The sequence below is a fragment of the Lethenteron reissneri genome, chromosome 67, assembly GCF_015708825.2.
Source record: "Lethenteron reissneri isolate LAM-NWPU_2019-01 chromosome 67, ASM1570882v1, whole genome shotgun sequence".
Lineage (NCBI taxonomy): Eukaryota > Metazoa > Chordata > Hyperoartia > Petromyzontiformes > Petromyzontidae > Lethenteron > Lethenteron reissneri.
The window spans coordinates 4,273,128-4,395,023 of record NC_083845.1 but is presented as its reverse complement, the minus strand read 5'-3'; the positions used below and the strand labels follow the sequence as shown (position 1 = coordinate 4,395,023).

The 121,896-nt window shown below is 51.0% G+C and overlaps 3 protein-coding genes across 3 annotated transcripts; 2 read left to right on the top strand and 1 right to left on the bottom strand.

Moving 5' to 3' along the window:
* Positions 1-13,304: 13,304 nt before the first annotated feature.
* Positions 13,305-58,591, top strand: LOC133360110 (collagen alpha-3(VI) chain-like). The gene is made up of 28 exons (XM_061578696.1): positions 13,305-13,478; positions 24,595-24,634; positions 25,688-26,028; positions 26,503-26,797; positions 28,319-28,647; positions 30,227-30,494; positions 31,228-31,562; positions 32,947-33,175; positions 34,693-34,850; positions 35,248-35,415; positions 35,750-35,981; positions 38,776-39,104; positions 39,322-39,565; positions 40,144-40,460; positions 41,099-41,312; positions 42,597-42,716; positions 43,485-43,816; positions 44,355-44,571; positions 45,946-46,259; positions 46,420-46,648; positions 47,687-47,704; positions 47,839-47,880; positions 48,030-48,364; positions 48,741-48,966; positions 49,567-49,883; positions 51,171-51,399; positions 54,695-54,863; positions 58,576-58,591. Exons 1-28 carry the CDS (start codon positions 13,362-13,364, stop codon positions 58,589-58,591), a joined length of 6,180 nt encoding a protein of 2,059 aa, XP_061434680.1. The 5' UTR covers positions 13,305-13,361.
* Positions 58,592-58,942: 351 nt separating this feature from the next.
* On the top strand, positions 58,943-61,999 carry LOC133360069 (vitrin-like). Its single transcript, XM_061578659.1, has 5 exons — positions 58,943-59,137; positions 60,076-60,096; positions 61,026-61,077; positions 61,264-61,333; positions 61,765-61,999. Exons 1-5 carry the CDS (start codon positions 59,110-59,112, stop codon positions 61,948-61,950), a joined length of 357 nt encoding a protein of 118 aa, XP_061434643.1. The 5' UTR covers positions 58,943-59,109; the 3' UTR covers positions 61,951-61,999.
* Positions 62,000-87,764: 25,765 nt separating this feature from the next.
* On the bottom strand, positions 87,765-115,417 carry LOC133360109 (zinc finger protein Gfi-1-like). Its single transcript, XM_061578694.1, has 8 exons — positions 115,308-115,417; positions 112,908-113,159; positions 109,262-109,318; positions 106,254-106,489; positions 105,065-105,202; positions 100,994-101,159; positions 100,016-100,213; positions 87,765-87,823 (listed from the first exon to the last, which is right to left on the bottom strand). Exons 2-8 carry the CDS (start codon positions 113,026-113,028, stop codon positions 87,765-87,767), a joined length of 975 nt encoding a protein of 324 aa, XP_061434678.1. The 5' UTR covers positions 113,029-113,159; positions 115,308-115,417.
* Between the last annotated feature and the right edge of the window lie 6,479 nt (positions 115,418-121,896).

Sequence of the window (121,896 nt, the reverse complement as noted above, 5' to 3'; positions counted from 1 at the left end):
TAGCTTAAACCAGTGAAGGAAGACCAGCTAGATAGGCCCTGGGACTCCCCTGGATCGCCGTCCTTCTAAGGACCGACCAGGGCAAGCCAGTGGCGTGGCTCCGAGAGCCCAGAGCCGATGTTCTTGTAAGAGCCGGTCTGGGAACTCAGGGTGCCGTAATCCCAGCTTGGCCAGAGCTGGATCAGCTAGCCTCCCCTAGCTCTGTAGTGGAGGACCTGGGAGTAGGCTAGCCGGGATAGAGATCGTGGGATCTCCCTGTTAGACGGGTGAAGGGGCCGACACCCCTTCGAGTGTTGCATACCTTGGCCTGTATAGAGTGAACAGTTAATAAATAAGTGTGCCTCCGACTATGTCGTCCAAGTCTCGTTGAACCTACTACACATGCAAGAGAGTCAAACCTCTCTGAATGACAAACTCTAGGGCTGGGAAATGTCAAGCAATAGAAAATGTTTAACTGTGTTGTATGCTGCTGTAGGAGATGGTGCTCATCACAGCTGGTGCCTCTTCCAATGCTGCCTACAAATACCGCTCTCAGCTTCATGCCCATAGCATCCATACATTCTGCATTGGCAATTACCAGCTGATGGAACTGCAACGCCGGTCCAGTGCCCCTCTGGACATGCGCCTCTATACCCTGGGCGGTTTTGGGCAACTGCTGGGCATCGCTGGGCAAGTCTCCTCAGCTATCCTCAAGCCTTGTGAGTGATTGGGATCCACGTCACTTCCCGTGACGTCACTGTCATTGTCAGTGGCGGCTCCTGCAAAATCTCTCAGGGGGGGCAAATGTCTGGATGATTGATAAGGATAAGGTCCACCCATGCAATGAATAAATTAACAGCTTAAGCATGTAAAGGCAACTTCACTTCTTTACTATTAATGAAAAATAAAGTGACTCTTACAATACATCTTGTTTGTTTATATACTCACTATTAAAACAAACCACTCAAGTTTATTTTATTAAAGATTCCACTAGGTAGCGATAAATTATATTGTTGGATGAAACGTGCTTACGTATGATGACGTAAGCACGTATGATGACGTGAGCACGTATGATGACGTAAGCACGTTAGGGCGAGCCCTCCCGGAAGCCATAGAGAATGCATTGGAGCGCCCGCCGTTCGAAAAAAAACATCTTTGAATGTAAGTCTATGGGGCCACTCGGGGCGATTCTCAGCCGGAGTGAAATCGCCCAAAAAGAGGCGGTACTCCACAGAACGTGACATGACGCTGATTGGACTAGATCCAGAGGCTGACAGTGACGGCTAGCGTGACTCTGTGGTTGAATGACATTGGTGGTGCGTCGCCCAATCGCCCTAATGAAGAAACTGCCCCTGGTCATTGTGTTCAAATCTGAAACATTGCTGAGTGTCCGTGGTGTCAACGTGATCTATGCTGTGCTGATGTGTGTCTCTTCTACCCTGTGACCCTGCAGCACTGAACATGGACGTGGTGTTCATGGGTGCAGTGTGGCCCATGTTCCAGGCAATGGTGGTGAACCTATTGTTATACGTGCAGGCGAACCAGGACAGCTTGCGCAAAGGGCTAATGGAGTTGGCAGGCAACAGTCACGGCGAGTTTTGTATATTTACCAGATGCAGTACGAACAAAAACGTCATGTAATTTTTTAGCTTATTATTTTCAGCGGGGGCATTCATCCAAATGCTGTCATGATGCAAATGATAAGCAGAGGTCGCCGGCGGTGGCAGCTGTAACAATGGTGCAAGTTTCTATAGGGGCCGTCCATAAATGACGTAACGCGATTTTGGACGATTTTTGACCCCCCCCCCCCCCTCGTCACACGGCGTCACAAAAAGTAAGACCCCCCATCAAGTATGGCGTCACAAAGCTCTGCCCCCCCCCCAAAATAAAACATGCTTCAAATCGCTTTAAACTATTGTCATTGTAGTGCGTATTTAATGTACCGCTGCACTCTGATGTTGTAGGAGAAAACATTTATTTAAAAGTATATTCAATTAAGTAGAACGTGTTGTCTATATTAATTTAAAGTTGCGCATTTTGATGTGACATCACATTTTTTCAAACCCCCCCCCTCGTCACACATCGTCACAAATATCTGACCCCCCCCCCCTAGGTGCGTGACGCAATTTACCATGTGATTGAGTCTTCAATCACCTTAACCACCCGCCACCAAAATCCAGACTGGAGCCGTCTCGTGTGGTATCTCTGCTGCTGCTGTTGTTTAAACAAAGAGAGAACACTCAGCGCCCACTTGCCTGGACGCAACCTGGAGCAGGTCGGAGAGATTCATAAACTTCCCCCGGGTGCAAAGAAGTGGTGGTATCCTTGGTTGCTGCTCGAGTTGGACTCTAAAACGTTGGTGTCGAGCAGAGAAGGTCTGGTGTGGAACATCAGCGTCTGGCGTGTCTAGAGGATTTGGACAGATGCAAGAGGGACACCATTCTAGACCACCACGACCATACTCAACCCTCAATCTGCAGTGCTTGCCAACCCGCCCTGACCAGAGTGGGGAGGTATGGTCAAACAACCCCTCTCCATACTGTACACCAATTGCTATTTCTCATACATTAACTCGCCCTGACCAGAGTGGTGAAATATGGTCACACAACCCCCCCCCCCCCCCCATGACCGACACAATGTGGGTAGGGGCCAACGCATAACTTTTTATGACGTTTAAATAAATTCAATTAAAACCTTAAACGAAATGTCAAAGCAAAAAAAAAAATCAATAAATTGTGTAACCCCAAATAAATTCTAATTCACGTAAAATAAAACCTTAAGAGCACCCAACAGGACAGAAATCTCGCAATAGTAATCCTTAACAGCGAAGAAGAATGAAGCCCTAACAATGGAACCCCACGTTGTTTTACGCATAAAATCATCGTCAGCCATGATCAATCCACTGCTGCATGAAGGCCGTCCCCATACCTGTAAACCCATATGGTTTATTCTGTATTCCTGTAGAGGGAGATTGAGTTTTCAGGTCCATACGGCGTACAGCCGTTTCAATACGGGCCAAAAAACGTGTCCATTTGCTTGCGTTTCTCTCCTTGTAGGATGAACGTTGAGATTTATAAGGGGCACGGGGTGACCAATAAGCTTTATATTTGTCGCTAATAAGGGGTTGACAGGTATGTGAGTGTGTCCATCCACATATCAAGCAAGCAGCAGCATCAGCATGCAAGATCACAGACAGTAGCATGATAAGTAACATCATTGACACCAATTATCAAAATTAATACATACAACTGTTTTTATTTAGTAACATAACTTTTGTCTATGTGTGTTTCTCCCTTGTGATGGGACATTGTAGGATGAACGTTGATATGTATAGGGCACGGGGTGACCAATAAGGTATGAATTGGTTTGTGATAAGATAAGCACAGTGGGGGGTACAGCTGGTGGTGCATCTGCCGGTCATCTCACTCAGCCAACCCATGGCACCTGTTGGGTCTGTCCCGAGACCTCCTCCTGTCAGCAGCGAACCTTCATGGGGCTTGTTGCGATTTTGTTACGTTTATTGATGACCCGATTTTAAATAGGTATTTATATAGTTACACTTAATGACTCGTGAGTAACACACAAACCCTTCAATCAAAACGGTGTAACTTAAACTAATTTATATGCAAAGTAAAATTCTAAAATGCTGCAGCCACTTTGCATTATTTTGGAACCCATTTGAGTGCCACGGTGGTGAGATGTCAATTACCTCGCCTGATATACAGGAGGTCGTCGGTTCGATTCCAACCCTGACACCTGCTGTATATTTGTAGTTTGCACGTTATCGCGTGTATTTTTCTCCAGGTCCTCTGGTTTTCCCCTCTACATTTAGAATCAACATCGCACGTTTAGAGTATTCGGCTGCTGCTATACATGGAACCCATTTGAGTGCCACGGTGGTGAGATGACAATTACCTCGCCTGATATACAGGAGGTCGTCGGTTCGATTCCAACCCTGACACCTGCTGTATATTTGTAGTTTGCACGTTATCGCGTGTATTTTTCTCCGGGTCCTCTGGTTTTCCCCTCCACATTTAGAATCAACATCGCACGTTTAGAGTATTCGGCTGCTGCTATACATTTCCACATGATGATGATGATCAGCCCACTTCGTTGAGCTATCATTCGTGATTGCCAGGTCACTTCGGAAAAAGAGCTATTTAGCTCAGTGGACTTTACCTGGCAAATGTTTAAATTATTTTAAAATTCAGAAGTGACTCAAAATCATCATTCGCGTCGTTGCGAAGAATACCATTAACAATGAGGGGATAATGTAAGTATTTCTTACACAAGCCAGCAACTACCACGTCCTACCTGAAGGTCATAAGTTCAACATCGTTGATGAAAGACTAATAAGCCCTGGGAGTGGCTTCAACACGCGGTGTCTCACACTAGGTTCTCGTCGAACTAGGAACCGTGATTTAAAGCTTTCGTGACTGCAGGGATTCATTCATGTTCTTGGTCCTTTCGGTAAAGTCACGTAGAAGGGAAATAATAAAATAATTAAAATGTTAAACAATAAAATTCTCACGACGTTTCGACTGCAACACAAGCAATCATAATCAGGTGTGACATCCACAGCAAGAAATTTTAAAAAAAGTGTTTTTTTTTCTTCAAATCAATATATTTTGTGAATTGCTTACCTTTTCTCTGTTTTGCACGCCTGTTGTGGTTTGTTTCGTGTCGTTTGTTGTTGTAACGTTCTGACCTGGTGCCTCTTAACTGGACGTCTGCGAAAAAGAGCTTCACGGCTCATCGGATTTTCCAGCCGCAGTCTAAATTAAGATGCTGATTCTGAATGTGCGTGCCAGCAACATCTTGTGGTTTTTACTTTGAATATAAATGAGTTAATACTGGTAGGAACCTCCTGGTTACACCAGCCCACAGGGGATTATTGTGTCCGTCCGTCGTGCATCAAAAAATGGGAGGGGTGGGGCTGGGTGGAGAGGGGAGGGTGGAGCGGGGTTGGGTGGGGAGGGTGGGGCTGGGTGGTGAGGGGCTGGTCACCCCGTGGTGCCCTTATAAAACTCAACGTTTAACCTACTCACGCCAGCTTGTGCCAGCCCTCACAGTCGGCCATATATGCGAAATACACCACGCCGCCGTTGACCATGGCCATTGACCGAGCAACCCAACGTTCCTACCAGCTCCCTCCGCAGTAATGTGTTGTCGCAAATCTCTTTGATTATTGAAGAGTGCGTCTGGTACTCAAGAACTACACGTCGGTAATTATTGACATGCCAGTTAAAAGTAAAACGGGTCACTAGAAAACATTTAAAATGCGATTCTCATCCGGCCCCCAAGTGCAGTCTCCACTCCTCTCTATATATGTGTAGGACCTGAGATGACACGCGCCACGCGTTTGGTTGCGGTGCAAGCGTGCAGCGTACAGTGGGGGCAACTGAGGATATACAGTTGTTGTTGCGCCAATTAAGGGGGAGGTCATTAAGAGGCGCCACAGGTGTTAAGGGTAACTGAGGACGCAGGCCCGTGATTGGTCAAGAGGGTGAGTGGCTGATGACTGGCGCCGGTTGGCGACGATAACAGGATCACGTGAGGCTGGGGGCCTGGGGGCGAGTAGCAAAGCGGGGGATGACATAACTAATTGGGGCTGATTGGTTCGGGGATAAAGGAGTGAGCATATGGAGATACGGGAGTCTTGGTGAGGGTTGGAGTCGGAGCTGGAGACGGTGCCTGGGACAGAGACGGAGCAACAGAGTATAGTATAAGGTAGCAGTGGATAAGAGAGTATAGTATAAGGTAGCAGTGAACAAGAGTGTATAGTATAAGGTAGCAGTGGATAAGAGTGTATAGTATAAGGTAGCAGTGGATAAGAGTGTATAGTATAAGGTAGCAGTGGACAAAGATAATACAGTATACGGTAGCAGTGGATATTGAGAGTACGGACAGAGTAGCAAGGAACGTAACGAGCAGCAGAGTATCGGACCTGAGTGGAGAGAGAGAGAGCGAGCGAAGCGGAGCGAGCGAACGGAGGAACATTGAACGATGTTGTCGGAGATGTGAACTATATACGGAATAAAAGGAACGAGAAAGACAAAGAAGTTGTCGCGTCAGTAACAGTCCTACATATATATGCATGTGCTATGAAGAAGGATAATTGTCTGAAACGTCGACCATTAACATGTTCTCTTTTTAATTGAAAACTAATTTGTTTAGAACTGCTCTATTGCGTCTCGTTTTTTGTCCTTCCCCGCGACTTCGATTATCACGTACGGTGCGAAAAAAGCTCAACCCACACACACATATATACATACACACGGTGTCATTGACGAATACATTGAGATATTTTGCGAGCGAGAGGTTCAGGTTTGCCTACTTGCTCGATATTAAACCACGTTTGGTGCCATGGTTGGGAGCATTAATTCATCCAGTCCTGCTGGCGTGAACAAAAACTGCCGATGCAATCTTCGCCGCTGATTCAGCTGTTCTGCTGCGTGATGCTGACGACGACGATGCCGATGAAGAGGTTGCAGCTGCTGATGACATCGGTGCCCACGCTCGGTGGCTGCCACCGCTCCTGGTTGATTGCCAAAGTGAAATGGGGCGGCACAAACCACGTCCAGGAGACGCTGATACCTAATGCACAAATTTAAAATAAAATAAACTCTCCAGTCGTAGTGTGTCCACACAGCGCGCGCACACACACACAGTGTACACACAGCACACCAAGGCCGTAATTATAATATATATGGGGGGGGGGACACATCCTCCCCCCCCATATTCAAATATGCTCAAAATGCCCCCCCCCCCCCCCAATATATTGCTGTAAAATATATTTCTGTTTATATTATTGTGGTTATTGTTGTACTTTATTAATCCCTAATAACTGCCATTACATACAATGAAACAAGAAAAAGTAAAAGAGAAAAAAAACAGAGCAATGTAATACAATACACTATTACACACTATTGTAAAAAAATAACTAAAAAGTCCATCCTATGTGTTAGTGAATTTTTTAAATATTTTAGGCAGGAAATGGCAGGAAATTCGTTCTCAAATGTAGATTTTTTTTTTCTGGTGGGGGGAACCACCCTGACCCCTGGAAGATTTGGTCCCCCCCAATGTTGACTCCATGGCTACAACCATGCAGCACACACGACGCTTGTGTTGCGCCCGAAATGTCGTGATTTAATTTATTTTAATGTTTTACCTACGTGACTTTACCGAAAAAAACAAAGAGTACGCAGCACAGCATGCGACGAAGCACTCCCCACTCGCTCGCTGCTCGTTGCTCCGCCGTCGGAATCGGCAGCCGTGCGGCAGGACGACCACCAAACGATAGCAGCAGCAAAGCGCGAGGAGGCCCCGGCTTGCCGATGAAATCAAAATTAAATTTCAACAAAAAAAAACCGCACACCATGAGACGCCAGCCCGAGGCGTGATGCTTCGCAGGAGCAGAAATAAATCGCTCGCTCGCTCGCACCTGGCGCCGGGCGTGCCATGAGCTCAGAACAAACGCCAAGCGACACACCTGGACATCCTGAGAGTTGGCCACATCCATATTCACAAGGACACAGATTCCACAGCCCCCCACCACCACAACCACCCTCGTATAGCCTCAACAGCGCTGTATTTTTTTTTTCACCTGAAGACGATTGCTTGTGTTGCGATCGAAACGTCGTGATTTCTTTTTTTTTCTATCTACGTGGCTTTACCGAAAGATCCACAGAATATGAATTCCTGCAGTCACGAAAGCTTTAAGTCGAGATTCAAAAGTACTGTTAGCGAGTAGGGGTACCTACGAAGGCCGGCACGGCACACAAAGGTGAGTGGGGGTGACCACAGCATCGCGCCTAACTACCTTTGTCTCCTGAGTGGCCGATGTTTATACACCGCGCCAGGTACACACACACACCACACATCGCACACACACACCGCAAACACCCTCCACACACACACACACCACACACACCACACACACCACACACACCACACACACCACACACACCACACACACATACACCACACACATACACCACACACACACACCACACACATACTGTACACCACACACCGCACACACACACCACACACACTCCGGGCCAAGACACCTCCATTCAACCAGACGAAGGGGGTAACAATAAATACAGAGGTCCCCCGTATAGCATTTAGAGACCCAAGGGGCAAGTGCTGTGAGCGAACACCTACGAAGGCCAACACAGCACACGAGGAGGTGGTGGTGGTGTCAACCACGCTCTGCCGCCTTTGTCTCTCCAATGCCGATGTTTAAAACCCGTACTAATTTGCGGCTGAGTCGACCTAGGAGAAGCCCAGGACCGGTTCATATATTCGTCACTGGTGTTGGCTGTGAGCGGGTAATCGAACTCGGGTGGCCGAGTTCGTAGCGCGGTGCGCTAACCACTGCGCCACCGTTCCCACGCACACACACGCACGCACATGCAGGTCCAATCTCACAGACGACAAACAGCCAATGAAACTCAACTCACTTCCATGCATATCAACGCGGTAACCACAGATCACCATCACACCAATTTATATGCACACCGACAGCAACAACCGTGGCGGTGAAGTCACCACGGCGCTTGTGCCAGACTATGGGTCCGTCCATAAATTACGTCACGCGATTTTGGACGATTTTTGACCCCCCCCCCTTCGTCACACGACGTCACAAAAAGTCAGACCCCCCCCTCAAATATGAAGTCACAACGCTCTGCCCCCCCCTCCCCACAAAAAAATAAAAAATGCTTCAAATCGCTTTAAACTATTGTCATTGTAGTGCGTATTTAATGTGGCGCTGCACTCTGATGTTGTAGGAGAAAACATTTATTAAAAAGTATATTTAATTAAGTAGAACGTGTTATCTATATTTTATTTAAAGTTGCGCATTTTGATGTGACGTCACATTTCTCACCCCCCCCCCCCCCTCGTCACACATCGTCACAAATGTCTGACCCCCCCCCCCCCAGGTGCGTGACGTAATTTATGGACGGCCCCTTATGTGCATGTTGAGGCCACGTGAAGTGTCCAACGCCCGCTGGCAGGAGGTCACGGGGCAGACCCAGCAGGTGCCACGGGTCGACTGCCTGAGATGACAGGCCGATGCACCACCTGTGCCCCCCTGATGTGCCAGGCTAGGTGCACCAGGAGGTCATGGGGCAGACCCAGCAGGTGCCACGGGTCGACTAGCACAAGTCCTCCACTCACAACCACGATGGCGACGGCTTGGGCAGGATTTTATCCAGCAGTGGATCATGGCTGATGATGTAACAGCTTCATGAATACCCTGTACTACAATGGATTACTTTACGACGTACATATGTAATGTGAGGTTATATCCGGGTCGTTGACGGATTACAACTCGTCACGATGATTCGCTCTGCCGGTCCTGGTCCATAGCCAATGGGGGGGAAGCCTAGGGGCGTGGCCCTGACGTAATGGCAAGGTGACAGCTGTTTGTAGAGGATTGGTTCTGCTGGCTTTAGCCACAGCCAATGGGGAGACGAGTCAGGGGCGTGGTCCCGGGAGCCTATGCGGGAGTCTGGAATATTCCATAGAGGCTAACCAAAATTGGTGGAAACGTACCACGTGACCCGGGTATTAAATAGGGGTGGAGACGAGCAACACGTGGTCAGAGCTGGAACGAACGAAGGAGGAGGCCACGCGAGAGCGGGCCTCCAAATTGCCACGTGGCTGCGCGTCTCTCTCTCTATCCCTCTCACACTGCCGGTCAGCAGCGTGAAGGAGAGCTGTAATGAAAAGTGAATAAAAGACCAGATTCCAGAAGTCGCCTCAACGACCCTTATTACACACTAGCGGTTAGTACCCGGCGTTGCCCGGGCGAAAAAGGCAGACACACATGTAGTTACACACACAAATCGACTGACACACACACACGTAGAGTTACACACACATATGGACTCACACATACATACATAGACTGAACAACAACAACCACCATTCGCCAGTAAGTGGCGGTGACATCACCAGGCCACGTAAAGTGTCGAACGCCCACTGGCAGGAAGTCACGGGGCAGACCCAGATGGCACAGGTCGACTGAGTTGAGACGACTGGCTGATGCACCACCTGTGCCCCCTACTGTGGCAACTTGCTGTGCTTTAGTCACCCGGCGCTCCGCTCGTTGTTGTGAGCGTCGCTCCTCCGCTCTCCGTTGTTATTGGAGGGTGAATGCCTCCAACTGCCCAGTAGCATCCTTCAGGAGGCTCCTCCACAGAGGCCGATCTTGACATGGCTGGTTCCAGTCATCGGCAAGTCGACTCAGCTCCACGTCCTCCTGTACCACATCACTCCATGTCTTGTCTAGCCCGTGCCGGGCCGTTTAGCCCCCTCGATCCGGCCGAACAAAAGATGTTTAGGCATGCGGTGTCTGGCCATGCGGGCTACATAGTTCAGGCAACGCAGCCTTACCTGGCGGAGGAGCTCACCGATGGGACTTTGTCCACATCTTTCAAGGATGTGTGAGCTCCTCACCACACAATGCAGCCTCGTAAAATCCAGGATGGATCGTAGGCAGGCCATCCTAAATGTTTTTAACCGGCGAAGATGTTCCATTAGGGGGGCGCAAGCGTAGAGAAGGGAGGGAATGACCGTGGCCGAGAAGACCTGAAGCTTCATGCGGAGTGATAGACCAGGTAGCTTCCACACAGTGTTACGCAACCAATGAGAAGATAATGTGGCTCGACTGTTTCGGAGTGGGACCTCTGCTGCTAAACCGGAGCCGGTCATTAGCACACTGGCAAGGTATGGGAAACTCTCCACTGTCTCCACACATGCCCCATCACCAACTGGAAGTTGTGGGGGTGGAGTGTCCGATGGTAGAAAATACCCAGGCAGGTGCTTAGTTTTGGTGGGGCTGATGGTAAGGCCCCACCTCTTGGTGGCAAGCTCCAGGGTTCAGCAGCAGCACTTGGAACTCCTCCTCCGAGTGAGCAGCAATTAGTAGATCATCGGCATACGTAACGTGGTTGAGCAATAGGGAGCCATCCCTTGACCACACCCGGGCATCGATCAGCCTCCCATTGTATCTGTACCAGATGGAAATTCTAGCGGTACAGCCATTGGAGGCTTCACGAACTACGTGGTCCAAATATATGTAAAATAATGTGGGAGCCAGAGGACATCCCTGTCACAGCCCAATATGTACAGGGAATGGCTCTGGCTCACGTGCACATAGTTTGACGCGGGGCCGCTCACCATCATGAAGGTCCTTAAGGATGGTGAGCAGTGGGTGAGGGACTCGGAAAGCACGAAGAACAACCCAGAGGCCAAACCTACTGATGGTATCATAGGCGTTGAGCAGGTCAATAAAGCACACACATGGACTAAGACGTACACATGGGCCTACAGACACGCAAAAAAATGGACTTACACTGACTAACATGGAGGCATGCACACACAGCAACTAACACACACGCACATGGACTCAGACACACACACACATATGGACTCACACACACAAACACATCGACTTACACACACACATATGGACTGACACACACATGGACTTACACACACAGACATCCACTTGAGATACACACACATGGAGTTACAAAGACATATCGACGTACACACATACAACGACTCACACAAACACATCGACTAAGACACACACATATGGACTTACACACACATACATAGACTGACACACACATTGCCCTACACAACAATTAGACATATGTACTGTGACACACAGACATCTACTTTAGATACACACACATGGATTAACACACATCGACTGACACACATAGACACACAAACGCACATTGACTTACACACTCAGATAGAGCCATGCAAACACATCGACTCACACACACACGCATTCACTTAGACACACAAACATCGAGTGGAACACACACGTATGGACTTACACACACATGTGGACTAACACACACACAGCGACAGATATGCACACAAATGGACTGACACACACACAAACACTTGTACGTACACACACATGGGGCGTTGTCCGTTTGAAAAAGACAGACACACAGATGGAGCCACACACATAGAAACCCATCGACTTACACGCACATAAAGACATATGGACTCACACACACAGACATCGACTTTAGGGACACACATGTAGTTTCTGCACACAAACATTATCACTGTAATATTTGTAAACTTATTTGTTTAATAATAATAAACAATAAACATCAGTTCTTAACGAAAGATGCAAGAAAATTGTACTTTACATTGGCATGGTGACGCGTCATCCCGTGCAGAGCCCGCGGCCTCGCCTAGATTGGCAAACCGGAGGTGAGACGTTGCCAGGCTGCGAGCTGTGCCAACAAAGGATGGGGTACGGGGAAATGCACAGATTATATCCAAATGCAATGCATAACCAGTGCCGGATTAAGCTAGTGCGGGGCCTGTAGCAAATGTTATAAAGGGCCCTAAATGAAATAAAATAAACACGTAAATATTAAAAACATAAATTTTTAACCTGCATATTAATTTTAGTTTGTTTTTAATTTGCTATACAGCCATATAATACGACAAATCGCTAACCTTAAACACCCAATCGTCCATAAAACTTGAAGGCAGTGTAGTACTATAGTAACAGTGGAAGTGCAGAATCACCGAACCGGCATTGATAGCTTGAAAGCGTTAGCGCGGGGCCCTTGAAAGTGCGGGGCCCGTAGCTACTACATATGTATAGTAGTAGCTACATGTGCTACGAGGATAATCCGGCATTGTGCATAACAAAGCATGCGTGTCGTGGACAACACACCTGGAAATATGTAACTTTTCGCGCGTGCAACTTATCCTTTCGCAGTAGCAGCAGCAACAACAACAACAAAAAGTTTCAAGTACACATTTTTTCAAGTACCACATTCAAGTACATTTCTCCAACGTGATCAATTCTCGCCCCCTCTGCCTGTGACAATTGTAACGTGTCACCCATGACCCCCCCCCCCCCCCTCTGTTCAGCATCACTCTTCGCATGTGTCTTGAACTTCTTTCGCACCGCACGTAGCCAACCAACCGTGCTAATCGGGGGGGGGGGGTCCGTGACCCCCTGTGAAAGGGTTCCCTACCAAGATCCGCATCTCCCCCCCACCACCACCCCCCACTGAACAGAGCTCACCCTCCGTCTGCATCATCTTCTAACCCCGCCTGCAATTAATGCGACGACGCATGGCCGTCGCCTGGGTTGAATTCGATGACGATGGCAGTAATTGCCACGCAGCAAAGCCGCGTCGATGCGTCCATGCCCCAGGGGGGGGGGGGGAGAGCGCAACACCCCAACGCTGACCGCAGTGACCGAGGCGGCTATATAAGCGACGGCGTAGGCACAGGGCAGTCAGGTAGGGGCAGGGCAAGCGGAGGAGTCAGGATACGAAGTTGGAAAGGAACGCTTGGAGGTGCGAGCCAGAGCCATGTCTCTGCGTGGCGAGGTGCCCGTGGTACCGTCTCTGCTGTCCATGGTGGCGGTGTTCATGGCGGTTGCGGCGATGGTAGCGACGGCTGATATGTTCCGACCGGGAATCGTGCAGGTGAGCGAGCGGACGCACTTTTCTCACCACCGAAGTTGTGTGTCAATATCTATCTATCGAGCTATCTATCGATAATGATGAAAAATAAGTAGAGATTTTACCTTTTCTCACATTAAAGGAGGAGGTGCTAAGATGGTAGAACAAACGAATAGATGCATGTTCAAGAGCGTCGAGGCTGCAGTTAGCACACATATTTTGTGGCAAAATATGCACGCAAACATGCTCGATTATATGTGTAATATTGTAAATTACGGCGGGAGACCACTTGACGGGTAGCACACTTTATTAACACTTGTCTTTGCCACAATAACACGTGTGGTCACTACAGCTCACGCTACACGTTCCACCCGGCTACACACACACGGGCTCTCCAGCCCCGTAGCTTCCAGGGGAACCTACAGACCCACCCCAGCTTGGGTATGGGTCACGACCACTGGGTCCCGTGGCCCGGCCCTCACACAGACGTCCGGCTCCGGGTCCCAAGGTCCCGCCTCTGAGCCACACAGGGTCCCGGCCCTTACAAGGACAGCGGGACTAGGGGTCTCAGGGCCCTATCTCTTTCTCCTCCGTCTTCCGTTTTCACTGGTCACCAACTCCCCGAGCGCCCGCGCGCATCGCCTTTTATAGTCCTCCGCTCCCGGGGAGACGGAGCCTATGCGGACCTCGATGTGAGCACCCACCCTTGTTGACCAATCACCACGCGCTGCCACACAATCCCTTTTCCCAGCTTGTGTCAGCGCACACAACCAATCACCACGCGCTGCCACACGATCCATCACTGTCAGCGCGCGTCACCACTACACAGCCAATCACCACGCGCTGCCCCACGATCCCTACTGCCAGCGCGTATCACCCCTACATCACCCCCTCCCACATAGCTCGCAGCCGGCCTGGGTGTTAAAACAAAAAAAAACCCCACTCCCCAAGTGTGCCCCGTAACATAACCACAACGCAACACAACAACACAACACAACGTTAACCAGTAACCACAACGACCTATATACAAACCGACGAGCAACACAATAAAAGTTATTTTGAAAAAAACCGACGTGTCCAGTGTCTCCTCGACTCCCGATCCCCCTCCCGCTTGCTCCTTGAACGGAACAATAGAGCGGTCGAACGGACGGGGAACGCCGTGACGAGACGATCCGGCCGACTCGTCCCGCACCTCCACCTAATTTTTTGGGTCAGGAAAAGTTGCGCGACCTAGCGCAAGTCCACCTGGCCGGTCCGTCGTACGGGACCGGACGCTGTCGACCGTCCGGTGGCTCCGGCAGTCCAGGAAGGCACGGTTCGGGCCTGGAAGAACCGTCCGTGCCGTGGGGATCCGGTCGCCGGTCGTCGGCAGCCGTCAGTTCTGAGACACCTGGGAGCGGATCAGGCGAAAACATGTGAGGATCAGGCGGAGACATTTCCCTCTCCGGGTCGTCGGTCACATCACATGCTCGGTCCTCACGACATAAAGGAAGGCCATATGGTGGCGAGAACGGTTTCAGCCGGAGGGGTGAACGTACCAACGGCGCTTTCCCCACTTTATCTGAACACACTGGGGGCGTGCAACTTGCACGACCTCCACGGGTCCCTGCCATGGCCTCAATAATTTAGGCAACGTAGCCAAAGGTGCATGAGGGTAGTGCAGCCAGGCCCTATCGCCCGGTTTCCAATCGTGCACGGACACCGTCCGTGCACGCAAGCGCTCGTTAGCGATTTGGCGAAACCTCGAATTAAGTCGTGCGGCCTCCCGTGCCTCGGCCAGTTTTGCAATGTTAAATTTAATATGGTCGGCCAACTTGGAATTAGGCCGTGGCATGGAAAGTCCCAGCTGAGTCTCCATGGGCGGATCGGCCTCCCGACCGTACATCATATAAAATGTGGAAAATCCCGTTGCTGCATCGGGGGACTTTCTGTACGCGGCGAGGACCCCCGGAACCTGCAAGTCCCAGTCAACCTGTGCCTCGCACACCTGCTGGCACAACATGGAAGTTAAAGTTCTGTGGAGCCGCTCCACCATCCCGTCAGTCTGTGGGTGGTACGGGGAGGTACGCACCTTTTTTGTACCCAAAAGGTCGCACACCTCCTGCAGCGATTTGCTCTAAAAATTATTTCCCTGGTCGGTCAGCAAGCGTTCGGGAGCCCCCTTGTCCAAGACGTAGCCTTGGACAAAGGCGTCCGCTACGGCCGCCGCCGACTGGTTGGCGAGTGGCCACGCCATAGGCCATCGGGTAAAGTATTCCACACCAACCAACAGGTACTTGTTACCCCTAGGCGTGAAAGGAAAAGGCCCCAAAATATCCAGCGCAACGAGCTCGTTAGTGCGTGAGACCTGAATGGACTGCAGCGGTGGATTCGGCGCAATGGGCGGTGGTTTCCGTTTGGCGCAATCCACACACCCCTTCAGTATATTGACCACATCGCTCCCCATTCCCGGCCAATAATAGTCACGCTGGAGCAGAGCGAGCGTTTTGTTTACACCCAGATGCAAGAGGCGTTCGTGTGCGGCCAGAACAACTTTGCCCCGCATAGCGGAAGGCACGACGAGTGCGTGGCGCCGGGACATATTGTCCCATCTCATTAGCAGGCCCTGCTTGAGCAGCCAGGAGCCAGCTCGTTTTGACCTTCCTCGGGACCACCCGCCCTGCGACGCAACGCGAGCAGGGAGCTGTCAGCCATCTGGAGTCGGCCCCACTCAACGAGAGACAGTGAAAGTAGCGAGTCCCCGCCCGCAGGAGTAGCGGGAACGTCAACCGACGGCGCATTCGCGGCCGCGACCAACTCACCCTCGGGCACAGCACCTGGCGGTTTACAGCGCGCCGACCCCATCAAGCACGCACATTCGGGATGAGGCGACAACCGCGACAGGGCATCCGCGTTGGTATGGCGCAACCCCTTACGGTAAGTGGTCATAAATTGATAGTCTTGGAGGACCTCCAACCACCGTGATAATTGGCCCGAGAGTTGGGCGACCCTTAATGCGTACTGAAGCGCAGCGTGGTCCGTCCGGACCGTAAAATGACGGCCATAGAGATAAGGTCTAAATTGCTGTACAAAAAAACAATAGCCAGCAACTTGCGACGGGTCACGCAGTAGCGCTGTTCCGCTAGCGACAAAACCCTGCTACTATAGGCGACCACCCGTTCAACACCCCCAACGACCTGTGAGAGCACCCCCCCAATGCCTGTGTTACTAGTGTAGAGGTGTAATTATGTATGGGCACGGATGGCTAACAAACACAAGGGGCGTGGTTAGGGCCGTACACAGAGGAGGTGCTCACACCGACGTCCGCACCTGCATCCCCCACGGGCCCCTCCCGGGGGGCCGAGTACTATAAAAGGTGGTGAGCCGGAGGGCTCGAGGTCGAGTATTAGCTTAAACCAGCGAAGACTGCAGACCAGCTAGAATAGGCCCCGGAACTCCCCTGGCTCGCTGTCCTTGTCAGGACCGACCAGGGCAAGCCGGTGGCGTGGCCCTGAGAGCTCAGACTGACATTCTTATAAGAGCCGGTCTGGAGACTCAGGGTGCCGGGATCCCAGCTTGACCAGGGCTGGGATAGGTAGCCTCCCCTAGCTCCGTAGTGGAGGACTCGGGCGTAGGTTAGTGGGGTTAGATGTTGTGTCTCCCTGTTATACGAGTGAAGGGGACGATACCCCTTTAAGTACTGTGTGTACCCGTTACTGTGCACAAGTTGGTGTTAATAAATAAGTGTGCCTCCGACCCCGTCGTCAAGCCTCCTGAATACTTACTACACTAGCATCAGTATCCAGCATAAAGGGTCTCGTAAAGTCAGGGTAACATAAGGGCGGGGCACCCACCAAGGCGTCCCGGAGGGAGCAGAACGCCACCTCCTCCTCTGGCCCCCATCGAAACCTGACCCCTTATGCTGTCAGAGCGTGCAAGGGTTTGGCAATGGTGGCGAAATGCTCAACGAATCGGCGGTAGTAGGAAGCAAATCCAATTAAACTGCGGACCTCAGAGACCGACGTGGGCGTTGGCCATGAACTGACGCAGTTCGTCTTCGCGCGATCGGTGGAGATCCCCGAAGAATCGACAATGTGGCCCAAGTACCTTACGGATTTCCGAAGAAGGTGGCATTTAGCCGACTTAAACTTCAACTTAGCCGATCGCATCCGCAAGAACACCCCCCTTAATCGCTGGAGGTGTTCTTCGAAAGTTCTACTGAAAACAATGACATCGTCGAGGTAAATTAAGCAAGTATCCCATTGCAGACCCGACAAAACCAATTCCATGAGGCGTTGAAACGTCGCGGGAGCGGAATGGAGCCCCATGGGCAAGCAGTTAAACTGGAACAGGCCCCCTGGGGTCCGGAATGCGGTCTTAGGTTTAGATTCATCGTCGAGTGGCAGCTGCCAGAATCCCGACAGTAAGTCAAGTGTAGAAAAATACCGTGCCCCGGATAATGCGTCCAGGGACTCATCCATCCTAGGGAGCGGATATGCGTCAGCCACGGAGATTTTATTAAGGCGACGGAAATCTACACAAAAACGCAAGGACCCATCTTGCTTCTTAACCAGCACGATAGGTGCTCCCCACGGACTGGATGAGGACGAAATGATGTCGGCCGTCAGCATGTCATTGACGGCCGATTGAACGTGTTCCTTCTCGGCAGGACTCAGCCGAAAGGGATTCTGCCGGACTGGTGCCGCGTCACCCGTTTCAATGTGGTGGCGTAACAGGTCCGTTCACCCAATATCATATTTGTGCTTGCTGAACACATCGGAGAATTCGATCAGCAGAGCGCGCAGCGCACCCAATTGCACCCTGGACAAATCACTGGAGTCCGCACACAGCGAATCGACCCATTCAAGGTCCTCACCCGATTGAATTTTCTGCGCCAGGACGGGATCAACATGTGCAATAAGCCGCTCTTCCGCAGGGACCCGTGCCGCGTGAGCAAGCACGGTGCCCTGCGGAATAATGGCCGGCCGCGACCCAGCGTTTAAATCCATAACGAACGGGTCGCCGTCGGCCGAAACCAAGGTTTGAGCCACCGCCAAATCCAGACCCCCGACAGCTCTATTCGACGGACCCAAAAGCACGCCTTGTCCCACAGTCTCCCCACCCAACGGCTTCTGCAACCGGAGGGGTACCAACATCTGTGAACCCGGGGGCACGTGCACCGTATGGGTCGCTAGCGCTTGGATCGTTGCACAAGCCGTCCGTATTTCAGCAGGATTAGACAAAAAGGAAATACGGCGACCCGATGGCAGCTCAATACAACCTTGATCAACCAGAATTTTGATGGGCATCTTAGCCAAAAAGTCTGTACCCAACAGACAAGGAACCGCTAGGGAGGAGGAGACCAAAACAGGTCCCGCCAATTTAATATCCCCTATGCAAATGCTCGCCCGAATCTGACCGATAATGCCCAACGAGCCCCCATTTGCGGCATAACATGGCACGTCCACCGGGAGCAGAGGTCGACATTGGACGGGGAGAATGTTATAAATGAGATCGGAAATGATAGTCGCCGACGCACCCGTGTCCACCAACACCCTGACCTCGATACCGTCAATGAATCCCGTAACGACAGACGAGCCGGCCAATGCAGCCACTATTCTGTGGCCCAATTCAGACCATTTAATTTCCCCCGGGCCCCGTACGAACCCCCCTTTCCGAACCGAATCCCCGGCCCCCAATTGCACCTCCTCTGCCGCAAAGCGGCGGGCCATGTGTGTCGCGTATGTAGGCCGAGCATGTGAAGTGCCGCGACTTGCCGGGGGTAGTTGGGATGACTTGGGGCCTTGGTCGTCGTCCAGCCGAGGTCCCGTGGCACGCTGACGTGGAGCGCAGCACCCGGACGCCACGTGGCCCCGAAGGCCGCAGTTGTAGCACGTGACGAGGGACGTCGGAGGTCTCGGTTGCTCCAGCTTGCGGGTTGATCGCAGAGGCGAACGACCCCCCGACCTCCAATCCCCTGGTCGTGCTGCAGCGAACGCCTCCTCCTGTGGGCGAATGACTTGGGGCTCGGTGTCCACCGGGGCCGGAGCTGAGACCGCGGCAGAAGCACAGACGACCACTTGTTTCCGCTTCAGGACCTCGTGCGCCTGGATACACGTCGCAACACGCAACGAACATATGTCGACTTCGTCGGCTGTGTTGATGGGGACCCCCAGGTCCTGCGCCAACTTCAGCAGTTGTTCCAAAACCATAGCGTCCTGCCCCTCCTCGTCCATACGAGGGAACGCGGCCGTCCGCGAGGGCCAACAATGCCGTGCAGTAGGCGAGCGCGGTCTCCGTGTCCGCCTTCCGTCGTTCGTAAAATTGGTGGCGGCAGACCGAAGGTGGCCCGTACACCTTGGCCATGAGGCCCAGCGCAGCCTTGAGCGTGGAGCGGGCCGGTCTGGGTGCGGACCTGAAGGCCGCGAGCACGTCGTCGTCCAACATGGCAGGCAGTGCCCGCAGCGTCGTAGCGTCGGACCAGGCCGACATCTCTTGATGGGCGAAAAATCTTCGCTGGAAGGCGCCCCAGTCACCCCCTTCCACCTTGAAGGCTGTCAACGCGGGAAGACGCTGCTGGAAAATAATGTCGTCCTCCGCCTTATGACTCTCCCGCGCCGCACTGTCGACATGCAAAATGGCGGCCCCTATGGCAGGTGGCTGATGGCGGCCCGTAGCGCCCGCTGATGACGTGAGCGGCAGAGATTGGAGGACCCCCGCCACGTGTTGCTCGTGATTCCCGCCAACAGATGGCCGCTTGGCAGAAATGGCGGGAATTTCAAAGTCATTTTGGAGGGAATCTGTAACGCGATCCCATTCAATGTCCGTCGACGTTCTCGCTCCTCCAGCCGTGGTGATCTCCACTAGGATGGACGCCGCGGCGAGTAGCAGCTCTGCCAGGCGGGAGTGCGCGTCGCGGAGTTCGGCATCAGACCCCAGCCGCTCGTTGGGCGCCCATGAGGGGTTCTGTGGCGCCGGCATCTCCTCCTCTTCTCCCCCCGATGCCTGCTGGCCCGAGTCGTCGTGGTTTTCCTCCCGGTCACGCTCGTGAGTCCGATGAGTCTTCCTGGTATCCATGGCTGGAAGACTGTTTCACTTCTGACGACAGTTGTAATATTGTAAATTACGGCGGGAGACCACTTGACGGGTAGCACACTTTATTAACACTTGTCTTTGCCACAATAACATGTGTGGTCACTACAGCTCACGCTACACGTTCCACCCGGCTACACACACACGGGCTCTCCAGCCCCGTAGCTTCCAGGGGAACCTACAGACCCACCCCAGCTTGGGTATGGGTCACGACCACTGGGTCCCGTGGCCCGGCCCTCACACGGACGTCCGGCCCCGGGTCCCAAGGTTCCGCCTCTGAGCCACACAGGGTCCCGGTCCTTACAAGGACAGCGGGACCAGGGGTCTCAGGGCCCTATCTCTTCCTCCTCCATCTTCCGTCTTCACTGGTCACCAACTCCCCGAGTGCCCGCGCGCATCGCCTTTTATAGTCCTCCGCTCCCGGGGAGACGGAGCCTATGCGGACCTCGATGTGAGCACCCACCCTAGTTGACCAATCACCACGCGCTGCCACACGATCCCTTTTCCCAGCTTGTGTCAGCGCACACAACCAATCACCACGCGCTGCCACACGATCCATCACTGTCAGCGCACGTCACCACTACACAGCCAATCACCACGCGCTGCCCCACGATCCCTACTGCCAGCGCGTATCACCCCTACATATGCATTGTATTTGAAAGTGATTGGCCTACAACAGAGATATAAATCGGGCTATCCCTCTATTGTGAATTATGTATCGTAAAAGTATCGCTTGTCCATTAAGTACGTGCTTTAGAAAGAGTTTCTGCATTCTCTCGTGTGATTTTGAATGACATCTTGGAGCCAAGACGTTTTCCGTAAGAACGCTCCTCCAGTTCTGCGTTGGGCGTCGATGTGGAAATTGCCTTCAACGCACCGAACGAATGGCAAATGCAGTAACTTGATGACTTGCAATGGGTGTCTATTTGGCGTTTGAACACATTAACACCTCTCGTCTTACGTGCCAGAAAGGGTAAAACCTCTACTAATGTTTGCGTCGTTGTGATACTGGTCAAAACGTTCCACCACCACCATCATCATCACGATCCATAGGCAAGATAGTCCCGTAGGTGTCCACTGCACCTTTCGTAATTTTCTTACACTTTCCTCTCTCTGCCTTGCGCCACGATGCTCAAGTAGTGGGCCACATTTTTCTGGAACCGATTTCTGATTGCCGTCGTCGTCATCAAGCCATTCTCTGTGAGGTCTTAATCTATTTCCGGTTCCTTCCATTCTTCTGAACAACAACGCACTTTTAATTTCCCCGCTGTTGTCCATCCTACGTTTCTGTCCAAATAGTGCCAGTTTCCTTCTCATCACTGCCTGCATCATTATCACCATCGGGTTTGTTTTCTTCAAAAAAATTATTTTTACGTCCATCTCATAGATATATCTATATATAGCGTTTTTAATATAGAAACGAATGCAGTTGTGGCGTAGAGTTCGCCACGTGCACCACCAGGCGATCCTTATCCTTCGCTAGCCGCCACAGCTGAATGCAATCTAAGGCCGCGGTGCTGATAAGTGCCAGATTATCCTAGTAGTACAAGCAGCTACATATGTAGTAGCTACGCGCTAAATGCTTTCGAGCTTTAAATTCCGGTTCAGCGATTCTGCACTTGCTCTATTACTATAGTACTATACCGCCTTCAACTTTTAAGAACGACTGGGTGTTTAAGGTTAGCGATTCATCGTATTATCTGGCTTGTATAGCAAATGAAAAAATACAATTACTTTTTACTATGCAAGGTAAAAATGTATGTGTTTTAATATGTACGTCTTTGGGATTATTTGGTGATCCTTTTTGATTGTAATTATTGTAGGGTCTGCCTTGTGCTCACTCGCAACTTGGGGCTATGAGTGTGATGGGCCGAACATGATCTAGTCCGTATGAAGGCGCCGACTCGCTGACGATACTAGAACCAGTCATAACAGCAACCATACATGATAATTGGCAATATATGTAATATATGTACGGACTGAATATTGGAATGACCAAATTAAATCCACAGGCTGAGAATTGACAAATCTCACCGGCTGTCGTCAAACTCGATTTAAGACGACTAAAATAAAATAAAACATGAAACGCTTATTAATTGTTAATATATTCTCCACAATGACGATGGTGATTTGGAGTCACTTCTGAACACTATAAAACTAATCCTAATTTTACCAGGTAAGGCCCACTGAGCTATGTAGCTCTTTTTCAGAAGCGACCTGACCCTCATAAATGATAGCCTCAACGAAGTGGCTTATCAAGAGTATGTTTTTAAATTTAATTTATTTTCTTTTTTTCGTTACTTTACCGAAAGAACCAAAGAGTAATTCCTGCAGTCACAAAAGCTTCAAATCAAATCTTAACACCTGTTTTGTTGCCAAATAAAAGGGGAACCATAATCTCATATGGAAATGTATAGCAGCAGCCAACTGCTCTAAACGCATGTCGATTATAAATGTGGAGGGGAAACCCCGGAAGACCCGGAGAAAAATCCACGCGACCAAGGGGAAAGAGAGAGAGACATGCAAACTCCAAATATAAAGGTGTACGATTCTGAATTGAACCCATGACCTCCTGAATACCAGGAGAGGTAGTTAACATCTCTGTAGCGCTGCACTGATGCATTCTCCCCAGGCTGTCCGGTTGCATCTCGCATGGTGATACAAATGAACGTTCGGCTTCAAGGTCGACCAATCTTTGTTTTATAACTGCGCCTCTCCCAATAAATTGGCCTCAAAGCGCCGCAGAGGAAACATCATATCGGCAATAAAAGTGTACGAAAGAAATAGATTTAAACCAAACTATGATGAACATATGGCGATTAAATCTTGTAGGTGTAATAAAAGACTCCGTCAGGCACTGCTGGTCTCCGCTTGTCTTTTATTCAGGTTCTTCTCCGCACCCCGCTGGTCTCCTCCACGGACCAGCGTCGTCTCGCGCGCGCCCCGCACACACTCCCTCTCGCGTGCCACACACGCTCCTCCATTAGCTCCTCTACTCCCGCACTCCGCACACCGCTGGCCGACGGCGTGCTGAGGTCCTTAGGCCACGTGGCCGATGGCGCGGATCTATCTCTCACCACCCAACGTGGCTCAGACTCTTAACTTCCACCGACTGCCCCGATCTCTTCCGGGTTCCGACTTATATCCATTCCCCCCACGTGACCCTGACTCCTCCCCTTCCGGATCGTCAGATCCGGCCTTCCCATACTACCCCGCTGGCTCCGCCCCCATTCACCTCGCCTCCCATTGGAGCCGAGGTGAACGGTGGCCCCTCCCACACGCCCCGCAGACCAGGCTCCGCTCCCCAATACCCCGGGCCGTGTGATTGGACCAGAGCCCAGCAACAACCCCATTTACGCTCGCATTACATAGGAACATTTCAAAAAGATAGGTTTAAAAAAACAAGTGTATAATCTTACTATACATAGATCAACTTGAAATACAAGATATGAAATAAGAGTCATCGGGGGAATACCCACGGAACAAACGAGGGTGGGTGTCACCCCACGTGGGCTGGGACTTCTCTGGGTTCTGCGATTTCATCTCAAGGATCTTATCTCATCTCGATTCATATCGCAGACTCACCTCGCCCCACCGCCTTCCCTCCACGACCATGTTAGATTCCAATAATAATGATAATAGACTCCGGAATATATTAATCAATCAAAATGTTGTTGTTGGAAGCGTACCATGCTTCGGAAAAATAAAGAAAATGTATTTCTTTAAAATAAAATAAAGATAATTCCTTTCGAATCAGGGGAAGGACACCAAACTGAACACAAGAAGCAGTGCTAAAGAAAAGAGTTTTCAATTTAGCATAGTAGTGCAGTGTATAGTAGTGTATAGTGTAGTGTATCACATAGTTTGTGTAGTGTAGTGTATATTTCAGTATGTATGTTGAACTTCTTTCGCACCGCACGGAGCCAACCATGCTAATCGAAGGTGCGGGGGGAAGGACAACAAACCAAACACAAAAAGCAGCAGTTCTAAAGAAATGAAAATGATGACGATGGCTCTTGTGATTTGTACGTTTTGTTTAACCTCAAGCTATTTATTTTCTTGATTCCAGCAATACGACGACGAACACATCATCTCTCGACGCAGCCAGGGTAAGAATCCCTGCACGATTCATGATGGCCTTTAGCACACAAGTCAGGGTCAACATTGGGGGGGGGGGGGGGGGGGGGTCACCATTTGCCCACGCACTGACCGATCGACAGCGAATACGATAGGGATCACCGGGGGAGATGCAGGGCTGGATTTGGGTGTCATCGCTTCTGGGACACCACAGCGGAAAACCTGGAAATTGAACAAAACCAAACCTGGAGGTCCAGGACCGGTTCTGAAATTCACCACCGTTATTGGCCATGAAAGGGAATCAAACGCGGCTCGCCTGGTTCTTAGCACCGCGCGTATTACGGTAAATGTTCGACCTATAACGAACTGCATCATATTCGCTCACTCTCGAAGCGAGGGTGTGAGTCAGAGACGCGAGGAGGAACCACAGACGAGAAGCCGCCAGGCGGTAACCCAGTGCCAAGCATTACCGAAGCCCTCTGTGGTCCCATAATATATGAAGATGTTTTCAGCCAATTAATGGGTATTTATACACCATGCCAAGCCGCCTTTGTCTCCCCAGTGGCAATGTTTTTAAGCACCGCATCAGGTACTCATTTGAGGCTGAGTTGACCTAGGGGAGTCCCAGGACCGGTTCAGATAATCGCCGCTGGTGTTGGCCGTGAGCGGGAATCGAACTCGGGTGGCCAGGTTCGTAGCACAGCGCGCTGACCTCTACACTGCCGCTATGCTACCTGCACGTCTCAGTCTTTGTTCGGCCTGCGTCACGCATCTCACGTGTTGTCGTGGACTGTGCTTTACCCCAATGTTATATATCATTTTTTATAACGCGATTTTTCCACAATGTGGTGTTCTTCAGGAACACAACGACCGCATTATAGGAGAGCAGACTGTACAACCTATCGTGCAACTTTCAACCATTATTCTTTGCTACTTTTGACAGCACGTTCTACACTATCCCCCCCCCCCCCCCTTCGATAGAGCCAAGTGCGATTGTTTATTAAAGGGCCTTACACGTGTTTCGGGAAGAGATGCCGGGTTGGCCACCGCCCTGACCCTTGCTGCCCCCACTGTGGCACTCACAGTGTGCAGCGACAAGCAGACGGCCGACGTCTACCTGCTGGTGGACGGCTCCACCAGCGTGGGGGCCGGCAACTTTCAGCTGGTGCTCAAGTTCCTCGCCAAGCTGGTGGACAAGCTGGACATCGGCAAGGACAAGGTCCGCGTGGGCATGGTGCAGTACAGCGGCGACATGAGGAGCCCCAAGATCAAGACGGAGTTCGACCTGGGGCAGTACGCGGACAAGGGGAAGCTCAAGGACGCCATCGAGGGCACCAAATACATGCGCGGATTCACGTTCACCGGAGCGGCGCTGCAGCACACTCTGCAGCTCTTCAAGAGCCAGGGACGCCCCGGCGTCGGCAAGGTGAGAACGCAGAGGACGGGGGGTGAAGGGATTGCAAGACAAAGGCTCGCAAATCCACATTCACAAATGAACACAAGCGTAGACACGTGACGTCACAAAGCCACAATTCCACAGGTGCCATTCGTCGCTCTCTGGTGTGCTTTTAGCGCGTAAAGAACGTCGTTTGGAAAGAGGTCCGACGTTTATCTGCACGCGCTGGAAGCTTTCTCAAGATGATGATCAGACGATATGATGACGATGACAATAATTAAGACCGGTATGGGTTAATAATAACGATTCATTATGCCAATACTGCCGTATCTCCTTCCCAATGATTTATGTAATGATGATGCTGTGTTAGATGATGATGATGATAATGTTTTTGTCAATGGTCATATATGATGATGACGATGACAATAATTACGATCGGTATGAGATAATGACAATTGATTATGCCGATGCTGCCGTATCTCCCACCCCCCACCCCCGGCTCAGATCTTGGTGCTGGTGACAGACGGCGAGGCCAACGACAAGGTGAAGGACCCCTCAGACGAGGTGAAGTCGAGCGGCATCGTCCTCTTCTCCGTGGGCGTGGGCAAGGCGGACCGCAAAGAGCTGGCCATCATGGCGTCTCCACCTGTCGACAAGCACATGTTCCACGCCACCGACTTCACAGGCCTCGACTCCATCATCACGGCGCTCACCTCCACCGTCTGCACCGCCGCGCAGGAGGCCAAGGTGGCGGTGCCGGTGACTGCGGCGACCCAGGCCGTCGCCTTGCCGAGTAAAGGTGTGGGTGGTCTGTGCGGCGCCGTCTCGCATTGAAAACGCATTTTCTTAAGTCAGTTTATTCTAACTAGATTCGAACTTTCGTGACTGCAGGAATTACTCTTTGGTTCTTTCGGTAAAGTGACGTAGAAAGAAATTTTATAATAATAGAATACGACGTTTCGATTGCAACACAAGCAACCATCATCAGGTACAAATGAAAGAGAAAACAAATATAGTAAACTTGGAAATATAATGCAATACAACACAGAGAGTCGGCCAATACAACAGTCAACACTCCACCTGGTTGATGACGTTCTTCCAAAAAATTGCTAAATTTGAGAGAGAGACAGAACATAGACATGGAGTCCCACAGACAGACACACAAGCAGAGAGAGAGAGACTCACACAGAGACACACAGAGAGAGGCATACAGAAAATACCCAGGAAGGTCCTTTGTTTTTGTGGGAACTATGGTAAGACCTCACATATTAGTGGCATGCTCCAGGTTCATCAGACGAGCCTCCAACTCATTTTAAGAGTGAGCAGCGATTATTTGATCAACATACATAACTAGATTGACCAATACAGAACCACCCCCTCACCGCACCTAGGCATACATCATTATCCCATTATATCTGTACTACGCGGAAATTCATCCAATACAGCCATGGGTAGCCTCTCGAACGACATGGTCAGAGAAGATGTTAAATCGTGTATGGGTAAGAGGACATCGCAAGGTGAACAGGGAACGGCTGCAACTCCCAGCCAGGGGCCTGCCTACCATAATGAAGGTCCTTAACGATTGTGAGCAGAGAGGGTCAGCGACCCCAGAGAGCACTGGACTATTGATGGTATCGTAGGCCTTGACCAGGTCAATGAAGCAAGATGTAGGTAGGTCCTGTTAACATTCCCCTACGCCTATGCTGTAGCAGATAAACAGCGAATATGGCATCTGCGCAGGACCTCCATGGTCTGGAGCCACACCGGGGTTCCTCCACAATGTTGTGGCCTCTTCGAAGGTTACGTTTGCCCCCCCCCGCCTCCCCAACTCCCACCCCCCTCTAATCAATGGAACTTTGATTAGCGGGGGTGGAACTATGTTGCGTAAGTAAGAATAAGTGGTCGTACGGCTGCCTCGGCATAGCGTCGCACACAAGGCATTGGGATGCTGCTGAATGCTTCTAGATGCTACCTGCGCGTCTCAGTCTTTGTTCGGCCTATGTCACGCATCTCACTTGTTGTCGTGGACTGTGCTTTACCCCTATGTTATATATCATTTATTATAACGCGATTTTTCCACAATGTGGTGTTCTTCAGGAACACAATGACCGCATTATAGGAGAGCAGACTGTAAAACCTATCGTAAAACTTTCAACCATTAATCTTTGCTACTTTTGACAGCACGTTCTACACTATTACGCCCCCCCCCTTCGATAGAGCCACGTGCGATTTTTTATAAAGGGCCTCACATGTGTCTCAGGAAGAGATGCCGGGTTGGCCACCGCCCTGACCCTTGCTGCCCCCACTGTGGCACTCACAGTGTGCAGCGACAAGCAGACGGCCGACGTCTACCTGCTGGTGGACGGCTCCGGCAGCGTGGGGGCCGGCAACTTTCAGCTGGTGCTCAAGTTCCTCGCCAAGCTGGTGGACAAGCTGGACATCGGCAAGGACAAGGTCCGCGTGGGCATGGTGCAGTACAGCGGCCCCATGATCAAGACGGAGTTCGACCTGGGGCAGTACGCGGACAAGGGGAAGCTCAAGGACGCCATCCAGGGCACCAAATACATGCAAGGAGCCACGCTCACCGGAGCGGCGCTGCGGCACACTCTGCAGCTCTTCAAGAGGCAGGGACGCCCCGGCGTTGGCAAGGTGAGCCTCGCGATTGGAGTGTCACCGGAGGCAAGCAGGGAAAGATCTGATCATTATAATGGGACTCCCTCCCCCCCATACACAATTGGGAAGAAGCACTGGAATACGATTTACCACCTTTTTTGTCGCACCTCCGGTTAGCACGGTTGGCTACGTACGGTGCGATAAAAGCTCGACACACACACGCACACGAACGCATTTCTCAGTCAGGAAGAGGTCTGTGAGCGAAACCGTGCTCGTGTCCTGTGTGACCGGGACCAAAATTCTAGGTGCAAATAAATTCCCGCCACCCGAACGCCGATGCCAATTCCTGAACTACTTTGGGTCAAAGCCGGCAGAGACAGATGGAAACTCTAATTCTGAAGATGCTTGACTCGTGCATGGCGCTCTGGGATAAGCTGTATCCTTGTATTGCCTTGGGGCCGTCCATAAATGACGTCACGCACCTGGGGGGGGGGGGTGGGGGGGTCAGACATTTGTGACGATGTGTGACGGGGGGGGGGTTGAGAAATGTGACGTCACATCAAAATGCGCAACTTTAAATAAATATAGACAACACGTTCTGCTTAATTAAATAGACTTTAAAATAAATGTTTTCTCCTACAACATCAGAGTGCAGCGCCACATTAAATGCGCACTACAATGACAATAGTGTAAAGCGATTTGAAGCATATTTTATTTTTTTGGAGGGGCAGAGCTTTCTGACGTCATATTTGAGGGGGGGTGTGACTTTTTGTGACGTCGTGTCACGAAGCGGGGGGGGGGGGGGGGGGTTAAAAATCGTCCAAAATCGCGTAACGTCATTTTTGGACGGCCTCCTTGGGACATGCGGGGAGGTGGTGGTGATAATGATGATGGTGACGATGATGAGAATGGGTTGTCACGGACTGCATTGCTGATATAACAGTGCTTTGAGGCTGCTGGGGAGCGGTGTGGCGCTCATGGTTTAGCGAACTGCGTTATGAGCCTCGCTACCCAAGTTCGATTCCCACTCATGACCATGACCGGTGGTGAATATCTGAACCAGTCCAGGGCCGGCCCTCCCTCTTGTTGAACTCAGCCTCAAACGAGTCTTTGGTGCGATTGATTATGCCGATACAAGTTTATCTCCCCCCCCCCTCCCATAATGATTGATGTAATGAAGATGCACAGTGTTCGATGATGATGTTGGTGATCATATGATATGATGACGATTATGACAATAATTATGATCAGTATGGGATAATGATGACGATTGGTTATGTCTATACTGCCATATCTCCCTTGCCCCCCCCCCAATGATTGATGTAATGATGATGATGTGTTAGATGAGGATAATGTTGTCGATGATCATATATGATGATGTTGATGACAATAATTACGATCGGTATGGGATAATGATAACGATTGATTATGCCAATACTGTCGTATCTCCATCCCAATGATTGATGTAATGATGATGCTGTGTTAGATGATGATGATAATGTTGTTGTCAATGGTCATATATGATGATGACGATGACAATAATTACGATCGGTATGAGATAATGATGACGATTGATTATGCCGATGCTGCCGTATCTCCCCCCCCGCCCGCTCAGATATTGGTGCTGGTGACAGACGGCGAGGCCAACGACAAGGTGAAGGACCCCTCGGACGAGGTGAAGTCGAGCGGCATCGTCATCTTCTCCGTGGGCGTGGGCAAGGCGGACCGCAAAGAGCTGGCCCTCATGGCGTCTCCGCCCGTCGACAAGCACATGTTCCACGCCACCGACTTCGCAGGCCTCGACTCCATCATCACGGCGCTCACCTCCACCGTCTGCACTGTCGTGCAGGAGGCCCAGACCCCGACGCCGACGCCACCGCCCGGTGAGTGATCGCACTGTGCCCGCCGGCTCTCGGCATCGTCGTCGTCATCAACCACCTTCCCTTTCCCCTAAGCCATAACGGGTTTTTAAAAAAATATTTGCTGGTTTATTCCAGGATGTTTTCTGTTACACGTCTGTGTTCATATTTTGTTTGTTGCGGTCGCACCCGACTTAAGAGCCGCATGGCTCATAGGGCTATACCTAACAAATGAACTTGAACATTTACAATCTGAGTACGACGTCTCGCCAGTAATTACAACTAGCGGAACGTCGTACTTGGCTTTGCTTTCCAACACACAACCGGTGTGTGCTGTACTAGTGACGAATTGGCCACGTTCTGTTTACGTGACAACCAGAGCCGGCCCAGCCACTAAGCGACCCTTGCAATTGCAAAGGGCCCCGTGTCCAGCAGAGGGCCCCCTAGAATCACTGCGAGCAAGTGGGTGAAAAAAATCATACATCAAAGGGGCCTCCAACCAAATTTTGCTTAGGGCCCCTAAAGGTCTAGGGCCGGTTCTGGTGACAACCCTTACTAGTTGGCTGTGTCGGGTGGTGGCGGGTTGAAACGACACATTTATATACTTACGCAATCTAACCCAAAAAAACTCTATTATGGATGATATTGGTCGCGAAAGTCTACGGTGTTCATCTGTAACACCCTCCTTCTCCCTCGTCGCTTGCCGCTTTGTAAAAAAAAAAGTCTTCATCACTGCCGTCGCTATCTCCACCGCCAGGTCCGTTCGCCAAGCTGGACGTGATCTTCGCCATCGACGGCTCGGCCGGCGTCGCGGCCGCCGACTTCACGCTCATCAAGGGCTTCGTCGCGCAGATCGTGCAGGGCCTCAGCGTCGGGGCGGCACAGGTTCGCGTGGGGCTGGTGCAGCTGAGCGGCAAGCAGAGCTCCGAGTTCAAGCTGGGGCAGTTCTCCAGCCAGCAGGAGGTGGTCGCCGCCGTGGGGAAGGTGTCCGCGCACGGTGGCAGCAGGGCCATCGGCGCCACCGTGCAGTTCGTGCTCGCGACCGCGTTCTCGCAGGCAGAGGGCGGCAGGGCCGGAGATGGAGTCCCGCAGGTGAAAACGTGGGGGAGTGGTGGGGAGGGGTGGGAGTCCGTTATTGTCCGGGGGGTCCGTGATTGACAGGGGAGGGGGGGGGGACTGTGATTGACAGGGGAGGGGGTCCGTGATTGACAGGGGAGGGGGGTCCGTGATTGACAAGAGGGAGGGTCCGTGATTGACAGAGGGGGGAATGTGATTGACAGGGGGGGGGGGCGTGATTGACAGGGGGGGGTTCTGTGGTTGGCGGTGACGATGGCGGTTTTCGTTCGCGCTGCAAGGATGATGACGGTAAGTGCCGGTGGACACGACGATTGTGGTGAATGGTCTGTGACTAAATCTTGACTTAAAGTTTTCATGACTGCAGGAATTTACATATTCTATGGGTCTTTCGAGAAAGCCACGTAGATAGAAAATGTCAAGAAATATCACGACGTTTCGATCAACAACAACAACAACTCTCCAAGTCTGACTCTGGTGAGGCCGCAATTCAGAGTCAGGCTGACAGAATGTCCATAATTTAGGTTACATGATTAAATAAGACATCAAACACATTTCGACTGGAACGCTGTCCTCGGGCTAATTCAGCAGCGTGTGGTCGAATGCAGCATCAATCCACATGCATCAGTAGATGATCATCGATTGTTTTTTTAATCTAGATTGAAAACACATTTCTTAAGAACTGCTTTGTTGTTGTTGTCCTTCCTCCGCACCTCGGATTGGCGCGGTTGGCTACGTGTGGTGGTGCGAAATAAGTTCAATATACGCACACACATACACTAAATTCAACATACGCACATACATACACTAAGTTCAACATACACATACATACACTAAGTTCAACATACACACACATACACTAAGTTGAACATACGCACATGCATACACTAAGTTCAACATACACACACATACACTAAGTTCAACATACACACACATACACTAAGTTCAACATACGCACATACATACACTAAATTCAACATACGCACATACATACACTAAGTTCAACATACACACACTTACACTAAGTTCAACATACACACACATACACTAAGTTCAACATACACACACATACACTAAGTTCAACATACACACACATACAATAAGTTCAACATACGCACATCGTCAAGTCTTGACATCGTCAAGTCAAGTAAGGAGACTATCGTGGCCAATAAAAAAACGTCGAAACCACGACACCCGGGGCACCCACCTCAACCTGCAGTGACCAGCGTGCCTGCAGTGTATTGACAGACTGCTGACATGGCAGCGACACCACATTGTGTCAAATGTCGTGCTGCTCCTGCTGGCGATAATGTTGCTGCTGCTGCTCCAGATGCCGTTGCTGCCCCCTGGTGCTGCCGCTGTCCGCTGACCATTCCCACCGCCGCTCCCACTCCGCCTGCAGGTGCTGGTCATCATCACGGGCGGCGCATCGTCTGACGCCGTCGCCCAGTACCGTGGGCTGATGCGAGCCCAAGGGGTGCGCTCCTTCGTCGTCGGCATCGGCGCCTTCCAACTGCTCGACCTGCAGCGCCTGCCCAGCGACCCCATCGGCATGCACCTCTACGCCGTGGGCGGCTACGGGCAGCTGTTGGGCATCGCCGGCCAGGTCACATCCGTCATCGTCAGACCAGGTGAGGGACGTATTTTTGTTCGTGACTATGTTGTTGTTATTTTAATTGGTAGGTGTCAACTGAGCAACGTAGCTCCTTTTCGGAAGCGACCTGGCCCATCGCGGATGATGGATGGCCAGAGGGAGTGGGTTATCATCATCGTGCCGGACATTTATATCATCATCATGTGGACATTTAGAACAGACAAATACTCTAAATGCACGTGGATTCTAAATGTGGGGTGGGGGGGGGAACCGGAGGGCCCGGAAAACAATCCATACGGCCATGGGAAGAACACGCAAACTCCAAATATACAGCAGGCGTCAGCATGGAGATTGAACCCACGACTTGCTGTAGACCAGGTGAGGTAGTTAACAACTCGCCAACGTGGGAACGAAGCCTTGGGGCCGCGGAGGAAGATACGGGCGTGCCACGATATACGGGACAGATACGTTCGTGAAAATTTGCCTGCAAAGTGAATAGATTCCGTACGTTGAAGCCTGTTTTCCCATCAGAGTTGTATACAACGACACTTGAAAATGCATGCAAACCTTTTTGAAGCACATGTTTAATGGGAAATCGAAAGTCTTACGATAAATAATTCATAGTGCAGTAATGCCCAGATAAACGTCGCTCGCTATTAACGTCGTTTCGCAAATCCACCACTGCGTGGTTTGCCCGCATTGAAACGGCTGTACGCCATACGGACCTGAAAACCTAATTTCTCCGCACAATACGAGGTGAACCGTGATGGGTTGACACGGTACTCTTTCACGAGACACCGCTGTGACATTCACCGAAGAAACGTTCAAACAAAGGGTGAACCCCTGCACAGTGCAGTACGCTATGTTCAACTTCCTTCGCTGCCCTACGCAACCGACCGTGCTAATCGGAGGTACACGGGCGTGATAGGCACGAGGGGACTCAACCAAAACGAGGCCGAGCTTCGGCCGCAATTACTCGGGAAACCCCAGCACGGCGTGGAACATTTTCCCACGCGCAAAACCCACCGGGAGAGGCACGAAATGCACGTTCGGAAAAACGATAGGCCGTTCCAATCGTTCTATTTATTTCCCCCCCCACTCCCCGAAAGCATTTGTATTTTTTCTCATTTAAGAGATTCAAAATGCCGTTAATTCGAATTTAACGTAACATAAATTTCGTTCCCGAATTTACAAGTTGTGTTCGAAAGGGACATTCTGCGTATTGAGTGGACGTGTAACGAGGGAAGAACGTCGATCTTATCCACTAGCGCAGCCTCCTGCTATTTCCTTCCTTTAGAACTGCTTTCTGTGTTCAATTTGTCGTCCTTCACGCACACCTCCGATTGTCGCGGTTTAGCTACGTGCACTGCGAAAAGAAGTTCAACATTAATTCGAGATTTGAAGTTTTCGTGGACTGCAAGGTTTTTCGGTCAGTTCAACATTCCCAGCTGCGCTCCTGTGTCTCTCCAAGTCACTCATCGCCATTCTTCACTCCCCCATGTCCTCCCGTTGTCTTCTGTCTCTCCCTCGTCTTCTTCCCACCCTCCCCCACAGCGATTTCCCTGGACTTGGTGTTCATGGTGGACGGCTCTCTGGGCACTGCGTGGGGGGCCGTCAGGGCCTTCGTGTCCCACCTGCTCCTCTACGTGCAGGGCGGTGGAGGTGTCCTGCGCGTCGCGTTTGTCCAGTTCGCTGGCGATGTCACCGTTGAGGTACGCGCGCGTGTGTGTGCGTGTGTGTTGAACTTCTTTCGCACCACCATACGTAGCCAACCGTGATAATCGGATGGTGCGGGGGAAGGACAACAGACACAACACCAAAATTCGATCTGAAGAGATGTGTTTTTAATCTAGATGATTTAAAAGCTCATGGCTCCAGTAGCAATGCATCAAGGGGCAAGTGCTGTTAGCGAGCACCTATAAAGGCTGGCACGGCACACGAGGGGGTGGGTGGCCATTACCACGCCTGGCCGCCTTTATCTCCCCCAGTGGCGATGTTCACACACCACACCGGGGTACTCATTTGAGCCCGAGTCCACCTAGGGGAGGTCCAGCACCGGTGCAAACTTGTGTCGCCCCCCCCCCCCCGCTCCCCGCGCGTCCCGTGCAGCTCTACCTGGACCAGGGCACGGACGTGGCTGCGGTGCTCGCCAAGCTGCAGTCTGTGCAGCAGCTGTCAGGCGCCGGCGGACGCAACCTGGGCAAGGCGGTGAGCTTCGTGGGCGGCACGGTGCTGTCGGCGGCCAAGGGCGGGCGCGGCGACGCCGGCGTCAACCAGGTGAGCGTGACCGGTCACACCATACCGACAGCCGGTGGGGATAGTCAGGACGTTATCGATACAGGGGGTGCGGCCGATCGGTCAGGTGCCCGCCCCCCGCCCCCCCCCAATATTTGATTCAACCACAAGTCAGGACACGTCCAGTAGGGGCACGGGGTCAGGAAGTGGCAACAACATAGAAATCATAAAGGGTCACCTTCGACGTCCTTAACGTTCGCGTGTGAACACCGGTTAATTACCCACGGCCCATCGGCTCACGCGCACGGAGCCCCTCACAATTCTTACCGGAGCGCCTCTCTCTCACCTCGACGACCGCAACGACCTCCGTGCGCAGGTGGTGGTGCTGTTCATGGCGGGCCCCTCCACGGACGAGCCGTCCCAGGCGCTGTACGCGCTCAAGGCGTCCGGCGTGCGGGTCCTGGCGCTGGACCTGGGCGGGCTGGCACTGGCTCAGCTGGGCGGCCTCGTTAGCACGCCCTTCAATCTGCACTACTACAAGCTGTCGGGCGGTGCGCAGGTGCTGCCACTCGCATTGGGCAGGATCCTCCACACCTCGCTCTATACAGGTGAGAACTACAGTTGATCATCGATTATCCGGCCGGGCGATTATCCGGCTGCTTCCAAGCATTGTCTGGCGGTCCTGGGCCGATCCGGCGAAACCGACATCTCTCCAAAGGCTGTAGCCCAGTCCGGCTATCGTCAAACTCATGGTTGTTGAAACAAAAGCGTAGTGCATACATTACCCCATGCAGAGTCTTCGAGATTGGAGTGGTAAGTAGGGTACAGTCAGAAGAGTAACTTTTTACAGAAGGTTATTTATTTTTGTATAGTAAACTATTTTAAATCACAAAAAACATATACAAAACATCAAGAATGTGCATGACATGTTTTTAAATAATGATGTAGTGATTAGTCGGAGTTTTTGCATATTCGGCACCCCCTTCCCACTGAAGGTGCTGGCTAATCGATGATCGACTATATGATTGTCGTCATCACGATCCATGGGGCAGATAGGCCTGTAGATTTTGTCGTCTTTTGGCGTCATCTGGTCCAACCCATGTGAGACTAGGCTCTAAGGAAAGCTGTCTCGGGTATGGACCAATCAACTTCAAGGACAGTGCACATTATCAGAGTTATGTGTTTTGTTTGCATTATGACTGCAGGTATTGTGGTCTATGCAAACATGACTCCTTGTAAAAAAAGGTGTCAGTTTTGTTGCCAGATGGAAGGGTAAAAAACCAATTATCATTTCGTCATTTGTTTCCACTTTACTCTCTGTCTTGTGTCAATATGCTAAAGTAGTGGCCACATCTTTCTGGCACCAATCCATGCCGTGTCAACACGTATAGTTTACCCCGTATTTGTAGGGGCTACTGCCCCCCGATTCCTCTCTGTGAGACATAACTCTCGGCTGGCTCCTTAGCCACTTTGTCCATTCAAACACCCTCCGCGTGCCTTCCCTCACACAGCCCCGCGCAGCAATCACACGCTCTGAACGGGGGGTCAGGGGTCGGAGGGTGAATGACGTTGCTCGCACACGCGCGGCCGCCGCGAGCGGGTAATAACGCTCGTTTAAAGGGGCCGTGGAAAAAGGTGTAAGCCCTCATGCAGCACGAGTCTCCACGGCGACAGAACGGAGCGCACACCCGCGAAAACACCCACCACCCACGTTACGAGCGCACACACACAGCACCACGCGCTTTCAACACACTCGTAGAATCCACACGAGACTGTGGTTAGTTATTAACTATTTATTACCGGCCGACTGTGAGCCACTTTTGAGTCAGTAGGAATCGGCGAGGCAGGCTTACACTATTTCCCGATGGTCTGTACCCGATTTATCTAGTTTGATACGATCTAAGCTGCTTTGGTTTTTAGACTAAATCTCAATACTCTGTTTGTAGACCAAATCTCACCACTCTCTTTCCCTCTTATTATTACTCACAATTCGATGCGTACGGCACTCCGGCGAGCTTGTCCTCCCTACTCACCTCGACGCGTCACACGGACGCTCGAGTGGCCGAACTGGAGACCGTCCCGAGGGCTGACTTTATGAGCAAGAGAAAGCTCTACCTGTCTGCGTTCCCCTTTTATCATTAACCTACATCAAAGACAGCCGACCCGAGGGCCTTCTCGGCCAATCAGGTCGCCGTACCGGTTCAGCCGCATTCCCGGTTTCCCTAATAATGGGCCCCCGCTGGCTGCGGCGCCGGTCCACGTGCGCCTTTGCTATGCTAATCAGCTGCGGTTTCCATAACAAAGGGCTCGCCGTGAGCTGCTGCGCGGCGGCGGTCCCCGAGCACACACGCTATGCCAATCAGCCGCCCCCCTGGCTTCTCCCTTCGTTCATGGCTGCGGACCCCTGCCTGCCTTGCCGATAGGTGTGTGTGGGGGGTGCATTTCAACCATGGTGGCTGGACAGCCCCCGCCGTGACCATGCAATCTCAACCCAGGCCACAGCGCCGCGGTGCGAATTAGCATTGGGGGAGGTCGCTCAATTCCCTGGCCGCAGGAAACCGTGAAGATTATCCCTATGAGGGCTTTCGGGTGAAAACCTGCCGGCCAGGTGACCTCCCCTCGGAACTCTATGGGGGGGAAATGTGTGGGGGTGTGTTTATGTGGGGGGCGGTGAGGGGGAAGCGGGGTCGGCCCCGTCGCTTGGTGGTGGCGAGGTCGTAGATGGGGCGCCGGCCGAACGGCTTCGCGGCGGCGGCATCACATATTCTTGTGCAGGGAAATTGAGTTCTCAGGTCCATACGGCGTACAGCCGTTTCAATACGGGCAACAACATGTTTTTTTGTCTATTTGTTTGTGTTTCTCCCTTGTGATGGGACTTTGTAGGATGAATGTTGAGATTTATAGGGGCACGGGGTGACCAATAAGGTCTGAATTGTCTTTGAGACTACATTATCAGAGGATGTTTGTTTGCATGTTCACCACAAGTACGTGTGATTAATGCAGCACATGATTCCTTGCAAAAGGTTTATATTTGGTGTTTGAACATCTTAACACCACCTGTTTTATTGCCAGAAAGGGTCAAACCTATTCTTATGACACGACACGAACTCTTTCTCTGCTGAAGCCCTCTCGTCGTGGCCAGCAGCGGACCTCGACATTTGCATCGAGCTCCTGAACCACCTCGCCGTTGCACCTCCAATTAGCACGGTCGGCTACGTACGGCGCGAACGAAGTTCAACGTGCGTGCATACATACACGAGGGCCGAACAAAATGAGAGCACAGGACGGGAGACGCAACAGCTCCACCAAACGAGATGTGGTCCCCCCCCCCCCCACCACGTGCTCAGCGTACCCCTCCCTGTCCTCCCTCCACCACCCCCCCATCCACCTTGCTACCGACAGGCGTGACGCGCGGCGCCCAGTACGCCGACATCGTCTTCTACCTGGACAGCTCGGCCACGCTGGGCGAGGCCGGCTTCGTGTCCCTCAAGGCGTTCCTCGTGCAGGTGCTCTCCTACCTGCAGGTGGGGCGCTACACGGTGCGCGTGGCGGTCGTGCAGGTGGGCGGCGCGCCCGTCGCCGCCTTCCAGTTCGACGCGTACTCCGAGAGGAGCACCCTCGTTGCTGCCATCTCCCAGCTCAAGGCCGTGGGCGGGGCCAGGAACGTGGGCGCGGCGCTCTCCTTGGGCTACATGACCTACTTCTCGCAAGCAGTCGACGCTGGCATACAGGTGCGTCCTGGTCCTGTAGGGATCCTCCAGCCGTCGGGGGGGGGGGGGGGGGCCCTTTCCCATCGTCCGCTTTGGGCTTTGTGCTTTCGTGCTCCGATTGGCACGGTCGGCTACGTTTGGTGGTGTGAAAGAAGTTCAGCAAACGGACGTACATCAACATACATGCATACAATTGGCCCACACGCACACGGTGACCTCGCGACCTCTGTGCGTGCAGCGTACCCAGGTGGGGATCCTGCTGACGGGCGGAGCGTCGGCCGACAACGCGGCCAAGGCTGCGGCGCAGCTCCAGGCGAACGGCGTGCGCCTCTTCGTGGTGGGCGTGGGATCCGGCGTGGACCAGGCCCTGATCCAGGGCGTGGCGTCGTTCCCGTACGCTCTGCACTCCTTCACGGTGACGGACTACATGGGGCTCAGCAACGTCGTCGTCACCAGCCTCGTCAAGTACATCTTCCGGCCCGGTGAGACCCCCGCCCCCCCGAGAGGCCCGGATTCTAACCCTTCGCGTGCAAGGAAAATGGGCGGCACTCGCAAGTTGCTTTCAGACTCCTCCGCTGCCGGAAGGGGTCGTGTATATATATATAATGTGTGTATGTTGAACTTCTTTCGCACCGTTCGGAGCCAACAGTGCTAATCGGAGGTGCAACGTATGAAGTACAACTTCTATTTGGTCTCCGGCAGATAAATGTTCCCATTACGAACTACCAGTAATTCAGGGCTATAAGCTGAGATTCGGATAGAACAGCCTGCAGCAAGGATGAATGTTTACACGTGCCGTCGATTTTAAGCATAGCCTACTGCGTGCCAAAATAATTTGTTTGTCCTTCAAACAACCAGGACGAATATACCGTGCCTGTGTTAGACACCACACCTACAGTACATCTGGGTCATAGACCACGCCTACAGCACACCTGTATCACAGTCCTCACCTGCAGCGCACCTGTGTTCAATATAGATCACACAAGATTGTCACAGCTGTACCCTGAATACAACTGAAAATTAACCCCCGGTTCCCGTGTGTGTCACCCCGCCCTGGCAGCGGTCTCCGGCGACCTCGTGTTCCTGATCGATGGCTCGACAAGTGTGGAGCAGCAGACGTTCCACTTGATCAAGAAGTTTGTCGAACGGATCATCACCCATTACTACTACATAGGGGGCTCTCTGCGGGTGGCCGTCTACCAGATCGGCGGCGCGGGCCGCCTAGAGGTACCTTTGGGCAATCAGAACGACGTCGACAGCCTCAAGCAGACCATCGTCAACATCCAGAAGGTCTCGGGGCCACGGAACCTGGGTGCGTCGCTCACCTACGTCCTTAGCAACATCTACAAGGAAACCACCACCGCCAAGCTCTCCCAGGTGTGTGCAACGTGCCGATACTACACGCCACGGTGGGGAGATGTTAACTACCTCACCTGGTATACAAGAGGTCATGGGTTCGATCCCGACCCTGACGGCTACATATTTGGAGTTTGCATGTTCTTCCCATGGTTGCATGTTTTTTCTCCGGGTCCTCTGATTTTTCCCTCGACATTTAGAATCAACAGCGTTTAGAGAATTCGGTCGCTATAATTTTCCATGTGAAAAAGCCACTTCGCTGAGCTATAAATTGTGGCCACGTTGCTTCTGAAAACGAGTAAAAAGCTTAGTGGGCCTTACCTGGTAAAATAAAAAAATAGGTCAATATCATTGTCTGTGAAATTTGCGATTCACGAGTGTCTCCAGAACCTACCCCTCACGAATGACAAGGGAAACGCTACGCCTCTCAAAGAGTACAATGCTGAGAAAAACATACAACGATGGTAACCCTATGAGAAACAATGAGCGGCCTAAACTAAGCAATTTTTTATTTTACCAGGTAAGGCCCACTGAGCTATATAGATATTTTTAAGAAAGCGACCTGGCTATCACACATTTCAGCTCAACCAAGTGGCTTATCATCACGTGGAAATGTACGGCGGGTCTGATGTTGGCGTGTCGGAATCGGTGTCGTGCAGAGCATCTTCATCATTTCCGGGGGGAAGTCGGACGATGACGTGACGGGGGCGGTGCAACTGCTGCGAGAGCGCGGGATCACGGTGACGGGTGTGGGCCACAAGTCGTCCCAGCTCGACACCGTCGTCAGCACCTCGTCTCACTGGTTCCAGTTCACGGAATCCAGCACCATCCTCAACAGCTATTACAAGATCATCAGCAGTCTCTTCTTCACGGGTACGTGGTTTAAAGATGAGGATTTGCATTCATAGAGGGGGCTATGTCTTTGCAACTCAAAGTACCTTGCATCGCTTGCAACCATTCCGAAACGAAACTTAATGATGTTTATTTAGCCAGGAAAGGCCCACCGAGCTATATAGATATTTTTCAGCAGCGACCTGGCTATCAAAAATGATAGCTCAACGAAGTGGCTTATCATGTGCAAATGTATTGCAGCCAAATACTCTAAACGCATGATGTTGATTCTAAATGTGGAGGGAAAAAACTGGAGGACCCAGAGCAAAATCCACGTGACCACGGGGAGATTATACAAACTCTAAATATAAAGGAATCAGAGTCGAACCCACAACCTCCTGTATACCAGGCGAGGTAGCTAACATCTAGCCACCGTGGGAGTGTGCATCAGGGGAAGGGAAGCTGTTCCGTACTGGGAGCTGAAAAAGGTTTCAAAATACAAACGAACCTCACCTTACTTGACACTAAACTCTGATCAAGCTATGTCTGGGACGTGTTGACTGTGTGCTCAAAACGACCTAAAAGACAGCCGGGGTGCATTGATTAGGCCAAAGTGCTCTGCCGTGGTGGTGGTGGTGTTACTTGGCGGACGTTGGCTCTCTGGTTGAACTTTGCGCGAGGACGCCGAGAGCCTCGCAACAGCAGTGTGACGTCATGGGTCCGCTCAGCCAATGAGTACGCACGTTGCATCTGCGAATCGAGAGCTCACAGGAAGGTAGGGCGCCACCCTCGTCCAATTGGCTGGATTGTGACACGCCCCCACGACCTAACGCTCAGCGAAGAAACTCCTCGGACCAAAAGCTCCTGTTACGATGACGTGTTCTGGGCTGCTCATAATTTGTTCAAAAGAAAAGCACTCTGCAGTGCTCTGCCCATTGATGAACGAGCATTCTCGAATTTCATACACAATGCCAGCTCGAACACAATTCTCTCTATTACCAGATTGGCTAGTCAATCAACAGGCTGCCTCTAGTGGGGAAAAGTGTGGGTATGCCTCTACCAAGATGTCTGGCCATTGTAGAATACCCTCTCGATGGGCCCTTCCTCCGGAAGTGGCATGAACAAGCAATTACTGGGCTTCACCTTTACCTAGCACTTTACGAGTGTGGCTAAAATACTTTCATAGGTGGCAGGCGTCGTGTCGCCGGAGACAATATGAAATGTAGTTCGACCAAAGAATGCGAGTTTGCCCATCCCTGTCCTACTCTTCAGGAGTGCCCTTCTCTCCTTGCCCCCCATGGTGATGGCATCTTCTTGATTTCACAGTGCCTGTCGTCCCGATACCCAAGACCACGCAGGCTCCCACGACCACTACCACAACCACAACGAAGCCTGCTCCTGTCACCACGGTCGTTCCAGTGACTGTTCCGTCACCATATAACATCGGTGAGTGAGGATGTTTGGATAAATGTGCACAAAAGCGTCGGTTTGATGTATGTATGTTGAGCTTCTTTCACACTGTACGTAGCCAACCCTACTAATCAGAGGTGCGGGGGAAGGACAACAAACTAAACACAAAAACAGTACTAAAGAAATTAGTTAAAATCTAGATTTAGAAGTGTGTAGCTCCAGTAACTTCCTAATATCGGAAGGGCATTCCAGGTTGCTGCAGAAGTGCGTCGGTAAACGTGCGATACGTTGGCCATTTTTGTTCGATGGCTTAGCCAAAAGCCACTGCGAGGATGACCAGAGTTTCATGTGATGGTTTATGGTCCTTGACAAGATCGGCAAGGTATTGTGGTTCATTTGCGGTAAGCAATGATGATGCCCGAGGTGCACTGCCATTGTTATTTATTTTGTTACCGGCGTCAGTTGAAACTATGGGGCAAGATTTTTTATTTGTTAAATTCTCCACCCACATTCCTCTTCCCATCAGTATAAATTGGTACACTACAGCCGATCAGCAAGTTGCCTACGTTTCGGTCAAGATGTCGGGACTCCCGAGAGCTTCCTCTAGTCAATGGTCTTCCATCAGCACTGGTGTGAACAAGCAATTTCAGGGCTGTATCTTTTTTCTGATAGGCCTCATCAGGATGAGGATTTTGAGCAAATAATTTCACTTGCCTGTTTCTGATGTTTGTAGAGTGGATCAGTTAGCCAACGTGCATGAGTACCACCGGACATGCCGCGATTGTTATTCTCGCCACTTTACAGACAATCGCTACGGTGACGTGGTGTTCGTGGTGGACGGATCTTCCGGCATCTCGGCGGCCGACTTCGGGACCGTGCGGACGATCGTCTCCCAGATAATTGCGGGGCTGCAAGTGGGGCCGGACAACACGCGTGTTGCGCTCGTGACCATTGGGGGCACTCCCAAAGTGGACATCTTCCTCAACTCGTTCTCCGGAAAGGCCGAGCTGCTGACGGCCGTAGAAAAGTTGGCGCCGGTTGGAGGGCCGCTCAATGTGGGCTCAGCTCTGCAGCTGGTGGTCAACAGTGTCCTCAAGCCTGAGAAGGGCTCCCGCATTCAGCTTGGAGCTCCCACGGTATGATCGGTCTTCTTTTGTACGGGAAAAAGTGTACAGCTCTCCATTTAACTGCTTTTTGTCTTTAGTTTGTTGTCCTTTCCCCGCATCTCCGATTAGCGCATTTGGCTCCGTATGGTGTGAAAAAGTTCAACATATACGTACATAAATTAGCTGAATTACATCTGCATTGCTGAGGGTGATGCTCTAACTGGAACCAGTGTCTACTGATCTTCGAGGCAAAATAGTTTGAAGGAGTATTTTCTGGGGCCAAAAAGTTAATCTTCCTCTCTTTCTGGATAATTATAGCTATTCAAGGATCTGTATGGTCTACTCGTGGTTGATTGGAACTTGCGCAAAAAGAGTATCGCAGATTGGGCAGCTAATAGGAACGATCTTGTCCTGTAGACGAACTGGCCCAGGTTGAAGTTGAGGAATGGACTGGAATGAGGACCAGGGTCTCTTATCCTCAGATCATTGTACAAACTGGAACTCTCAAACCGATGCAGTTGTGGTAATTACGCGGTGCTGAAGTTGACCCGCTGGTGATGTACTGCAGATGCTGGTGACGATCCTTGGCGGCAAACCAGCCGACGATGTATCGGGGTCGGTGGTGACACTGAATGGGCTGGGGGTGCGTCACGTAGTGCTGTCGGGCGGGTACCAGGACACAAAGGTGCTGAACAGCATCGCCACCTCCTCGCGCCTTGTCAAGACCTGGTCCTCATTCCAGTCCATCCTCAACTTCAACCTGGGCCAGTTCGTCTACAAGACAAGTGAGTTCCACGTTGTCATTTTTGCCTGCATAAACGAAAGCGTCAAGCTCTATAGCGCCGTAACATGGCCAGCCGTTAGAAGGGTGCTGAACAAAAAAAAAACATTGAACGTTCATCATGAGTCCACTGCAGTGAGAAAGTTGACGCGGTGACACTTGTGGCTATTCACAGTGTTGCATAGTCTTGAGCGAGCTTCTGAATGACGGCAGTTGCCCGCGTGCCGGCAACGGCAAAGGTGCGGTTTCCGAACGTCGTTTTCATCTTTCGGAACACGCGGGTCACTGTGTGCAGCAGATAAGGGGGTGCTGCCAAAATTATGTCATTAAACTGTAAACTATTTGCTTTTTTATTTTACCAGGTAGGTGCCCACTGAGATATGTAGCTCTTTTTTAGAAGCAACCTGGCCACAGATAATAGCTCAACGAAGTGGCTTATCATCACGCGGATAATTTCTAACAGCCAAATACTTAAAATGCACGTCGATTCTAAATTTGTAGGGAAACCCCCCGGACCACCCGGAGAAATATCCACACGACCACGGGGATAGCGAGAGACATGCAAACTCCAAATATACAGCAGACGTCAGAGTCGGGACCGAAGCCATGACCTCCTTCTTGCATACCAGGCGAGGTCATTAACATCTCGCCACTGCGGCTAAAACAGGCCCACAGTTCTCTTAGATCCCTGCTGCTACTCCCCAGCAAGCAGCATACATGGGTTCACTACAGCCGCAATCAGACATAAGGTCGCGTGTGGTGAGGTAGTCCCACGTATCCCGGAACTTCTCTACCTGGTGTGGTTACTAGGTTACCCGTACGGTACTCACAAAAGCCCCACCAGCAACCTATTGGCCAGAATCGATCTGTGATTGGTGGCGGGAGATGAGGAGATGTGGTCCGAGATGTGACGATGTGTATGATTGGTGGCTGGGATTAAGGTGACGGGGATGAGGTGAAGGGGATGGAATGGGATAGGTGACCGAAAGAGGGACAGGAGCAGAAAGCTGTGGATGTCAAAGGGAGCTGTCGATGATCTGTGCCCGCACCTCGGATTAGCACGGTTGGCTACGTACAGTGGGAAATAAGTTCAACATACATACGTGCCTGCTACATAGACAGGTCCAAATTATCCTTTTGCTACAAAAATAAATCATTGTGGTAGGGGGGTGCTCTTTTCTATTGTACCACAGGTAAGTATCTTCAAAGAGTTAATTATGTTTTGGGTTCTATATATCTGTAAATAAGAAAACACCAAAACCTAACTCCAACCTACGGGCATCATTTATTATATTAATGCATGAGTCTGTGTGAGAAGTCTGCCGATCATGCTGCCCCAAACTGTAAATTACAAATGAGAAAATGTGTGTGCGTGCAGAGGAAAAGGCGAGCGTGGTGTTTGTGGTGGACACATCGACCATCACGGCCGATGAGCTCAAGGTGGTGAAGACATTCATCGTGGGCATTGCCCATCATCTGAACCTGGCACCCAACAGCGTGCGGCTGTCCGTCGTGAGCTACGGAGCCAACTACCAAAAGCTGGTGGGTCCGGCAGAGATCAACTCGCCCAAGGACCTGGAGACCAAGCTGGGCAGTGTCCTCGTGCCCACGAGCGGCACCACAAACACTGGCAAGGCCCTCACCTACACCATCACCGATCTGCTGGCCAAGGAGCCTGCAGATGTTAGCAAGGTGAGTAACGTTTGGCATTGTGAGGTTCATGTATCAGGTAAGCTCCTGACAAACTCAGCCCCTATTTCTACGGTATTTAACATTCGGCACTGGACGTGGCAGAACTTAGTCGTCGTCGCAGGAAAAGTGCAGGTAACGGATGCTCGTTTTATTCCATCAGAGCGTGGTGCTGATAACGAGCGGACCTTCGAGTGACTCCGTGGCCCCCATCCCGGAGCTGCTGCAGAAGAACGTGGTGAGCCTGTTTGCAGTGGGCGTGAAGTCCAGCGACCTCAAGCAGCTCCAGACCCTCGTCTCCCGCGGAGGATACTACTACCAGCTCTCAGACTACTCACTGCTCTCAATGATCCAGAGCCAGATCATCATCAAAGCCCTCTACCTGCCTGCCAGTGAGTGTGCCCTGCGTATCTACCCCACTATCCAATGATCTACCACCAATATGATTCACTTCTCTGCTCATGATAGTAACTGTTCTTCACTCACCGCACACACTCACAGATATATAGAGAGAATCTCCCCCTGTCCTGGTTTACTCTTTTTCAGGGAAATTTTCTGGAAAATCTGTAAGTCTTCCCAGGGACACGAGACGTCCCAATTTTGTTGTCAGTTGTGTAAAGGTACACCACTCAAGGCAATGCTAGTACATGTAGCTCTCCCCTCTGCCAGTGATGTGAGGTATTCTTCTTTCTATGATGTCAATTTTTGTGAACTTCCGGTGGCAAACATACTCACATAGCACGTAGAAATGTAGAGATGCTGAAACTTCACTATCAGTTGCCACCAAATTGTAAGCAATCTCTTATTGGGGGAACGATCTACATATCTCATGTAATTCCAAGAAATCCCAGTTAACACTTACATCATGTAAGTTTGTGAATAGCACGGTTCATCCAGTTATGTTTGATTATGTTGATCCTATCCATTGGTGGACAAAAACGTGATAAGGTCGCACTGATTCACAGAAAGTGCTTGCCACAAATTAACCACAAGACCTTGTTGATCTCGTCGAGGAGCATACATCATCATGAGAAGTCCGATTATCCTGCCAGTGGCCTTTAGCTAACAAAAAAACAAAGACGGACACTACATAATGCGCTTTCAGGTGCACTTCTGTCACTGGAGCTATGCACTTTAAAATCTAGAATGAAAACGAATTTCTTTAGGACTGCTTTTTTGTGTTTAGTTTGTTGTCCTTCCGACACAGCTCGGATTAGTAAGGTTAGCTTCGTACGGTGTGAAAGAAGTTCAACACACATACATATTGAAACCATAAATGAGCTAGGCATGTCCATATCTAAGTATACGTCATAGAATGTTCCTCAATCTGGCGAAGGAGGTATTACAAAAACCCGGTTCCTCTTTTGTATTATTTTACAAAAATGCACATTTACTCTGGAATCTAATGGAGTGTTTTGCGTGTGTTTCAGTTCAACAGGCCATCACAAGTAAGTGCTGTTTCATTATCTTCACTGTTCGTCAAACACCGTAAACTCCGAAACATTGAAGCTTTGTCACGTTGTGCTGTGCATGCTCCATGTTCATGCCATCAAATCGTGTAACCCTCTATTCCAATTCACAGCTACGGTGGTGACAACCGGGTTCCAGTACAAGTTGGTGCCAGGTGAGATGCTCCCTCCCGTGCATGCCGTACGGTGAAGAAGTTTTAAGTTGTCTCTGCCCGATTGTCGTGTTACTCTGCTGGTGTTGTAGAATGTCGTCGGCTAGGCCTGGCTGTGATGGTCTCTATGTCTGTGTGTGGCCGTCGAACAGGAAACCGTGATGCGGACGTCGTGTTCATCGTGGACGGCTCATCCGAGGTGTCGGACGCCAACTTCGCACTAGTGCGGACGATCGTCTCCCAAATAATCGCGGGGCTGGACGTTGCGCCAGGATGCGACTCGCGTCGCACTGGTCACCGTCGGGGGCACACCCAAAGCGGATATCTCATTCAACTCAGTTCCCTGGAAAGGACGAGCTCCTGGCCGCGGTGGGAAAGCTGGCGCCGGCTGGGGGACCGCGCAATCTGGGAGCGGCTCTGCAGCTGGTGGCCAACAGTGTCCTCAAGCCTGACAAGGGCTCGCGCAGTCAACTGGGCTCTTACCACGGTACGGTCGGTTCTTCCTGTGTAGAGGGGACAAAGCTATGCAGCTCTACCTGATGAAATACACTACTCGAATTACATCTGCAGCCATGAGAATCATGACCTACAGGCAACTACTGTTCGCACCTCGGATAAGCGCGGTTGGCTACCTACGGTGTGAGAGAAATTACACGTACATACATTGCTCTTTCATGTGAATGTATTTTACACGAAGATAAACTTGGGCCTAAAAATGTCCAATCTCTGTATCCTTTCGATAATTTTGACCAACTGTTATTCTGGGTTCTGATCAGCTGTCTGGTTTACTACTGGGTTGCCTGCATCCCAGCTGAGATAGGAATGCAGTTCGATCTCCCGGCACTGTCCTCTTATACTCTCAGATCGTTTACACAATACTGGGTGGCAAGCCCGCCGACGATGTGACCGCGGGAGCAACCCTGCTGCGTGGTATGGGCGTGCTCGTGTCGGCGTTCGGAGCCGGCTACCAAGACTCCAGTGTGCTGTCCAGCATCGCCACCTCCAGCTCACAGGTGTTAACCTGGTCCAGCTTCCAGGACCTGGTCACCAAGAGCAGCTCCCTCACGGGGAACAGCCTCTACCTGCCGAGTACGTTGGGCCAGCCTACTGGCCTGGACCTCACAGCTGCACCATAAAAGCCTTGTTGAAGGATGCTTATTAGAAATACTAACTATCGTTTGTCCTACACATATTGTTATTGTTGAGCCATTATATTTATGTGTTGTGTGGAAAGTGTACCCTTATGGAAGAACCAAGTTGTTGCAAAAAGGCGTTATGAGATGCCATATTTTTCATTATTTTTGTGCATCATATACAGCATACCGCACATGCAAATCCGATCGATTAAAACATCACGGGTCAAATAATGTGAGCATAAGCCTTTACCAGCAATAGTAACAAGACAACTACAGCGATGTGAGAGCATAAAACAACGTGGACTGGCAAGCACAAATGCTGCGTTGGCAAAGGGCACGGACGGACAGGTAGAGGACAAGCTGAGTGACTTATCATAAAGAGCCGGGTGGGCTGGGCTGGAGGAGGTGGAAGCTCTACGGGCAGCAAAAGAAAACAATTGAGAGTGATGAATAGAAGTGTATCTCTTGCACCAACATGGCAGAAATGGCTACAGAATTTCATGTTGCAGAATTGAATCAAGACAAATCCTTAAATCTGTATGTTTGTCTGCAGAGAGGAAAGCAAGTGTGACGTTTGTGGTGGACACATCGAGCACCATCACGGTGGATGAGCTCAAGGTGGTGAAGACATTCATCGTGGGCATGGCCCATCGCCTGAACCTGGCACCCGACAGCGTGCGGCTGTCCGTGGTGAGCTACGGAGCCAACTACCAAAAGCTGGTGGGTCCGGCAGAGATCAACTCGCCCAAGGACCTGGAGGCCAAGCTGGACAGTGTCCTCGTGCCCACGGGCGGCGCCACAAACACTGGCAAGGCCCTCACCTACACCATCACCGACCTGCTGGCCAAGGAACCTGCAGATGCCACCAAGGTGAGTGGCGCTCATGCACTGTGAGGCAGTTGCTTGTGGTGACTCAACATTCTCGACTTCTCATGATTTACCACTTCGTCACGATTCTGTATAACGCTTCTGGTTCTTACCCTCGGTTTGCATTCAGTTTCGTTTGTACATTTGTTCACTCCACGAGCTGGAATTTAACGGCGTAATTGACAAAATTTGTAAGCGATCAATTCCTAGACATGTAATTCAATACTTGCGTTGTTAATGTGAGAATATGTTATTGTATTGCTGCTTTAAGAGGGATTCTCCTCATTTTCATGAAGCCGCTCTACCCCGACTGTCACCCCCCACCAAAACCCCCAATGACTCCCCCCCACCACTACCCCCACTGATCCCAGGTGCCCTAACTCCTACTCACTACGCCTACCGCTACCATACTATCCCTACCCACCACTCCCTGCTACTACACCCCCCCCCCCCTTCCACAATTCCCACCACTACCCAAGCCAGCCCAGCCTCGTATCGGGGGGGGGGGGGGGGGGGGGGATGCACCTTTTCTCCCCTAACCCATCCTACTACTACTCGCTGCCTCCACCCCCCCCCCCCCAGTTATCACCAGGCCTACCCTAACCCCTATCAGTACCCTTACGCCAACCCCTCCTTAACCACTCCTGCCTGTTCTCCCATCACCACAACTGCACGTCCCGTTTTAATGACACCCCCACTCTTTATTTCAATCATCATCTTACGTACATCTTGTAATGCTCCTCGTAAAAAGGTGCTATGTAATTATATATAAGATAAGAAGAGGCAGCGCGAGGGGAGGGAAGAGAATGGGCATTGGGGGGAGAGGTGAGGCTTTAAGAGAGTGAAGTTGTGACTGCAAAGTCTGGGAACTTGACAGACTCGGCCTTGAATGTTTATTTTCCACTGTACAACTGACCCCTACTGGAGCCATGCCAAGTCAACCAGCTGTGGCTCAGGAGGCCCCAGGTCGTTTTTTGCTGCAGAAGCTGAACCTTGCTACCGACGTCACAAGCAATGAACGCGTCATTAGCTCCACAACTGGCCCATCTTAGCCCTGAGCCAGATTCACATATCTCGTTTGGCCAACATATCAGGGCTCGGTTCTGGCTCGGCATGACAAATAGCCTGTCGAAAACAACCGTTCTCGTGAGGGACTCCACGCTCGCTCAGCTCACATGTGCCGGCGGTAAAAGGCGGCCATAATACTTTTTTACCGTTCGCACACTCCAAGACGCATTCATCGTCCCCAGAAATAACATTGGAACCCCGGGTGATCGTTTATTCCATCAGAGCGTGGTGCTGATAACGAGCGGGCCTTCCAGCGACTCCGTTGGACCCATCGCAGAGCTGCTGCAGAAGCACGTGGTGAGCCTGTTTGCGGTGGGTGTGAAGTCCAGCGACGTCAAGCAGCTCCAGACGCTCGTCTCCCGTGGAGGATACTACTACCAGCTCTCAGACTACTCTCTGCTCTTCCGGCTGCAAGGCCAGATGGTCAACAAGGCCCTCTACCTGCCTGCAAGTGAGTAATCTCTTTTCACGTAGACCTAGTTTTTTGCAGGAGGGCAGCCCGGGGGAGTTTTAACTGGTGGCCCTTTGATAATTGTGGTGACCCACAGGTTATGTCAGTGACTTGGCTTGAGCAGCGGCCTTTCGCCATGTTATTAAGGAAAAGATTAGGTGACTGGCTTATAGAAATACACAGTTACATTTTTCGCCCTAGACCTTGCCTCCATCCGAGTAGTGTGGTGAGTATGGCGGTGATGTTTATTGACATTTACCGGGGAGTGCGCACACAATAATAATTGGACTGGTCGCATAGAACATATGAATGTTAAGGTTTTCAGCCAGTACCCTTCATACCAGAGTTTCACTCGGGACGCTGGGCAATATCTGGTCACGAATTACGCACGAGGTGTCATGTGTGTCAATGTCACGCTGGTTAGCACGCTGGACGTACAATCCACATGTCACCAATTCAGTCTCCCCGGTGTGGCAATGGAAAAGCCCAAAGCTAATTGATCGGCACAAGTCGTGCGTGTTTGGGCAAAGTTTGGGTACTTCCTCCTACCTATTCCACGATATCTGGCCAGCATGGAAGAGTAGGCCCTCTACTTGAGGCCTTTCCATCAGCAGTAGCGTCAGCGAGACATTGCAGGGACACACCTTTGCTTTGTTATTATCGTTGTAGAAGAAAAAAATGACGTTGCCCACTTGGCTCGCAGATAAAAGAGGGACCTCCTGACGTTCCTCCGACACCGGAGGAACGTCAGGAGGACAGGAGCACAATTTGGAAGAATACGACAGAGAGAAAACAAAAGCTCCCCCCCCCCCCACCTCTGACAAATAATGGGAAAACACAAATCACGTCTTTTGGAGCAAACGACGCCCGGCGGGCCGGAGCAATAGTAACTAATCAGCACCAAGTTATGTTTCGATTTAAAGCTTTCGTGACTGCAGGGATTCATCTTCTTGGTTCTTTCGGTAAAATCACGTAGAAGGAAATAATAAAATAATAAAAATAAAACATAATAAAATAATTCTCACGACGTTTCGGCCACAACGCAAGCAGCCGTCCTTAGGTGAAGAACAGGTCTGTTGGAAAGACAGCGTCTGAATGAACACCACCAGGCTTGGCAGCGTATATTTAAGCTCGGGTTGGAGGGAGAAGAGCGCCTTGATAAAGTAATTTGCAAATCAAGAGGAATTTAGCATATTTATGGGAAATGCAGATATGAGATTAGTCACTACTTGTGAAATGCGTAGGAGGTGGGCGGGGGGTTTCAAAGTCATATTATGCCCGTGCATTATGCAGGATTAGCAGCATAAAAGGGAGGGAGTAGGGTTAGCATTAATAAAGGGAAGGATTGTTAATAGTATAGAGCTGCAGCAACTAAACCACCACGTAAAAAAACTAAAATATAAACTACATCAGTATCATCAGTATACTAAATATACTCTCCAATAAGCTGAGCTACTAACAGTAAGTCATACATTACAATTCTACGTCGCAAAAAACATAATATGCCTCCAGCTAAACTTTTTTCTTTTACATCACACTGGTCTACCCCGTACTATATACTGCCATAGACAAACCCAACATTAAATTATATACTGTATTACTATACACCACCCTATACCTTAGACCAGGCATGTCCAAAGTCCGGCCCGCGGGCCAATCACGGCCCACGGTCAGATTTCATACGGCCCGCAGCTTTGGTCTTATAATGTGTTTTTTATGGCTCGCTAGCTCTGTCAGAATAAATAAATCATAAAACTTTAAAGATGTATTCCTCCTTTTACAACACGGTGGCAGCACCATTCTAATGCTATCTGGCTCTGCATCCGTGCCGCGAACCCTTCTCGAGTAATTTCTGCCATGGCGACTGCAAAAAAAAGAGAGAAAATTTGACAGTGAGGGCCGCCTGCTTTCAGGAGCGGTGGGAATTACAATACTTCTTCACTGGAAATCGAGGCAATTGTGTTTGTCTAATTTGTAAAGAGACGGTTGCCTTGTTTAAGGATTTCAACGTAAAGAGACACCTACGAGACTAAATATGCTACAACATACGACTAGCTAACAGGGAGTGATCGTGCTGAAAAAGTGAAGCAACTCCAAGCTGCTATGGCATCGCAACAGCGATTCTTCACGCGGGCCATTGAGTCAAAGGAAAACATCACCAAAGCCAGCTATGAAGTGGCCATGTTAATAGCTAAACATGGCAAACCTTTTACTGAAGGTGCGTTTATCAAAGACTGTGTCATGAAAATGGTGGAGAACATTTGCCCTGAGAAGAAGCAAGAATTTATGAATGTTTGCCTGGCACGCAACACTGTGGCATGGAGAGTTGAGGACATATCGTCAGGATATTCAGAGACAACTGGGGGACAGGGGAGTGTACTTTTCATTACTTCTCATTAGCCTGCGATGAAAGCACCGATGCATCTGACACTGCACAACTACCTATTTTTTAAAGAGGAGTTGATGACAACATGAACGTGACAGAGGAGCTGCTTGACCTCAAAAGCCTTAAAGGGCAAACCAGAGGAACAGATTTATTCGTTTTTGTTTGTGAAGCTGTTGATGATATGAAACTACCATGGAGTAAAGTTTATGGGATCATTACCGATGGTGCGCCTGCCATGGTTGGTGAGCGAAGTGGATTGTCCACACTGATCTGCAATAAAGTCAGCGAAGAAGCAGGTAACGCTATTATACTTCACTGTATCATTCACCAGCAGGCTCTCTACGCCAAACATCTCAAATTTGACGATGTTATGAAACCAGTGGCAAAGGCAATCAATTCTATTCGCTCTAAAGCTCTATACCACCGACATTTTCAGCAGTTCTTGCGTGACATCCAGGCTGAATACGGTGACGTAATATATCACAACGATGTGAGGTGGCTAAGTCGGGGGTCCGCACTGCAGCGATTTTTCTCTCTCAAAGAGGAAATTGGACATTTTTTGGGTGAAAAGGGACAACCAATGGAAGAACTGTCCAATCTGTATGGCTGGCAAATCTGGATTTTTTTTGGTTGACATAACGAAGCATCTGAATGCACTGAATGTTAATCTTCAAGGAAAAGATACAGTGGTGAGCCAGCTATACACTCACATCAAGGCCTTTGGAACCAAACTGCAACTTTTCCAAAGACACTTGTCCCAAACAGAGCCCTGCACCGCGCACTTCCTAGCTTTGAAAGAGGTCATTGACAGTTTCCCACAGGACAACATCGGTGCGCAAATGAAGAGTTATGCAACAGCTATCGCATCTCTTTCTGTGGAATTTAACAAACACTTTCGGGACTTTGCAGTTATTGAAAAGGACATGTTGCTTTTCTCTTCTCCCTTCTCCATGGACCCTAATAATGCTACTCCAAAGCTGCAGCTGGAGCTCATTGAGCTGCAGTGTGACGATGAGTGGCGCGGAAAACATCAGCAGTGTTCTCTTGTTGACTTTTACCGGCAGCTGGACAAAAGCAGGTTTCCAGAAATGCGGTCATTCGCTAAGAAAATGCTGAGCTTATTCGGCTCCACATATTTGTGTGAGCAAACATTCTCAGTCATGAACTTAAACAAGAACCGATTGAGGTCAAGGATGAGTGACTCCCACTTGCGTGACATTTTACGCATCTCAACCACTGCCCTCAAGCCAGACCTGGTCTCTTTAATGAAATCTAGATCTCAGTATCACCCTTCTCATTAGTGTCAGCAGGTTATCTGTTCCTTGATCAATCTGAAATTGAGTGTTTTGAACGGTAACATGTCACTATTAACAGTGAAAAGCCTAAAGCACACTAATGCTCTTGGACTTATGGCACTTGTTTTATTAAACTCTTTAATAAGATTTGGTTATAACTGTTGATGTTATGTACCTGTAGATGTGACACAAACTATTGCTTTCTGAAAGATCTTGTAAAAGACAAGGGCAACATTCACTTGTTTTAAAGTTTAATGATAACAGACCACTTTGCATTACTTATAACTCCTGCTTAAAATGTTCATGAGGCAAAGATATTTAACTCATATAATGTAAGGTTTTCTATACAGTTTGTTCAATGTTATCTGACTGAATGAAAGGCAGAATTTAGAGTTGTTCACGTCTGCCTGGAGTGGCTTATATTTGGTTACATTGTCAGTTTGAAAAATAAAGGTAATTGTAACAATGAAAATTGTTTTATAACAGTGTGTATTTTCACGTAACTTTTGTAGTTAAAGAAATGTCAGAAGGAAATATTGGCCCCCGGGCATCTTCACTTTATCAAATTTGGCCCTCTTTGCAAAAAGTTTGGACACCCCTGTCCTTAGACTATATATTGTAATATTACACTATGTATTATTCTACCCACCCTACTGTATACCACACTGCTGTATATTCACTATACAATTACGATACTATATATTACCTTATACATTATATTAAACATTACACTTTTATACTATTTATTATTATACAATCTGCTATACACTATACCATTGACCGTCGCGTGAAAGGTACTAAGAGGAAGAAACGAAATATGTCAATGGGAGAGTGGTGGTAGGAGACTTGCAGCGGAGCACAGAATCCATTCCCTTGCGGAGAATAAAATATATATAGTCAATGCCAGTGAGTGGACTGCGGTCTGAAAGTCACCGTAAACTGTGAACACAATCAGTTAAGATCCGAAATGGTTTATTACGTCCTTCCAATGATTGCTGAGCCAGAATCCATCTTCTCGGTTGAAATTGTCTCTGTGTTTGTATATGTGGATCGCCTCATGAACGAATCTCTCATGGTAGCCAGATGGCTTGCAGAGAACGTCTGTCTTGGAGAAGTCAATGTCATGTGAGCCCACTGAATTGTAACAGTGATCTGCAATGGCTGAGGTGTTTGTCCTACCGTGTTTCAGGTCTGCTTTATGTTCACGGATGCGGTCCGAGACATGTCGTTAGGTTTCTCCAATGTAACTGCTACCACAGAGGCAACTTAGTTTGTAGACGCCAGGGTACTGTATGTCTGGAACCACATCTTTTACAGACGGGACCAGATCACGGATTGTATGTACTGTGTTGAATAGGACCTGGATCTTGTGTTTAATCAAGATTTTGGAGATCTTTTTTGTGACCCCAGCAATGTAGGGTAAGGTGATGGTTTTGAAAGGCTCCTCAACAGGATCCTTCTTGATGGTTGAAGTGATGACTTTGCAGATTGTGTAGTCGGAGTAACCATTAGCCTTAAGAGCTTGGCGTACATGCTTGAGTTCACTGGCAATGTGTTCCTGGTCGGAGATGCATTGGGCTCTATGGTGTAGAGTCTTGATGAGGGAATTCTTCTGGGATGGATGGTGGTGGGAATCCGGTTTTAGGTAAGCATCCGTATGGGTGGCTTTCCTTTAGACCAGAGTGGCTCATTGAACCATCAGGTGTCCTTTTAATTAGGACATCCAAAAAGAGTAGCTTGCCATCTTTTTCGACTTCCATGGTGAATCTGATGGCTGGGTGTATAGAATTGATGTGGTCCAGGAATTGGTCTAGAGCAGGCCGGCCATGTGGCCAGATGACAAAAGTGTAATCTACATACCTCTTCCATAAGGTCGGGCGTAGAGTGGCAGTCTGGATGGCGTCAGTCTCAAATTTCTCCATGAAAACGTTGGCTACAACCAGAGATAGGGGCGAGCCCATTGGGGTGCCCTCAGTTTGTTTGTAGAAAGTTCCATTCCAGGTGAAGTATGTATTGGTTAAGCAGTGTCTCACCAGGGGGGGGTACCTCAGTATGCAGTCCTTGATGAACCAAGTCTTCAATGATTGCGATGGTGTCAGGTACAGGAACTTTGGTGAATAAGGAAACCACATCAAAACTGACAAGCAGGTCGTCTGGGGACAGGGAAATTCCCTTGATTGTCGATACCAGGTCAGTAGAGTTTAGTATCGCAGAGGTGGTTTTTCCAGTGAAAGGCTGCAGGATTTCAGACAAAAAACGAGCCAGTGTATAGGTGGGGGAGTTGATAGTAGAGACAATGGGACGAAGGGGTGTATCTTCTTTATGTATCTTTGACAAGCCATATAATCTTGGTGGCCTGGCTGCAGAAGGTTTCAACGAGAACTGTTGGGTTTGATCAATTAATGCGGTTGAATCAGAAATGATTTTGTTGGTTTTAGTGACGAGGCTGTTGGTGGGGTCTTTTTTATTTTTGTATAGCTGCCATCGTTGAGTAGTTCTTGAATTTTGTTGTTGTATTCTATTTTGTCCATGATGACAGTGGCTTTGCCTTTGTCGGCTGAGAGGATGACAATGTCATCCCTCTTTTTTAATTGAGCTAATTCAAAACGCTCATCTTTGCTGATGTTGCTACCTGGCATCTTAGCGTTTTTGAGGGTTGCAGCGATTTCAGATGTTGCTACGTCTGCAGCGATGTGACCCAGACCCTTGAGAGCCACATCTACTCAGGCAATGACAACATTAACTGGTATGTGTCAAGGTGTGACTGCAAAGTTTAATCCTTTAGCTAAAATGGATTTCAGACCATCATAAATACAACTGTTACGGCGATTAATTACGACTTTGTTAACGTCTCGCTTTTCGGTTTGTGGGTCCGGTCTCTTATTAGAGAGGAGGTTGAATTTGGAAATCAAGTTGTCCTTACATTTGGTCGACATAGCGGCAGCTACAGAGGCAGTCATGTTAGTAGCTCAGCTTATCGGAGAGTATATTTAGTATACTGGTGATACTGATGTAGTTTATATTTTAGTTTTTTGTCCAGGCGCTTTTCTCCCTCCAACCTAGCTTAAATATACGCTGCCAAGCCTGGTGGTGTTCATTCAGACGCTGTCTTTCCGACAGACCTGTTCTTCACCTGAGGACAACTGCTTGCGTTGTGGCCGAAGCGTCGTGATAATTATTTTATTATGTTTTATTTTATTTTATTATTTCCCTTCTACGTGACTTTACCGAAAGAACCAAGAAGAAGCACCACGTTATGTTTACACGTGATGAACCTTGCTAGTTGGCTGCGCCTGGGTGGTGCTGGTGGGTGAACGACGACACATTTAGACGCGATACTCCCCGGTTTAGTTTGAAGGCGTCGGCGGAGGAGGGGGTGGGACCCACATGGTGAGATTTGCCCGGGGCCCCCTTATGGAGGGCCCTGATTACGCAAGGCAGTCAGTCAATGGCTTCCTAATGAACGTTTTTTTTGTGCTCTCTTTGTTTCCGCAGTCGTCAAGACTGGTAAGCGGCACTTCCCGTCACCCATCCCGTGTGATGTATACGCACAAATTGTGGAGCCAGTCACGCGCACGCCCCACGACCCCTCCATACCATATTCATCAACCCTACAATGGGTTTTAAGTAACACATTGCTGATTTGTGGGAAAAACATAGCCCACTTTTCACCCAGTCTCTATGCATCTCTACGTATCTCTGAGTCTATATGTATCTCTATGAGTCTCTATACATCTCTATGAGTCTCTATGTTACTTTAGTTTATTAAGTTGTTGAGCCAGCTCGCCAGGATTGTGCAAAACCTCGCCCACTTTTAACCCAGGCAACTGGAGAACAGCACACACTAACTGTTACTAACCTAACATTAAACACTAACAATAACATTTAAGAATCGCAGTTAAAGAGACGAAGAACATTGGTTTTTCTATGAAAAGTAATTAAAATCACTTTTTTACAGACTTAAGTGTTCACGTGGTGGCTCCTTCTTTTGCAGAATATGTGGGGGTGGTCATAGACACGACCCAGCTGATGATGGACAAAACACGGATCATCGGAGGTAAATGCAGCATCAGTCAGGCTCCTGTTTATCTTTTTTTTTTTAACAGAGACTCACATTTCACCATCATCTGCGGTGGTGGTGAGATGTTAACTCCCTCACCTGGTATGCAGGAGGTCGAGGGTTCGATCCTGACCCTGACGGTGTATCTCTCACCATGAGTTTTTCCTCCACATTTAGAATCAATGTCGCACGTTTAGAGTATTTGGCTGCTATAAATGTCCACCTGATGATGATAAGCCACTTCGTTGAGCCATCATTTGTGACCAGGTCGTTTCTGAAAAAAGAGCTGCATAGCTCAGTGGGGCCTTACCTGGTAAAAAAAGATTAACAGTTAATGGTTTAAATCGTTTTATCCGACGTGGCACACTTGATGTTTAAATTCCCGCAGCCTGGTTCGCTCTTTCCACTTCAAAGGTGGAATTTGTAGATTCATCCCATATAAAATGTCAGTCTCACACAGTCCTGAGCTTCAGATGCTGCTGCTGGTTTTGATCTTCTGTGAATGTATTTATGTTTAACTTCTTTCACACCGCACATAGCCAACCGTGCTAATCGGAGGTGTGTGGTAGGGACAACAAACACAAAAGCAGTACTAAAGAAATGAGTTTGTCAATCTATATGATTTAAAAGTGCATAGCTCCCAGTGGCTTCTTAATATCGGAAGGGAAGTGCGTTCCAGACGGCCACAGAAGCGCATTTGAAAGCGCCGCAGCGGTGACCGCCTTTGATCGACGGCCAGCGTCGTTATTTGTAAGTCTAAAGCGTCCTTTAAATAATGCGATGATAATTGTCATTGTTTCTTCGGGAATAATGGCATTGCCAATGCAACTGGGCACCAATTGGAAAATAATGTACGCCAGTAACCCTGGGCGATGCTTGTTGTGTCGTCTCGTGTTTTACTGACCGCCCACCTGTCCATCCTTTCCCTCCCACAGGTGAATCCAAGGGACCTAAAGGTGAGTTGGTGCCTCCCATCTCCACTGTCCCACCTACGACATCCTTGCCAAAAAGATTGCAAATTGACCCAGGGGATTGTAGCCACCCTGCACGATTGTCTGAACACATGGCATAGCTGTGGAGTGTCTAGGCGGTATGGTGGCAGGATGTTAACTCTCTCGATTGGTATGCAGGTCGTGGGTTCAATTTCGACCCTGTCGCCTGTATATTTGGAGTTTTCATGTTTCTCTCCCCATGGTCGCATGGATTTTTGTCCAGGTCCTCCGGGTTTTCCCTTCATATTTAGAATCAACAGCACACGTTTAGCGTATTTGGGTGCTATAAATTTCTACAAGATATGCCACCTCATAGCGCTATCATTTGTGGCTAGGTTGGTTCTGAAAAAGACCTATATAGCTCAGTGGGCCTTATCTGGTAAAATAAAAAAGTGGTAAGTGAGTAGTAAGTGCACCTGAAGCCCATGGACCAGGGGAACGCAGGTGCCAGGTTTCGAAAAAGTGAGAAATTAAGACAGGATGGACTAATTTCATTCAGCGGGCCAGGATCGGTAAAAATCTATCCCGTGTGTGATATGATAGTATCATTGGGGTAGTGTAGCGGGTAGCGCTATGCCACGCTACGAACCCAACGACCCGAGTTCGATTTTAGCTCACGACGGCCACCAGCACCGGTGACGATTATCTGAAGTCGGCCCGAGCCCTCCCCTAAGTCGACCCAGCCTCCAATGGGTACCCAGTGCGAATTGTGTAAAGATCGCCATTGTGGGAGACAAAGGCGGCCGGGCGTGGTGCTGACCACCCAACCCCCTCATGCGCCGTGCCAGCCTTCATAGGTGTCCGCTACTCTCTAAAAGCACTTGCCCCCAATAGTCTGTTACAGGCTAGTAGCATAATTAAACCCGAGCGTGTGTGTGCGCGTTGTATTGCAGCCATCACCTGCACCACCACGGCCAAGGAATTACTGACGGACAGCGCCGCAGTGTAAGAGAACGCCGGAATTACAAGACGCGGGTGGCGGGGGGGGCGCACCGATACACCGACGAAGCTGTCACTTCGCGTGCAGGCTAAACAGACGTCGTTTAATTCGAACGTTTGCTCAGGGCCCCTAATGGCACGGCTCCGTGACGTTGCTAATTGCCGCGCTTGCTGTGTCATTGTGGTTTGTAGGGTTTTGTGTCTTCCGGGATGCCAAGCTGTCAAGGGCTACAAAGTCAAGGGCAGCGACATCTACTCGTTGGTAAGGGTGGAGAGTGGTGCTTGCATGACTCAGGGGTTGGAACACCAAGCCGGCACCGTTGAGATTCCGGGATAGAATATGGGTATGAGCCGCACGCGATTGAAACGGGTTCTCAAGCATGGCGAGTTGTTTGAACTAAAACTTCACGAATTTTATTTTATCAGGTAAGGCCCATTGAGCTTTAATAGCTGTCAGAAGCGACCTGCATATCACAAATTATAGCTCAACGAAGTGACGTATCATCGTGTGGACATTTATAGCAGTAGCCAAATACTTTGAACGCACGTTGATCCTAAATATGGAGGGAAAAACCCAGAGGACCCGGAGAAAAATCCACGCGAACGCGGGCCATACTGGATAAAAAATATTTCTTATTATCGCTGCCACCACCGTCCCTGCTGCTGTAATGAACATCGGTGGCCCCTCGGCAGGACTCGATGGTGTGCGTTGCTGCCGCACACGCCGGCGTGGTCATCCCGGAGTTGGGCGGTGTGGTGAGGGTGGTGAAGATGCCGGGGGTCCTCTCCTTCGACGGCTCCGTGATCAACAGCATCTCGTCGGAGGCCGCACCTGGGGAGCCCCTCTCCTTCGTCTTCAAGGGCTGCCCCTGCGCTTAGACGTTTGGGGTCGGCCGCTCGCCCCCCCCCCCCCCCGCCCCCCCCCCCCCCCCCCCACCTCCTTCTCGCTTGGCCAGACGTCTCGGTCTACCCTTCAAACCGGCTCACGCGCGAGACGATGATCGTCGGCAACGGCAACCGAGCCACGTATTCCCAGATTCTGCGCGAATCGCTCGGTCATTGCTTGAACGTCACATCTAAAAGGGGAAAACCTTACATTTGCGTTAAAGTGTTTTTTCCGCGTGTACTTGCTGTGCTCGTATGCGACCAGGCCCAGTGATTCGGTGTCACAGATTACGGCCGTCCGCTACGTGTCGTCAGTTGCTCTGCAAGTGAAACCCGTTCTGGCGATGTTCAGAAGCGACCTCGTGGCTCGCCGCTCATTGCTCACGCTGATCATCTATGGGCCAGGCTTTAGGCCCAACCGTCCGGGCCACCTCTAGAGATCTGTACACGTTTGGATTGTCGTGCCAATATTGCTTTGTAACAGGTGTGTCCACAGCCAGCACGGCCCAGACATGACCTCTCCCCACTGAACTCTTCTGTTACCACATAACCGAGCCGAGCGTGGGGTCAAGCCAAAACGTGATAAATGGAAGGTTCTGTAACAGAGCAATGAGGTAATGATGCAATTCCAGCCGTTAGTACAGACCCAGCATTGCCTTGACCAAGACAATCGTGGCACAAGTGGATATTTGACCCCTGCTCGGCATGAGGACTCCACAGTCGCATGCGTGTGAGAGTCACCAGCGTGACCGGGATGCGCGCCGGTGTCGTTTGCTAAGGCCCCAAATGTGACTCGCCTTTTAAATAAAAGAATCCAGAAAATACTTGTTCGGTTTTAATTTTTCTTCACGTGCGATCTACAGTTCGAAATTATTTGTTTGTTCTGGGCGTTGGGTTGCACTTTCGTCATTTCTGCCTCGGAAAAATATAGTTTTACTACCTGCCTGGACGTGAACCCTGCAGCTACGTACGGTGCGACAGACATTCAACATATGTACAGAAACAGAATCAGAATATTCATTTATACTGGAGAAATCCGATGAGCTATATAAGCTCTTTTTCACACATGTCCAATTGGGACGGGTAAGAACGTTGGGGCAGTTAAAGTCGCCTCCGAGAATCAGTCAATGGGAAACGTTTAGGAAGTAGGAACAGTAAATCGGGAGAGGTCGTTCAAGAAACTAGTGACACTGCTTTGATTTGAAGCTTTCGTGACTGCAGGAATCCATACTCTTTTTGTTCTATCGGTAAAGTCAAAGTGGGTAGAAATAACATGAAATAAAACAAATCACGACGTTTGATCGCAACACAAGCATCGGTCATCAGGCAACAAGGGCTGACGACGGACCGCTTGTGTTGCGATCGAAACGTCGTGATTAGTTTTAGTTTATTTCTAACTACGTGACTTTACCGAAAGAACCAGAGAGTAGTGACATTACTGTCAGGAGGGCCCTAAACGAGAATGAGAGAAACGTTGAAATAGCGAGCGAGGACAGACAGTGACAAACTCAAATGTAACGGGAGAAAATTGGATTTGACGTGAACGTAAAGTGAGATTTGACTGATAAACTACAGCGATACCTTGATTCTAGATTTGAAGTTTTCGTGACTGCAAGGGTCCATACTCTTTGGTTTTTTCGGTAAAGTCACGTAGGTAAAAAGTTAAATAAAAACCAATTAAATCACGACATTTCGGAGGCAACACAAGCTTCCGTCTTCAGGTGGCACCGACACAGTAAAATTGATACAGTAATTTTGCTGTGTCGGTACCACTTGAAGATGGAAGCTTGTGTTGCCTCCGTAACGTCGTGATTTAATTTATTTTAATTTTAGTTTTTACATAAGAGTACAGCGAGACCACTGCGGTGAGCTGTCCCACGTGGAGCATGGAAAACACGGAGGCATTAGGGCTCAGCTCATGGGGATCGGACCCCCTGGGCGCTAGGACAGCTCATACAGAACCGTCCCCCAAGTTTCGATTTAAAGCTTTCGTGACTGCAGGGATTCATCTTCTTGGTTCTTTTGGTAAAGTCACGTAGAAGGGAAATAATAAAATAATAGAAATAAAACATCTTATATATAAAAGTCTCCACGCGCTCGCGCTTGCGGGGGATTTGGCTCTCGGACGGTGGGCTTTAGGTAGAAATGTTTTTGACAGGCAGCACGCCCTAAGCCCGCGGTGGGAATAGGCTATTCCGTTTTCCCGATTCGTAAACTTTAAAGTAGTTTAGTTAACACATTTGTGCCGTTTCTATTATTCATTATTTACTTATTGCGCGACATCGACCGTACCAACTCACGACAATTGCGTGGGGGGGGGCGAACCCTGCCAAGTCATGCGCGTTCGCTCCAGCTCACGGGAGACATTTTATTTTACGCATTTAACATGGAATAAATATCCACATCACGCTTCCGATTTCACTTCACAGTGTGATGTCGTCTCCCCCCCCCCACCACAATGCGTGCAGTTACTGCTATACAGCCCTTACATATTAATTTAATATTATGACAACGCTTACATGGTATTATTCTGCCTCGGGCGGGGGGATGGTGGGAGGGGTAGCGGCCTAGCTCGCAGCTTGGCAACGTCTCACCTCCTCCGGCTTGCCAATCTAGGCGAGGCCGCGGGCTCTGCACGGGACGACGCGTCACCACGCCAATGTAAAGTACAATTTTCTTGCATCTTTCGCTAAGAACTGAGGTTTATTGTTTACTATTATTAAACAAATAAGTTTAGAAATATTACAATGATAATGTTTGTGTGCACATAACAACTTTGCTTCGTTTACTATTATGAAACTAATAAGTTGCCTAATATTACAATTATAATGTTCGTGTGTAGAAACTACATGTGTGTCCCTAAAGTCGATGTCTGTGTGTGTGAGTCCATATGTCTTTGTGTGCGCATAAGTCGATGGGTTTCTATGTGTGTGGCTCCATGTCTGTGTGTGAGTCCATGTGTATGTCTGTCTTTTTCAAACGGACAACGCCCTATGTGTGTGTATGTACAAGTGTTTGTGTGTGTGTGTCAGTCCATTTGTGTGCATATCAGTCGCTGTGTGTGTTAGTCCATATGTGTGTGTAAGTCCATACGTGTGTGTTTCACTCGATGTGTGTGTGTCTAAGTGAATGCGTGTGTGTGTGAGTCGATGTGTGTTTATGCCTCCATCTGAGTGTATAAGTCAATGTGCGTTTGTGTGTCTATGTGTGTCAGTCGATGTGTGTGTGTTAATCTACATGTGTGTATCTAAAGTAGATGTCTGTGTATCACAGTACATATGTCTATGTGTGTGTAGGGCAATGCATGTGTCAGTCTATGTATGTGTGTGTAAGTCCATGTGTGTGTGTCTTAGTCGATATGTGTGTGTAAGTACATGTATGTTTACGTCAATGTGTGTGTGAGTCCACGTATGTCTGTATGTGAGTCGATGTATGTGTGTCAGTCTATGTATGTGTGTGTAACTCCATGTGTGTGTATCTAAAGTGCATGTTTATGCGTGTGTCAGTCCATATGTGTGTGTGAGTAAGTCCATGTGTTTGTGTGTGTCAGTCGATATGTCTGTGTGTGTCAGTCCATGGACGTCTGTGTTAGTCGCTTTGTGTGCATGGCTCCATGTCAGTCAGTGTAAGTCCATTTCTTTGCGTGTCTGTAGGTCCATGTGTGTGTGTGAGTGAATGTATGTGCTTTATTAACTTGCTCAAGGCCTATGATACCACCAGTAGGCCTGGCCTCTGGATTGTTTTTGATGCTTTCGGAGTCCCTCAAACTTTGCTCACGATCCTTAAGGACCTTCATGATGGTGTGACAGGGATGTCCTCTGGCTCCACATCTTTTGACCACGTAGTTCGTGAAGCCTTCAATGGCTGTACCCGATGAATGGTGCAGATACAATGGGAGGCTGATCGATGCCCGGGTGCGGTCAACGGATGCCTCCCTATTGCTCAACCATGTTATGTATGCCGATGCTCTGGTGATTGCTGCTCACTGCTGCTGAACCTGGAGCTTGCCACTAAGAGGTGGGGCCTTACCATCAGCCCCACCAAAACTAAGCACCTGCCTGGTTATTTTGTACCATCGAACAATCCACCCCCACAGCTCACAATTCGTGATGCGCCAGTTGTGGAGAGATTGCCGAGATTCCCATACCTGGCCAGTGTGCTCATGACCGGCTCCGGTTTAACAGCAGAAGTCTCACTTCAAATCAGTCGAGCGCCGTGTGGAAGCTACCTGGTCTGTCGCTCTTCACGAAGCTTCAGGTCTTCTCGGCCACGGTAATTCCCTCCCTTCTATACGCTTGCGAAACGTGCATCTCCCTTAATGGAACATCTTCGCCGGTTAGAAACATTTAGGCTGGCCTGTTAACGATCCATCCTGGGTTTAACCAGGCTGCATTGTGTGAGGAGCTCACAAATCCTTGAAAGATGTGGACAAAGTCCCATCAGTGAGCTCTTCCGCCAGGTAAGGCTGCGTTGCTTGAGTCATGTAGCCCGCATGGCCAAACACCGCATGCCTAAACATTCTAGATTTGAAGCTTTCGTGACTGCAATGATTCATATTCTTAGGTTTTTTTGGTAAAGTCACGTAGGTAAAAACATTAAAAAATAAAATGAAAATAAAATAAAAATCACGACGTTCGGAGGCAACACAAGCTTCCGTCTTCAGGTGGTACCGTCACAGCCACGACGGCTGTATCAAGTAAATGAGAGATTGTAGGAGCTACCACTCCGTTTATATAATGGTTGAAGATGGTGGTGGGGCAAGGGCCGCATACTTTTATTAATATGGTAAGGTGAGGCTTAAGACTAAGAATAGACTGCATAATAATGGTTGAGCCCAGCGACTTTACCGAAAAAACCTAAGAATATGCCTAAACATCTTTTGTTCGGCCGGATCGAGGGGGATAAACGGCCCGGCACGGGCTAGAAAATAGATGAAGTGATGTGGTACAGGAGGACGTGGAGCTGAGTCGACTTGCCGATGACTGGTACCAGCCGTGTCAAGATCGGCCTCTGTGGAGGAGCCTCCTGAAGGACGCTACTGGCAAGTTGGAGACAGTCGCCCTCCAACAACAACGGAGGGCGGAGGAGCGATGCTCACAACAACGAGCGGAGCGCCGGGTGACTAAAGCACAGCAAGTTGCCACAGTAGGGGGCACAGGTGGTGCATCAGCCAGTCTTCTCAGTCAGTCGACCTGTGCCATCTGGGTCTGCCCCGTGACCTCCTGCCAGCGGGCGTTCGACACTTTACGTGGCCTCAAGGTGCACATAGCCTGGCACAAGCGTTGTGGTGATGTCACCGCCACTTACTGGCGAATGGCGGTTGTTGTTGTTCAGTCTATGTATGTACGTGTGAGTCGATATGTGTGTGTAACTCTATGTATGTGTGTTAGTCGATTTGTGTGTGTAACTACATTTGTGTGTCTGCCTTTTTGGGCCGGGCAACGCCGGGTACTCACCCGCTAGTCTTACCTATAAACGTCACTTTTTGTCTGTCTGTCCGTCTGTCCGTCTGTCCGTCTGTGTACGCTCGCTTGCGAGGGATTTGGCGCTCGGTCCGTGGGGTTTAGGACGAAAAAAATTTGCCGGGAGGCACGTCCCGTGCCCTGCGGTGGGAATAGGCAATTCTGTTTTTTCGTCCGTCGCCTTTAAAGTGGTCCGATTATCGTCCGATTATCGATTTAGTGCGATTTCCATTTATTTATTTATTATTGCCGGCTGGCACGTGACAAAGCACGCCGTTGCACATGCGCGAGATGCCGACCAGGGCGGTTGCCCCTGGCAACGGGCACCACGCCGTCGCTGTGGTGCGGACGCCATTTTTCATTCCCGTTCCAAATGCACAAAAATGTACACGCGACGCTGAGGTAAATACATCAAAGTTTCACGTCCCCCCCACCCCAATGTGTGCACTTACTATTATAGGGTCGGTAGATAATAAAATTATAGCGATTAGACAGTATTATTCTAGCGCGGGGGGGGGGGGGGGGGTAGTAGCCCCAGCACCCAGCCTCGGCCGGGTGGGCAATCTAGGCTAGGCCGGAGGCTCTGTACGGTACTAGGCCTCGACACCCCACACGTGTCAGGCGAAGACTTTGTGCTATAAACTCGATATACCCAGCGTTGCCCGGGGGGAAAAATACATTTAAAATATTCTGAAAACTTTAAAACATAACATACCAATGAAAATTACAACTGTGTAATTAAAATTTTAAACCCGACCGTGCCAAGAATCGATTCTCTGAATTGTGCGAAGGAATCGAAGGATATAGATTCATTTAAAATCGGCTTATTCACGTTTAATATAAGTTGGTTATAGAGTCGATATAAACTTCTACGAATGGGAAATATCCGGCGTTGACCGGGGCAAAAATATAATTAAAAACTATTGAAAACTTTAAAACATAACATACCAATGAAAATTAAACTCTGTAATAAAAAATGTAAACTCCCAGCGCATCAGGAATCGATTCTTTGAATCGCGCAAAGCAATCATCGAAGGTTGTACATTACTTTAGAATCGCCCTATTCCCGTTTTAAAAACTGCATGTCGCCAAGTTTGCCTAACATTTCCAACAGACACACACATTCACACATTTAGCTTTTACATTTAACATACCAAACGTCAGCATGTACTGCTGTCATCATAGGCAAAAATATATACACCCTCACCACTCTCCGTCACTCACCCTCACTAATCACCATCACCACTCTCCCTCACCACTCACTATGACTCACCACTCACTTTCACTCACCACTCACCTTCACCACTCACCCTCACCACTCACTCACCCTCACCACTCACCCTCACTACTCACCCTCACCACCACTACTCACGCTCACCACTCTCCCTCACCACTCTCCCTTACCATTCTCTCAACACTCACGCTCACCACTCACCCTCACCAATCATCCTCACCCTCACCACCACTACTCACCCTCACCACTCACACTCAACACTCACCCTCGCCACCACCACTCACCCTCAACACTCACCCTCACCACCACCACTCACCCTCACCACCACCACTTACCCTCACCTCTCACCACTCACCACTGACCCTCACCACTCACACTCACTCTCACCACTCACCACTCACCCTTACCACTCACTCTCACCACTCACCCTCACCACTCACACTCACCACCTCACCACTCACCCTCAACACTCACTCTCACCACTCACCCTCACCACTCACCCTCACCCTCACCGCTCACCACTCACTCTCGCTAACTCACCACTCACCCTCACCACTCACTGTTCACCACTCACCCTCACCACTCACCACCTCACCACTCACACTCACCACAGACCCCTCAACACTCACACTCACCACAGACCCCTCAGCACTCAACCTCACCACTCACTCACCCTCAACACTCACCCTCACCACTCACCGTCACCACTCACCTCTCACCACTCACCTCTCACCACTGACCCTCACCACTGACCCTCACCACTCACCGTCACCACTCACTCACCCTCACCACTCACTACTCACCACAGACCCCTCACCACTCATACTCACACTCACCACTCACACTCAACACAGACCCATCACCACTCACACTCACCCCTCTCACTCACCACTCACGCTCACCACTCACCCTCACCACTCACCCTCACCACTCACCCTCACCACTCACGCTCACCACTCACCCTCACCACTCACCCAGAGCCCTCACCACTCACCCTCGCCACTCACCCCTCTCCCTCACCACTCACGCTCACCACTCACCCTCACCAACCATCCTCACTCTCACCACCACCACTCTCCCTCACCACTCTTTCTCACCACTTTCTCTCATCACTCACCCTCACCACACACCCCTCTCCCTCACCACTAACGCTCACCACTCACGCTCACCACTCATCCTCACCCTCACCACTACCACTCACCCTCACCACTCACCCTCACCACTCACCCTCAACACTCACCCTCACCACCACCACTCACCACCACCCACCCTCAACACTGACACTCACCACTCACCCTCACCACTCACTCTCACCACTCACCACTCACCCTCACCACTCACCGCCCACCACTCACCCTCACGACTCACACTTACCACTCACCCTCACCACTCACCCTCGCCACTCATGCTCACCACTCACCACTCACCCTCACCACTCACCACTCACCCTCATCACTCAACCCTCTCCCTCACCACTCACCCCTATCCCTCACCACTCACCCTCACCACTCACCCCTCTCCCTCACCACTCACACTCACTACTCAACCTCACCAATCATTATCACTACTCACCACTCACCCTCACTACTCACCCTCACCATTCACTCTCACCACTCACCCCTCTACCTCACCACTCACGCTCACCACTAACCCTCACCAATCATGCTCACCACTCACCCTCACTACTCACTAATCACCCTCACCACTCACCCTCACCACACTACTCACCCTCACCACCACTACTCACCCTCACCACTCTCCCTGACCACTCACCCTCACCACTTACCCCTTCCCTCACCACTCACGCTCAACACTCACCCTCACCAACCATCCTCACTCTCACCACCACCACTCTCCCTCACCACTTTCCCTCACCACTCTCTCTCACCACTCACCACTCACCACTCACGCTCACCACTCACCTATCATCCTCATCCTCACCCTCACCACCACCACTCACCCTGACCACTGACACTCAACACTCACCCTCATCACCACCACTCACCCTCACCACTCACCCTCACCACCACCACTCACCCCTAACTCTCACCACTCACCACTCATGATCACCACACACCCTCAGCACTCACTCTCACCACTCATCCTCACCACTCACTCTCACCACTCACGCTCACCATTCACCACTCACCCTCACCACTTACCACTCACCCTCACCACTCACCACTCGCCCCAATCCCTCACCACTCACCCTCACCACTCACCCCTCACCACTCACGCTCACCACTCACCCTCACCAATCATCCTCACTACTCACCACTCACCCTCACCACTCACTCTCACCACTCACCACTCACTCTCACCACTCACGCTCACCCCTCACCACTCACCCCTCTTTCTCTCCACTCACGCTCACCACTCACCCTCACACTCACCACTCACCCTCACCACTCACCCTCACCACTCACCCTCACCACTCACCACACATCACTCTTCCTCACCACTCACCCTCACCACTCACCACTCACCCCTCTCCCTCACCACTCACCCTCACCACTCACCCCTCTCCCTTACCACTCACCCTCACCACTCACCCTCAGCACTCTCCCTCACCACTCTCTCTCATCACTCACCCTCACCACTCACCTCTCTCCCTCACCACTCATGCTCACCACTCACGCTCACCACTCATCCTCACCCTCACCACTACCACTCACCCTCACCACTGACCCTCACCACTCACCGTCACCACTCACTCACCCTCACCACTCACACTCACCACAGACCCCTCACCACTCATACTCACACTCACCACTCACACTCAACACAGACCCATCACCACTCACACTCACCCCTCTCACTCACCACTCACGCTCACCACTCACCCTCACCACTCACCCTCACCACTCACCCTCACCACTCACGCTCACCACTCACCCTCACCACTCACCCAGAGCCCTCACCACTCACCCTCGCCACTCACCCCTCTCCCTCACCACTCACGCTCACCACTCACCCTCACCAACCATCCTCACCCTCACCACCACCACTCTCCCTCACCACTCTTTCTCACCACTTTCTCTCATCACTCACCCTCACCACACACCCCTCTCCCTCACCACTAACGCTCACCACTCACGCTCACCACTCATCCTCACCCTCACCACTACCACTCACCCTCACCACTCACCCTCACCACTCACCCTCAACACTCACCCTCACCACCACCACTCACCACCACCCACCCTCAACACTGACACTCACCACTCACCCTCACCACTCACTCTCACCACTCACCACTCACCCTCACCACTCACCGCCCACCACTCACCACTCACCCTCACGACTCACACTTACCACTCACCCTCACCACTCACCCTCGCCACTCATGCTCACCACTCACCACTCACCCTCACCACTCACCACTCACCCTCATCACTCAACCCTCTCCCTCACCACTCACCCCTATCCCTCACCACTCACCCTCACCACTCACCCCTCTCCCTCACCACTCACACTCACTACTCAACCTCACCAATCATTATCACTACTCACCACTCACCCTCACTACTCACCCTCACCATTCACTCTCACCACTCACCCCTCTACCTCACCACTCACGCTCACCACTAACCCTCACCAATCATGCTCACCACTCACCCTCACTACTCACTAATCACCCTCACCACTCACCCTCACCACACTACTCACCCTCACCACCACTACTCACCCTCACCACTCTCCCTGACCACTCACCCTCACCACTTACCCCTTCCCTCACCACTCACGCTCAACACTCACCCTCACCAACCATCCTCACTCTCACCACCACCACTCTCCCTCACCACTTTCCCTCACCACTCTCTCTCACCACTCACCACTCACCCCTCACCACTCACGCTCACCACTCACCTATCATCCTCATCCTCACCCTCACCACCACCACTCACCCTGACCACTGACACTCAACACTCACCCTCATCACCACCACTCACCCTCACCACTCACCCTCACCACCACCACTCACCCCTAACTCTCACCACTCACCACTCATGATCACCACACACCCTCAGCACTCACTCTCACCACTCATCCTCACCACTCACTCTCACCACTCACGCTCACCATTCACCACTCACCCTCACCACTTACCACTCACCCTCACCACTCACCACTCGCCCCAATCCCTCACCACTCACCATCACCACTCACCCCTCACCACTCACGCTCACCACTCACCCTCACCAATCATCCTCACTACTCACCACTCACCCTCACCACTCACTCTCACCACTCACCACTCACTCTCACCACTCACGCTCACCCCTCACCACTCACCCCTCTTTCTCTCCACTCACGCTCACCACTCACCCTCACACTCACCACTCACCCTCACCACTCACCCTCACCACTCACCCTCACCACTCACCACACATCACTCTTCCTCACCACTCACCCTCACCACTCACCACTCATCCCTCTCCCTCACCACTCACCCTCACCACTCACCCCTCTCCCTTACCACTCACCCTCACCACTCACCCTCAGCACTCTCCCTCACCACTCTCTCTCATCACTCACCCTCACCACTCACCTCTCTCCCTCACCACTCATGCTCACCACTCACGCTCACCACTCATCCTCACCCTCACCACTACCACTCACCCTCACCACTGACCCTCACCACTCACCGTCACCACTCACTCACCCTCACCACTCACACTCACCACAGACCCCTCACCACTCATACTCACACTCACCACTCACACTCAACACAGACCCATCACCACTCACACTCACCCCTCTCACTCACCACTCACGCTCACCACTCACCCTCACCACTCACCCTCACCACTCACCCTCACCACTCACGCTCACCACTCACCCTCACCACTCACCCAGAGCCCTCACCACTCACCCTCGCCACTCACCCCTCTCCCTCACCACTCACGCTCACCACTCACCCTCACCAACCATCCTCACTCTCACCACCACCACTCTCCCTCACCACTCTTTCTCACCACTTTCTCTCATCACTCACCCTCACCACACACCCCTCTCCCTCACCACTAACGCTCACCACTCACGCTCACCACTCATCCTCACCCTCACCACTACCACTCACCCTCACCACTCACCCTCACCACTCACCCTCAACACTCACCCTCACCACCACCACTCACCACCACCCACCCTCAACACTGACACTCACCACTCACCCTCACCACTCACTCTCACCACTCACCACTCACCCTCACCACTCACCGCCCACCACTCACCCTCACGACTCACACTTACCACTCACCCTCACCACTCACCCTCGCCACTCATGCTCACCACTCACCACTCACCCTCACCACTCACCACTCACCCTCATCACTCAACCCTCTCCCTCACCACTCACCCCTATCCCTCACCACTCACCCTCACCACTCACCCCTCTCCCTCACCACTCACACTCACTACTCAACCTCACCAATCATTATCACTACTCACCACTCACCCTCACTACTCACCCTCACCATTCACTCTCACCACTCACCCCTCTACCTCACCACTCACGCTCACCACTAACCCTCACCAATCATGCTCACCACTCACCCTCACTACTCACTAATCACCCTCACCACTCACCCTCACCACACTACTCACCCTCACCACCACTACTCACCCTCACCACTCTCCCTGACCACTCACCCTCACCACTTACCCCTTCCCTCACCACTCACGCTCAACACTCACCCTCACCAACCATCCTCACTCTCACCACCACCACTCTCCCTCACCACTTTCCCTCACCACTCTCTCTCACCACTCACCACTCACCCTCACCACTCACGCTCACCACTCACCTATCTCCTCATCCTCACCCTCACCACCACCACTCACCCTGAACCACTGACACTCAAACACTCACCCTCATCACCACCACTCACCCTCACCACTCACCCTCCACCACCACCACTCACCCCTAACTCTCACCACTCACCACTCTGAGTCACCACCACACCCTCAGCACTCACTCATCACCACTCATCCTCACCACTCACTCTCACCACTCACCGCTCACCATTCACCACTCACCCTCACCACTTACCCACTCACCCTCACCACTCACCACTCGCGCCCAATCCCTCACCACTCACCCTCACCACTCACCCTCACCACTCACGCTCACCACTCACCCTCACCAATCATCCTCACTACTCACCACTCTCACCTCACCACTCACTCTCACCACTCACACTCACCCTCACCCTCACGCTCACCCCTCACCACTCACTCACTCTCACCACTCACGCTCACCCCTCACCACTCACCCCTCTTTCTCTCCACTCACGCTCACCACTCACCCTCACACTCACCACTCACCCTCACCACTCACCCTCACCACTCACCCTCACCACTCACCACACATCACTCTTCCTCACCACTCACCCTCACCACTCACCACTCACCCCTCTCCCTCACCACTCACCCTCACCACTCACCCCTCTCCCTTACCACTCACCCTCACCACTCACCCTCAGCACTCTCCCTCACCACTCTCTCTCATCACTCACCCTCACCACTCACCTCTCTCCCTCACCACTCATGCTCACCACTCACGCTCACCACTCATCCTCACCCTCACCACTACCACTCACCCTCACCACTGACCCTCACCACTCACCGTCACCACTCACTCACCCTCACCACTCACACTCACCACAGACCCCTCACCACTCATACTCACACTCACCACTCACACTCAACACAGACCCATCACCACTCACACTCACCCCTCTCACTCACCACTCACGCTCACCACTCACCCTCACCACTCACCCTCACCACTCACCCTCACCACTCACGCTCACCACTCACCCTCACCACTCACCCAGAGCCCTCACCACTCACCCTCGCCACTCACCCCTCTCCCTCACCACTCACGCTCACCACTCACCCTCACCAACCATCCTCACCCTCACCACCACCACTCTCCCTCACCACTCTTTCTCACCACTTTCTCTCATCACTCACCCTCACCACACACCCCTCTCCCTCACCACTAACGCTCACCACTCACGCTCACCACTCATCCTCACCCTCACCACTACCACTCACCCTCACCACTCACCCTCACCACTCACCCTCAACACTCACCCTCACCACCACCACTCACCACCACCCACCCTCAACACTGACACTCACCACTCACCCTCACCACTCACTCTCACCACTCACCACTCACCCTCACCACTCACCACCCACCACTCACCACTCACCCTCACGACTCACACTTACCACTCACCCTCACCACTCACCCTCGCCACTCATGCTCACCACTCACCACTCACCCTCACCACTCACCACTCACCCTCACCACTCACCCCTCTCCCTCACCACTCACCCCTATCCCTCACCACTCACCCTCACCACTCACCCCTCTCCCTCACCACTCACACTCACTACTCAACCTCACCAATCATTATCACTACTCACCACTCACCCTCACTACTCACCCTCACCATTCACTCTCACCACTCACCCCTCTACCTCACCACTCACGCTCACCACTAACCCTCACCAATCATGCTCACCACTCACCCTCACTACTCACTAATCACCCTCACCACTCACCCTCACCACACTACTCACCCTCACCACCACTACTCACCCTCACCACTCTCCCTGACCACTCACCCTCACCACTTACCCCTTCCCTCACCACTCACGCTCAACACTCACCCTCACCAACCATCCTCACTCTCACCACCACCACTCTCCCTCACCACTTTCCCTCACCACTCTCTCTCACCACTCACCACTCACCCCTCACCACTCACGCTCACCACTCACCTATCATCCTCATCCTCACCCTCACCACCACCACTCACCCTGACCACTGACACTCAACACTCACCCTCATCACCACCACTCACCCTCACCACTCACCCTCACCACCACCACTCACCCCTAACTCTCACCACTCACCACTCATGATCACCACACACCCTCAGCACTCACTCTCACCACTCATCCTCACCACTCACTCTCACCACTCACGCTCACCATTCACCACTCACCCTCACCACTTACCACTCACCCTCACCACTCACCACTCGCCCCAATCCCTCACCACTCACCCTCACCACTCACCCCTCACCACTCACGCTCACCACTCACCCTCACCAATCATCCTCACTACTCACCACTCACCCTCACCACTCACCCTCACCACTCACCACTCACTCTCACCACTCACGCTCACCCCTCACCACTCACCCCTCTTTCTCTCCACTCACGCTCACCACTCACCCTCAAAATCACCACTCACCCTCACCACTCACCCTCACCACTCACCACATCACTCTCCTCACCCCTCACCCTCACCACTCACCACTCATCCCTCTCCCTCACCACTCACCCTCACCACTCACCCCTCTCCCTTACCACTCACACTCACCACTCACCCTCAGCACTCTCCCTCACCACTCTCTCTCATCACTCACCCTCACCACTCACCTCTCTCCCTCACCACTCATGCTCACCACTCACGCTCACCACTCATCCTCACCCTCACCACTACCACTCACCCTCACCACTGACCCTCACCACTCACCGTCACCACTCACTCACCCTCACCACTCACACTCACCACAGACCCCTCACCACTCATACTCACACTCACCACTCACACTCAACACAGACCCATCACCACTCACACTCACCCCTCTCACTCACCACTCACGCTCACCACTCACCCTCACCACTCACCCTCACCACTCACCCTCACCACTCACGCTCACCACTCACCCTCACCACTCACCCAGAGCCCTCACCACTCACCCTCGCCACTCACCCCTCTCCCTCACCACTCACGCTCACCACTCACCCTCACCAACCATCCTCACCCTCACCACCACCACTCTCCCTCACCACTCTTTCTCACCACTTTCTCTCATCACTCACCCTCACCACACACCCCTCTCCCTCACCACTAACGCTCACCACTCACGCTCACCACTCATCCTCACCCTCACCACTACCACTCACCCTCACCACTCACCCTCACCACTCACCCTCAACACTCACCCTCACCACCACCACTCACCACCACCCACCCTCAACACTGACACTCACCACTCACCCTCACCACTCACTCTCACCACTCACCACTCACCCTCACCACTCACCGCCCACCACTCACCACTCACCCTCACGACTCACACTTACCACTCACCCTCACCACTCACCCTCGCCACTCATGCTCACCACTCACCACTCACCCTCACCACTCACCACTCACCCTCATCACTCAACCCTCTCCCTCACCACTCACCCCTATCCCTCACCACTCACCCTCACCACTCACCCCTCTCCCTCACCACTCACACTCACTACTCAACCTCACCAATCATTATCACTACTCACCACTCACCCTCACTACTCACCCTCACCATTCACTCTCACCACTCACCCCTCTACCTCACCACTCACGCTCACCACTAACCCTCACCAATCATGCTCACCACTCACCCTCACTACTCACTAATCACCCTCACCACTCACCCTCACCACACTACTCACCCTCACCACCACTACTCACCCTCACCACTCTCCCTGACCACTCACCCTCACCACTTACCCCTTCCCTCACCACTCACGCTCAACACTCACCCTCACCAACCATCCTCACTCTCACCACCACCACTCTCCCTCACCACTTTCCCTCACCACTCTCTCTCACCACTCACCACTCACCCCTCACCACTCACGCTCACCACTCACCTATCATCCTCATCCTCACCCTCACCACCACCACTCACCCTGACCACTGACACTCAACACTCACCCTCATCACCACCACTCACCCTCACCACTCACCCTCACCACCACCACTCACCCCTAACTCTCACCACTCACCACTCATGATCACCACACACCCTCAGCACTCACTCTCACCACTCATCCTCACCACTCACTCTCACCACTCACGCTCACCATTCACCACTCACCCTCACCACTTACCACTCACCCTCACCACTCACCACTCGCCCCACTCCCTCACCACTCACCCTCACCACTCACCCCTCACCACTCACGCTCACCACTCACCCTCACCAATCATCCTCACTACTCACCACTCACCCTCACCACTCACTCTCACCACTCACCACTCACTCTCACCACTCACGCTCACCCCTCACCACTCACCCCTCTTTCTCTCCACTCACGCTCACCACTCACCCTCACACTCACCACTCACCTTCACCACTCACCCTCACCACTCACCCTCACCACTCACCACACATCACTCTTCCTCACCACTCACCCTCACCACTCACCACTCACCCCTCTCCCTCACCACTCACCCTCACCACTCACCCCTCTCCCTTACCACTCACCCTCACCACTCACCCTCAGCACTCTCCCTCACCACTCTCTCTCATCACTCACCCTCACCACTCACCTCTCTCCCTCACCACTCATGCTCACCACTCACGCTCACCACTCATCCTCACCCTCACCACTACCACTCACCCTCACCACTCACCCTCAACACTCACCACCACCACTCACCACCACCCACCCTCAACACTCATCCTCACCATCATCACTCACACTCACCCTCATCACCACCACTCACCCTCACCACTCACCCTCAACCTCACCATTCACCTCTCACCACTCACCCTCACGACTCACACTTACCACTCACCCTCACAACTCACCCTCACCACTCACGCTCACCACTCACCACTCACCCTCACCACTCACCCTCACCACTCAACCACACCACTCACTCTCACCACTCACCCCTCTCCCTCACCACTCACGCTCACCACTCACCCTCACCACTCACCCTCACCACTCACTCTCACCACTCACCCCTCTCCCTCACTACTCACGCTCACCACTCACCCTCACCAATCACGCTAACCACTCACCACACACCCTCACCACTCACCACTCACTCTCACCACTCACCCTCACCATTCACTCTCACCACTCATGCTCACCATTCACCACTCACACTCACCCTCACCACTTACCACTCACCCTCACCACTCACCACTCACCCCTCTCCCTCACCACTCACGCTCACCACTCACCCTCACCAATCACCCTCACTACTCACCATTCACCCTCACCACTCACCCTCACACTCACCACTCACCCTCACCACTCACCCTCACCACTCACCCTCACCACTCACCACTCACCCTCACCACTCACCACTCATCACTCTTCCTCACCACTCACCCTCACCACTCACCACTCACCCCTCACCACTCTCCCTCACCACTCACCACTCACCCCTCTCCCTTACCACTCACCCTCACCACTCACCCTCACCACTCTCCCTCACCACTTTCTCTCATTACTCACGCTCACCACTCACCACTCACCCTCACCACTCACCCTCACCCCTCACCACTCACCCCTCTCCCTCACCACTCACGCTCACCACTCACCCTCACCACTCACCCTCACCACTCACGCTCACCACTCACCCTCACCACTCACCCTCACCACTCACTCTCACCACTCACCCCTCTCCCTCACCACGCACCCCTCTCCCTCACCACTCACGCTCACCACTCACCCTAACCACTCACCCTCACCAATCACGCTGACCACTCACCACACACCCTCACCACTCACCACTCACTCTCACCACTCACCCTCATCACTCACTCTCAACACTCACGCTCATTATTCACCACTCACACTCACCCTCACCACTTACCACTCACCCTCACCACTCACCACTCGCCCCTCTCCCTCACCACTCACCCTCACCACTCTTCCTCACCACTCACGCTCACCACTCACCCTCACCACTCACTCTTTCCACTCACTACTCACTCTCACCACTCACACTCACCACTCTCTCTCACCACTCACCCCTCTCCCTCTCCACTCACGCTCACCACTCACCCTCACACTCACCACTCACCCTCATCACTCACCCTCACCACTCACCCTCTCCACTCACCACTCACCCTCACCACTCTTCCTCACCACTCACCTTCACCACTCACCCCTCTCCCTCACCACTCACCCTCACCACTCACCCTCACCACTCACCCTCACCACTCACCCTCACCACTCACCCTCACCACTCACCACTCTTCCTCACCACTCACCTTCACCACTCACCCCTCTCCCTCACCACTCACCCTCACCACTCACCCTCACCACTCACCCTCACCACTCACCCTCACCACTCACCCTCACCACTCACCACTGACCACTCTTCCTCACCACTCTTCCTCACAACTCTTCCTCACAACTCAACCTCACCACTCACCCTCACCACTCACCACTCTCGCTCACCACTCACCCTCCCAACTCACCCTCACTACTCACTCTCACTACTCACCCTCACCACTCTCCCTCACCACTTACCACACACCCTCACCACTCACCCTCTCCACTCACCCTCACCACTCACCCTCACCACTCACCACACACCCTCACCACTCACCCTTACCACTCACCACTCTTCTTCACTACTCACCCTCACCACTCACCATCACCACTCACTCTCACCACTCACACTCACCACTCACCACACACCCTCACCACTCACCACTCTTCTTCACTACTCACCCTCACCACTCACCATCACCACTCATTCTCACCACTCACGCTCACCACTCACCACACACCCTCACCACTCACCGCTCTTCTTCACTACTCACCCCTCACCCTCACTACTCACCCTCACCACTCACCCTCACCTCTCACCCTCACCACTCATCCTCACTCTCACCCTCACCACTCACCCTCACCGCTCACCACTCACCCACACCACTCACCATCACTGTGGTGGTGGTACCTGCTATGATGACAGTAGTACAAGCTGATGTTTTGTATGTTAAATGTCAAAAGCAAAAGTAGTGAATGTGTGTGTCTGTTCGAAATGTTAAGCATACTTGGTGACACGTAAGCAAGTTTTTAAAACGGGAATAGGGTGAGTGGTGGTGGTGAGGGTGAGTGTTGAGGGGGAGTGGTTAGGGTGAGTAGTGAGGGTGAGTGGTGAGCGTGAGTGGTGAGCGTGACTGGTGAGTGGTGAGGCTGAGTGGTGAGGGAGAGTGGTGAGGGTGATTGGCAAGTGTGGTGAGTGGTGAGGGTGAATAGTGAGTGGTGAGCGTGAGTGTTGAGTGGTGAGGGTGAGTGGTGAGGGTGAGTGGTGATTGGTGAGGGTGTGATTGGTGAGGATGAGTGGTGAGGATGAGTAGTGAGGGTGTGTGGTGAGGGTGAGTGGTGAGGGTGAGTGGTGAGGGTGAGTGGCGGTTGTGAGTGGTGATTAGTGAGGGTTGAGTGGTGAGGGTGAGCGTGAGTGGTGAGTGATGAGGGTGAGTGGTGAGGGTGAGTGTTGAGCAGTGAGTGTGAGCAGTGAGGGTGAGTGGTGATTGGTGAGGGTGTGATTGGTGAGGATGAGTGGTGAGTAGTGAGGATGAGTGGTGAGGGTGAGTGGTGAGGGTGAGTGGTGAGCGGTGAGGGTGAGTGGTTGTTGTGAGGGTGAGGGTGAGTGGTGAGAGTGAGTGGTGAGGGTGAGGGTGAGTGGCGGTTGTGAGTGGTGATTAGTGAGTGGTGAGTGGTGAGGGTGAGTGCTGAGTGGTGAGGGTGACTGGTGAGGGTGAGTGGTGAGAGAGTGGTTAGTGGTGAGGGTGAGTAGTGAGGGTGAGTGGTGAGGTTTAGTGGTGAGGGTTAGTGGAGAGTGGTGAGGGTGAGTGGTCACTGGTGATTGGTGAGGATGAGTGGTTATTAGTGAGGCTGAGGTTGAGTGGTGAGGGTGAGTGGTAAGTGGTGAGGGTGAGTGGTGGTTGTGACGGTGAGTGGTGAGGGTGAGTGGTGAGGCTGAATGGTGAGGGTGAATGGTGAAAGTGAGTGGTGAGTGGTGAGGGTGAGTGGTGAGGGAGAGTGATGAGGGTTAGTGGTGAGGGTGATTGGTGAGTGGTGAGGGTGAGTGGTGAGGGTGAGTGGTGAGGGAGATTGGTGAGTTGTGAGGGTGAATGGTGAGTGGTGAGTGGTGAGGGTGAGTGGTGAGGATGAGTGGTGAGCGTGAGTTGTGAGTAGTGAGGGTGAGTAGTGAGTACAGTCAACATGCACTGCTGTAATCATAGCAGGTACCGCCACCACAGTATGTACTGCTCTCATTAGAGCAGGTACCACCACCACAGTATGTACTGCTGTCATCATAGCAGGTGCCACCACACTCGGTATGTACTGCTGTCATCATAGCAGGTACCACCACCACAATATGCACTCCTCTCATCATAGCAGATACCACCACAATATGCACTGCTGTAATCATAGCAGGTACCACCACAGCAGTATGCACTGCTGTAATCATAGGTACCACCACAGCAGTATGCACTGCTGCAATCATAGCATGTACCACCACAGCAGTAAGCACTGCTGCAATCAAAGCATGTACCACCACAGTCAGTATGCACTGTTGTAATCATAGAAGCTACCACCACAGCAGTATGCACTGCTGTAATCATAGCAGGTATCACCACAGCAGTATGCACTGCTGCAATCATAGCAAGTACCACCACAATATGCACTGCTGTTATCATAGCAGGTACCACCACAGCAGTATGCGCTGCTGTCATCATAACAGGTACCACCACAGCAGTATGCACTGCTGTAATCATAGCAGGTACCAACACAGCAGTATGCACTGCTGTAATCCTAGAAGGTACCACCAGTCACTATGCACTGCTGTAGTGATAGCAGGTTCCACCAGTCAGTATGCACTGCTGTAGTGATAGCAGGTACCACCTCAGTCGGTATACACTGCTGTAGTGATAGTAGATACTGCTATTGAGTTGGTAAATACTGCTATATAGATTTAGTAAATTCTAAAACAGTCAGTATATACCACTACAGTCAGTCAATATTGCTACAGTCAGTATATACTACTATACAGTCAGTACATACTACCACGGTGAGTACCTACTAGAGTCAGTAGATACTATTATAGAGTGAGTATATACTGCTATAGAGTTAGTAGTTACTACTATAGTCAGTGGATACTACTATAGAGTCAGCAGATACTATACAGTTAGTCGTTACGACTATATAGTCGGTAGATACTACTGTAGGCCCAGTAAATACTACTATGGTCAGTAGTTACTACAGTGACTAAATACTACTACACAGTCAGTAGCTACTACTGGCTCAGTAGATACTACGGTACAGTCAGTAGATACTACTGCAGAGTCAATAGATACTACTTACTCTGTTGTATGTAAGGTGTGTAGGTATATATACCTATGAGGGGTAAAGATATTTTTTGAGGGGGCGGGGTCCACAATTTTCGGAAACCTTTACATCAACTATTTACCCCACACTTTCTACAAATTTTTGGACTTGTGCAAGCCTCTTATATATTTGTTGGTGGAGAAATGTACAAACGGCCCACCGGGCTTTGACAATACCTTAGTATCTGTGTGTATATATGTAAAGTTTGTAAGAAATATATTTTTCACCCGGGCAACGCCAGGTACTTCCGCTAGTCTTCTTTCTTTTCTTTCTTCTTTCTTCTTTTCTTTTTCTTCTTATATATAAAAGTCTCCGCGCGCTCGAGCTTGCGGGGGATTTGGCTCTCGGACGGTGGCCTTCACGTAGAAAATAATTTGCCGGGCGGCACGCCCTAAGCCCCGCGGTGGGAATAGGCAATTCCGTTTTCCCATCCGTAAAAGTTAAAGTACTTTAATTAACAAATTTGTGCCGTTTCTATTATTAATTATTTACTTATTGCGCGCAGTCGACCGTACCAAGTGATGCCAATTGCGTGGGGGGGAGGGCGGACCCTACCCAGTACTGCGAGTTTGCTCCAGCTCACGGGGACATTTTATTTCACGCGTTTAACATGGAATAAATATACACATCACGCTGCCGATTTCTCTTCACAGTGTGATGTCCCCTTCCCCCCCCCCCACCACCACAATGCGTGCAGTTACTGCTATAAAGCTCTTACAAATTAATTTAATATTATGACAACGCTTACATGGTATTATTCTGCCTCGGGCGGGGTGATGGTGGGGGGGGGGGGGGTAGCGGCCCAGCCAGCAGCCTGGCAATGTCTCACCTCCTCCGGCTTGCCAATCTAGGCGAGGTCGCGGGCTCTGCACGGGACGAGGCGTCACCACACCAATGTAAAGTACAATTTTATTGCATCTTTCGCTAAGAACTGAGGTGTATTGTTTACTATTATTAAACAAATAAGTTTATAAATATTACAATGATAAAGTCGATGTCTGTGTGTGTGAGTCCATATGTGTTTGTGTGCATGTAAGTCGATGGGTTTCTACGTGTGTGGGTCCATGTCTGTGTGTAAGTCCATGTGTGTGTCTGTCTTTATCAAACAGACAACGCCCCATGTGTGTATACGTACAAGTGCATGTGTGTCAGTCCATGTGTGTGCGTATCAGTCGCTGTGTGTGTGTTAGTCCACATGTGTGTGTAAGTCCATACATGTGTGTGTGTCACTCGATGTGTGTGTGTAAGTCAATGCGTGTGTGTGAGGCTATGTGCCTGTTAATCCATGTGTATCTAAAGTACATGTCTGTGTGTCACAGTCCATATGTGTATGTGTGTGTGGGGCAATGTGTGGGTCAGTCTATGTATATGTGTGTAAGTCCATGTGTGTGTGTCTTAGTCGATGTGTGTGTGTAAGTACATGTGTGTTTACATCAATGTGTGTGAGTCCACGTATGTCTGTGTGTGAGTCGATGTATGTGTGAGTCGCTGTATGTGTGTACGTCGATATGTGTGTGTAACTCCATGTGTGTGTATCTGAAGTGGATGTCTATGTGTGTGTGAGTCCATACGTGTGTGTGTGAGTCGATGTGTTTGTGTGTGAGTCGATATGTGTGTGTGTGTTAGTCGCTGTGTGTGCATGCCTCCATGTTAGTCAGTGTAAGTCCATTTTTTTGCGTGTCTGTAAGTCCATGTGTGCATCTTAGTCCATCTGTGTGCTTTATAAGACCTGCACTAGGCCAATGATACCATCAGTAGGCCTGGCCTCTGGGTTGTTCTTCGTGCTTTCGGAGTCCCTCACCCTTTGCTCACGATCCTTAAGGACCTTCCTGCTGGTGAGCGGCCCCACGTCAAACTACGTGGCCGTCAGTCAAGCACAGGGACAATTTCAACCGAAAAGATGGATTCTGGCTCAGCAATCATTGGAAGGACGTAATAAACCATTTCGGATCTTAACTGATTGTGTTCACGTTTACGGTGACTTTCAGACCGCAGTCCACTCACTGGCATTGACTATATATCTTGTATTCTCTGTAGGGAATGGATTCTTTGCTCCGCTGCAAGTCTCCTAACCCCACTCTCCCATTGACATATTTCGTTGCTTCCTCTTCGTATCTTTCACGCGACGGTCAATGGTATAGCGTATAGCAGATTGTATGATAATGAATAGCATAAAATTGCAATGTTTAATACAATGTATAAGGTAATATATAGTATCGTAATTGTATAGTGAATATACAGCAGTGTGATATACAGTAGGGTGGGTAGAATAATACATAGTTTAATATTACAATGTATAGTCGAAGGTATAGGGTGGTGTATAGTAATACAGTATATAATTTTGTGTTGGGTTTGTCTATGGCAGTATATAGTACGGGGTAGACCCGTGTGATGTAAGAGAAAAAAGAGTTTAGCTGGAAGCATAGTATATTTTTTGCGACATAGAATTGTAATGTATTACTTACTGTTAGTAGCTCAGCTTATTGGAGAGTATATTTAGTATACTGATGATACTATGTAGTTTAAACTTTAGTTTTTTACGTGGTGTTTAGTTACTGCAGCTACATACTATTAACATTCCTTCCCTTTATTAATGCTACCCCTATCCCCTCCCTTTGATGCTGCTAATCCTGCATAATGCACGGGCATAATATGACTTTGAAACCCCCCGCCCACCTCCTACGCATTTCACACGTAGTGACTAATCCCATATCTGCATTTTCCATAAATATGCTAAATTCCTCTTGATATTATTTTGTCAAGGCGCTCTTCCCCCTCCAACCCAGCTTAAATATACGCTCCAAGCCTGGGGTGTTTCATTCAGACACTGTCTTCCCGACAGACCTGTTCTTCACCTGAGGACGGCTGCTTGCGTTGTGGCCGAAATGTCGTGAGAATTATTTTATTATGTTTAATTTTTATTATTTTATTATTTCCCTTCTACGTGACTTTACCGAAAGAACCAAGATGTCCCCCAATTGTAACGATGCTCACGAACCCATAGGGGTCAGCACCGAGCTGAGCCAGACACCAGGAGTCACGCGTGCCGAAGAGCACGATCGCCCTATCAAAGGTTGAGTCGCGGTGTCATTCAACACGCACGCACGCAGCAAGCCAAGAGGGCCTGACAAGGGGGTCATCCATTGAGTCCGCACACTAAAATCTGTCAAAAACCTGATCTCCTCCCACCCTCCCTGTATGCACACGGACTTTTTACACGCTCCCCCGCCCCCCCCCCCGAATCCTACAGAACGGCCGATATTTATCCACGCAGAAACGACCAAGGATTAATAATATGAACGTGTTTAAGCAAATAGATAGTCCACCGCCGGACTATCGAACTCATCTGAAGGCCGATGTAGACAAATTATTATCAAGGCTTCACCACCCAACCCACCCATCCCGTTTCCTATGCGTACGGACATTTTCAGTAGACCCCCCTCAATACGCAAGCAGTATGCATTTGGGTTAACCACCCCCCATCCCCCCTCTCCATGCGTACATACTCAATGGATGGCCCCTTAGGGCGCGTACTAAATGGATGGCCCCTTAGGGCGCGTACTAAATGGATGTCCCCTTAGGGCGCGTACTAAATGGATGGTGCCCAACCTGATTTTCCCAGCCCAGCGTCTACTCTGACGCCGCAAAATGTAACCAAGCCATAGGCCGATTTGTACTGAGATCCCTACGATTTCCTACCCCCCCTGTCCCACTGGACTGTGGTTGCAATAGGTGAGCAGGGTTAGACGGACACTGCTAGGATTTGCTACACACCGCGACTCCGCTTTGGTGTCGCACACCATGGCCCGGGATCACTACCGCCAGGTAAATACAGTTCAGCGTATAATCCCGGGTGACTTATTGCTCACTGTTACCCGGGGATCTCAGTCACAAGGGAAGTTGAGTCCGACGTAATCCTTGGGGCCCATTTGGTCACTGTCCTCTGCCGGCTGCGGGGCGAGGGGGTTCGGGGGGGGGCAAGGGTGTTGCCGGGGAGGGGAGGAGCGGGCAGTGGTGGGGTGGGGGGGCAGTGAAGGGGATGGGGAGTCGTGGGGGGTTGGGGCAGAGTTCATTAAGAATACCTACTGCACATCTGTGGGAAAAAAAGCTTTATAGCTCATCGGATTCCTCCGGTGTGAATACTGATTCTGAGATGTGCAAGTAACGGGCTGTGTGAATACGGTTATCGTCTTTATTCGCAGACCAAGGCCATACGCGTTTAATCCGTAGGCTTCTTGGCGAGCAATATTACGATTGATTTTGGTATCTACAATTGCGTGTCGTATAAAAACCCTCCTCCACCCGGCACGGCCAACGAATGAAGTCTCGTGATGAACAAACGTGCCCGAGTTCATCACTGGCGTCAGCTGTGGTGGAGAGCGATCTCGCAAAATGTTATGAATTGGGGACGACGTTTCGGTGATGGTGACAACCGGCACCGTCAGGCGATACAGAAACGGCACAATTCTCGATGCAGCAGCCGCGCTATGGGAATGTCGATGTAGTCCAGGGGTGTCCAAACTTTTTGCAAAGAGGGCCAAATTTGATAAAGTGAAGATGCCCGGGGGCCAATAGTTCCTTTTAACATGTTTTTAACCACAAAAGTTACGTGAAAATACACACTGTTATAAAAAATTGTCATTGCCACAATTACCTTTATTTTTCAAATGACAATGTAACCAAATATAAGCCACTCAGGCAGATGTGAACAACTCTAAAAACACAATTCTCCCTTTCATTCAGTCAGATAACATTGAACAAATTGTATAGAATACCTTAAATTTCCATGAGTTAAATATCTTTGCCTCATGAACATTTTAAACAGGAGTTAGAAGTAATGCAAAGTGGTCTATTATCATTAAACTTTAAAACAAGTGAATTTTGCCCTTGTCTTTTACAAGATATTTCAGAAGCAATAGTTTGTGTCACATCTACAGGTACATAACATCAACAGTTATAACCAAATCTTGTTCAATAGTTTAATAAAACAAGTGCCATAAGTCCCAGTGCATTAGTGTACTTTAGGCTTTTCACTGTTAATAGTGACAGATGTTACCGTTCAGAACACTCAATTTCAGATTGATCAAGAAACAGATAACTTGCTGACACTAATGAGAAGGGTGATACTGAGATCTAGATTTCAGTAAAGAGACCAGGTCTGGCTTGAGGGCAGTGGTTGAGATGCGTAAAATGTCACGCAAGTGGGAGTCACTCATCCTTGACCTCAATCAGTTCTTGTTTAAGTTCATGACTGAGAATGTTTGCTCACACAAATATGTGGAGCCGAATAAGCTCAGCATTTTCTTAGCGAATTACCGCATTTATGGAAACCTGCTTTTGTCCAGCTGCCGGTAAAAGTCGAGAGAACTCATCGTCACACTGCAGCTCAATGAGCTCCAGCTGCAGTTGTGGAGGAGCATCATCAGGGTCCACGGAGAAGGAGAAGAGAAAAGCATAATGTCCTTTTAAATAACTGCAAAGTCCCGAAAGCGTTTGTTAAATTCCACAGAAAGAGATGCGATAGCTGTTGCGTAACTCTTCACTTGCGCACCGATGTTGTCCTGTGGGAAACTGTCAATGACCTCTTTCAAAGCTGGGAAGTGCGCAGTGCAGGGCTCTGTTTGGGACAAGTGTCTTGGAAAAGTTGCAGTTTGGTTCCAATGGCCTTGATGTGAGCGTATAGCTGGCTCACCACTGCATCTCTTCCTTGAAGATTAACATTCAGCGCATTCATATGCTTCGTTATGTCAACCAAAAAGCCAGATTTGCCAGCCATACAGGTTCGGACAGTTCTTCCATTGGTTGTCCCTTCTCACCCAAAAAATGTCCAATTTCCTCTTTGAGAGAGAAAAATCGCTGCAGTGTGGACCCCCGACTTAGCCACCGCACATTGTTGTGATATATTACGTCACCGTATTCAGCCTGGATGTCACGCAAGAACTGCTGAAACTGTCGGTGGTATAGAGCTTTAGAGCGAATAGAATTGATTGCCTTTGCCACTGGTTTCATAACATCGACAAATTTGAGATGTTTGGCGCAGAGAGCCTGCTGGTGAATGATAAAGTGAAGTTTAATAGCGTTACCATGCTTCTTCGCTGACTTTATTGCAGATCAGTGTGGACAATCCACTTCGCTCGCCAGCCATGGCAGGCGCACCATCGGTAATGATCCCAGAAACTTTACTCCATATCATCAACAGCTTCACAAACAGAAAATAATAAATCTGTTCCTCTAGTTTGCCCTTTAAGGCTTTTGAGGTCAAGCAGCTCATCTGTCACGTTCATGTTGTCATCAACTTCTCTTAAAAAAATAAGTAGTTGTGCAGAGTCAGATGCATCGGTACTTTGATCGCAGGCTGATGAGAAATAATCAAAAGCCACTCCCCTGTCCCCCAGTTGTCTCTGAATATCTGACGATATGTCCTCAACTCTCCATGCCACAGTGTTGCGTGCCAGGCAAACATTCATAAATTCTTGCTTCTTCTCGGGGCAAATGTTTTCCACCATTTTCATGACACAGTCTTTGATAAACGCACCTTCAGTAAAAGGTTTGCCATGTTTAGCTATTAACATGGCCACTTCGTAGCTGGCTTTGGTGATGTTTTCCTTTGACTCACAAGCCCGTGTGAAGAATCGCTGTTGCGATGCCAGAGCAGCTTGGAGTTGCTTCACTTTTTCAGCGCGGTCACTCCCTGTTAGCTTGTCGTATGTTGTAGCATGTTTAGTCTCGTAGTGTCTCTTTACGTTGAAATTCTTAAACAAGGCAACCGTCTCTTTACAAATTAGACAAACACAATTGCCTCGATTTTCAGTGAAGAAGTATTGTAATTCCCACCGCTCCTGAAAGCGGCGGCCCTCACTGTCAACTTTTCTCTTTTTTTTTTGCAGTCGCCATGGAAAAAATTACTCGAGAAGGGTTCGCGGCACGGATGCAGAGCCAGATAGCATTAGAATGGTGCTGCCACCATGTGGTCAAAGGAGGAATTACAGCTTTAAAATTTTATGATTTATTTATTCTGACAGAGCTAGCGAGCCATAAATAACACAAGACCAAAGCTGCGGGCCGTATGAAATCTGACCGCGGGCCGTGATTGGCCCGCGGGCCGGACTTTGGACATGCCTGATGTAGTGGATGGTGTTTTGGTGGCGCAGTGGTTAGCGCAACGCGCTACCAACCCAACGATCCACACCTGTCACGTGTGTCACACAGCTGTCACGTGTGTCACACACCCGAAGCTTGCCATGACGTAAGGGACCGTGGTGATTTACAGCCAACGTCAGTTGAGTGTGGACAATTAGACCCAAGCCGAAACATAACATATAAAAAAGAATGTTTAAAAATATATATTTTATATTTGCAATGATATAATATAGTATTGTCATTAATATGACATAAGTATACGAGGTTTGCAATCGATACCACATTGGGAAGTGGGTTAAATTGAGTTACAAGATTTGAGGATACGACAACAACAACAGACAGTGAGTTAAACTAAAAGCGTGTAAAATAATTACTTTCACCCTAAAAACACCATTTAACACATTTGCAGGATTCACCCGTGAACAGCAATGCAACAATTCCACGTAAAACTACCACCAAATGAGCGTGCACATTATCAGCAGATTACATCATAATGCCGGGTACTATAAAATCTTGTTTTTTGTTTGACCAGATAAAGCACAAATGATCACTCTACGAAGTGGCTTATCATGCGGAAATTTATAGCAGCCAAATACTCTATAAGCGCATAACGTTGATTCTAAATGTGGAGGGAAAAACCGGAGGACCCAGAGAAAAATCCACGCGACCGCACGGAGAGAGACACTGCAGACACCAAATATACAGCAGCAGGTATCAGGGTCGGGATAGAAACCACGACCTCCTGTATGCCAGGCGAGATAGTTAACATCTCATAGCCACCGGTATGATGATGAGGGAGAAACACGCAAACTTCAAATATACAGCAGCAGGGTCGGGATCGAAACCACGACCTCCTGTATACCATGCGAGGTAGCCAACATCTCCTAGCCACTGTGATGATGATGATGAGGGAGAGACACGCAAACTTCAAATATACAGCAGCAGGCGTCAGGGTCGGGATCGAACCCACGACCTCCTGTATACCAGGCGAGGTAGTCAACATCTCCTAGCCACCGTGATGATGATGAGGGAGAGATACGCAAACTCCAAATATACAGGAGCAAGGCGTCAGGGTCGGGATCGAACCCACGAACTTCTGTATACCAGGCGAAGTAGTTAACATCTCCTAGCCACCGTGATGATGATGAGAGAGAAACACGCAAACTCCAAATATACAGCAACAGGCGTCAGGGTAGGGATCGAAATCACGACCTCCTGCACACCAAGCGAGGTAGTTAACATCTCATAGCCACCGCGGCTCCCCACGCGCGCTCAGGATGACAGGTGCCCCTGCCTGCTCCTGCGTGAGAGCGGTGACGCAGCGGTTAGCGCGCTGCGCTACGAACGCTTTAAACGCATGGCGTTGATTCTAAATGTGGAGTGAAAAACCGGAGGACCCGAAGAAAAATCCACGCGACCGCACGGAGAGACACACATGCAAACTACAAATATAGAGGCATCATGGTCGGGATCGGGCCCAAGAACTCCTGTACAGCAGGCGAGGGAGTTAACATCTTACCATCGTGGTGCGCTAATCTCTTATCTCCATAATAGTGTGTACATCCGCAGTGGAAAAGCCATCAGGTGTCCACATCATTCGCTGCTGCAGCTGCCATGGATCGTGATCAGTTGATGCGATTGAGCAGTTGCGTCCCAAAAGCTTCGCGGCCGACGAATCTAAGCCGGTGGATCTCCTCCGACGGGCGGCTCTTATATCACGAGGAGGTCATTTATATTTTATTTAATATATATATTTGTTACACATACAGGGTGCTTAAAAAAATGTGAACACTTCCGAGAAATTGGCAATGATACAACGAGAAATGTGCTCCCTCCGGAGCTCTGGAGATCACCTGGAGGAGATTCCAGGCCATGCGTTGACAACGGTGGCGAACAAGTGGTGAGACTCTTTGGGGCCGTCCATAAATTACGTCACGCGATTTTGGAAGATTTTTGACCCCCCCCCCCCTCGTCACACGGTGTCACAAAAAGTCAGACCCCCCCACAAAGCTCCGTTCCCCCCCCCCCCCCCCAAATAAAACATGCTTCAGATCACTTTAAACTATTGTCATTTTCTTGGTTCTTTCGGTAAAGTCAAGTAGAAGGGAAATAATAAAATAATATAAATAAAACAATAAAATCATTCTCATGACGTTTCGGCCACAACGCAAGCAGCCGTCCTCAGGTGAAGAACAGGTCTGTCGTATTTAATGCGTATTTAATGTGGCGCTGCACTCTGATGTTGTAGGAGAAAACATTTATTAAAAAGTCAATTTAATTAAGTAGAACGTGTTGTCTACATTTATTTAAAGTTGCGCATTTTGATGTGACGTCACATTTCTCAAACACCCCCCCACCCTCGTCACACATTGTCACAAATATCTGACCACCCCCCCCCCCCCCCCTAGGTGCGTGACGTCATTTGTGGATGGCCCCTTTGACTTTTTGAAGCTATTAACATTACATATGTTATCGTGTTACAGTGTATCATTATTATCCGTTCTTTTTTCATAAAAACGATAGTCCGATATAACAAGTGTTAACATGTTTTTGAAGCACTCTGTGTATAGCAAGCGCCTTCACTAAAGGCGCATAACGTAGTTTAATACACATACACACACAAGCAAAAGTTGGCAGCAGAGAATGGTTGAGATGGCAGGGGCCGTGCAAGGGTCGGGGAATGAGTGACCGCGATCAATGGCTACTTAGGGGGTCACGGAAGGGTGCAGGGGGGACGGGAAGCAGTGGAGGGGAGGGAAGCGAATGGCCAATGCAGAAGAGGTGTACGTTCTGTATGTACTGAGCGTTGAACTTCTTTCGCAACGTACGTAGCCAACCCGTGCTAATTATAGGTGCGGGTGGGGGGGAAGGACAAACCAAACAGAGCAAGGTGAGCTTCAAGAGACTTCTCGTGACCTCCCATCTGGTTTTGCCAAGCTTCATCATCATCATCATCGCCATCATCACCACCACGATCATCACCACCGCCATCATCACCATCAGGACTGAGGGTTGCATTGTTTGCGGCGGCGGCGTTGACACTGGGATTCCGACATCGGAGCTCATGCGTGATGGTGGTTGGGGGGGAGGGGACATCCCCGCCCGCCCCCACCCACCCCAACCTCGTCCCGATTCTCAAAACCAACAATGAGACGACGTCAAACACGTGAGCGCGAACAATGCACGCGGGTGCCGTCCGCCGATTCTGATTGTTGAGGGCAAACAGCCGGGCTCCCGCCTTTGGTCTCGAGTGGCTTCGGGGCTGTTGCGAGGTTTCAGGTTCAATTCCCGCAAACCCCGGGGGGTGTGGGGGGATTTCGAGAGCGCACACACAGCTGGCGCGGTGGGGCGAGCAGGTGACGTGGGCGATTCGAGCATGACACCTCTCGCGAATGGAGCAATCGACCTGGCACGCGACATTGCGGCGGTGGCGGCGGCTTTTTTAGGGGGGGGCTGCTCGGCCATCGAACGAAAAGGGGGGCGGTGGTCGTCGCTGCGTCGATTCTGCGGCGGCCGTCTGGAACTCTCTTCCCTTCCGATTGTTAGGAAGCCCACCGGGAGCTGCGCACTTTGAAGTCATCGTCGTCTAGATTGACGAAACTCATTTCGTTCGAGCTGCCTTTGTGTGTGTTTAGTTTGTTGTCCTTCCCTCGCACCTGCGATGAGCACGGTTGGCTACGTAGGGTGCGAAAGAAGTTCAACACACACGCACATAATGTTTGGTTATACCCCCCCCCGTCCCTCCTCCCGCATTACCACAGCCCCCCCTCCAATGCCCAAACCCAGCCTGAGACAATAGCTGGATGGCCGTGGCGGATTGAGCGCGCGGCTCGCCTCAAAGAGAACAATGCAGCCATTAAAGCAGTGTTTGTTTGGCCGTGGTGGGTGTGGGTTTGTTTTTGAAATTTATTATCATCACAATTGCTTCGGCTGTAGCACTGATCCAAAGGCGCAAAACACCAAGCGGCCAGCAAGACATCGGCACTCTTAAAGTGTGGAATTCGGTCGTTGGTTTTTTCGGTAAAGTAACGTCGAAAGAAAATAAATTTAATAATAGAAGACGACGTTTCGATTGCAACACAAGCAACCATCATCCGGTAGAACTAAATTTGAGAGAGAGACAAAACACAGACACGGAGACACACAGACAGACACACACGCACAGAGAGAGAGAGAGAGACAACACAAAGAGAGACACACAACATATGTCTATGTGTGTCTATGTTGTGTGTCTCTCTCTCTGTGTCTCTGTGTTGTCTCTCTCTGCTTGTCTGTCTGTGTGTCTATGTTGTGTCTCTCTCAGTGTGTCTATGTTGTGTCTAGCTCTGTGTGTCTCTGTGTTGTTTTTCTCTGCTTGTGTGTCTGTATGTGTGTCTTCGTGTTTGTGTTTTGTCTCTCTCTCAAATTTAGTTATACCTGATGACGACTGCTTGTGTTGCAATCGAAACATCGTGTTCTATTATTACATTAATTTTCTTTCTACGTGACTTTACCGAAAGAACCAAAGAGTAATTCCTGCAGTCACGAAAGCTTCAAATCACGTGGAATTCATGTTTTTTTTTAAAATACCCCTACAACAAAATACAAAATATATACAAATGAGCGTTTCGCATTAAAACAAAAAAAATGTCAGCGGTGTAAGCGCAGGTCCTGAAGAAATTCGGTTCTCTGCACGTGGAGAGAAATACTCGGATGTCACGGGCCGCCAGTGCCGGACACGCGCAAAAGTGAAGACGCTCCGTTGCTAACGTTTTGAACGTCTGTGGATGGTGAGGTTTGAGTCATCCGCCCTCGGATGAATCCAGCAAAGCATACACCGTGGACCCTACGACGCAACAAAGACAAAAGATCCCCCGTATAACCTTAACAGACTATTGGGGCAAGTTGCTGTTAGCGGGCAACACCTATTAAGGTTGGGTGGCCAGCACCACGCGCGGCCGCCTTTGTCTCCCAAAATGGCGATGTTTACACACCGCGCCAGGTATTCATTTAAGGCCCAGTCGACCCAGGGGAGGCCCAGCAACGGTTTGGGTAAAATCGTCGCAGGTGTTGTTGGCCGTGAGCGGGAATCGAACTCAGATCTCTGGGTGCGTAGGGCAACGCAGCGCTAACCGCTGCACCACCGCTCCCCACAATGGTGCAACAGAACACGTTGAGACGTATGCAATAAATGGCTCCGTCAGGCACTGCTGGTCTCCGCTTGTCTTTTATTCAGGTTCTTCTCCGCACCCCACTGGTCTCCTCCTCGGACAAGCGTCGTCTCTCGCGTGCCCCGCGCACGTTCCCTCTCGCGTGCCATGCACGCCTCTTCCGTTAGCTCCTCTACTCCCGCACTCTGCTGGCCGACGGCGTGCTGAGGTCCTTCCGCCACGTGGCCGATGGCGCGGATCTCTCTCTCACCACCCAACGTGTCTCAGACTCTAAACTTCCCCGACTGCCCCGATCTCTTCCGGGCTCCCACTTATATACATTCCCCCCACGTGACCCTGACTTCTCCCCTTCCGGATCGTCAGATCCGGCCTTCCATACTACCCCACTGGCTCCGCCCCCATTCACCTCGCCTCCCATTGGAGCCGAGGTGAACGGTGGACCCTCCCACACGCCCCGCAGACCAGGCTCCGCTCCCCAATACCCCGGGACGTGTGATTGGACCAGAGCCCAGCAACAACCCCATTTACGCTTGCATTACACGTAGAGTATTAGTCTGGCTTCATTGCGACCTGCTCCATACTCGCATTCCATGCACAGACGAATATCAGTTTCATTTTCAGTTTCATTTATTAGGTCTAGCTCTGTGAGCCATTCGGCTCTTGAATTGGGTGCAACCGCAACAAACAAAAAACATGAACAAGAAAACATCTTCAAGTGACTATGCGCAAACAGACAAATCCAGGAAAAAAACTGCAAAGTCTTCCAGAAAAAAAGCACCGTACACCAACGCTGTGCACAAATCCCAGTGGGATGCAAGGCAAACAACAACAACAACAACCACAAGACAACTTAGATTACAGCCATCATTCTAACTCCGTACTACAACAAACAAACATGGCCAAACCAAAACAACTTTTCGAAATCACCAAAATAAAGCCATAAAAGCAATTTAACAGTGATCATAGGAACTGTGACCGAAATTTCACAATAAACGACATAAACAACATGTACCACCAAACCCTGCAGCCATAGCTGGCTGCATGAGTCACTCCACAACAGCAGGAGCATCAGTAGGAGTCATAATATATGTTTTTGGGTCAAATCGCGTTATTTATAAATGTGTCGTAACCCTCCACCACCCGACACGGCCAAACAGTAAAAAATGTGTCACGTTTTTTCATAGGACAAAATTAAGAAGTGAATGATTTTGTCCTTTGAAAAACGTGACACATTTTTTACTGTTTGGCAGTGTCGGGTGGTGGAGGGTTACGACACATTTATAAATAACGCGATCTGACCCAAAAACATATATTATGAATAATATTGGTCGCGAAAGCCTACGTGTTAAACCATCAGTAGGAGTATCTACATTTTTCAAATGCACCTTTAAAGATCAGCACACTAAATCAATATGGAACTTCACATAGGAACCACGTATATGCATGGACTGCAAGTGCACACGGTGGCCCGAAAAGTCAAGGCACGTGAAGCTATATTCTTTTTAACAAATCACAAAGGGTCATTTAATTTATTTTAGCAAATTATCACGAATGCATGATGTGAAATTAACGTAGGACTCTTTTTTTAAGATCGCAGGTGTAATTACAGGTGTAATGAAAATAAAACAAAAAATAAGAAATCACGACGTTTCGATCGCAACACATATCATCCAGCAGTGGAAATGCTGAACCAGCGAGAGAGCTGTTACAACAAGAGGTTATTTATGTTATTTTTGGTTTTATTAATTTTTCTACCTACGTGACTTCACCAAAATAACCGAAGAGTATGGATTCCTGCAGTCACGAAAGCTTCAAATCAAGATTACCGGTGGAATCTTTCTTCACCAATTATGTTTTACGTCTCTTTATTTTGGTGATTTCGAAAAGTTTTTTGGTTTGGCCATGTTTTGTTTGTTGTAGTACGGAGTTAGACTGATGGCTTTAATCTAAGTTGTCTTGTGGTTGTTGTTGTTGTTTGACTTGCATCCCACTGGGATTTTTGCACAGCGTTGGTGTGCGGTGCTTTTTTCTGGAAGACTTTGCAGTTTTTTCCTGGATTTTTCTGTTTGCGCGTAGTCACTTTAAGATGTTTTTTTGTTCATGTTTTGTTTTTTGTTTTGTTGCGGTTGCACCCGATTCAAGAGCCGATTGGCTCACAGGGCTATACCAAATAAGCTGAACTGAACTGAATTAATTCACGGTTCCATGGTAGATTTTTGCGAACGACGGATGCGGGGTGACCCCTCCACAGGAAGAAGAAGAAGAACCGTAGCTATTAAATAACAATAATATATATATTAAATCTCACTTAAAGAATAAACAATTAAAATAAATTAATTACAGTGCTTTGTTTATTAAATGAAATAACATAATTTGCCCTGAAATTTGGTAGCAAGTGACAGAGCAGCGCTCATAGAGCCAGACTGAGACACATTTGGGGTTATCGGGGTACAGTGTTGCTATATAATAGCTCAGTGGGCCTTAACTGGTGGTGTAAAAACAAAAAACCATGTTGCCCCGAGGCTGGGGGAAGCGAGGCTATGAGACCCATTTGAGATAATTGCCTGTGTACAGCCTCCCCCCTTTGTCAATCTGTGTTTTAGCCTCCCCGTGTCCTTCGGTAAATATATTAGACTAGAATACCCACCCACCCACCCACACCCCCACCAACACCCACCCACATCCACCCACCCACACACACACCCACCCACACCCACACTCACTCACGCCCACTCACACCCACTCACACCCCCACCCACACCAACCCACACCCAACCACACCCCCACCCACACCCACCCATGTGTCTCCCCCTGGGGGCTGGCGGGGTAGGTGGGGGTGAGGGAGGGAGGGAGGCAGGTAGGCAGGTAGGGAGGGAGGTAGGGAGGTGTGGGTCCTGGGAAGGTTGCTCTCATGCTCTTCGCTAAAACTGCACAAGCCACGGCAGCAAGCAGCACGAAGAGCGGAAGGTACCTTGATGCACAAATGGAAACATTAAAAAAAAAACTGTCCATTGGTGTTGGACCAAAAAACGCCTTTTGGCGTCATCTGGTCCAAAACCAATGGAGACTAGGCTCTAAGGAAAGCTGTCTCAGGTGTGGACCAATCAACTTCAAGGACAGTGCATATCATTACCATTATCAGAGTTTATTTTTGTTTGCATTTTGACTGCTTGTGTTGTGGTTATTGCAAACATGATGCCTTGTATAAAGGTGTCAGTTTTGTACCAGTTTAAAGGGTAAAAACCTACTACTACCCATAGACTCAGCACTGCCCATAGACTCAGCACTGCCCATAGACTCAGCACTGCCCATAGACTCAGCACTGCCCATAGACTCAGCACTGCCCATAGACTCAGCTCTGCCCATAGACTCAGCACTGCCCATAGACCCAGCTCTGCCCATAGACTCAGCACTGCCCATAGACTCAACACTGCCCATAGACTCAGCACTGCCCATAGACTCAGCTCTGCCCATAGACTCAGCACTGCCCATAGACTCAACACTGCCCATAGACTCAACACTGCAGTCCATAGACTCAACACTGCAGCCCATAGACTCAACACTGCAGCCCATAGACTCAACACTGCCCATAGACTCAGCTCTGCCCATAGGCTCAGCACACAGGTGATACACACACAGGTGACACACACGCAAGTGACACGCACGCAGAATCACAACCAGAATATTTATTTCTACCGGAGGAATCCGACGAGCAATGCGGCTCTTTTTTCACACACGTCCAGCAGTCTCAGATGATGTCGCCCCCCGCGCCTCCCCCGCGCCCCTCTCGACCCCCACGACCCCCACGACCCCCTCGCCCCCCTCTCCCCCCTCGCTCCCCTCGCCCCCCTCGCCCCCCGGGACCCCCTCGCCCCCGTGCTGCGCGTCGCGGTGCCGCCGCAAGTCGACGCGGCGCTGGAAGCCGCGGCCGCAGAGGTCGCAGGCGAAGGGCTTGAAGCCCGTGTGCTTGCGCGAGTGCGTGATGAGGTTGGAGCTCTGGCTGAACGCCTTGCCGCACACGGAGCACTTGTGGGGCTTCTCACCTGTGTGTGTGTTTGCGGGGCAAGGAATACGATGGGGGGGGGGGGGGGGTCGACTCAGTATGTACCATCTGTGTCTATGTCACGTGTGTGTGGCTAAAGCACAGCAAGTTGGCACAGTAGGGGGCACAGGTGGTGCATCAGCCAGTCATCTCGGTCATCTCAGTCAGTCGACCCGTGGCACCTGGGTCTGCCCCGTGACCTCCTGCCAGCGAGCGTTCGTTCGACACTTAATGTGGCCTCAAGGTGCACATGGCCTGGCACAAGCGTCGTGGTGACGTCACCGCCACTTAGTGGTGAATGGCGGTTGTTGTTGTGGTGGTGTGTGTGTCTCATCTGTGTGTATGAAGGTGTGTGTGTAGTTGCGTGTGTGTGTAGGTGTGTGTGTGCAGGTGTAGGTGTGTAGGTGTGTGTGTAGGTGTGCGTGTGTCTCACCTGTGTGTATGAAGGCGTGTATGAAGGTGTCTGTGTAGTTGCGTGTGTGTAGGTGTGTGTGTGCAGGTGTAGGTGTGTGTCTGTGTAGGTGTGTGTGTAGGTGTGCGTGTGTCTCACCTGTGTGTATGAAGGTGTGTATGAAGGTGTGTGTAGGTGTGTGTAGGTGTGTGTGTAGATGTGTGTGTAGGTGTGTATGAGTAGGTGTGTGTGTAAGTGTGCGTGTGTCTAATCTGTGTGTATGAAGATGTGTATGAAGGTGTGTGTGTAAGTGTGTGTGTAGGTGTGTGTGTGTCTCACCTGTGTGTATGTGTGTGTGTGTAGGTGTGTGTAGGTGTGTGTGTGTCTCACCTGTGTGTATGAACGTGTGCTTCTTCATGTCGGACTTCTGGTGGAAGCGCTTGCCGCAGTAGGCGCAGGGGTAGGGTCTCGTGTCCGAGTGGATGAGCAGGTGGGTGGACAGCGTGGACGAGCGCTTGAACGCCTTGCCGCAGATGTCGCACGCGAAGCTGCGCTCCTGCACACACGGCAGCCAACCACACAGCCACTCAACCACTTAACCAACCACATAACCACACAGCCACTCAACCACACAACAAACCACATCCACTTAACCAACCACATAAACACACAACCACTCAACCACTTAACCACACAACCAACCATACAGCCACTCAACCACTTAACCAACCACATAACCACACAACCACTTAACCACACAACCAACCACACAACCACTCAACCACTTAACCACACAACCAACCACACAACCACTCAACTACTTAACCACACAACCAACCACATAACCACTCAACTACTTAACCACACAACCAACCACATAACCACTCAACCACTTAACCACACAACCAACCACATAACCACTCAACCACTTAACCACACAACCAACCACATAACTACTCAACCACTTAACCACACAACCAACCACATAACCACACAACTACTCAACCACACAACCAACCACACAGCCACTTAACCACTTAACCACCCACAATACCAGACAACCACTCAACTACTTAACCACACAACCAATCACACACCACTCAACCACTTAACCACTTAACCACCCACCAGGCCACTCAACCACTTAACCACTCAACCACCCACACGGCCACTCACTTCCTAACAGGGAAACTCACCAGCTCGACACAACCAATCAACTACAGCACAACCGCTTGACCACTCACTAATACCACCACTCAACCACTCACCAGCACCATCACTCAATCACGCAACGAGCACAAACACCCGCTCAACCAGTAACTCAACCACTCAACCAATCACCGTTCACTCTACCACTCACACCAACACTCAACAACTCACCGGCACCATCACTCAACCACGCAATGAGCACAAACACCTGCTCAACCATTAACTCTACCACTCACCATGAGCCAGTGTGGGTACTGTGTACCCAAATGCGTTTCGTTATCAAATTAACTCTTTGTAAAAAGCCATCTCGTTTTCCTCTTAATTTAATTATCCTCATCCATGTTTCGCCTGCAGTGAATTAGCACCGTATGTGTGCATCTACATTGAGCATTATTACGGTATTGTGTTGCTCAAACAATCACTTTCATTTGTTTGTCAAACACGTCGCGAATGGCATTCGCACTTCGCCCGTTCGCGTCTCGCGTTTCATTTGATTTCTACAAATCGCGGGTGCGATGGCTGTTACATCGTAATTGGTAGCTGTTGAGGCAGCGAGGTGGACCCTGATAGCGACGACAAGGCCATGGAACCAGTGACAGGACTCTATCCCGATCCCTACAGCGACTGGAGCGCCGCGGTGGCAAGATGTTAACTCCCTTGCCTGGTGTGCAGGAGGTTGTGGGTTCGATCCCGACCCTGACGCCTGCTGCTGTATATTTGGAGTTTGCGTGTCTCTCTCTTTGTCCGTGGTCGCATGGATTTTTCTCCGGGTCCTGCGTTTTTTTACCACCACATTTAGAAACGTGGCGTTGAGAGTGTTTGGCTGTTTTATATTTCCACGTCGTGATAAGCCCCTTCATTGGGCTATCATTTGCGATAGCCAGGTCGCTTCTGAAAAGGCGCTACATAGCTTAGTGCGCCCTACTTGGTATTAATTTTACATGTATATAGTTTATCTTATATTCCTGTTTGGACAACATCCGAAAAATTAGAGAGAGAAAGAGAGATCAATGTCACCGCAACCCCACGGGAGGAAGAAAAGAAAACACTTCTCAGGTGAGGACGACGATGCGACCACGAGGTGCATTCGATGGGGGACAGAGCGCCTTGCCATGGCGCTACCGCGAGCCGCCCCTCCGCTAAGCACGGGCGGCTGAGGGCGGTGCGAAAGAGATTCAACATACAAGTCAAAGACAAACAGATCCTCCGTATAGCCCGAACAGACTGTTGGGGCAAGTGCTGTTAGAGAGTAGCACCTATGAAGGCCGGCACGGCACACGAGGGGGTGGGTGGCCAGCACCAAGCCCGGCAGATTTTGTCTCAGCAGTGGCGACGTTTACATATGTCCACACGATAATGACGTCATTATCGTGTGGACATATGTAGCGTGACGTTGATTCTAAATGTGGAGGGGAAAAAACTGGAGGACCTTGAAAAAAATCCCGACGACCACGGCGAGAAAGACACGCAAACTCCAAATATACAGCAGGCGTCAGTGTCAGGAACGAACCCACGACCTCCTACGTACCAGGCGAGGTAGTTAACATCTCCTAGCCACCGTGATGATGATGAGAGAGAGAGAGAGACACGCAAACTCCAAACATACAGCAGGTGTCAGTGTCGGGATCGAACCCATGATCTCCTGTATACCAGGCGAGGTAGTTAACATATTCTAGCCACCGTGATGATGATGAGAGAGACACGCAAACTCCAAATATACAGCAGCAGGCGTCAGGGTCTGGATCGGACCCATGACCTCCTGTATACCAGGCGAGGTAGTTAACATCTCCTAGCCACCGTGATGATGATGAGAGAGACACGCAAACTCCAAATATACAGCAGCAGGCGTCAGTGTCGGGATCGGACCCATGACCTCCTGCGAACCGGGCGAGGGAGTTAACATATCCTAGCCACCGTGATGATGATGAGAGAGACACGCAAACTCCAAATATACAGCAGCAGGCGTCAGTGTCGGGATCGGACCCACGACCTTCTGCGCACCAGGCGAGGGAATTAACATCTCCTAGCCACCGGCATGAAAACTCAGCCCCCCCACGGCGTCGGAGCCGATACAATAACAGTGGACATCATCAAATAATGGGAGCAGCTGTTTAAACAGAATTGGCAGGATCTGCTTACTGAGCGTTTGCACAGAAATCGAACACCTCCTCAATTTGCAGGAATCATTGCCTCAAAAATCGTGCTTTTCTGCTCGAAACTGATTTGAGGAATTACGGAGCCAGTTTGCTGCGCACTGTGCTTTGAAACGAACTTTCGCCACCTGAGTTAGAATCCCGGACAGGGCGATAAGCACCGTGTGAGGAGCGATGCCTGAACCTGTCCCGATCACCGCCTTTAGCAGCCCGCACTGACCAGCGTATGGTCAAAAAATCCACCGTTACCGACCTGGTGTGGTGAGCAATGCCTCCACCCGGTCATGAATTTATAACAAAGGAGCTCTGCTTTCTTTGTTTACATTTTTAAATCATCTTTAAACTGCTTGTCATTGGAAGGGCGTTGAGACCACATTGCTATTGAACCTGTGAATTGCTCGAATTTGATTTTAAATCAAATAATCAACACTTTTAACCAAACAAACAGCGATTGGGACACCCAGTAACCATCCTTTTGCCGCTGTCACCTTCGTCGCTGTTATTGTGATGATGGTGGCTTCATCATCACCAGCATCATCATCATCATCATCGTGAGCAGTGCCATTACCTGCGTGTGCGTGGCGTGGTACTGCTCCAAGCTCTGTGGTGGTGGTGTTGGTGATGGTCGTGATGGTGGTGATGATGGTGGTGGTGGTGGAGATGGTGGTGGTGATGGTGGTGGTGATGGTGGTGGTGATGTTGGAGATGGTGGTGATGGTGGAGATGGTGGTGGTGATGGTGGTGATGGTGGTGATGGTGGTGGTGATGGTGATAGTGATGGTGATGATGTTGGAGATGGTGGTGGTGATGGTGGAGATGGTGGTGATGGTGGTGGTGATGGTGGAGATGGTGGTGATGGTGGTGATGGTTGTGATGGTGGTGGTGATGGTGGTAGTGATGGTGGTGATGTTGGAGATGGTGGTGATGGTGGTGGTGATGGTGATGATGGTGGAGATGGTGGTGATGGTGGTGGTGATGGTGATGATGGTGGAGATGGTGGTGATGGTGGTAGTGATGGTGGTGATGGTGGAGATGGTGGTGATGGTTGTGATGGTGGCTGTATCATCATGAACATCATCATCACGAGCAGTGCAGCTACCTGTGTGTGCGTGGCGTGATGCTGCTCCAGGCTGTGCTCGTGGCCGAAGCTGCGGTCGCAGCGAGCGCACGCGAAGGGCCTCGCCCCGCTGTGCGCGCGCCGCACGTGCACCTCAAGGCCGTGCGGCGTGGAGAACACCTGGCGGGGGGGGGCAGCAGCACACAACAGGTGCGGGGAGTCCTCTAATTACGACGATTCGACTTACGAACAGACATCTGGAACCTAACTCGTTCGTAAGTAGAAGAGTCCCTGCAGAGGCACAGATCCCACGTCTCGCGTGCCTGCCCCCATTGGAATTCCCGTGTCCAGTCCGGATTCGGAACTAGAATCGAAACTTTTTATTTTATGTTACAAGGTTGAGCTACGTATCACTTTTTCAGCAGCGACCTGGCTATCACAAATGATAGCTCAACGGAAGTGGCTTACCATCATCATCGTAAACGCGTGGTGTTGATTTTAAATGTGTAGGGAAATCCCGGAGGACCCGGAGAAAAATCAACGCGACCACGGGGAGAGAGAAACACACAGACTCCAAATATACAGCAGCAGGCGTCAGGGTCAGGATCGAACCCACGATTTCCTGTATACCAGGCGAGGTAGTTAACATCTCCTAGCCACCGTGATGAAGATGAGAGAGAGACACGCAAACTCCAAATACACAGCAGCAGGCGCCAGGGTCGGGATCAAACCCACGACCTCCTGTACACCAGGCGAAGTAGTTAACATCTCCTAGCCACCGTGATGATGAGAGAGAGAGAGACACGCAAACTCCAAATATACAGCAGGCGTCAGTGTCGGGATCGAACCCACGACCTCCTGTATACCAGGCGAAGTAGTTAACATCTCCTAGCCACCACGCTCATCGTGACAGGTGCCCCTGCCTGCTCCTGCGGGGGAGCGGTGGCGCAGCGGTTAGCGCGCTGCGATACGAACCCGCCGACCCGAGTTCCATTCCCGGGTCCTGGGCCTTCCCCTAGGTCGACTCGGCCTCAAGAAAATGAATAAATATATAGTGTCCCGCTGCCCCACGTGTCAAATATCGGCATTCGGTGGGAACAACAAAATTGTCCGGGAGCGCCATGCCGGTCGTCGTCGCTGCTTCTCCTCGCTGACTGCACTTGCCCCAACCACCTGCTGAGGCTACACGGTGAGGGTGGGGGTAGACCCTTTGCCATTGCCCTTGCCTCACCTTTTTGCACTGCACGCAAGTGCAGGCCCCGCCGTGGAGCAGCAGCCGCGCCCTCAGCAACTCGAGCCCCGAGCCGGGAGTCGAACCGTGACCCCGAGGTCCCTGCGACCTCCACCCTCCTCCAGCCTCGGGGGTTGTGACCCAGCCGGGGGGCAGGCGCGGGGCGGGGTGCAGGTGGAGGAGAGGGGGTGGGGGCCCCAGGGCGGGGGGTGCCGCTGGGAGCTGGGAGGGTTCGCCTGTGAATGGGGTGGGGGCGCGGAGGGATTTGGGGAGGGGGTGGGGGGGGTGGTAGAGGGGAGGTGGGGAGAGGGGGGATAGAGGGGGGATAGAGGGGGGGGGGCGTGGGGATAGGGGGGATAGAGGGGGGTGAGAGGGGGGGTAGAGGAGGGATGGGGAAGGGGGGTAGAGGGGGCGTAGGGGGACGGGGGATAAAGGGGGGGGGGGGTGGGGAGAGGGGGAATAGAGGAGGGATGGAGAGGGGGTAGGGATAGGAAGAGGGGGGATAGGGGGAGGGGGCATCAGTAGATGGTAATTATTGTGGGGGGCACTGATGTAGTCGTAGTCTAGGGGGCCCGCAACCAAAGCATTCCCTTTGGGGCGTGGGTGGTGGGGGTTGAGGTGGGATTCGCTAATGAAAGTAACAACCGCCCATCACTATTGCATGAGCCACAATGCACTGCGGTGGACAACGAGACGCTGGCGGTACCCCACGAGTCGGCGTCACGAGGTGGTGGGTGGGATTGAGATCTCACACGAAACTATATTATTGTCCAGCTATGTACGTGTGTGCGTGTGTGCGTGTGCACTATGAACCCGGCGACGCGGGTTCGATTCCCGCTCACGGCCAACACTGGTGACGATTATCTGAACCGGTCCTGGGCCTCTCCTAGGTCGACTCAGCCTCAAATGAGTAGCTGTATAGTAAACATCGCCACTGGGGAGACAAAGGCGGTCGGGCGTGTTGCTGGCCACCCACCCCCTCGTGTGCCGTGCCGGCCTTCGTAGGTGCTCGCTAACAGCACTTGCCCCAACAGTCTGTTAAGGCTATAACGGTGAATCTTTGTGGGGTTTTTTGGTGTGTTTTGAACTTCTTTCGCACCGTACGTAGCCAACCGGGCTAATCGGAGGTGCGGGGGAAGGCCAGATGAGCTCATGTAGCTCGTTTCGAGAAGCGACCTGGCCGCAAATGATAGCCCAACGAAGTGGCTTATACCATCGCGTGCAAATTTATAAGCAGCCAAATAATCTAAACGCGAGATGTTGATTCTAAATGTGTAAGGAAAAGACCGGAGGATCTGGATAAAAATCCACGCGACCACGGGAGAGAGAGAGAGAGACACACACACACAAACTCCAAATATACTGCAGCAGGCGTCGGGATCGGGATCCAACCGACTACCTCTTGTGTACGAGACAAAGGGAGAAACCTCCCCCCCTCCCCCAGAATTGGGGGGGGGGGGGCTGTATCACCCGAAACGTCACACACACGGTGGGGCAGGTGTCGAACTGTGAACACGTTCTCTGTGGCCCGCGACCAGAGCTCCTGCTGCTGCTGCCTCTTCCCCGAGTTACACGGCACCGCTGACTCAGAACAGCCCAACACACTAAATTAATACGGTGGCTTAGGAGATGTTGACTACCTTGCCAGGTATACAGGAGGTGGTGGGTTCGATCCCGACCCTGACGCCTGCTGTATATTTGGAGTTTGCGGTGTCTCTCTCTCTCTCTCATCATCACGGTGGATAGAATATGTTAACTACCTCGCCTGGTATACAGGAGGTCGTGGGTTCGATCCCAACCCTGACGCCTGCTGCTGTATATTTGGAGTTTGCGTGTCTCTCTCTCTCATTATCATCACGGTGGCTAGGAGATGTTAACTACCTCGCCTGGTATACAGGAACTCGTGGGTTCGATCCCGACCCTGACGCCTTCTATATATATATTGTTTTCCCTCCACATTTAAAAACATGCTTTCTTGACTTGCTAAAACTGCCCACGTGTTGATCAGCCACTTCGTTGAGCTATCATTTGTGGCCAGGTCGCTTCTGAAAAAAGAGCTTACGTAGTAGCGCATGGTTTATACCTTGTGAAATACAATTTTAAATACAAATTGTTGCCTTTGTTTGCCTGCTCTTGTTACCGACTTCATCCTCGACCTGAACAATGCCCCCCAATGTGGAGTCGTGTTGATGATGCGAACGTGGGTCGGGTCGTTACGGCTGAGCCGGCGCTGCTGAGATGCCTAGGTTCCATTCCGGGTTCCAGCTGCTGCCCGTTTTTAAACGGCGTTCTCAAGTGTTGCTAGTTGATGGTGTCAGCCTGGTTATTAATGACTCACATAGAGATCCATAGACTCACACAGAGAACCATAGACTCGCACAGAGACACACAGACTCACACGGAGAATCATAGACTCACACGGAGACTCATAAACTCACACAGAGACGAATGAACTCACAGAGAGACCCATAGACTCACAGAGAGATCCATAGACCCACAGAGAGACCATTGAACTCACACAGAAACCCATGGACTCACACAGAGGCCCATGGACTCACACAGAGACTCAAGGACTCACACAGAGACCATTGAACTCACACAGCGACCCGTAGACTCACACAGAGACTCATAGACTCACATAGAGAGCCATAGGTCTCACAGATATAGTCATATACTCACATAGATACCAATAGACTCACAGAGAGACCCATATACTTAAGTAAAGACCCATAGACTCACCACGCAGATACTCATAGACTCACATAAAGACCCATAGACTCACATAGAGATCTCCGGTATTTTCCTCCACATATAGAAACAATGTCCGTTTAGAGTGATTGGCTGCTACAAATGTTGACGCGATAAGCCACTGAGTTGAGCTTTCATTTGTGGCCAAGTCGCTTCTGAAAAAAAGCTAACATAGCTAAGGGGGCATTGCCCAGTAGAAAAAAAAAATACCCCACAAAAATAGTAAATAATAAAACTCGACTCGCATATAGGAAGGATACCTGGCTGGGGTTCCTGCTCCCCCGATCTGGGACTCCGAATCCCTGGCCACAGCTCCCCTGGAAGATGGGGAGGGAGGGAAGGGTGGGAGACGGGGAGGGAGGGCAAGGTAGGAGAAGGGGAGGCGCGGGTCCAGGTGTGAACGGTGAACGCGCAGACCCCCATGCAGATTTGTTGCTCACGATACGGCTGACAGAAATGGGTCTCCACCACCATAGAAGGGGTGAACCCCTCTGTAGACGCTGTGGCGTAACTACGTGGGCGTTTACACACCGCGTCGGGTACTCATTTGACGCTGAGTCGACCTAGGGGGAGGAGGCCCAAGACGGGTTCAGATATAATCGTCACTGATGTTGGCTGTGGGCGGGAATCGAACTCGGGTGGGCCAGGTTCGTAGCACGGGGCATTACCCGCTACGCCACCACTCCCCACCACCACCAGCAGCGTAGCCACCACCCCCCACCACCACCAGCAGCGTAGCCACCACCACTACCAGCATAGCCACCACCACCAGCGTAGCCACCACCACCACCGTAGCCACCACATGGGCGGCAAGGCGAGGTTTAAAACAATTAGGCTTGAAAAGGTTTAAGTAGAAAAACCTCAATATCCCGTCGGGCCAGTTAGGGTGAGGTTTTGATGTTTATTTTTAAAAGACGCCATTTTGTTTTTTGCAGGAAGTCTGACTGAAGTAACAGACTGCGGAGGGCCGGAGCCGGGAAATGAGAAATCTTGGCATTACCTGAGTTACTAGTGTCATCAAACGAACTCAATTTTCACCGCGAGCAGCATCATGGATCAGGACCTGGATGAGGATTTACTCGATTTCAAACAATGTGATAGTGATGTCGTAATTGTGATGGGGGAGAATTCAGTGGCCAACGCGGAGAAGGATGGAGTGGCTGACGAGGCGCCGGCGAATGCAGGGAAGGCCAGAGGACACTCGATAGGCCAGTTTTGGCACGACTTCACCGATGATCCGGAACCGCACAAGTTGAAGAGTGCCGTCTGCAAACATTGTCACATCAAATTCAACCATCACAAGGAGAGTGAGGAGGCAATGAGGCACCTGAATGCATGCGCCGCTTTTCGGAGGGCAATGAATGTCACCGAGATAGATGATCGTCCCGAGTGGCATACGTCGAACAAGAAGCGGGTGAAGACATCGAAGGCAAGCGGCAGCTCAACTCCATCTACATCGAATGCTTCGTCGATGAAGCAAGGATCGATCAAAGATCACCTAATACCAAAGCTCGATAAGCGAACGAAGGAGAAAGTTCGAGCAGGCCACAGCAATGCATTACTTTTCTCAGGCGACATCGTTCCAGCGGGTCGAAGAGGAGAACCTGGTAATCGCTGTGTAGGCCCTTCGCCCAGATGCGGTGCTGCCGAACAGGACAAGGCTGGCCGGACCATTGCTCGACAGGGCGTACATCGACATGAAGAAGAAGGTTGACAGCATCCTGGACAATAAGCCCGTTTGCCTGACATCTGATGCGTGGATCAACATCAAGAATGATCCGATTGTGAACTACATGGTCACATCGCCATCCACAACGTTGTTTCTCGAGTCGGTGTCCACTGGAAAACAGGGCCACAACGCTGACTGGATCGCCTCGGATCTTCAACGTGTGATGGCGTCCCATAAGAAGACTACATTCGCTGGCGCGGTCACCGAAAACAAAACATCCACCAACAAGAATGCGTGGGAACAGCTCTCGACGGCTCACCCATCCTCCTATTTCAAAGGCTGTAGGTCGCATGGTCTGCTTTGCTTGTCAAGGACATATTCTCTTCCACGAAGATGAGGAAAGCCGGCCAATCAGAACACACATACCCGATCGACTATCTGTTCGAGTACCTGCTTGAGTTCATCGTGGGGTGCAAGGATACGGTCAAATTGTTTCACCACAGTCGTGTTCTCAAGGCAACTGCAGGCTGAACAGAAGATCGCTGGCGTTCGAGCGTTGGTCCGGCCGGCTCCTACACGTTGGGGAACGATCAAAGGCTGTTGCGAGACACTGTTGTCGTCGGAGAGGATTCTGCATTCCATCGTCACAGCTCGTGACTTCATCAGGAGGACGGCAGCTCAGAAATCCGAGCGCATGTGAATCAAGACCGTCATTACGAGCGACGACTTCGTCTCTCTGTTGCAGAAATCCCTCGCCATTGCCACGCCCATCGACGCATTGATTGTTAAATATCAATCCGATTCCGTATCAGTCACTGAAGTCTTGCCGGATTTTCACACAATCCCCTGCTGAGTTTGCCAAGCTGCATGAAGACGGTCATGCGACCACTGAAGAGATCAACTACCTCATCAAGTTGACAGCAAGTCGCTTTCAGTTCATGTACGGAAAGGCCCCCATGGACTGGCGTATCTGTTAGATCCTCGCTTCATTGGAGAGGGCTTGAGCCCGGCTAATCGAAAAGAGCTGGAGAACGTCTTACTGGAGACACCGACCGACAATGAGATGGCGGTTGAAGACGAGAGGCGCTCTTTACGCAGCTCATCGAGTACATCATCTCGGCGCAGCAGGAGAAGGATGCCGGTGGGTTTAGATTCATTACGCTGCTCAAGGGACGTAAGACACCTCGGCAGTATTGGAAGTCTAACGGCGTGGCCTGGCCCGATCTTCAGAAGATCGGCGTCAAGCTGTTCACGATGGCGACCTTCCTCTGCAGCCTCGGAGTGTAACTTCTCAACTATGGGCTTCATACACAGCGAGCTCAGGAACAGCTTGGCGCCCAGTTTGGTGGAGAAGTTGGTCTACCTCGAGAGCAACTATGGGGCGTTCGCCGAATGCAGTTCGATGTCCGAGGGCGATGACATGGACACGTCGGAGGAGGACTCCTGCTGATTTGGGAGTATTGCGAATAAAACCATGAGGTTTATTAAAGTTTGTTAAGGGTTATTAAGGTTTGAACCTTAAACCTCAAATTCGGATGTTAAAGAATTAGGTTTTTTTCACCCCTGATCCACCACCACCAGCAGCGTAGCCACCACCAGCAGCGTATCCACCACCACCAGCGTAGCCACCACCACCAGCGTAGCCACCACCACCACCAGCGTAGCCACCACCACCACCAGCGTAGCCACCACCACCATCAGCGTAGCCACCACCATCAGCGTAGCCACCACCACCACCAGCGTAGCCACCACCACCACCAGCGTAGCCACCACCACCAGCGTAGCCACCACCACCATCACCAGAGTAGCCACCACCACCAGCGTAGCCACCACCACCACCACCAGCGTAGCCACCACCACCATCAGCGTAGCCACCACCACCAGCGTAGCCACCACCACCATCACCAGCGTAGCCACCACCACCAGCGTAGCCACCACCACCACCAGCGTAGCCACCACCACCAGCGTAGCCACCACCACCACCAGCGTAGCCACCACCACCAGCGTAACCACCACCACCAGCGTAGCCACCACCATCAGCGTAGCCACCACCACCAGCGTAGCCACCACCACCATCACCAGAGTAGACACCACCACCACCAACGTAGCCACCAGCAGCAGCAGCGCCACCGCCACCTTTAGCTAGGATTTAAATGCCTCTCAGCGATGTAAGGGCGGCGTTCGCGTGAGATCTGTCGTGCAACTTGGGCCGCTGAGTGCCATTACTGGTGCCGTACCTGTGGCCGCAGCGGCAGCATCGGCAGCGGCATCGGCAGCGCCGGACAGAGGGCGCAGCAGCTGCAGCTGCGGATGAGCGCGGCGGACCGCGCGCGTCTTGACGAGGAACGAGCGCGGCATCGCCTCCTCCTCTCTCCTCCTCCTCTCTCCTCCTCGCCCCTGTCTGATCTTTGCTAGCTGATGACTCTGCACCCACCCGCTTCCTTGCGTGCGTTGAACTTCCTTCGCACCAGCGCGCGTAGTCAACCGCTCTAATCGGAGATGCCGAGGGAAGGGGGGGGACAAACTAAACACGCGCGCACGCAAAACTGTTCGAAACCAATGAGTTTGTCAATCCTAGACGATTATTTTAAAGTTCGTAGCACCACGTCTGTTGCTAATATCGGAGAGAAGAGCGTTCCAGACGGCCGCAGAAGCTACATCTGACAGCTTCCTCCTGCTGCCTGATTCCTCCTGCTCCAGTCTCTGCTCCTCCCTCTGTTCTCTCCTCCTCCTCCTCGTCCCGGGCCGAGTCACCTGTGGTGGTGTAGGGTCACAGCACCTGTCCCCCACCTGTCTGCCTGTGTGTGTGTGCGTGTGTGTGTGCGTGTGTGCGTGTGTGTCTCATAGGTGCTACTCGCTAACAGCACTTGCCCCAACAATCTGTTAAGACTTGTCGGGGGATCTTTGTGTGTGTGTGTCAGTCCACCTGTTTGTGTGTGTTTCTCTCTCTCTCTCTCTGCGTCTGTGTGTCTCTGCGTCTCTCTGTATGTGTGTCTGTCTGTGTGTGTGTCTCTTTGACCCTGTGTGTGTGTCTCTGTGTGTCTGTGTGTTTGTCTCTCTCTGTGTCTGTGTCTTTGTGTGTGTATCTCTGTGTCTCTGTGTGTGTGTCTCTGTGTCTCTGTGTGTCTCTGTGTCTCTCTGTGTCTCTGTGTGTGTCTCTCTGTGTCTCTGTGTGTGTCTCTGTGTGTGTCTCTCTGTGTCTCTGTGTGTGTCTCTGTGTGTGTCTCTCTGTGTCTCTGTGTCCCTGTGTGTGTCTCTCTCTGTGTCTCTATGTGTATCTGTGTGTGTGTCTCTGTGTCTCTCTGTGTCTCTGTGAGCTCCGTGCTGCTCACACCAGGCGCATGGAGCGCGTGGTGAGCCCAGGGGCTCGGTTCGCATTCTCTGGGGCTCGCTCCGGGCACCTCCCAGGGCACCCCCCCTCACCCTCCCCTCACCCCTCACTCACCCCTCACTCTCCTCTCCCTCACCTCTCTCGCTCCCTCACTCTTCCCTCTGCTCCCCACTCTCCCCTCTCACTCGTGGCTTCGATCCTGACACTGACGCCTGCTGTATAATAGTTAGAGTTTGCGTGTCTCTCTCTGTCTGTCTCCCCGTGGCCGCGTGGATTTTTGTTTGTCTGACTCCACATTTGGAATCAACATCGCGCGGTTAGAGTATTCGGCTGCTACACTTTCTCCACTCAACGATGATGATGATGAGACACATTCGTCGAGCTGTCATTTGCGGTAGCCAGGTGGTCGCTTCTGAAAAAGAGTGACACAGCTCAGTGGGGCCTTACCTGGCGAAATACATTTATTTATTATTATTTTTAGTTTAGAATGACCCAGGCTCACGCACGCCAGCCACCCTCTCCCTCCTCTACCCCTCCTCATCCTCCTCCTCATCGCCCCCCTCCTCGCCACCTCGTTCGCTTCACGTGTCGCACACTCAGCACTGCATCGCGCGGCGCTTTCAGACGCACTGCTTCCGCGGCCGTCTGGAACGCTCTGCCCTTCCGATGTTCGGAAGCCACTGGAGGAGCTACGCACTTTTAAATCATCATCATCATCTAGATTGACGAACTCATTCCTTTCAGACTGCTGTTTGTGTTCTAGTTTGTTGTCTTTCTCCCGCACCTCCGATTAGCGCAGTTGGCTACGTACGGTGCGAAAGAAGTTCAACATACACAAAGACAACGATCCTCCGTACAGCCTATAACAGACTGTTGGGGTAAGTTCTGTTAGCGAGCATCACCGATGAAGACCGGATCGGCCATCTGAATGTGGCGTTGTAAAGTTGTTGACTCCGAATCTACACCAGCAGCAGCCATGCGAAAGCAGAAGAAGAGACTCATAGACACTCATAGAGATCCAGACTAATAAAGACCCACAGAGACTCATAGATACCCATGGAGATCCAGATGAATAGAGACACAGAGAGACTCATAGGCAACCATAGAGATCCAGACTAATAGAGACCCACAGAGATCATAGACTCTCATAGAAACCCAGACTAATAGAGACCCACAGAGACTCAGAGACACCCATAGAAATCCAGCCTAATAGAGACACACATAGAATCAGAGACCCCTATAGAGACATTATAGCGATACAACTCGGCTGGCTGCTTGCGCCATGGTTATCTGCTGGCTCTGCCACCTGAATGTGGCGTTGTAAAGTTGTTGACTCCGCATCTGCATCAGCCGCCGCACGAAATTTAGCAGAAGATGTAGTAGAAGATCGTCGTCATCATCGTCCTGACCCCCCTCCTCCTCTGTAACCCTACAGCCCGCATCCTGTAACCCTATCCCACACGTGTTCGCGTGCTCTCTCTCCACCCCCCCAGCCCCCAGTGTAGTAATGCACAAATCTGCACGCGCCTTCAATCTTCTCTGCCCAAGCCGAGAGCAAACATCGGCGCCGAGTGTGAGCCGCGCCGCGCCACGACACCTGCGCCGTGTCCCACGGGATCATAATCCCCCCTCCACCTCCCCCTCCCCCTCCCCCTCCCCCTCCACCTCCACCTCCCCCTCCACGTCCACCTCCCCCTCCACCTCCCCCTCCACCTCCACTCCACCCCCCCTTCTACCCCCCCTCCCCCCCTTCTACCCCCCTCTACCCCCCTCTACCCCCTTCTACCCCCCCTCTACCCCTCTTCTACCCCCCCTCCACCCCCCCCCCTCCTCCACCCCCCTCCACCCCCCCCTCCTCCACCCCCCCTCCACCCCCCTCCTCCACCCCCCTCCACCCCCCCTCCTCCACCCCCCCTTCCACCCCCCTCCTCTACCCCCCCTCCACACCCCCCCACCCCCCTCCTACACCTCCCCTCCACCCCACCCCTCCACCCCACCCCTCCACCCCTCCCCTCCACCCCCCCCTCCACCCCCCTTCCACCCCCCCTCCAAATGAGTACCTGGTGAAGTGTGTAAAATCATCGCCACTGGAGATACAAAGGCGGCCGGGCGGGCGTGGTGCTGGCCACCCACCCCTCGTGTGCCGTGCCGGATTTCATAGGTGCTGCTCGCTAACAGCACTTGCCCTCAACTCTCCGTTAAGGCTACGCGGGGGATCTTTGTCTTTGTTGCGTGTCTATGAGTGTGTCTCTGTGTGTCTGTTAGCGTGTCATCTGTGTGTGTCCGAGTCGTTGTGTGTTTTTGTTGTTGTTGTTGAAGTTCCATTGTCTTGGTGAATGAATGGCCCCCCGCGTGTTTGTGGAGCCGCGCGTGGCACGCCGCGGTCGGCAGAGCGCGCGCCCGCGGCAAGTTCGAGGGAGCGAGCGAGATTCACCTGCAGCTGATCCACCACCAAAGACAAAGATCCCCCGTATAGCCTTAACAGACTGTAGGAGCAAGTGCTGCTAGCGAGCACCTATGAAGGCCGGCACAGCACACGAGGGGGAAGGTGGCCAACACCACGCCCGGCCGCCTTTGTTTCCCTAGTGACGGTGTTTACACATCGCACCAGGTACTCATTTGAGGCTGAGTCGACCTAGGGGAGGCCCGGGACCGGTTCAGATAATCGTTACCGGTGTTGGCCGTGAGCGGGAATCGAACCCAGGTCGCCAGGTTCATAGCACAGCGTAGCGCTAACCACCACACTACCGCTCCACCACCACCACTACCGCTCCACCACCACCACCGCCACGACTACCGCCACCATCACCTCCGCCACCATCGCCAATTACCACCAATCTCCATCGATCACCACCACCAATCACCACTAATCACCACCACCAACGACATCGCCAATTACCACCACTCTTCATCATCACAAACCACTGCCAATCACCACCATCATCGATCACCACCACCAATCACCACCACCACCAATCGCTACCACCACCATCTGCCCCAACCCACCTCTGCACATTACCACCACGACCAGATACATGTTCCCACCCTCCACCACCACCACTCCACCACCACCACTCCACCACCACCCATTATAACGCGACCCCCTTCACGCGACCAGGTGCCCTGGGTCCGGGACGTGAGATTTTCTGGGCGCCCGGTCGATGGAACGCGCGCGGTGCCCAAGGCCGCGGGAGGGGAAAGCTTTCTGGTTTTTATGTTTGATTTGTTTCGTTTGGGGCACATGTCGCGTTCACACGGAGCCTGCGGCCAAGCGGACAAAGTTCAATCAGGGCGCGGAACAACACGGGGCTGACACACGGCAGCAGTAGCGCACCTCCGTCATCAGCTGCATCCACGTCTTCAATGCAGCGCGATACCGTCATCAGTTGCATCCACGTCTTCAATGCAGCACGACTCCGTGACAATTGCATCCACATCATCAAAGCCACGGAGTCTAGGGATAGTGTTGAGTCTATGGGTAGTGTTGAGTCTATGGGCAGTGTTGAGTCTATGGGCATTGTTGAGTCTATGGGCAGTGTTGAGTTTATGGGTAGTGTTGAGTCTATGGGTAGTGTTGAGTCTATGGGCAGTGTTGAGTCTATGGGCTGTGTTGAGTCTATGGGCAGTTTTGAGTCTATGGGCAATAGTTGAGTCAATGGGCAGTGTTGAGTATTTGGGCAGTGTTGAGTCCATGGACAGTGTTGAGTCTATGGGCAGTTTTGAGTCTATGGGTAGTGTTGAGTCTATGGGCGGTGTTGAGTCTATGGGTAGTGTTGAGTCTATGGGCAGTGTTGAGTCTATGGGCAGCGTTGAGTCTATTGGCAGTGCCGAGTCCATGGGCAGTGTTGAGTCTATGGGCAGTGTTGAGTCTGTGGGCTGTGTTGAGTCTATGGGCAGTGTTGAGTCTATGGGCAGTGTTAGTCTATGGGCAGTGTTAGTCTATGGGCAGTGTTAGTCTATGGGTAGTGTTAAGTCTATGGGCAGTGCTGAGTCTATGGGCAGTGTTAGTCTATGGGCAGTGTTGAGTCTATGGGTAGTGTTGAGTCATTGGGCGGTGTTGAGTCTATGGGTAGTGTTGAGTCTATGGGCAGTGTTGAGTCTATGGGCAGTGTTGAGTCTATGGGTAGTGTTGAGTCTATGGGCGGTGTTGAGTCTATGGGTAGTGTTGAGTCTATGGGCAGTGTTGAGTCTATGGGTAGTGTTGAATCTACGGGCAGTGTTGAGTCTATGGGCAGCGTTAAGTCTATCGGCAGTGCCGAGTCTATGGGCAGTGTTGAGTCCATGGGCAGTGTTGAGTCTATGGGCAGTGTTGAGTCCGTGGGTAGTGTTGAGTCTGTGGGCAGTGTTGAGTCTATGGGCAGTGTTGAGTCTATGGGCTGTGTTGAGTCTATGGGCAGTGTTGAGTCTATGGGCAGTGTTAGTCTATGGGCAGTGTTAGTCTATGGGTAGTGTTAGTCTATGGGTAGTGTTGAGTCTATGGGCAGTGCTGAGTCTATCGGCAGTGCTAAGTCTATGGACAGTGATAGTCTATGTGCAGTGTTGAGTCTATGGGCAGTGTTGAGTCTATGGGCAGTGTTGAGTATATGGGCAGTGTTGAGTATATGGGCAGTGTTGAGTCTATGGGTAGTATTGAGTATATGGGTATTGTTGAGTCTATGGGCAGTGTTGAGTCTATCGGCAGTGTTGAGTCTATGGGCAGTGTTGAGTCTATGGGCAGTGCTGAGTCTCTGGGCAGTGTTGAGACTATCGGCAGTGTTGAGTCTATGGGCAGTGTTGAGTCTATGGGCAATGCTAGTCTATGGGCAGTGTTGAGTCTATGGGCAGTGTTGAGTATATGGGCAGTGTTGAGTCTATCGGTAGTATTGAGTCTATGGGCAGTGCTGAGTCTCTGGGCAGTGTTGAGTCTATGGGCAATGTTGAGTCAATGGGCAGTGTTGAGTATTTGGGCAGTGTTGAGTCCATGGACAGTGTTGAGTCTATGGGCAGTTTTGAGTCTATGGGTAGTGTTGAGTCTATGGGCGGTGTTGAGTCTATGGGTAGTGTTGAGTCTATGGGCAGTGTTGAGTCTATGGGCAGCGTTGAGTCTATTGGCAGTGCCGAGTCCATGGGCAGTGTTGAGTCTATGGGCAGTGTTGAGTCTGTGGGCTGTGTTGAGTCTATGGGCAGTGTTGAGTCTATGGGCAGTGTTAGTCTATGGGCAGTGTTAGTCTATGGGCAGTGTTAGTCTATGGGTAGTGTTAAGTCTATGGGCAGTGCTGAGTCTATGGGCAGTGTTAGTCTATGGGCAGTGTTGAGTCTATGGGTAGTGTTGAGTCATTGGGCGGTGTTGAGTCTATGGGTAGTGTTGAGTCTATGGGCAGTGTTGAGTCTATGGGCAGTTTTGAGTCTATGGGTAGTGTTGAGTCTATGGGCGGTGTTGAGTCTATGGGTAGTGTTGAGTCTATGGGCAGTGTTGAGTCTATGGGTAGTGTTGAATCTACGGGCAGTGTTGAGTCTATGGGCAGCGTTAAGTCTATCGGCAGTGCCGAGTCTATGGGCAGTGTTGAGTCCATGGGCAGTGTTGAGTCTATGGGCAGTGTTGAGTCCGTGGGTAGTGTTGAGTCTGTGGGCAGTGTTGAGTCTATGGGCAGTGTTGAGTCTATGGGCTGTGTTGAGTCTATGGGCAGTGTTGAGTCTATGGGCAGTGTTAGTCTATGGGCAGTGTTAGTCTATGGGTAGTGTTAGTCTATGGGTAGTGTTGAGTCTATGGGCAGTGCTGAGTCTATCGGCAGTGCTAAGTCTATGGACAGTGATAGTCTATGTGCAGTGTTGAGTCTATGGGCAGTGTTGAGTCTATGGGCAGTGTTGAGTATATGGGCAGTGTTGAGTATATGGGCAGTGTTGAGTCTATGGGTAGTATTGAGTATATGGGTATTGTTGAGTCTATGGGCAGTGTTGAGTCTATCGGCAGTGTTGAGTCTATGGGCAGTGTTGAGTCTATGGGCAGTGCTGAGTCTCTGGGCAGTGTTGAGACTATCGGCAGTGTTGAGTCTATGGGCAGTGTTGAGTCTATGGGCAATGCTAGTCTATGGGCAGTGTTGAGTCTATGGGCAGTGTTGAGTATATGGGCAGTGTTGAGTCTATCGGTAGTATTGAGTCTATGGGCAGTGCTGAGTCTCTGGGCAGTGTTGAGACTATCGGCAGTGTTGAGTCTATGGGGGCAGTGTTGGAGAGGGAGAGGCGAGCGAGAGCGTGAAGTTTACCAATCATCGGGCGCGGCCGGCGTGGAACGATGTAACTTATAAATTGGACACTGCGAATATTGGTCGACACGGCAAGGTGGGTTCCGTGGGGGTTCGCGAGGACTGCGGGTGGGGTTAGTGGGGGGCGAGGAGAAGTGGAGTCGACGGAACCAAGGCGTCAACCCTAACGCCGTTCCTCCGCTGCTGCTACTGCTGATAGGGAGGATGGATGGGTGCAGGCGTTAAGGATGTGGTCACGCGAGGTTCGTAATCATAGGAACACACACACGTACACACGTACACACACACGTGTGTGTGTTGGGAGCGGTAGTGTAGAGGTTCGAGCGTTGCGCTATGAACCTGGCGACCCGGGTTTGATTCCCGCTCACGGCCACCACCAGTGACGATTATCTGAACCGGTCCAGCGCCTCCCCTAGGTCGACTCAGCCTCAAATGAGTACCTGGTGCGGTGTGTAAACATCATCACTAGGGAAACAAAGGCGGCCGGGCGTGGTGTTGGCCACCGACCCCCTCGTGTACCGTGCCGGCCTTCATAGGTGCTCGCTAACAGCACTTGCCCCAACAGTCTGTTACAGGATGTACGGGGGATCTTTGTGCGTGCGTGCTTGTGCGTGCGCGTGCGTGCGCGTGCGTGTTTCTATCATCGGTCTATCATCGGTCGATCATCGATTGTTTTACACTGTGAACACACTCACACATACATACACACATGTGAACATACCAACATGCGAGCACACACGCCAGCACAACACATGTGTATATACCGACACGTGAACACACACAAGTGTATATACCGACACGTGAACACACTCACACGTGAACACACACAAGTGAACACATACAGTGAGGGAAAAAAGTATTTGATCCCCTGCTGATTTTGTACGTTTGTCTACTGACAAAGAAATGATCAGTCTATATTTTTAATGGTAGGTTTATTTGAACAGTGAGAGACAGAATAACAATGTAATGCGAGCGTAAATCGGGTTGTTGCTGGGCTCTGGCCCAATCACACGGCCCGGGGTATTGGGGGGCGGAGCCCGGTAATGGGGGGCGTGTGGGAGGGGCCGCCGTTCACCTCGGCTCCAATGGGAAGCGAGGTGAATGGGGGTGGAGCCAGCAGGGCAGTATGGGAAGGCCGGATCTGACAATCCGGAAGGGGAGGTGTCAGGGTCACGTGGGGGAGAAGATATTAGTGGGAGCCCGGAAGAGATCGGGGTCAGTTGATGGAGTGAAGAAGCGGGACCACGTTGGGTGGCCGCCGCGCCATCAGCCACGTGGCTGATGGGGCTTCGGCACACCGTCGGCCTGCGGTGTGCGGAGCGGGGAGGAGCGGAGCGACTGACGGGAGAGCGCGTGCGGGGCGCGCGCGAGAAGGAGCTGACGGGAGAGCGCGTGCGGCACGCGCGCGAGGAGGAGCTAACAGAGGAGCTAACAGAGGAGCGTGCACGGCACGCGAGAGGATCATGCGCGGCACGCGAGAGGAGACTCTGGTCCCTTGTCAGGACCAGCGGGGTGTGAGAAAGAGTGGAGGAGCTGAGGAGGAAGCGCATGCGGGGCGCGCGTGAGACGACGCTGGTCCACGGAGGAGACCAGCGGAGAAAGAACTTGAATTAAAGACCAACGGAGACCAGCAGTGCCTGACGGGTCACTTAT

Coding starts and splice junctions, on each gene's coding strand:
- LOC133360069 (XM_061578659.1), top strand. CDS start 59,110: ATGATGGACAAAACACGGATCATCGGAG. Junction 59,138..60,075: donor CAAAACACGGATCATCGGAG/GTAAATGCAGCA, acceptor TCCCTCCCACAG/GTGAATCCAAGGGACCTAAA. Junction 61,334..61,764: donor GCAGCGACATCTACTCGTTG/GTAAGGGTGGAG, acceptor GCCCCTCGGCAG/GACTCGATGGTGTGCGTTGC.
- LOC133360110 (XM_061578696.1), top strand. CDS start 13,362: ATGTCTCTGCGTGGCGAGGTGCCCGTGGTACCGTCTCTGCTGTCCATG. Junction 43,817..44,354: donor TTCAGCTTGGAGCTCCCACG/GTATGATCGGTC, acceptor GATGTACTGCAG/ATGCTGGTGACGATCCTTGG. Junction 46,260..46,419: donor AGCCTGCAGATGTTAGCAAG/GTGAGTAACGTT, acceptor TTATTCCATCAG/AGCGTGGTGCTGATAACGAG.
- LOC133360109 (XM_061578694.1), bottom strand. CDS start 113,028: ATGCCGCGCTCGTTCCTCGTCAAGACGCGCGCGGTCCGCCGCGCTCAT. Junction 109,319..112,907: donor TGCTGCCGCTGCGGCCACAG/GTACGGCACCAG, acceptor CCCATCTTCCAG/GGGAGCTGTGGCCAGGGATT. Junction 106,490..109,261: donor GGAGCAGGAACCCCAGCCAG/GTATCCTTCCTA, acceptor CCCCATTCACAG/GCGAACCCTCCCAGCTCCCA.